A 144,179-nucleotide genomic window follows, 5' to 3' on the forward strand; every position below is an offset into this window, starting at 1 on the left:
TCACATAAGCATCCTTCTCCAGATGTGTAAGGACCATGTGTAAAGCTGTGGCTGTTCAGTCATCTGTCGATCAGCTGTGTTGGTAAGCGAATTGCAGATGGTTCAGTGTGGGTGGTAGCATGCTGCAGATGTAATCCTCGACCAGCCTCTCAAAGCATTTGCTTATTATTGAGGTGAGTGCGACAGGACACCAATCATTCAGACATGTTACCTTTTTAGGTACAGGGACAATGCTGGATATTTTGACATAAAAGGGCACTCTACACTGGGCGAGAGAGAGATTAAAAATGTCTGTAAACACACCTGCCAGGTGAGTCGCGCACATCCAGAGTACCTGCCCTGGGATGCCATCGGTCTTGCAGCCTTGCGACTGTCCACTCGTTGGAAACAGCTGGTCCTTCAGCCTCAGAGTGGACTAAGGAGCAGGTCACTTTGGGGCCTCTCCTCGGGAGCTCAGTGTTGGTGATACCAAACCGAGTGCAGGAGGGAGGCAGCTCTTGAAAAATTACCCAGGTATGCCCCATTCACCACCCTAAGCACTCATTCATTCCATACTGTTCCTGATGTACATTGTCTATAAAATATACTGACATTACTCACCTGGGCTACTCTGCAAGCACTTCCCAAATCTCTACCGCTAAAAATGCCAAAGCCAACTGAGGCTGAAGGACACAGCTGTTTCCAACGAGTGGAAAGGAAATACTACCACTTGCAGGCTTCCCTCAAGTCATGCAGCCCAATTTGGTTCATCACTGTTGAGAAAACCCCACCCCAACAATCTGCATTGCTTCAAGAAGGTTATCAATACAGTACTGTATTTACCTGATAGGAAATAGCAGTAAGGTAATAAGTGCTAACATAGACAGTAACATCCAAACTCAAAAATACAAATCAAAAACTAAATCTCCCTGGAATTAAAAATCACTTACTTCAAATAACTGTTAACATTTTAAACAAAACAATTTGAATTATGCATCAAAAATCACACAAAGTGGCACTTTTCTGTGTGATTTCTGATGAATAATTCAAATGGTTTTGTTAAGGGATTAGTACTCCAGAAATAAAGACTAATAATCTACAGAAGGGAATTCAAATCTCAACATTGTAAATTGTGAGGATGACTTTAGGTACAAAAATCTAATTTAGGGGGCTGGAATCAGAAATCTTGATCATGTTACAAAAAGTCAGAAGTACAATCAAGCCCTTTATAGGTACAAATTTAGACTCCTGACCCAATCTAAACTATGTGCAATTCTAGACCCTCCACAATGGACTCTTAGGATTATCCTGAAGAATAGTCATAGAGTATTAAGTCATAGAACCATGCCTTTCAGCCCATCTTGTCCATGCTGACCATGATACCCACCAAGCTAGTAGCATTTTCCCACATTTGGCCATTATGTCTCCAATTCCTCCCAACTATGTACTTACTCAATTGCCTTTTGATGTTGTTACCACATCTGCCTTAGCTACTTTCCCTGGCAGCTTATTGCACCTACAGTACTATTCAAAAGTCTTGCGCACCCTAGATTTTTTGTATGGTTTCAGATGGTGTGGCCTCTACAGAGCCCTGATCTCAACATCATGGAGCCTGTTTGGGATTACTCAGAGGGACAGAAGCAAGTGAGACAGCCAAAGTCTGCAGAACTGTGGCAAGCTCTGCGAGGTGTTTGGAACAAACTACCAACCGTTTTTCTTCTACAATTGCAAAACAGTGTACTTAAGAGAACTGATGCAGTTTTAAAGGCAAAGGGTGGTTTGATATAGTTTGATTTGATGTTTTTTTTCTGTCTACTGCTCTTTATAGTAATTTTTTTTATGTTTAGAAAATTTTCATTATTTTTGAAAGCATCTTTGCTTTACAGAATATTTTACATTTGCCTAAGACTTTTACAATCCTGTACACATCACCCTCTGCGAGAAGCTCCCCCCAAGTCCCATAGAAATCTTTCACCTCTCATCTTAAACCTATGCCCTCTAATTTTTGTTTTTTTCCCCGTGTTCATCCTACCTGTGCCTCTCATGATTTTATAGAATCTAAAAGATCATTCCTCAATCTCCAGTGCTTCAAGAGTTAAGCTCAGCCTACTCAAGATCTCCTTATGGCAGAGAACCTCGAGTTCTGTAAGTTTCCTCTTAAATCTCTGTACACTTTCCAGCTTAATGATATCTTCCCTACAACAGGGAGACCAACACTGGATACAATACTCCAAGTGTAGTCTCAACTACATCTTGTACAACAACAACATAACGTCCCAACTCCTATACTCAGTATCTTGGCTGATGAAGACCAGCATGCTAGGTGCCTTCTTCACTAGCAGGGTGGTGATGCTGGTTTCAGAGAATTATGTAGTTGTAACTCCCAGGTTTCTCAGTTCCCGGAATGTGACCATTCATTGTGTGATTGCTACCCAGTCTGACTTCCCGAAATGCAACACTTCACACTTACCCACATCCAAAACCTTTTGCTATTCCTTATCCCAGTTCACTCTTACCTAATTGATCAAATCTCCTAGTAATTTTTAATAACCTTTTTCATTATCTACACTACCTATTTTAGTGTCTTCTGCAAACATATTAACCAGGATTTGAACATATACAGCCAACAAAGGTCCAGGGCCTACCCATGACACACTAGACCTTCAGTCTGAGAAACAACCCTTGATTACCACTGTCTGCTTCCTACCATCAAACAAATTCTGCATCTAATTAGCTATTTCTCCCTAGATCCCATACAATCTAATCTTCCAGAATAAACAGCAATGCAGGACTTTGTCAAAGGACTTGATGATGCCTTTATAGACAAAGTCCACTGTCCTACCCTCATCAATGCTCCTCATAACCCCTTTGAAAATCTCTAGATCACATGCACAAAGCTGTATTACAATAGTCTATCCAAATGTTGACAGATCCCTTCCACTTTCCCACCACTGTTCCCTGGCTTGTCTATGCCGCCTTTCTTAAGTAATGGTACAACTTTATCATCCACCAGTCTTATGGAAATTCAGCTGTGGCTAAAGATGAACAAAATATTTCTGAATATAGCATTTAGAATTAGCACTGGACTTCAGGGTGGATGGTCCCGAGTTAGCATCTGGCCAAGTCCCAGCCTGAGTTTGAAACCAGCCGGGAAGAAAGGCCTGGCAATCTCCTTCCATATCTTGCCACGAAAACCCTGTGGACGGTTACACTGTCCATAGGGTCGCAATCGCCATGAGTCGATGACGACTCGACAGCACTCAACACCACCAACAATGCTCTTTCAGGCCACCAATGCCTCCTCACTAGACATCACTCATTTCTTTAGCATCCAAGACATCACTCGTTTCTTCAACATCCATACTCTTCTCCACGATAAAATTGATGAGAAATAGTCATTAAAATAGCCCAGCCACCTTCTCTATTTCATTGAACTATCCTAAATAAAACGAGAATGAAACCATGAGGCATGTGGCACTCAACAAAACTGAATACCAAAGTTGAGAAAGGAAGCTCAGTGTCGCCATCTTCTGGATAATTTAGATTAGGCACCAAGTGTTGGTCTTACCAGTTACAACCACGTCCTGCAAATTAGTATTTCTTTGGTGCCAAAGCAGCAACTTCAACTTTTACCAAATGCTATAAAGGTTTTGGAATTTTAAAAATCTTCAATAACACGATTAAGTGTAAAATAAGGATTTTATTGAAACCTACGTTTTAAAAAGTCTTTGAAATTGAAATTCCCTGAGATATCCTTCATCTTTGTGCTGTGAATTGTGTTTTTGCCTGTTATCATTCCATTATATTAGTTGACAGTTTACTGTTATTTTACTTCTGTGTTTCTGTGAATACATCCTTCCTGCAACAGCAGTTCAGTGTTTCCTAGTGAAGTCAATGTATGTTGGAGCAGAAGGTGTGGGTCCTGGCAGAATGTACTCCAAACAAAAACCATCAGTGAACGCACAGAGGTATGCTCTGATGATAGATTGTTTTAACTGTAAGCCTTTATGATGAAAGACCTGAAATGTTGACCAGTTCTCTGTGCACAGACGCTGTCTGACCCATCAAACATTTCTTCCATTTTCTATTTTATATCACATCACCGACAAATAAAGTGGAATTAAACTAATACATCCACAGGCTGCCAAACTTTATTTCAGACTGGTATTGAACCTTTGCTCTTCTCCAGGAAGCTGTCTCTCCTAGAGTCTGCCAGTTCTCAAGTCTTCTTGGTGAAGCCTTAACCATGATTGGCAAAAATCAGTGATCCAGAGCCAGTCTCTGAAGGATTAGTAATCCACTGCATAGGTCAGAAATTGGATCCCAGACTTTCACTGCTCACTTTGATGCAAAGTCTTGTCCACGAGGTGATGGGGAAAGCTTGAAAACTTCTCAAAGAGCCCTGGTGAATAAATGTAACTGGATTTTTCTTTCTGTGGCAAGAGATTTGACTCTATGGGTTGGGAGGAAGAAGAGACAGATTGTTAATAAAGTGTAACAAAGCATACTTACGCTAGGAAGAAAACATAAAGGAAGAGAAATGCTAGCTAGATGCCAGGTCAAAGAAGCCATATGTAAGCAGAACAAGGCTTCAGTAGGATAAAGTCACAATGCTCCTGCTCCACCTTGGTAGTATCAGCCCAATGGCTTCATTCAGAGGTATGAGGAGGGTGAGAGGTAATTATTCTCTCTCCCACCTCAATCTGCACCCCCACCAAAAAAATAAACAATGGCCAAAGACTTCCTACCCCAGAGCACAACAACAAAACACACTGGAATCAAGTGAACTACTTATCCCATTGCTGGATTACCAGGTCAATGTGAAAAAACCATCTTCTCAAGGGTCCTTGCTGGCATTGCTCACACACATCTGACGGAGACTGATCAGGGAAGAGATTGTGCCCAATAGTCCGACCAGCCACTCTGGGAAGCGTCCTGCCCACAGGAAGCCAGGTGGCATCCAATGCACAGCATTGGCCAGGTCACTCAGGTTGCTGATGAGGTTGAGGGTTTCTGCTCGTTTCCGGACCCGATACTTGTGTAGTGCCCTCAGTTCTCTAGAATGGGGGAAAACATTTACTTTAGGTATTTAAAGAAGCATAATGAATCCTCAGACGCATCAGAGAAGTTCCTCTTTGGATAATACAGGTGTTCCCTGCTTTTACGAATGTTCGCTTTATGCCACTTCACTTCTACAAAAGACCTACATTAGTAACCTGTTTTCGCATTACAAAGAGGATTTTTGCTTTAACAAAAATTTTTCCCATATAAATTAATGGTTCTCCACTTTGCGCCATTTTGGCTTAAGAAAGGTTTCATAGGAACACTCTATGTTAAAGTGGGGGACGGGACGGGACACTTGTAGTGCTAAAGAGTTATGAGGGCATTTCATGCAACATCCACTCTTTTATCTTGTGCTCTCACCATCCAGGGACCCAAACAGTAGTCAGGTGAAGCACCAGTTCACTTGCACATCTTTCAATCTAGCATAGTGCACCCGCTAGTTGGGACGTGGTCTACTGGGTGACTGTTTTGTAAGGCACCCTTGTTCAGTCTGCAGGCATGACACTGAGATTCCAATTGCCCATCCATTTGGTTCACCAGTCCCCTTCCACCTGTATGTGTATGGCACCCCGCTATGTCCTAACAAGCACCTCATCTTCTGTCTGAGCACACTGCAGTCCCAGCACTTAATAATAATTTCCATTAGCTAAAATTTCCGGTTTCTGTCTGAACTAACCAGATCTATTAACTATCTGTTAATATTAAGGTTAATCATCTGTTACATCAATTTAGTTTTTCTCTCCAGACACTGCCTCATCTGCTAGGCACTTCCAAATTTTTATCGGTTTCATTTCCTTTCAAAAGCTCTGATGTTAATCTCAAAGGTTCTGTTTGTTTTCTCTCCTTCCAGCTATTCTCATTAAACAGACACCTTCATTAAGACTGCAGCACTTTGTGCTGACCCCCAGCCCCTCTCTGTAACTTCAAACTAATGTTTTCTTCCATATTTCTATGAAGTGTTTTTGACCCAAGTGTCAGTACTTCATTTTACCAGAGCTGATGAATGTTTCTACCATTTTCACAGTTCTTGGGCTGCTTTTGTGAACTTTACTGCATATTTCTGTTTACTGAAATTGGACTAAAATAATATAAAAAGGGTAATTTCAAATACAACATGTGGACATTTCACTTGTATGCATTTAGGTCTTTCTCACCCACTCAATGTATTGTGCAGAAACAGGAATCCCACCACACAAAAAACAAGACTTTCTTTTCCATTATCTTTTGTGTATTTATTTGGCTCCCCCTTCCCTGCAACTCAATTCAAACATTTCCTTTCCATTTTTTAGTTAAGTACATTTTACTTGAAGTCTTTTAGATCATAAAATCATATAAATCTACAGCACATTACTGGTCCTTCGGCCCACAATGTTGTGCCGACCATGTGTGGAATTACTCTACTGCATAACCCTCTATCTTTCTAAGCTCCATGTACTCTTAAGAGTCTCTTAAAAGACCTTATTGTATCACCTCTACCACTTTCGCTGGCAGTGTATTCCACACACACACCACTCTCTGTGTACCTACTTCAAGCACCTTAAAACTATGCCCCCTCCTGTTAGCCATTTCATCCCTGGGAAAAAAGCCTATGGCTATCCACATGATCAATACCTCTCACCCTCTGTCGCTCCAAGGAGAAAAGGCCAAGTTCACTTAACCTATTCTCATAAGGCGTGCTCCCCAATCCAGTTGATGTATTGGGTGCATTAATTCCCACAATATTTATATCAATTTACTTGAATTCCACCCAATCACAAGGAAAAGAACATCTGCAGATACTGGAAATCCAAGCCAAACACATAAAATGCTGGAGGAACTCAACAGCCCCAGGCAGCATCTAAAGAAAGAGTCAATATTTCAGATCGAGATCTTCCAGCAGAACTGGAGAAAAAAATGAGAAGATTTAAGGTTGGGGGGAGGGGAGGGAGAAACACAAGGTGATAGGAGAAATCAGGAAGGGTAGGGGATGGAGTAGAGCTGGGAAGTTGATTCGTGAAAGAGGTACAGGGCTGGAGAAGGGGGGATCTAATAGGAGAGGATACAAGGCCATGGAAGAAAGGGTTGAGGAGCACCAAAGGGAGGCAGTGGGCAAGCAAGAAGATAAGGTGAGAGAGGGAAAAGGGGATGGGGAATGGTGAAGGTGGGGGAGGAGAGCATTAGTGGAAGTTTGAAAGCCTTCAGCAGGACTGGAGAAAAAAAGATGAGTAGATTTAAAAGGTGCAGGGAGGGGAGGGAGAAACACAAGGTGATAGGTGTTCCACTCTGCTTGGTACCCTTAGTGTGGAGGATTTTGGCCAACTGGGTCGGGTAAGTACCTCTGCAAGAATATAGAATTGCATGTCTGTATTGGATCAGCAGAGAATCCTGGTGCTGCCCTTTAGCCTACTGCTGCAAACACAAGGCTATGTGGTACTGCCCTCTAGCCTACTGCTGAATACCATGAGGCTACATGACTTAATTGTGGAAGAAAATTCTGAATAAAGGGTTAAAATATCTGAGTTGTTAACACCCTGAACCATATGCCTAGTGCTGACAGTGCATAACACACCAGCGAAAAAACAAGAGACAGTGAAGGTCAAAAATTATAGGGAGGACCCTGTGGGCTGTCAAGGTACTGACAATTAAACAGTGTGTATGGTTTTCCATCACCTGTCTGGTACTAACATATAAAACAAATTATATTTTCGTACTTTAATGACTTACTGGATCTAAGGGTTTAATGAACCTTCTTTATACTATAAATAAAGACTTACCATTTGGCCTGGTTTTTCAGCACACTTGCAATTATCCATCTTAGTTTTAAGGATGTTCTGACAACCTCTGCGTGTTGTGGGCAGAAAAGAGACTGCCTCTGGCATTTTCATGGGAATTGATAAGACGTGCAGGACTCATTTTTTAATTTTGACTGATGTAATTGACTTTCTGTGTGCATTTATAAGAAAGGCTGTGACTATTGTGCTTTGGAAGACCTGACAATCGCACTGTTAGAGAGTCATTCTTCCCTTATTCATGAATAAAGGTATTCTCTAGTCACTTCGAAGTCCGTGTCCAATTTATTAGTGACAAACTTTAATTGAAATTCCTAAGCAAATTAATTTTCCTAACACTTAGTCACTAAAGTTCTCAGGATGGACCTGACAATCTCTGAACATCTGGCAGAAAAGCGTGGCTACATGGATGGCTGATACACTAGTTAAAGTATTTACAAATTCTATAAATTTTGCAGTGGTTCTGAAGGCTGGAGGATAGAAATTGTGACAATATTTAAGAGAGAGAGAGAATGAAAACGGGAATTACCAATGTGTCAGTCTGACATCAGTAGAATTTTTGTTAATATTCAATAATAATTAATAAAAGATTTTAAAAATGAAAGTAGTATGAAAAATGCTGAAATTTATAATACAGTATGTAATAAGTAAACGTCTAGAAAAGAACTTATCAAAGGGAATTTTATTAATTTATTAGAAATTTTGAGAATGCAATTATTAAAGTAGATAAGGAACGACCAATGGGTTTGGTGTATTCAGATTTTCATAAGGTCTGATACAGGAGGTTGGTCAACAAGTATATAGGGCATGGAACTGAGGTAATGTGGATTAAGCAAAGCGTGAGTACAAATGGGTCTTTCTCAGGCTGTGACTAGTCAGTACTGCAGAGTTTGATGCTCTGGCTTGACATATTCCATTGATTTCACTGAAAGGAGTAATGCCACATTTCAAGGTTTGCAGATACTAAACTGAGAGGTCGGTATTGAACAAAGGTTACTTGAGTTGTGAGGCAGTGGTTCTACAAGCTGTAACAACATGTTACCCTTCACCACTCTGCCATTGCGGACCTTTCCTATCCATTCTTTGAAAGATACAGCTGTCAGTCCTTCTTCCACCTCAATGCAATGCAGAGTAACGTAACCACATTCAACAATTTTCTTGTTCATCTCTTCTTATCTGTCTCCTGACTTTTACTAAACCAAACCAGGACCTAACCCAACTAAATAAGTTTCTTGAAAAGCAAAATATTCAGATGGACATTCAAAATCTCAAACATGAGTAATAAGTACTGGAAATACTCAGCAGGTCAGACAGCATCTGTGCAGTGGGGAAACAAAGCTGACGTTTCAGGTTCTTGACCTTTCATCAGAAGCTGACCCATTGCTTCCACCTGACTTGCTGAGTATATCCAGCATTCTCTGTTTTTATTTGTGTTAATTTTGCCTTTGGACACTGTTGCAGCATTCAATACAAACAGAAAAGTATTTTCACCGTACTCTGTTCCAAGGTGGCCCTTTTGATCCTTTTTCAATTTTTTCTTCAGCAGCTGCAGAACTCTTAAAGATCTGTTGGGTAAGGAAGAGAAAGGAAAATTAATTCATTCAGCCCAGGTGTTTTTGATTATCTATTATCAAGTTCTAGATAACAGAAGCTCTCTTTTCCTCATCACTAAACACTTAGAATGGTGAGCTAACTTGTTGAGTTAGAGAAGCCTCTTTTAACATCTTTGGACTATTTTTACTGTGCCCATGGTCTGTTTTTTTTTAATCAATTATGCTATTGTTTACACTGTTGTAACTATGTGGTTTTGTGCAGGTCTTGTAGCTTTAGATTTTGGTCTTGTTTTGTCTGGTGGCTTTGGAGCTCCTTTCTGGGGAACGCGCTAAGATGGTAGTGTGATATTAATACGCAGCAGCCTCTCTGGACTCTGGATTGGGGATTGCTAAATGTTATGTGGATTTTCTGGTGTAGTCTGTTTTGTCATGTGCTTTTGTGATATCATTCTGGAGGAACGTTGTCTCATTTTTTAATTGCATTGCATTTGTGGTTTCTAAATGACAATAAACTGAATCTGAATCCGAATCTAAACTGTCACCTCAAGATGCAAAAATTTCCATCAGCATTATTTTTAAAAATGTCCAGAGGAAATGTAACTGTGGTTTGGTCCAGACATGTCATTACTAGCAAGGCTCAATTCTAACTGTCTTTAAACCTACTGCCAGGCTATGTCAGAACTGCTGTGATTTACAGTTTCACCTAGGTTAGTCTGCATGAGGATTGCAGATTCCCTTCCTAAAAGTATCAGTCAATCAGGTGAAAATGTCTACATTTTGATAGCTTCAAGGCCAGTTTACTGGTTCTACCTTTTCACACAAGAATTTTAACTCAATTGCATTTACTTTAGACAGCCTGAATGGCCAATGTGGAAGTTGAACTCATGTTCATCAATAGTCCAAACCTCTAGTCATTGCTCATGTGAAAGCAGACTGCTCCGCTTCAATCCCATTTCAGAATGGAACTGCTTTATGTGACAGAACATGAGAGGACTTTTAATGTGACAGTCACCGTAAAGTTCCCAGCACCAGCGACAGACTCCACATCACATTACTAAGTGTCCACCACTTGCTAGAGTTGACACTGAGGAGTTTGTAATCTGCAGCCCAAGCCAGGTGCTCACAGGGGTAGAAGAGCTGATCTGCCATGTTTGCAACTATGGACAACCAGCGAACAACAGCATCTTCCTCCTACAAAGTGAGTGAAATGGTAAAATTATTCCAGTTGTCACATTTTATTTTTTTTGTTTCCCATGAATCGAATCAAATTAAGGGCTTGGCCTCCGTGGCCGTCCCAAAATGCTAAAGGAAAAAAATCCCAAAATGAACATTGTACAAAATATTCAGACATCCTTTCCAAAATCTGTGAGTAACATCAAGTATGTCTTCACTGTTACTGTACTGCCACTTGAATGTGACATTAAACCCAGTTGATGAATGCCCCCACCACCCAGGACATGCCCTCTTCCATTGTTACCATCAGGAAGGAGGAATAGAAGGCTGCAGGCACCCACTCAGCGATTCAGGAACAGCTTCTTCCCCTCTGCCATCTGATTCCTAAATGGACATTGAACCCTTGGACATTATTTTGTTTTTGTTTGCATGACTTATTTTAACTATTTTATATTACCACACGTTCTCCAAGTCAGTTTTTTTCTGTTTATTTATTATGTAACACATTGTACTGCTGCCGCAAAGTTAACACATTTTACAACATATGCCAGTGATAATAAACCTGATTCTGATTCCAGCTATGTCTTATTAATCCCATGGAATTTGCAAAGGAAGATGATTCCAGAGCTACTACCCAATTTTGCTCAACATTGTTAAGACATACTACCTGTCCTTTGTCACAAAGTAGGAGATTTCTATGTAAAGGCTGCACCATGATAATGGCTGTCCTCTGCTGGACCTGTGGTGCTGCATTTTCATCTGGTAGGTCCATAGACAACAGACAACTCACTGTACTGTATGGCCAGCTCATTTTTGATTTCTGTGCTTGCTTATTAGAACAAGGAGGTTAGGAACCAGTGGAGTTCTGAAGTCAGTGTAACTGAGCTTCTGCTCCATGCCCTGGCATCCAAATACAAATTGCATCCAACCCTCCTGCTTTTTATTACTGATGGCTTGAGAATAAAGACCTTGAATGAAAAGCTAATTGGTTTGCTTCTATTTTACTTAATCTTTAAGCCTTTACATTTTTTTTAGCCCTAAAAGATGTTTTGGAAATACATTTACCTTATTCATTCTAGTTACAAAATTATTTTAAAAATTGGTTAAGTGGAGTCGCAGCAACAACCTTGCACTCAAAGTCAGCAAGCCCAAGGAATTGATTGTGGACTTCAGGAAGGGGAGGTCAGGGGAACACACGCCATTCCTTATCGAGAGATCTGAAGTAGAAAGGGTGAGCAGTTTCAGGTTCCTGGGTGTCAACATCTCAGAGGGTCTATCCTGGGCCCAACATATCGTTAACATATGAGGAGGGAGACAAAGAGCAGGAAACTTAAGACAGTCAGTCTAATGAATGTCAATGAGAAATTGCTGGAACCCATTCTTGCAGAGCTAACACCAGAAGTAATAGACTCAACATGGTATAAACAATCATTTACAAAGCTGGTTGCATCACCATCTAGTAGTGGGGGGAGGGTGCACAGGATCGGAAAAAGCTGCAGGAAGTTGGAAACTCAACCAGCTCCATCATGGGCACTAGACCCCCCCCCCTCCCCCAGCATCCAGGACAGCCTCAAAAGACAGCATCCATCGTTAAGGAACTCCTTCACCCAGGAGATGCCCTCTCCCCACTGCTGCCACCAAGGAGAAGGTACAGGAGCCTAAAGACACACACTTAACATTTCAGGAACAGCTTCCCCATTGCCATCAGATTCCTAAATGAACAATAAATCCATGAATTTTTCCTCTCTTTTTGCACTAGTTAATTTAATTTTTAAAAATATGTACTTCTTATGGTAATTAATAGTTTTGATGATCATGTATTTCACTGTACTGATCCTGCAAAACAACAAATTTCATGACAACTACCAGTGATAGTAAACCTGATTCTGAAAAAACATCATTATATAATACCACAATTCAATAAGGAGTGGGTGTGAGCAGGGAGACAAAGAGCAGGAAACTCAAGACAGTCAGTCTAATAAATGTCAATGAGAAATTGCTGGAACCCATTCTTGCAGAGCTAACACCAGAAGCAATAGACTCAACATGGTATATTGGTAAAGGGACCAGATATACTTCTGTCATTGCTTAAGGTTCAAAGACTAAAGATACAAAGGGAGCTGGATTAGCTAAGTTGTTATGGGGACACAAAGAGCCTATATTGGTAGGTTAGGTAAGTGGAAAGGAATTTGGAATATAATGTGGTTAAATATGTAGCCATCCACTTTGGAAGGAAGAAAAATTATATTGAAACAGAGTGAGATATTTTGCAATTAAAAGGTTTCCTCCTAAATGAGACACAAAAGGTAGCATGCAGGTACAGCCAGTAATTAAGGCTAATTACATTGGCCTTTATTGCCAGGAATAAGGAGTATACAAACTGAGATGCTTTGAGCGAACTTTACAGGATCCTGGTGAGACCACATTTGAAATACTGTATACTGTTTTGGTCCTATTTAAGGATGGTAAATTCAGCCCATAGAGGAAACTGAGGAGATGATAAGATAGGAGCTACAGGGAGGTAGTCACCCCTAGGTTACAGGTTAGGTACCTGGGTAACAGTTAGGAGAGGGAAAGGATATAGGCAACCAGTGCAGAGAACCTCTGTGGCCGGTCCCCTCAATAATAAGTATACTGCTTTGGTTAACCTACCGGGAGGAAGCCATAGCAACTGGGTCTCTGGCACTGAGTCTGGCGCTCAGAAGCGAACGGGAGAGAAGAGGAGTGATAGGGGGATTCCATAATTGAGGAGATTCTGTGAGTGTGAAAGAGACACTTGGATGGCATGTTGCCACCCAAGTGTCAGGGTCAGGGACATCTCGGATGAGGGAGGGGGAGCAGCCAGAAGACTTGGTACATTTTGGCACCAATGACATATGTAGAAAAAGGAAGGAGGCCCTGAAGAGAGAATTCAGAGAGCTATGTAGAAAGCTGAAAAGCAGGCCCACCAGGATAATAATCTCTGCATTGCTGCTGTGCCACACGCCAGTGAGGGTAAGAATAGAATAGGCAGTAGGTGCAGGAGTAGGCCATTCGGCCCTTCTAGCCAGCACCGCCATTCACTGTGATCATGGCTGATCATACACTGCCTTCTGGGGCAGAGCATTCCACGTATCCACCACTCTCTGGGTGAAAAAGTTTTTCTGCATCTCTGTTCTAAATGGCCTACCCCTTATTCTTAAACTGTGGCCTCTAGTTCTGGACTCACCCATCAGCGGGAACATGCTTCCTGCCTCCAGTGTGTCCAATCCCTTAATAACCTTATATGTTTCAATCAAATCCCCTCTCATCCTTCTAAATTCCAGTGTATACAAGCCCAGTCGCTCCAATCTTTTAACATATGACAGTCCCGCCATTCCGGGAATTAACCTTGTGAATGATTTGGCATTGCTGAAGAACTGGTGCAGGGGGCAAGGTTTCAGATTTCTGGATCACTGGAATCTCTGCTGGGGAAGGTATGACCTGTACAAAAGGGACAAGTTACATCTGAACCTAAGGGGACCAATATCCTTTTGAGCAAGTTTGCTGTAACTGTTGGGGAGGGTTTAAACTAATTTGGCAGGGGGATGGGAAACAGAGTGATAGGACTGAGGATGGGGCAGTTAGTATACAAACAGAGGCAGTGTTAGACTGTCAGGAAGGACAGGCAGGTGATTGGGAAAAATCGCAGTCAGTGGGATGAGTTGCTGTGTAATAGGGGTACAAAATTGAAAAGGGTGTCAAATACAGGACTGAAGTTGTTTGCATGCACGCAGTACTGTATACAGAATAAGGGAGATGATCTTGCAGCACAGGTAGAGATTGGCAGGTATGACATTGTGGGCATCAATGTGTCATGGCTGAAAGAAGATTATACTTGGGAGCCTAACATCCAAGAATACACATTGTACCTAAAGGACAGTCTGGTAGGCAGAGGGGTAGGGGTGGTGCTGTTGATAAAAAATCAAATCAAATCCTTCGAGGTGACATAGGATTGGAAGATGTGGAACAGTTGTGGGTAGAGTAAAGGAACAGCCAGGGTAAAAAGACCCTGAAGGGAGTTATATACAGGCTTCTGTACAGTAGCCAGGATGAGGGCTACAAGTTACTACAGGAGATAGAAAATGCATATCAAAAGTACATGGAGGATTGCAATATGCAAGTAGATTGGGAAAATCAGGTTGGTGCTGATTTTAGATCCCAAGAGAGAGAATTGTAGAAAGCCTGCAAGATGGCTTTTCAGAGCAGCTTGTGGTTGGCCCCATGAAGGGATCAGCTATTCTGGATTGGATGCTGTGCAATGAACCAAATTTGATAGGGGAGCTTAAGGTAAAGGAAATCTTGGGAGGTAGTGATCATGAAATGATATAATTCACCCTGCAATTTGAGAGGGAGAAGCTAAAGTCAAATGTATCTGTATTGCAATGGTAAAGGGAATTGTAGAGGCATGAGAGAGGAGCTGGCCAAAGTTGATTGGAAGGAAACATGAGCAAGGATGACGGCAGAGCTTCTGGGAGCAATTCAGAAGGTACAGGATAGATACATCTCAAAGGAATAGTATTTTAAAGGCAGTATGATGCAACTGCAGCTGATAAGGGAAGTCAAAGCTGACATAAAAGCAAAAGAGGGGGCATAGAAAAGAGCAAAAATTAGTGGCAAATTAGAGGATTGAGAAACTGTAAAAACCAACAGAAGGCAACTAATAAAGCCATAAGGAGAGAAAAGATGAAATATAAAGTTAAGATGTGCAATAATGCAAAAGTGGATGCCAGAAGATTTTTTTACAGATGTATATGGAGTAAAATAGACGAGAGTGGACATCAGACCACTTAAAAATGATGTTGGAAAGATAGTAACGGGAGAGGGGTAAAGAAATAGAAGAGGAACTTCAGCATTTTCCACATCTTCACTGTGGAAGAAACTAGCAGAATGTCAGGGGGCAGAAGTGAGTTATCATTGCTATTACTATGAAGAAGGTGCTTAGGAAACTGCAAATTCTTGAGGTAGTTAAGTCACCTGGACCTGATGGACTACACCCCAGGGTTCTGAAAGAGGTAGCTGAAAACATTGTGTTGGAAGTCAGCTGTCGCAATAATAGGATTAGTGATGTAGAGTTTTCTTTGTGTGAATTTAAGAAAGTTATTAATGGTACAGGTCAGATTGCTCCAGAAAAGGATGATATATGTTATATGTTTAAACACAAGGCTGACAACTCTCATAATATTAAAATTTTTGAATCATATTTGGAGTTTAGGCCATCTTTCCTCCTCATGGAAAATGGCAGTAGTTTTGCCTATTCTAAAGCCTGGGAACCCATCGGATCCCTTTAGTTATAAACCAATATCATTAACGTCCATTTGTATAAACTTATGGAATGTATGGTAATAGAGCAGCTGAATTTTATTTCGGATAAATGAGGTGATAGAACATTTCGGAAGGATAGAATGACATTGGGTTCAGTTTTATGTTTGGAAGATGATATTAGGAAACCACAGATAAATAATGAAGTTATAATAGCAGTATTTTTTGATATTGAAACAAAATAATATGTTATGGAGGCAAGATCTTTTGATTATATTATGGAAATTAGGAGTGACAGGAAGGCTATATAATTTTTTTCTGAGTCTTTTAATTGGATGGTCTATGCTGGTAAGGATAAGTAAGGTATATTCAGGCCACTATGAGATAAAGAATGGGACCCCACAAGTATTTGTAGCCTTTTATTGTTTAATTTTATGGTTAATGATATTTTCTCTGAGATGGGTACTGGGGTGAGTAAATCACTTTTTGCAGATGATAGCACTTTATGGATCAGAGGTAGAAATTTCAATTTAACTGTATATAGAATGCAATTAGTGATTAATAAGGTTAAACAGTGGGCAAATGGATGGGGTTTTAAGCTTTCAGTAGTTAAAATATAAGTTATGTGTTTTACAAAGAGGATCAATAGACCTGACCTGGATTTGAAATTATATCGTCAAACTCTTGAAGAAGTGTCAGTGGTAAGGTTTCTGGGCACGTGGCTGGATAATAAGCAGACATGGAAGCACCATATAAGTAAAATAACTCATAAATGTAAAAGGGCATTAAATATACTTAGTTGTCTATGAGGGTATTCTTGGGGTGCTACACAAAAATCTCTGTTGACCATCTATATTTGTTTAATTACATCTGTGCTTGATTATGGTTGTGTGGCTATGGATCAGCTTCATCTTCAAATTTGAAATGTTTGGATGTGATAGAAGCACATGCTTTAAGCCTGTGTTGTGGTGCAGTAAGGTCGTCTCCTGTTTCGGATTTACTGGTTGAAATGGGACATTTACCCTTACAGAGGTGGATGTTAACACACTGGATTAATTTGAGGGGACAAACAAATTATCATCTTGTTAAAAGTGTGTTGGAAGACTATTGGAAACATCACAGGAAGAACGTTATTAGCTTTGGGTGGCTGGGTTCTTATCACGCTAGAAATATGGGTTTGCTGGATAATACAATATGTCCCACTGTAGTTTTCTCAGTAACCCCACCTTTTTCCAATGATTTCAGATAGTGTGATTTAATGAAGCCCAAGGATCCTGATATGCCTGGGAGTCTGTTGGTTCATTTTATGTTAAGGAAAATTATTTTGATATGTTAACCATTTTTACTGATGGATTAGAAGATAATTTAACTGGGAATGTTGGTGTGGCTGTCTTTGTGTCTGAATAACAGGTAACAATAAAGAAATGTCTTACTAACCATTTACCAGTATACACAGCAGAATTGGTTTTGGGCTTACAATTGGTGGAGGAAATTTGTCCTTGCAAAGTTGTAATTTGTCCAGATTTTTTTCAGGTTTTGACTCATCTTAAAACAGGTCATTCCAGCAGGTGGTCAGATTTACTGCTGGATGCTCTTCAAACTTTATTTCATATTCAAAGTATTGATTTCCAAGCCTTTTTTTAATGGGTCCCTGCGCAAAGAGGCATTGAGGAGAATGAGTGGGTTGACTGTTTGGCCAAAAAAAGCTGTTAGAAGTTTAACTGTGGATATAGATCTTACACTTCACAAATCTGAAGTTAAGGGGTTGGTGGGCTAAGAATTAGGGAACTATGGCAGAGTTTGTGGGATAATGTGCATAATGTGCCTTTACAGAATACATAAAATTGTTGGACTGATGGGAGAAGGGTGTATAACAAGAAGGGAAGGAATTATGTTGACCCAACAGAAATGGGCATACAATGCTTAATTATTCCTTGTATCTTGTTGGAAAACATAACTCTAGGGGGTGTAGGCTTTGTCATCAAGTTCACATCTTTACAATGTGAAGCATGTAAGATTGAAAGAAAGCAAATGCAGACTGCACTACCATCTTTGGGGGTTGATAACTTTCATTTAAAAACTACTAAGTTATGGAAGTGACTTTAATTTGCAATATTTTCTTTCATTATTTACAATCTATACAGCTTTCTGGGGTAATTTAGTTTTCATTTGATAAAGGCCTAGTAGAAGATTTATTTCCCAACTCTCTACACCACACTCATGTCCAGTTGATGGTGGTACTGCCCCTTTAAGTTGGACTGCCAACCACCATTAAAAGTCAGCATAAGAGAAGATTGTGAAGGAAATAGTAATGATCTTTCAAGAATCAATAGATTCAGGAATGGTTCCGGAGGACTGGAAAATTGCAAGTGTCACCCTACTCTTTAAGGGGAAGCAGAAGAAAGGAAATACAGGCCAGTTAGCCTTATGTTGTTAATTTGGATTTTCAGAAGACCTTTGACAAAGTGCCGTACATGGGGCTACTTAACTGAAAATAAGAGCCCATGGTATATGGGAAAGGTGCTAGAATAAATAGAAGACTGGCTGACCGGCAGGAAGCGAAGAGTGGAAATAAAGGGAGCCTTTTTTAGTCAGCTGCTGGTGACTAGTAGTATGCCACAGGGATCAATGTTGGGACTGCTTCTTTTCACGTTGTACATCAATGATTTAGATGAAGGAATTCACAGTGGTGTGGCCAAGTTTGCAGATGAAACAAAGATCGATAGAAGGGCAGGTAATATTGAGGAAGCAGAAGGGCTTGGACAGATTGGGGGAATAGGTAAGGAAGTGGTAGTTGGAATAAAACGGTGTGGTCATGCACTTTGGCAGAAGGAGTAAAGGCATAGACTGTTTTATAAATGAGGAGAAAATTCAAAAATTAGAGCTGGGTATGGACTTGGGAGTCCTCCTGCAGGTTTCCCTAAAGGTTAACTTGAAGGTTGAGTCCATTGCAGGGAAGGTGAATGTAACATTAGCATTAATTTTGATAAGACTAGAATACAAAAGCAAGGATGTAATTTCGAGGCTTTATAAGGCACTGGTCAGTCTGCACTTGGGAGTACTGTGAGCTGTATTGGGCCCCTTATCTAAGGCGTGCGCAGGCGTTGTAGAATGTCCAGATGAGGTTCATGAGAATTAGCCCAGGAATGAAAGGGTTAACATGTAAGAAGCGTTTGATGCCAGTCGTATACTCACTGGAGTGTAGAATAATAAGGGGCGATCTCATTGAAACCTATTGAATAGCGAAAGATCTAGTGGATGTGGAGAGGATGTTTCCTAGAGTGGGGGAAGTCTACAGCAGCATCAGAATTGAGGGGCGACCACTTAGAACCGAGATGACAAAAAATTTCTTGTGCTACTGGGTGGTGAACCAATGGAATGCGTTGCCACAGATGACTATGAAGGCCAAATCATTTAAGGAATCAGGGTGTCAAAGGTTATGGGGAGAAAGCAGAAAAAATGGATTCCAAGGGATAATAAAACAGCCATGTTGGAATGACAGAGCAGATTTGATGAGTAAATGGCCTAACTCTGCTCCTAGGTCTTATGGTGTAAATTGTGAAGTCAAAAGTCTATCACATTAGGGACCATTCAATTATGTTAAAACGGCTATAGTTGGATCAGTGATAGTGTCGAGGTTGTTTCCTGAATGAAGGGCACCAAGAAAGACGGAAGGTTAGGGCAATATGCACACTTATAAAACACGTGATGACCTTGTTGAAACATAGAAGATTCTCCGTGGAATTGTAAGGATGCATGCTGGTAGTAGATTAAGAATATTTAGGGCAGTGATAAACTTACTCATCAGAGAGGAAGATGAGGAGTAAATTCTTTGATGGGTGCATGCCTTCAGAATTCTCTGACCCACTGAGAATCACTGAATGCATGCAAGGCGCAGACTGACTGATATATAACCATGGGGAAGTTGGGGGAACGAGGGTACATCCTACATGGTGCAGCAGACTCGAGGACTCTGATTTCTGCAGGTCCCACCCCAGGTCCCGTGCTGCAAGGCCCTTACCGCGGCGCCCAGGCCGTATTCTCGCGAGTACAGGAACATGGACAGGTCGTCAAAGAGCCGCAGCGTTGCTCGGCAATTGCTGAGCTCCTGCGACAGGCGCAGCAGCCGGCGGTCCAGTTCCGGGCGGCCATTCCTCGATGCCAACTGCAGACCGCCCAGCAGCCTGGCGCTGTAGCAGACGGTGCGCACTAATCGGTCCCGACCCCGGTATAACTCTAGCGCGCTGGCCACCGCCTCCATGCTCAGGTGCCCTCTCTCTGCTGGAGTTTGGTCTCAACGTGAGTGACACGTGTACTGACCAATGGCGCGTGTACATTTCTGCAGTCACTCCCTCTTGTTCTTAACCATCCAATGGCACGCCAGGATATCGGAGTCGGTTGTGAGCCTCCGTTGGGTTGGATTTACGCATGCGCCAATCGTCTTGCTGTTACTTAGCAACAGGAGGAAGGTGGGATTTGAAAGGAAAACTAGAGCTGCGAGTCTAGTTTGTTTACCTCTAGCGAGACGTGTACGGATCACGTGGTGGCGTCATGACGTATGCAATCACGTAACCCGTAATCAAACAATAAATAACTGAAGTACTAATGAAATATTAAATATACAACACTATACAATATATACAACGGCTTAGCTATAAATTCCAACACAAATTAGAATGTATCTCAACTATATGCTCAGTATTCTATATGATGCAACTACTATACAGACATCCACAGCATAGTCGATTTTTAAATTTCCCCATTCAGGCCTAAATATCTAATCACCGAGGAGGTTTTCTTATTCTTGTGGGATAACAGGGGAAATCACTCTGCTTGGTAGGTGAGACTTGTGGCTGTGAAGCAACCCCAGGCTCTGGGCCCGCTTCCGTGGTGGTTGTAGGAGTTGCCTCTAGGTCTGCAGGAAGTGGTTCTGACACTTTTGAATAACTTTCTTCTGCTTCCTTTTTCTTGTAGTTAATGCATCTCAATTTAGTTCACTAGAGTATTATTATTCTTGAGGAAACCAGAGGTCCACGATCCATTCCTCATTGGAGGATTAGAGGTGGAGAGGATAAAAAACCTCAAGTTCCTGGGCTTTATTATTTGGAAGCACCTGTCCTGGGCCCAGCAAGTAAGTGCAATTATGAAGAAAACCTCTACATCCTTAGGATTGTGCGAAGGTTTGGCATGACATCTGGAACTGGGGAGTGTATTGACTGACTGCATCACAGACTGGTTTGGAAACTCCAATGCCCTTCAATAGAAAAGTAGTAGATATGGCTTCGTCTGTCATGGGTAAAGCCCTCTCCACTATTGAGCATATCTATACAAAGTGTTACTGGAGGAAGCAAAATCAGAATCATATTAGAATCAGGTTTAATATCACTGGCATATGTCGTGAGATTTTTTAACAATGGCAGCAGTACAATGAAATACATGATAAACAGAAAAAATGAATTACAGTAAATATATGTATATTAAATAGTGAAATTAAAAATATTGCAAAAACAGTAATAATTTTTAAAAAGTGAGATAGTGTTCATAATTTGAATGTCCATTTAGAAATCAGAGGGCAGAGCTGTTCCTTAATCACTGAGTGTGTGCCCTCAGGCTTCTGTACCTCCTTCCTGATGGTAACAATGTGAAGAGGGAATGTCCTGGATGATGGAGGTCCTTAATAACAGTCACTGCCTTTCTGAGGCACCGTTTCTTAAAGATGTCTTGGATAGTACGGAGGCTAGTACGCATGATGGAAGTGATTAACTTTACAACTTTCTGTAGCTTTTTTTGGTCCAGTGCAGTAGCTCTTCCCCCCCCCGTACATCTATGGTACATCTGTGGAAGTTTTCAAGAGTTTTAGTTGACAAACCAAATCTTCTCAAACTCCTAATGAAATATAACTGATATAACCACCATCTTGCCTTCGTAATAGCTGCATCAATATGTTGGGACCATATATCGATGTTAGGTTCTCAGAGATATCGACACCTGATGCACCATCAATAACTCTGAGATGTGGGTTAAGGTAGGCTTTTATTGGCTGGAAGAAAGCACAAGCAGCAAGTGACCATCACACAACATCCTGGAGACTGAGGAAGGGTCTGTGGCTCCAATCGCTTTTATACCGGGGTCTGTGGGAGGAGCCACAGGAGCAGTCAGCGGGGGGGGGGGGGGGGGCGTGTCCAGACAGGTATACGTAGTTCACCACAACACCCAGGAATTTAAAATTGCTCAGTCTGATCCCTCTGAGGACTGGTTTGTGCTCCCTCGTCTTACCCTTTCGGAAGTCCACAAGCAGCTCTTTTTTCTTATTTACAATGAGTGCAAGGCTGTTCCTACCGCACCACTCAACTAGCTGATACATCTCGCTCCTGTAAGCCTTCTCGTCTCCATCTGAAATGTTGCCAACTGTGGTTGTGTGGATGGGACTTGAGCTATGCCCAGCCACACAGTCATGGGTATAGAGTAGAATAGAGCAGTGGGCTTAGCACACACCCCTGAGGTGCACCAGTGTAGATCATCAGCGAGGAGGAGATGTTATTACCAATCCGCACAGATTGTGGTCTTCTGGATGGGAAGTCAAGGATCCAATTGCAGAGAGAGGTTCTGTAGCTTTTCAATCAGGACTGTAGGAATGAGGATGTTAAATGCTGAGCTATACTCAGTGGACAACATCCTGACATAGGTGCTTGTATTGTCCAGAAGATCTAAGGCTGTGTGAAGAGCCATTGAGGTTGTATCCACCATTGACCTATTGTGGCGATAGGCAAATTAAAGTGGGACCAGGCCCTTCCTGAGGCAGAGTTGATTCTAGCCGTGACCAAACTGCAACACAACTTTTTATCTTTATCTTTTCCCTGTGCAGACCTTTTATTTTTGTCTGCCCTACTTGCTCTTTGTATGTGTCCTACTTTGTTTCATTTTCTGCAAATTTTGCCTTTAAACTTGCATTGATTTGGTGTACGTTAGCCTGTGCCACAATGGTAACTCAACTTGTTCAGCCAGGCCGGTTTCTGTTTAGATGTTGCAACTTTATTCATGTTCCCTTTCATTCCTGACTGCAACTCAGTTGTATCTCTATCTGCTGCTTCCTTTGACCCAGTTTTTTCAACTGCTCTTTTAAATGTGCTCTAGGCACCATTTTTTGAATGCTTTCTTGTAAGATTCCACAAACCAAATAATCCCGTGTATTATTAAACCCATCATTGAAACGATAATGGTCAGAAAATCTCTTTAATTCAGTCATGTCCACTGAAATAGACACCCCTTCTTTTGATTCCATTTATGAAAACTAGTGCAATCTGCAATCAACAATGGTTTAGGTCCTAAACGTTCCTGCATTGCTTTTGCAATATCAGCAAAGCTCATTTCAACTGGTTTGATTGGAACAGTCAAGCTCCTAGGCAAACTATGTCTTTAAACACAATGCACTCACCAAAACTCGTGCTTGTTTCTTATTAGCTATTCCATTTGCTTTAAAATGCTGCTCAGTCTATTCAGTATTCAGTATTCTTTCTGATGTAGCCAACCATTTCCCTTTTTTTCACAATTATGATGATCATCACCCGGTAATCACTGTTTATGAACCCATGAATTTGTCCAGTTTCTGCCTTTTTTTTTACAAACTTGACAGTCTCTGCCATTCTTGAAGAAGCACAGTTTTATATTTTCCTTTCCCCCAATTCAACTGCTTCTCGCTGTGCCTTTTAAAAAAAAACTCAAACACCTCGTGACTATGAAAAAATATAGTTTATTAAAACTAATTAATGGTCATTATTCGAAAGGAACAAAAACACACATGCAAAATGGTGGAGGAAATCTGCAAGTCAGGCAGTATCTATGGAGGTAAATAAATAGTTGACATTTCAGACCAAGATCCTTCATCAACACTGTAATCTAACTATAATCACAAATTCTGTTGAAAGGTAATGGACCTGAAGTACTTTGCTGATTTTCACTTCCCAGTGGTACCGCCCAATTCACTGAATATTTCCAGCATTCTTTGATTTTGTTGCCCCTAATGTAAATAACTCTTTTGACAATATGTGGACTGCCTGCATATTTTCAGCATTTTTTTGCCTTGACACATTGGGTCGGTACACACCCACCTTGGCTCATAGATGTGAGAAACTCAAAGCTCCACACCAGAAAATGAAGAACAAAGACTAGACTTTGTATAACACTGAGGAACACAATTACACAGGAAATCGCTGGATTAGATCATTCACCTTCATTCATATCTGCTCTGGTATTCAATGAGATCATAAATGGCCTCTAACCAGTTTGCTCATCATCTGCAAATCCATTGCTTCCTCCATCACCCATAAATCTATCAGTGTCTGTAATCAGTGTACTTAATTATCAAACTGCCATAGCTCTCTTGTATAGAGTTTCATCACCCTACAAATCAGGAAATTTCTTATTTTATTTGTACTGTAAAAGTCCTATCCAGTATTTTGGGACTGTAGCCCATAACTGTAGTCTCCATAGCAAGTGTAAACATTCACCTTGTCACTGCATGTCTTGTGCATCTCAATGAGTTCATCTCTCGTTCTTCCAACCTCCTGAAAATGGAAGTTGAGCCTACTCAATCTCTTCTCAAATGGCTGGCCTGCCTTCCCTGAAACTAGTTGAGCACATCTTTGCTGCTCTCTTTTGATGAGAATTGGGGGGTTATGAGACCAATGTTGTGCACAGTATTTCATGTGTAGACTCACAATACCTTTTCGTCTTGTACTTTCATGTTTCATGAGCCCGTTTCTAATTATTGATTGTGCGTAAACTGGCTCAATCCCTTCGCAATATAGGGCAACATATCATTTGGCTTCATAATGCTTGTTGAGCCTAAATTGCAGTTACTATTCAAAAATAATAAGCATTTTGATTTCTTACTGAAGTTGATAACTCTATATTTTTCCTCAAAATATATTTTGCCATGAAGCTGTCTATTTAGTTGGCCTGTCTCCTTAGTTCCTTAAGGTTGTTATAGCTGAGGGTGGTAATGGGGACAAGCTCTCATTACCATGGCATGCACCTCAAATAGCCTCTGTCGACCAAGTCCAGCTCCTGGAATTCACGCATGGCTTCGATACTAAGCCTGGCGAAACAGTTTCTACTGACAGGAGAAGAGGCAAAGGTGGGTTACTGGCTCCTTAAAACTACTCGCTTCGGGCAATGAGGCTCATCAGCCGTGGTTGGCAGCTCATTTAGGAGAATGAAATCTCTGATCTCAAATCTCTGCTGCCTGGCAGCTACACACACTCATGGGGAAGGTTTTAGGAGTCAACCCAGAGGGAAAATCTGGAGCTGGAGTCCCTAAGGCAGTTCTATGGCAACTCCTGTGATGCTGCTGGTGCCGAACAGTATCAGTCTCTGTTCCTTTGGGTTCATCAAATGAGTAGAGAGCAGGAGCTTGCTGCACGGGCAACAGCTTTCTCTCCCTACCGTACTGCCCAGGCTTGTGTATCCAGACAGCTAGAGCACAATATCCATGGTTGATACTACCTGACGGAGGACTCAATTCTCCTTAAAGCTTCTTTGTCAGATTACTCTTTTGTCATAATCAAATGCAAAAAGTCACATTTGATTTCCTCATTAAAACTGGCATCATAGATGAAAGATCATAGATGGTCTTGCCGAAGGGTTTCGGCCTGAAACATCGACTGTACACTTTTCCATAGATGCTGCCTGGCCTGCTGAAGTTCCTCCAGCATTTTGTGTGTGTGCTAGGATTTCCAGCGTCTGCAGATTTTTTCTTGTTTGGCTCGAAGAAGCACAGTTTGTTGTGTTTCTTCCCCCAATTCAACTGCTTCTCACTGTGCCTGTTTTAAAAACCCAAACACCTCGTGACTATGAAAAAAAATAAAATGGCTTATTAAAACTAATTAATAGTCATTACTCAAAAGGACCAAAAACACACGTGCAAAATGCTGGAGGAAATCTCCAAGTCAGGCAGCATCTATGGAGGAAAATAAATAGTTGACATTTCAGACTGTTACGAACCCCGTAACTGGTTATCTTACCAGCAAAGATAGAGGCGTCCGTTGAAGTCTGATGATACTATTTTTAACAGTATTTATTAGTAAAAATACACAAAAATAATAGCAATGCAACTATATAGATAATATACATCGTCAATACTAAACGTAAAAGTGCAGGTATAATAATAATCAATAAGAAATAAGCTCTATCGTTGTCTAGGGGATCGTTGTCCGATGGAAATCTAAAGTTCATTTCAGTTCATACAGGCTGCAGCCGTTGTTTGTTTGTCGCTGTGTTGCAATTGTTGGAGAAAGAGAGAGAAATAGAAGAATAACTTGCCGACTTCCCTTGGTACGGTCTTGATCCGTATCCGTCCTTTAGCTAGACCATTCCATGGAGGACTCACCACCCAGGCAAGGACGGAAACACACACAAGCCCCCCACTGGTCTCGTACGTTTTTCCTGGTGTGTCTGAGGGGTGTTTCCCCAGACCCGTCTTTTATCCTCACTCACGGGGTCTCAGGTGTCAATCAGGTTGGGATGATGCAATCCCTCAACCAGACCACTCTGGTTGTCCCCTGAGGAGTTTCAATTAATAGTACAGTACTCAATACACAATTCCTTCTCCAAGAGACAATGGCAGTAATCAGTGGTGCCGTTCCGCTTATGTCAGGAGACATTCCAAACCTTGTGTATTCTGTGTGTCTATAACAACTGTCTTTGCTGTTCCTGTCTCTCTCTCATTACTGACATGCTGTGTATCTCTCTCATTTCCTGGGTCTCAGACCCGAAATAATAGAGATCTTGCGATTCTCAAAAAGGAGGGGGCGACTTTGCACCCTTCAGCCCCTCAGAGTTGCTCCACATTCGTAACAAGACCAAGATCCTTCATCAACACTGTAAATATAATCCCAAATTCTGTTGAAAGGTCACTGACCTGAAGTATTTTGCTGATTTTCAATTCCCAGAGGTACAGCCCAATTTGCTGAGTATTTCCAGCATTCTTTGATTTTATTGCCCCTAAAATAAATAACACTTTTGATAAAATGTCGACTGCCTGCATATTTTCAGCTTGGCACATTGGGTCGGTACACAGCCAGCTTGGGCTCATAGATTGAGAAACTCAAAGCTCCACACCAGAAAATGAAGAACAAAGACTAGACTTTGTATAACACTGAGGAACACAATTACACAGGAAATCGCTGGATTAGATCATTCACCTTCATTCATATCTGCTCTGGTATTCAATGAGATCATAAATGGCCTCTAACCAGTTTGCTCATCATCTGCAAATCCATTGCTTCCTCCATCACCCATAAATCTATCAGTGTCTGTAATCAGTGTATTTAATTATCAAACTGCCATAGCTCTCTTGTATAAAGTTTCATCACCCTACAAATCAGGAAATTTCTTATTTTATTTGTACTGTAAAAGTCCTATCCAGTATTTTGGGACTGTAGCCCATAACTGTAGTCTCCATAGCAAGTGTAAACATTCACCTTGTCACTGCATGACTTGTGCATCTCAATGAGTTCATCTCTCGTTCTTCCAACCTCCTGAAAATGGAAGTTGAGCCTACTCAATCTCTTCTCAAATAGCTGGCCTGCCTTCCCTGAAACTAATTGAGCACATCTTTGCTGCTCTCTTTTGATGAGAATTGGGGGGTTATGAGACCAATGTTGTACACAGTATTTCATGTGTAGCCTCACAATACCTTTTCGTCTTGTACTTTCATGTTTCATGAGCCAGTTTCTAATTAGTGACTGTGTGTAAACTGGCTCAATCCCTTCGCAATATAGGGCAACATATCATTTGGCTTCATAATGCTTGTTGAGCCTAAATTGCAGTTACTATTCAAAAATAATAAGCATTTTGATTTCTTACTGAAGTTGATAACTCTATATTTTTCCTCAAAATATATTTTGCCATGAAACTGTCTATTTAGTTGGCCTGTCTCCTTAGTTCCTTAAGGTTGTTATAGCTGAGGGTGGTAATGGGGACAAGCTCTCATTACCATGGCATGCACCTCAAATAGCCTGTGTCGACCAAGTCCAGCTCCTGGAATTCACGCATGGCTTCGATACTAAGCCTGGCGAAACAGTTTCTACTGACAGGAGAAGAGGCAAAGGTGGGTTACGGGCTCCTTAAAACTACTCGCTTCGGGCATTGAGGCTCATCAGCCGTGGTTGGCAGCTCATTTAGGAGAATGAAATCTCTGATCTCAAATCTCTGCTGCCTGGCAGCTACACACACTCATGGGGAAGGTTTTAGGAGTCAACCCAGAGGGAAAATCTGGAGCTGGAGTCCCTAAGGCAGTTCTATGGCAACTCCTGTGATGCTGCTGGTGCCGAACAGTATCAGTCTCTGTTCCTTTGGGTTCATCAAATGAGTAGAGAGCAGGAGCTTGCTGCACGGGCAACAGCTTTCTCTCCCTACTGTACTGCCCAGGCTTGTGTTTCCAGACAGCTAGAGCACAATATCCATGGTTGATACTGACCAACGGAGGACTCAATTCTCCTTAAAGCTTCCTTGTCGTATTGGACTGTTATCATAATCAAATGTAAAATGTCATATTTGATTTCCTCATTAAAATTGGCATCATAGATGCTCCTGCCGAAGGGTTTCGGCCCAAAACGTCGACTGTACTCTTTTCCAAAGATGCTGCTTGGCCTGCTGAGTTCCTCCAGCATCTTGTGTGTGTTGCTCGGATTTCCAGCACCTGCAGATTTTCTCTTGTTCAATCATAGATTATGGTTAGTTGCAAACTGGGTTCTGATTTCCAGTCAAAGGCTGGATCGTTTTCCTTGGAGCAATCAAGACTGAGGAGTGACCTCATAGATTTATATGACAACATGTGAGTATTGACTTTCCCCCAAGGTTGGAAAGTCGAAGATTAGATTAGAAGGGGAAGGCTTAATAAGAACCAGAGGAGCAACTTCTTTATTTTCTTATATAAACAAAGCAGCTGATATATGTATGGAACCGGCTGCCAGAGGAAAAAAGTAATTGAACAGGTATGTTAGATACATTTTAATATGCACCGGGGTATATTTCAGTGCACGTAGTATATGAAATAAGGAAGATGATCTTGTAGTGCAGGTAGAGATCAGCAGGTATGACGTTGAGGGCATCACTGTGTCATGTTGGAGCTTAGCTTCCAAGGATATGTATTGTCTAAAGGACAGGCAGGTAGGCAGAGGGAGTGGCTTGGCTCCATTGGTTAAAAAAAATAAATCAGATCCTTAGAGGTGACATAGGATTGGAAGATGTAGAATCGTTGTGGGCAGAGTTAAGAAACTGCAAGTGCAAAAAGACCCTAATGGGAGTTATATACAGGCCTCTGAACAGTAGCCAGAATGTGGGCTACAAATTACAATGGGAGACAGAAAATGCATGTCAAAAGTTGAATGTAACGATAGTCATGGGAGACTTCAGTATGCAGTTAGATTGAGAATATCAGGATGCGCTAATTTTGGATTGCAAGAGAGGGAATTTGTAGAATGCCTACAAGCTGGCTTTTTAGAGCAGTTTGTGGTAGCTCAGGGATCAGTTATTCTGGATTGGGTGTTGTGATTACTTGACTAAGGAGCCTGAGGCAAAGGAACCCTAGGGAGACAGTGATCATATGATAGAATTCACCCTGCAGTTTGAGAGGGAGAAGGATAACAATTTTAGCCAGAAAAAAAAAGAACATTCCCTGGCTCACCCCACAACTACTCCACTAGGTAGAAACATAGAAAACCTACAGCACAATACAGGCCCTTCACCCCACAATACTATGCTGAACATGTATTTACTTTAGAAATTACCCAGGGTTACCCTTAGCCCTCTAGTTTTCTAAGCTACATGTACCTATCCAGGAGTCACTTAAAAGACCCCATCGTATCCACCTCCATCACTGTCGCCAGCAGCCCATTCCACACACTCACCACTCTCTGCGTAAAAAAACTTACTTACCCCTGACATCTCCTCTGCAACTACTTCCAAGCACCTTAAAACTGTGTCCTCTTGTGATAGCCATTTCAGCCCTGGGAAAAAGCCTCTGACTATCCACACAATCAAAGCCTCTCATCACCTCCCATAGTAGTCTGGGGTACATCTCGCCCAGTCCCAGTGACTTATCCAACTTGATGCTTTCCAAAAGCTCCAGCACTTCCTCTTTCTTAATGTTGATATGCCCAAGCTTTTTAACCACTGTAAGTCATCCCTACAATTGCCAAGATCCTTTTCCATAGTGAATACTGAAGCAAAGTATTCATTAAGTACCTCCCCTACCTCCTCCAGTTCCATACACACTTTTCCACTGTCACACTTAATTGATCCTATCCTATTATCCTCTTGCTCTTCACATACTTGTAGAATGGGTTGGGGTTTTCCTTAATCTTGCTTGCCAAGGCCTTCTCATGGCCCCTTCTGGCTCTCCTGATTTCATTCTTAAGCTCCTTCCTGCTAGCCTTATTATTTTCTAGATCTCTATCATTACCTAGTTTTTTGAACCTTTTGTAAGGTTTTCTTTTTTCCTTGACTAGATTTTCAACAGCCTTTGAACACCATGGTTCCTGGACCCAACCATCTCTTCCATCTCATTGGAACGTACCTATGCAGAACGCCATGCTAATATCCCCTGATCACTTGCCACATTTCTACTGTAAATTTCCCTGAGAACATCTATTCCCAATTTATGCTTCCAAGTTCCTGCCTGATAGCTTCGTATTTCCCCTTACTCCAATTAAATGCCTTCCTAACTTGTCTGTTCCTATCCCTCTCCAATGCTATGGTAAAGGAGATAGAATTGTGATCACTATCTCCAAAATGCTCTCCCACTGAGAGATCTGACACCTGACCAGGTTCATTTCCCAAAACCAGATCAAGTACAGCCTCTCCTCTTGTAGGCTTATCTACATATTGTGTCAGGAAACCTTTCTGAACACACCTAGCAAACTCCACCCTATCTAAACCCCTCACTCTAGTGAGATTGCAATCAATATTGGGGAAACTAAAATCCCCCATCACGACAACCCTGTTATTACTGCACCATTCCAGAATAGATGCTTCCTCAAATGACTTAAGTATATTAGTTAAAGGCTTTCCCCTTCTTAAACCCACGTTGACTATTTGATCATTTTCTAAATGCCATAAAATCACATCCTTTCTAGTGAATTCCACCATTTCCTAACTACTAACGTCAAACTAACAGATTTAGTTTCTTTTTTCTCCTCTCCTGTTTACAGTTATTTCTAAATGGGGGGGGGGGGTGGATTTGTCACCCTTAATCTGTAGTGAATTATTGTCGGATCTATATCATTTCAGAAGCTCCAACATCCAGTGCCACAGATTGCTTTGGAGGCCAAGTCATTGAGTATATTTATAGTGGAGGTTGATAGGTTCTTGATTAGTCTGGGTGTCACAGGGTATGGGGAGACGGCAGAAAGATGGGTTGAGAAGGATAAGAAATCAGCCTTGATGGAATGGCACAGACTCAATGGGCTGAATGGCCTAATTCTGCTTCTATGTCTTATGGTCTTATTCATTTCAAAGTCCTATGGGTTAGTAGGTTAACTGGTGACTTGGGTATAGTTGTACAGCATGGGCTGAATGGGCTGTATATCTAAATAAAACAATAACCATTGCATTCACTATCTCCATAGGCACAAAGCCCTTGGAATGAGATCATGAGGTAGAGTCATAGATTCCACAGATCAGAAACAGGTCCTTTGGCCCATCTAGTCCATGCCGAACTCTTAATTTGCCCAGACGATAGACCTCCATTCCCCTCCCATCTATATACCTATGCAAACTTTTAAAGTTTTGAAATCGAACCTGTATCCATCACTTCCACAGATAGCCCATTCCACTCTCTCACCACTCTGAGTGAACAAGTTCCCCCTCATGGTGCCCTTAAACATTTCACCTTTAACCCATGACCTCTAGTTCTAGTCTCACTCAAACTCAGTGGAAAAAAACCTGCTTACGTTTACCCCATCTCTACCCCCCATAATTTTGTATAACTCCATCAAAACTCCCCTCATTCTTCAACATTCCAGGGAATAAAATACTAAGCTAATCAACCTTTCCCTGTAACTCAGGTCCTCAAGTCCTGGTAACATCCTTGTAAATTTTTCTGCACTCTTTCAGTCTTACTGACATTGGTATTAATAGTTTTGAGACAGACAGACATACTCTATTGATCCAGAGGGAAATTGAGTTTCATTACTGTTGCACCAACTAAGAATAGTGTAGAAATATAGCAATATAAAACCATAAATAATTAAATAATAGTAAGTAAATTATGTCAAGTGGAAATAAGTCCAGGACCAGCCTATTGGCTCAGGGTGTCTGACACTCCGAGGGAGGGGTTGTAAAGTTTGATGGCCACAGGCAGGAATGACTTCCTATGACGCTCAGCGTTGCATGCCAGTGGAATGAGAATATCATACCACATATGAAAATTTTGTAAATGCGACACTTTACCACATATTCCTACTGGAGGATACTGAACCTCCTGAAAGCTATTTGAAGAATTCTTCTGCCTTGATCAACATTCCTCCAACAAGCAAGAAGTATTTTGCCATCTTGCTGTGGTGGTTGGCTGAAAAATGGACTCCCTAACAACAGGAACTACTCTTTCAAAAAATGTGGCTTTAAAACCATATTCTAAATATGGAGAGGCCATCTAAATTTAGCTTAGCCATTTGTTCATTGCAGAACCAGAATCAGCCTAGACTTACACAACTCAGATACAGCCAACTTGAGTTCATCCGTACATTTTCTAATCTTGAGCATTTTCTCATATGGAGTGGGTTAACCGCATAAACAGGCATATATTTCTAGAACATTTTTGCCAATGTGGGCTGTGGTTTCTAAATACAAGTAGTTTTGGCCTCGTGAGGAAATTACTTTAGCATGCATTGGGTTGGGATCAGTTGCAAGCATCAACTAGCCCCCACAAATGCCCTTTCCCACGTTGTGCACTATGTTCTGTAAACTCATTAAAATCTTTCCACTTAAAGTGTTCCTGACCTGTTTAGTTGCAAGTTTAATGCAGAAATTCCATAGCTCATCAAATTTAAATTAAACTCTCTTTGAAAATGTTTCCTCTGTAAAGGGCAACTTTTCTTTCATCAGTCAGAATAAAAGAATATTTTCACTATTCATAAAAATGCATGATTCATATCCATTACAGTGCAAACTCTTGCAAAGATTAATATGTGGGACTTGCATACTCAGGTCCTCTACTGGTGGACAGTTAACTCAGAAATCCCAAAACAAATGTGATACCAAACATAACTTGTGTTCTGTGCAGACATTACTCAGTTAAACACTTGCTAAATGTTTCCAGCACTTTGTTTTTTTTATTGCACATTTCAAGTTTAATTCCAAAAAGGGTGCAGATTGATTTGAAGAACAACATGCTATATGGAAAACTTTGACCGTAGCAAACCCCAAACATTGCAGCTCTTGTTTAATTCCAAAGAGTGTAGTAGTATTCATTTTAACAACACCCTACATGGAAAACTTTGACCATTTAGCAAATCCCAAACATTGCGGCTCTTTTATGCAAAAACGAGTAAGGTACACCACCTGCTCTTTTACTTCATTCCTGTCACCCAGAGGCCCAAACACTGCTTTCAGCCAAGTTACTTTTCAGACAACTTCCCGTTTAGTATACTGAATTAAATTATTGGTGCATGATCTTCTTTTGTGCCGATTACAGATCTTTCTGACTGCAAGATTTATCTTGAACTTGCACTTTCTTCTCATTTTAATTCTCTGATCTACCTTTGACCTCTAACACTTTTCAAATGAAGCTCAACATTAGGTCAAGTAAAGCACCTCATCTTCCAGCTTAGCACATTACAACTTTCAGGACTCGATTCTGAATTCAACAGTTTCTGATAATCATCAATTCCAGTTTTCATGTTTTCCATTCCGTTTTTTCCCCACTCTTATGGCATTTCAAATTCCATTCATCTTAAGCCTCCCACATTAATAATTAGTTTTCACTCCACTTTTTCAGAAAGCCAACACTACCTGTACCAACTACTTGTGCTCCCACTCCATCGCTGACTTTCCCCATGCATGATTACACATCTTCCCCTGCAATTCCAGCCAACGCCAGTTCTCATTTTTCCCAATTCTAAAGGAAGATCATTGAACTGAAACTCTGGTTTTCTCTCCACAGATGATGCCTGGCCTTCTGGAGTATTTCCAATATTTTCTGATTTTATTCCTCTATTTTGTAAGGATCCCTCAAATTTAATTATAGTTTTGAAACCATATTTTTCCATAATCCTAGGTAGAATTGCTTAAAATGCATCAATTTACTTTGTAAGTATCCAAAGATGAAAGCAGATAGAATAATGTATCATATGCAGAACTGCTGAGGGGTCTTGGCTGATGTGTCAACTGTTTATTCCCTTCCATAGATGCTACCTGACTTTGAGTTCCTCCAGCATTTTGTGTGTGTTGCTCAAGATTTCCAGAAATTTCTTAAATTGGACAGAATTGGTAAACTGCAGGATTTTGACGGCAGTGCAGACCAAACAAATAGAAATCTACAGAATATTCAGAGTCCCTCTTGTTAAATTTGTTTGGACATTCTCAGGCCAATACAAAAGCACCCCCAATTTCGTATTATATTCTCACTCACTCACTTGAAGCCAAAAGATGGAAAGACAGAAAGGGCAGCCATGATTAGGAAATTAGACTGGAGCAAACTAATGGAAAATTTACCTCACATTTAACAGCTCCGCCGGATCTTGTAATTGGGGGATTGAAAGTGTTTCACTCTCCTACAACAGCATTGTTCCTCATCACAAACAAATCAGAGCAAAGCACACACAAGATGCTGGAGGAACTCGGCAGGCCTTGCAGCAGGTAGGAAAAGAGTACAGTTGATGTTTCAGGTTGAAACCCTTTGGCAGCATTGTTCCTGTTGAATGCCGTTGGCTCATGCTGACCCTATGGATAGTATAGTTTTCGTGGCAAGATTCAGAAGTAGATTGGCAGTCCTTTCTTCTGCACAGATACTGCTGCTGCCCAGGTTGTGACCCGACTGGATTTGAACTCAGGCCTGAAAGTCTAGTGCTGATCCCACTACACCACCAACCAGCCTGTTTCTGGGAACAAACACTGGCTGAAATGTTCTCCTAGATGAGTCTTATTCAGGGCTCTTTGGAGAAGCTAGAAAGGGGCCCTCAGGATCAGAGATGTACAAAATTAAAGGCTATTATTCTCCAGAGGAAATTATGTCAGTGACTGCATGGGTGACAATGGTCTGATGTTCAGTGTATGATCATTTTTAAGAGGGTGTGGCCGTCGGAGGCCTCTGCACTCGAGCAATCGCGCTGTCTATGGTGAGAGAGTTTGCGTCTGATTCTCGAGTTGGGGCAAACTCAAAATAAATGTGGCGCTGCAGACTGTAACATCGAAACAGCGAGCTGTTGGCTTCCCCTCTTGAGGTGGCAGGAATGATAACTCTCTCTCTCTCTCTCTCTCTCCCCGCCCCTCACCAATAGTGAGAGAGGGAGCCTGTGGGATGTTAAGCTGTTAAGACAAACAGTGGTTTTTGAGGACCAGATCACGAACTCTTTGGGGGCTTTGCTGTCGTTTGCATGGTGGGGGGGGGGTACTGATGCTTTCTGATGCCTGTTGTGCATGGTGGGGGGAGGTCTTTGGGCTTCTACTTTTTTCTGTCACTCTTCAGGGTTTTTCTTCTGTTTTGTGGATTCTAAGAAGAGTAAGAATTTCAGGTTGTATACATTCTTTGATATTAAATAGAACTATTGAACATCAATATCAAAATAATAGTTAGCAATGAATAGATAAGGCTGTAAAATATAGCAGAATTAAGCCATTTGGCACCTTGAGTCTGCTCCACCATTTCATCATGGCTGATCCATTTTCCCTCTCAGCCTCAATCTCCCACCACCTCCCTTCATGCCCCGATCAATCAAGAATCTATCAGCCTCTGCCTTAAATATATATCAAGTCTTGGCCTCTACAGGTCCCTGTGGCAATGAATTCCACAGATTCACCACTCTCTGGCTAAAGGAATTCCTCCTCATCTGTGTTCTAAAAGGACGCCCCTCTACTCTGAGGCAGTGTCCTTTGGTGTTAGACTCTCCCACCATAGGAAACATCCTCTCCACATCCACTCCATCAAGGGCTTTCACCACTGAAGGGAAAGGTAAATCCACATTACTAGAATTGTTTAAAGGAATGAAAAAATGTCCTTGCCTGAATTATCAAATGTGCCAATGGATGTAGTAGTCTAGGGACCTGCTTGAAATACAGTCAGTGAAAGAGTAAGAGGAGATTGAGAACAATGATTCAAGAACGTTGAACACCATGAACATACCTCTAAATCTTGGTGCACCTGAAACATGGAAGTTGGAATTTCAATTGGAAGCCAGATGGTTTTGAAGACATTTGCGAGGTAAAGATGTGGTGAAGAAAACAAGATTTAGTAACACTTTAACAAAAATTCTAATGGAAGCAGAAAACTTTGGAGTTTTCAGAAGAACAACATTTCTTCCCCTACAGCTGAGGGCATCTGCAGTGTCCCTTGTACTCCTGTTTCAGCATGCACTGGGAACTGGAGGTTGACCTTTCCTAATCTAGGTGGCCCAGCTACTTGCTGGATTAAACAACCGAGGCCACAGGGCGAGTGGAATTTGAGAAATGAGAATCAGAGGATGCCGCATATGTGGATGAATATTATTCCAGTCAGGGCAAAAGCAGAGTATATATTTTCTCCGAATTTGGAACCAATAAAACTACAAAGAAATAAAATAATCAACAGTCCATTAAAAATATATTTCACACATCATTATCATTCATAATACAATTGCCATAAAACCTGCAGAGTTTCAGCTTCCTCACTCTGCTGTATATTTAAATAAATATCATTCCATTTTACAAATAGGTTTAATTTATACATTTTTGCAGAGTTATCTTTGGTTCATTTACAACTGTTGCTTTTTTTTTTAAAAAAAGTTATGAACAGTCCAGCAACTCAAAAGCAAGAGACCTTGCACGATGGTCAGAATGCTTTCAATGAGTTTTTCATCACTGCCATTGGCTGGAAGTAAAGTGAACAATGATGCTCCAGGAACGTGGGTGGTGGACACTCTATTTGGAGGATTAAAAAGATTTCAGTCACCTCTCCCTATCCCAGTTAAATAGCGTAGTTGCAAATATTTCAAACATAAATTGGAGGATGTTAAAGAGGATGCAAAGCAAAAATTGAGTTGGTCAACTTCCATGATTATGAAATTTACAGAATGCCTTGTAAACATGGAATATAAAGTTGGAGAACACATTATATAAAAATAGTGTTCATTTCAAGGTGCTCATCTGGTAACAACTCTGCTCAGTGGAAGACTGAGTCCGAAAGTTACACAAGATCACAGATTCAATGCATGCTCAGTACAGAGATGGTTAAGGTTGATTGTGTATCTGAGTAACCTTGTCTCTACAACAAAAGAAATTCCAGCCAGGTCTCCCCGCCTCAATTCCGATCGGAAAGCTCGCATCTCAACTTTTGAGTTAAGACTTGAATCTACTATTACTGGATTACACTCATCTTGGATATCACATGCTACAAACGGGCACTTTTGTGAAGAGCAAAAAGATAAATTGTGCCAAAGGAATATTACTCGACATTGATCAGCACCTTTCCAGAGACGGGGCCTCTGCAAATTAACAGAGAGCTGAGTGCCAGCATGATGGATGCAACAGTCAAGGTCACTTTGGACACGGGTGATGTGATGTGTGGCTGTGGTGTTAGTGGTGGTGGGGGGGGGGGTGTACGAGAGTGAGGAAGTGGGTGGCGACAACCTATACAAACTGCGATAGACTTCTGCTCTCCATCATCAGCAGAACCATCCCACACGCCAACAATGAACCTAATGTCATCCAGGAAAAATAAAACTAACCAATTAGCAAAACAAAACACGAGTCATTCCCAAGAGTTGACAGAGTCCAAGAGGGACCAAAGAATTCCCATCCCTCCTCCTTAGACTTGGTTACTAGCCAGATAAAGGTGGAGGAGAAGCTGCAAATGAGAGAGTGCTTCCTGCAAGTCATCATCCTCGAATCCTACAATCAAACAGATCCCACCCCTTTATGTCCAAACAAAAAGTGAAAAATACTTGAAAAATGAATGACAGAATTAATGCAAGATATCACTGAGTCAAGAGCAAGAGCTCATTCACAATCTCTTGCTATTTTCATTATGAGCAGCATTAGGAGCCCTCTCTCTCCCCAAGAAAAGGTTGTGGCAGACATACTTTAATAGCCTCTTCCCCCATATCCACGGAAGCAAGAGACGATGGATCATCTCCTTTAAAGTGAAGAGACTTGAGTCATTTTGCATGTGTATTAGTGTGTTTAAGTGTCTGAACAGTGGTCCGAGGCAGCACACACACACACACACACACTCTTCTTTGGTTAATTCCACTCGTAATGGTGGTGGTAAAGGCACTCTTCCAGTTCTCTACGATGGAGGTTTTCCAATATCGACTGTAATCTTCGTGAAAAGTTGTGTTCTTTCTATTTTGATGACTGAGTATTTAAGGGATTTGTAGCCATCATGGTGCCTTGTAAATTTCATCCTGTTATAAACAACATAACTGGAAATACAGAAAAAGTTAGTTAAGACACTGATATTAAATCTCATATTAAGTTATTAACAATGCGCGGAGCAGCCTAAATAATCTGGTTCAAATAGTGCCCTCAATTGAAAAATCCTGCAACATTACTTTTTCCCCCAGTCTCTTTCACATCCACCCTATTATTCCTCAAACCTACAGCTCATTTCCCAATCCTGTATTTAGTCTCATTGTACTTTTGTTCAGTAATTTTTCTTAACCCAACTCATTGCTTCATAATATAAAGAGTAGTAGGTAGCATTCAGCAAGATCATTACAGGAATGATTTATTTTTAATTTTTAAAAAAAATTGAGATACAGTGTGGAATTGGCCCTTCCAGCCCCTTGAGCCCCACTGCACAACAACCCCTGATTTTACCTTAGCCAATTAACCTACCAACCGGTACATCTTTGGACTGTGGGAGGAAACTGGAGCACCTGGAGGAAACCCACAAGGTCACGGGAGAACGTACAAACGACTTACAGGCAGCAGTGGGAATTGAACCTGTATCGCTGGTACCGTGAAACATTGTGCTAACCACTACACTATCCTGCTGCCCTATCATGGCAAATCCTCTATTCAGTTTTCTGATCCATTCCCCAGATTGTTTGCTTCCCTTAATGTCTTTAAACTTATTGATTCGAGTTTTGAAAAAGCACAACATTTGAGCACTCGCATCTCTCTCAAGGTGGGGGGTGGGGAGGTGTTGTAGAGAGTCATTCTCAACATTCAGGAAGATTTTTTTTAAACCTCCATTCTAAATGGATGACCCCTCATCTCCTTGTTCTGGACTACAATAAAAAGGGAAAATAGCCTGCCAGCATCTGCCCCATTAATTCACCACTATCAATGGTTCAGGGGTGGGGGGTGGGTGGGTATGCCATCTTCGTCTCCTTCCCCCACTACATAAGGGGACTTTGTATCCCCAACACCAGCTCAATCAATGTGTTCCTTTCTGCCAAGTAGCAGCTTGAGGTATTAAGATACAACTATGTTAATCCATTTAGCCAAAAGATTATTGCAACCGAGCTAGTGAGTGCTTAATTTCCTAGTGGATCAGCAGGGATCAGAGGGCAGAACCCAGCAAGTCACTTTTGTTTAAGAGAGTAGCAAACAGAATATGCCAAAGTTCCCATCCTGCAGTACTTTATGAATTCCCCTCAACATGGTGTGCAGATAACAGAAAAGAACATAAATTCCCTCGACTACAATAACCTCTTTCTCCATATTAGATTGGCTTGAGAACTTTAGGATGAGGAATATTTATAAGAGTATTAGAAAAGAATTTCAGCTACTGGGGTGGTCTGGAGAAGCTGGGATTGCTGCTCTTGTGGCAAAGGAAGTTGAGAGGAAACTTAACAGAAATGCACCACGTCATGGCTGACCCAGCTAGAAGGAATAAATAGTTCTCTCTGCTCATGAATCAAAGACTAGGTATCCAATTAAAAATGCTGGACAAAATTCAAAGGGGATGCAAGGAAAAGCTTTTTTTTTTAAAAAAAAAGCAAAACAGTTATGATCTGGAATTCACTGCCTGCAAAGATGATGAAAACATAATTAATTTTCTTCGATTTCCCCCAACAAAAGAGCATAAGAAATGGGAGGAAGACCTGTGGCCTCTTTATCCCTTTTGTTGTGTTCAGTTAGAACATGGAAAATGTGATCCAATCTCAGCTCCATTGTTTTAGCTGTTTCTCTTAACCCTCCATCTCCCAATAAAGAAATTACAAGCTCATTTCCGCCTTGTGCACTCAATAACCACCTCCACAGCTCTCCGTGGCAGAGAAATTTAATGATTCAGTAACCCTCTGGGAGGAGAATTAACTCACTAACCTGTTTACTTCCAAGTCACAAGTCCTAATAACCACACAATTTGAATGATCCCTTTATAAGCAATATTTGATTTTTGATATAACTTTATTTTAATACTGCCATTCGAAAATGACTCACTTTTTCTCATTGACCTCGTTTCCTTTGTCTCTTTCATGTCGTATCATTTTGGTTCTTGCAATGTTGCTATCAGGCCGGTCAACAGTCATGCCATTCAATTTCACTCTATGATTTAGAACAAAGTCATTTCCTTAATGCAATGTTTGATAAACACAACTTATAATAATCTTGTTTTACTAAGAATATTAACTGCTCCTGGAATGTTCTATAATTATCAAACAAAATCTCTCAACAAACCACACATGGAAAATGAGAGGCAACCTTTAAAAGGAGTGTCTTAAAGAGTGAAGAGAGGTTGAAAGGAACAGGGAAGGAACGCTTAAACTTTGAACCTGGGCAGATGAAGGCACATTCACCATAGGACACAGGACAGTAAAGCACAGGAACAGGTCCTTCAGCCCACCATGTTGTGCCAAACAAGCTAAACCACTGGAGGGGTTAAAAGTTATGGACACCAAACAATCTGAATCAAAAGAACAGAGAATTGTTGGGCTGGAGGTGACAACAAAATTCCTGCCCTTCTTGAAAAGAAGATCGCGCACCAAAATGTTGGCAGTTCAAAGAACCAGCTGTCTTGTTATTTATTGACAAGATGGAGTTTTAGCACCTTCAGTACAAAAAAAGAGTGAACAGCAATGTATTCAAACATAAGTAGGAACTAACAAAGGATATAATAAAAAGTGACTAAAAAAGTTCCCAAATAGTTTTGACTTTTCACTGCAAGTCCTAAAAATAGAGGAACATGAGGAGACTAGGAGACAGTGGGAGAGAAATGGAAAACATGGGTAACCAAAGAGCTGAATAGTGGTACAAATGCCACTATTAGGTAAAGGAAGATTACAGTTGTTCAAAATGTACCTAATGAAGTGGCCACTGAGTATATGTTCAAGGTCTTCTGCTGCTGTTGTAGCCCTTCTACTTCAAGGTTTGACAAAGTGGGCCACTACACACCACTGTTGTAAGATTTGGCTATTTAAGTTATTGTGACTTTCCTGTCAGCTTGAACCAGTCTGGCCATTCTTCTTTGACCTTTCTCACTAACAAGGCATTTTTGCACACAGAACTGCCGCTCACTAGATATTTTTTGTTTTATGCACCATTTTCTGTAAACTCTCGAGATTGTTGTGCATGAAGAATCACAGGAGATCAGCCGTTTCTGAGTTACTCAAGCCACCCTGCCCAGCACCAACAAACATACCACAGTCAAAGTCACTTAGACCACATTTCTTGCATGTTTGGTTTGAACACCAAATGAACCTCTTGACCATGTCTGCACGCTTTTATGCACTGAGTTCCTGGCACATGATTGGCTGATTAGATATTTGCATTAATGAGGTGCATTTAATAAAATGGCCTCTGTGGGTAGAGCTTGAAGTGGAGATAGCCGTGAGGATTGAAGGGTGGAGCAAGGCTTTTGGGAAGAAAGACCGAGAGAATGGAGGTTGAGAAGGATGATACTGATATGAGATGGGGCATGAGATATCAGAGCTGGGGTTGAGTGAGTCAGAACAGCATTGGGTGTCAGAGAGGGTCAGGAGTGAGATGGTTAGAGGGGCTGGGTTTGGATGAAATGGACAGCAAGGGAGTGACAGATACAAGGTGACTGGGAATGGGCAAAAAAACAAGGCTGTGATGGAGGAAGTGAGAAACAATAGTGGGGGAATTGTACAAGGCAGGGGTTCAGAACAGGCAATAGAGAGGTGGGTGTGGGGGGGGGGGACATGGAGAAGAATGAGAAAGCAGCTAGAGTTGTGAGCTGGAGGTGGAGTGGGGATACAGAAGCACCGATGCATTGGGAAACAAAGCAAGATGAAAAGTGAAAAAAAAAGAGCAGATTCCTCGGTGAACTTTTCTGAGGAAAATGGGGGCAGGAGACATAGAATGATTCTGCCATAAGCCTCAACATTGCCTATAACAAATAGAGTAAATTCTCACTGTTTCTGCATTTGGTCACTGCTGCATCCATTTCCAGCTTTGACATGAAACAGAGGTTTTGAAGGTGATGTTCCCAGCAAGGGACAGGTGGGACCTACCAGCCACAGGGTGCAGCCCGAGGGGTGCTTTTGGCTCACCCAGTAGGGACCAGCTCAGCACCTCGCAGGGTTTCTGTGCCCACACCCACCTTATCATCGTTCAACGCCTCACACGAATTCCTTCAAACACCCTACCATTTGTTCTAAGCCCAGAAACTGTTTTCCCTCTCAGCTGACAGCTATTTAATTCTAGCACTCATCAGTTAATTAATATTCTGATTCTCAATGTTGCCCTCTCCAATCCCCAGCCCAACAGATGTCTTTGCTTTCCCAGAAATCACAGGCTTTCAAAACTAAAACTTCTACTGGACTGCCCTCATCCTTTTTTTGTAGACCCTCCAAAACTAACATCCAATCGTCCAACCTCCCAAATTGTGAATTCAATGTTTCAGGTGTTACGTACCCCGTAACTGGGTCACTTACCAGCAAAGATAGAGAGTTCCATTGAAGTCAGATGGTACTATTTTCAACAGTATTTATTGATAAAGATACACAAAAATAATATCAATGCAAACATACAGATAATATACGTCATCAATACTAAATCTAAAAGCACGGGTATAATAATAATCAATAAGAAATAGCTCTATCGTTGTCTAGGGGATAAGGTATTGTCCAATGGAAATATAAAAGTCACTGTTAGTTTGTTCAAGCTGCAGCGTTTTGGTTTGAGAGAAAGACGGGTTAAAACTTGCCCAGTCCTTTTATGATGTCAATCCTTCGAGAGTCGTTGGGAGTTGGTTTCTCCGTTGTTAGCTAAAAGCCAGTTTCCCGTGGTAAAAGCCACCAGTTCCGGGGCAAATGGAACCGAACGCACGTGGCCTCCTCCCACCAGCTTCTGCTATTACGGGGTCGCTAGCATTTCTTCTGGTGCGTCTGAGGGGCTGTTCCCATAGACCCTCTTTTATCCTGACTCACAGGGTCTCAGATGTCAATCAGGTTGGGGTGATGCAATCCCTCCCTCAACCAGCCCACTTGGCCTGAGGGCTTCCACGCAGCACAGTATTGCAATACACAAGTCCGTCTCCAAGAGACAATGGCTGTTTCCCGTAGCTTTATATCGCCGGGGGGGGGGGGGGGGGAATCAAGACATTCCGCACGTCTCTCTCTCATTTCCTGGGTCTCCTGATCCAAATCAATAGCGATCCTGCGATTCTCAAAAAGGAGGGGGCTGCAGGCGTAACACAGGCCAAGACCCTTTAGCATGATGAGACCACACTCAGGTTAGAGGAGCAACCTCCTGGGTAGCCTCCAACCTGATGGCATGAACATCGATTTTTGTATCCTCTGGTAATTTCATCCCCCCTTTCTCTCTTTTTCCATTCCCCATTCAGGTTCCTCTCTCACCCCTTTACTTCTCTTCACTTGCCTATCATCACCCTCTGGTGCCAGCTCTCCCTCCCTTTCTTCCATGTGCATTGTCCTCCTCCGGTCAGAATTCTTCCTGTTCAGCCCTTCGCCTCCCATCTTCTGAGGCTTCGTCTACACTAGACTGGATAAATCTGAAACTGAAGCTTTTTCTCTTCGTTTTGATCCTCCGTCCACACTGAAATGGCGTTTTTCTCCCCCAAAAACGCAGCTTATCTAAAACGCTCTCCAGAGTGTGTAAATCTGAAAACGCTGGCTAGGTGGTGTAGTGTGTACGGGGTAACCGGAGCTTTTTTAAAAACGCTGTCACGACGTGCCGGAACAGATGGTGGCGGCAGTGCGGCTTTTCATTGTTTTCTTGAACCAAGAGGAGGAAACGGAAATAACATACCATTTCTTCTTCACTTGTTTTCTGCAGCTGTGTCCTGCGTGCGTGCCCAGTAGGAGGAGTTTCGCCAAATACCCGTTTTAATGTGGACAGAGGTATTTTCAGAAACACCTATCACTTTTTTTGCAACACCGGTGTTTTCAAAATTCACCGGCTCAGTGTGGATGTAGCCTTAGTTTATTTCTCCCTTTCCTCACCTCACCCACCCTCCCCCTCAACCGGTTTCACATCACTTGTCGTACTGTACTCCTTCCCCTCACCCTACCTCCTTACTCTGGCCTCTGTTCCCTTCCTTTCCAGGCCCGATGAAGGGTCTCAAGTCCAAAATCTGTACTGTTCATTCCCCTCTATAGATGCTGTCTGACATGCTTTCCTCTCGCACTCTGTGTGTGTCATTCAATGTATCTTGCAATTTTAAAATATCTGGTTTAATACATTCTTAACAGTTCTTAAATGTGAATAAAAATTCTTTGTTCTACTGTGCAATAAATTCCTCTTTTTCTCACCACTAAGGAAGGACGATCTCACTGAAGTAAATTTGGAATAATTCCGAGATTCCATTGATACTCCGAAAGCACACAAAGTCTAAGAATGGATAATTCTGCATTCATGGATTTTTCAGTTGAGATGACAGCCAAACTGTCTGGCCCCTCAGCAGGATGGAAATGATCTAATGACACTAATTTGGAAAGCAGCAACAGACTTCACCCTCCAGCTGATATTCAATCATCATTTAATACTGCTAAAGATTACCATCTGTTCCACATGACATTGCGGGAGCTTGTTTTGGATAAGTTGACTAGCATGTTTCCCAAAACACAGGCAACCACAAGTCAGGAGAACATCACAGGATGTAAGACAAGTCAAGGCAAAAAGGTTGTGAAAAGCATGACAAGTACACATTTTCTTTTCAACTTCTTTAAAGCTTCATGGTATACAATCTGTTTTAAATGTGTTTTCATAAGTTTATCCTAAAGCAATGTTGCAACCTGCTCACGCAAATATGCTGCGTAAACAATCTCGTGATAATGAGGAGCTAATCAGTACTAATAAACACCATTTGAAGAATAAATATTAGCTGGACAAGGGAATATGGCTTTGCATTTCTTCTGGTAGTCTCACTGGCCTTCTATGCCCTTCTGGAAGAATTAAGATTTGCACTTCACGCAAAAGGCAGAAACTCAATTTGTGCTTCATGCATACCCCCAGGCGTCTGTGAATTTACTAACCACACGCTCATCTGATCTAACGATGAAAGTGCAGCCCACTGAGAGGATGGAGCAATACCCTGGAGCGCCGCACCATACGAAATGAGGATAGGACCCGATCATTAAGGCTTTGCTGCAATGGACTTACCAAGAGCTGATGCAGTACACCCACTCTCCAGCCACTGCAGTGGTGCGGCACCCCTAGCACTACTGCTGCAGTGTTGCTAAGAGTGCTGCAGCACTGCAGTGACTGGAGCATGGGAGTACTACATCTTAGCTTTATCAGCTCTCAGGGAGTGCCACACAATGGCCATTACAGCAAGGCCCAACCTACACTAAACGTCATCCGAATTTACATAACACACACACGTTACACAAAATATGTTATCTGGAGCCTCACTTAGCAGCCTCTGTGATGGTCCTGGTGGCTCTTTTCTTTGCGGTCCCCCCCACCCCATAACGCCAAGGAGAAAGTCAGTCCTCCACAACCAGCAGCCAGCAAATCCTCTGCACCCCACCCGTTGGCTCAAAACACATCAAGAGAAGCTTCCCGATCTTTAAAGTCAATGTTCAAGTTCAAGGTTTATGATTGCTGCAAAAGTTTTTGACAAAACGTAAATCTCATCAGTGTAAACTTTAACACATGGCAAAAATGATTAGAGGATATTGCCCAAGAGAGTACAGGGAAGTCCACTGAACAGACAGTGTCCTGTTCCTATATTTAACTATGGACACCTGCTTCATTCTTACCTCATGTATGTGTCGTCATCTTCAGTTCCCCAGCCCCAATAATTATTGGAGAAACCATTTATCTTCAAATACTGCTCCTTGGTAAAAGCCACAATCCCTCCGAAATAGCCAGTATATGGTAACCTGCATTGAGGAGGAGGGAGAGGAGAAAATAAATGTTGGATGGCAAATGGTGTAAAACTGCCGGTGAAACGGGAACGAATCAAGTCTAAGCACACCCAAGTCCAACTGGATATTGAACTATCTTCCATAAATGAGTAGACTGAGCAGTGAAAGATTAAACAGGATGTACCATTGACTGACAGTCCTTGGCTCTTCCATTCTCTGTCCTACTCCAACAAGATTCAGCAATAATTTTCAATGTCACTGGCTTTACATCTCCAATGATGGCCATGCCATTAGTGGTCTGTTCTGGACTTTGACCGCAAACCCCTTCACCCATTCCGAGATGCTCCAAAATGACACAGGTCTTTGTCCAGCTTTTAGTAGCCTGACTTTATCCTTACATACTCCCAGGGATCACTTTATTAGCTAGACCTGTACACCCACTTGTTAATGCAAATATCTAAGTGGCCAATCATGTGGCAGCTACTCAACGCATAAAGGCTTGCAGCCATGACCAAGAAGTTCATTGTTGTTCAAACCGAGTATTAGAACAGGGAAGAAATGTGATGCAAGTGACTTTGCTGTGGAATGATTGTTGGTGCCAGACAGGGTGGTGTGAGCATCTCGGAAACTGCTGACCTCCTGGGATTTTCACACATGGGAGGCTCTCAACTTTACAGAGAATGGCGTGAAAAACAAACAAAAAAAAATCCAGTGAGCGGCAGTTCTGTTGGCGGAAATGCTTCGTTAATGAGAGAAGTCAAAGGAGAGTGGCCAGACTGGTTGAAGTTGACAGGAACGAGGCAGCAACCCGTATAACCACGTGTTACAACAGCGGTGAGCAGAAGAACATCTTTCAACACATATCACATTGAACCTTGAAGTGGATGGGCTACAACAGCAGTGGATAATGGACGCCAGTGGCCACTTTATTAGTTACAGGAGGTAACCAATAAAGTGGCCATTGAGTGTTGGTTGGTGTCACTGAATTGACTTTATTACTTACATCCTTCATATACACAAGGAGTAAAAATCTTTACGTTATGTCTCCATCTAAATGTGCAATTTATAGTCATTTATAATAAATAGTATGTACAACAATATAACATAGAAATACAGTTGTGAGTTAATCAGTCTGATACCTGGTGGAAGAAGCTGTCTCAGAGCCTGTTGGTCCTGGCTTTTATGCTGCGGTACCGTTTCCCAGATGGTAGCAGCTGGAACAGTTTGTGGTTGGGGTGACTCAGGCACCCAATGATCCTTCGGGCCCTTTTTACACACCTGTCTTTATAAATGTCCTGAATACTGGGAAGTTCACATCTACAGATGCGCTGGGAAGTTCACATCTACAGATGCGCTGGGCAGTCCGCACCACTCTCTGCAGGGTCCTGCAATTTAGGGAAGTACAGTTCCCATTCCAGGCAGTGATGCAGCCAGTCAGGATGCTCTCAATTGTGCCCTTGTAGAAAGTTCTAAGGATTTGAGGGCCCATACCAAACTTCTTCAGCTGTCTGATTTGAAAGAGGCACTGTTGTGCCTTTTTCACCACACAGCCGGAATGTACAGACCATGTGAGATCCTTGGTGATGTTTAGGCTGAGGAACTCAAAGCTGTTAACCCTCACAACCCCAGATCCATTGATGTCTATAGGGGTTAGCCTGTCTCCATTCCTCCTGTAGTCCATAACCAGCTCTTTTAAGTTGCTATAATTATTATTGGGAATTTGAGGAGATCTGGCGTATCAACAAATACACTCAAAAACTTCTATGGTTGTAACGTGGAGAGCATTCTGACAGGCTGCATCACTGTCTGGTATGGACGGGCTACTGCACAGGACCAAAAGTAGCTGTAGAAGGTTGTAAATCTAGTCGGCTCCATCTTGGGTACTAGCCTGTAGAATGCCTGGGACGTCTTTGGGGAACAGTGTCTCAGAAAGGCAGCATCCATTATTATGGACCTTCAGCACCCAGGGCATGTCCTTTTCTCACTGTTATTATCAGGCAGGAGGTACAGAAGCTTGGAAGCACACATTCAGTAATTCAGGAACAGTTTCTTCCCCTCTGCCATCCGATTCCTAAATGGACATTGAAGCTTTGGACACAACCTCATTTTTTTAAATATACAGTATTTTGCTTTTTCACATTTTTAAAAAATCTACTCAATATACATAAATGATTTACTTGTTTATTATGTTTTATTTTATTCATTATTTTTTTCTCCCTGCTAGTTGATGTATTGCATGTTGAACTGCTGCTGTTGAGGTAACAAATTTCACGTCACATGCCAATGATAATAAATCTGTTTCTGATTCTATGTAAACAGAAATGGCATAAAGAGGAATGGCCAAGGAAACCAACCTTTAAAGTAGTTTATTGCCAAGACTGTTTGGAATAGACTGATAATATTTGGAAGGGGAAAAATACCATGAAAAAAGCTGCTTTAACTGAATACACAAATCTGTACAGAAGCATACAGCAAAATCATGATGATTATACAACAGAATGAAAGGTTATTGATAAAAACACACGTATTAATTGAGCTCCACTTCAGTGTAAATGTCAGAAATTCTGAAAAGGTTCTTCAGGGCTGTTTGTCAATACCTCACCATTCCGTGTCTGTACAGCAGCTTGGTGGCTGTGCCTTGCTATAGTAGACACATTGCTTGTTTTAATGAACGTCAATTCTGCACTGGTGTGAGCTTTTGCTCCTAGCAGATTCAACAAAGCTGATTAATTGAAGACATGAATGAAAATGCAGGTGCAAACACGAGGAAATCTGCAGATGCTGGAAATTCAAACAACACACACAAAATGCTGGTGGAACGCAGCAGGCCAGGCAGCATCTATAGGGAGAAGCGCTGTCGACGTTTCTGGCTGAGACCCTTCATCAGGACTAAATGAAAGGAAAGATAAGAGATCTGAAAGTAGTGGGGGGAGGGGGAAATGCGAAATGATAGGAGAAGACCGGAGGGGGTGGGATGAAGCTAAGAGCTGGAAAGGTGATTGGCGAAAGTGATACAGAGCTGGCGAAGGGAAAGGATCATGGGACGGGAGGCCTCAGGAGAAAGAAAGGGGGTGGGCACCAGAGGGAGATGGAGAACAGGCAAACAACTAAATATGTCAGGGATGGGGTAAGAAGGGGAGGAGGGGCATTAACGGAAGTTAGAGAAGTCAATGTTCATGCCATCAGGTTGGAGGCTACCCAGCAGGTATATAAGGTGTTGTTCCTCCAACCTGAGTTTGGATTCATTTCGACAATAGAGGAGGTCATGGATAGACATATCAGAATGGGAATGGGACGTGGAATTAAAATGTGTGGCCACTGGGAGATCCTGCTTTTTCTGGCGGACCGAGCGTAGGTGTTCAGCGAAACGGTCTCCCAGTCTACGTCAGGTCTCACCAATATATAAAAGGCCACACTGGGAGCACCGGACGCAGTATACCACACCAGTCGACTCACAGGTGAAGTGTCACCTCACCTGGAAGGACTGTCTGGGGCCCTGAATGGTGGTGAGGGAGGAAGTGTAAGGGCAGGTGTAGCACTTGTTGGGTTAGTAGGTTTTGCAGCTGATACCAAGATTGGTGCAGTTGTGGATGGGGTAGAAGACTGGCAAGGAATACAATCCGATACAGGTAATGGGCAGAGAAATGGCAGATGGAGTTTAACCCAGACAAATGTGAGGTGTTGCACCATGAAGGGCAAATGCAAGGAGACAGCACACTGTTAAGAGCAAGATCCTTATTAGTGGCTAAACACGCCGATAGGGTGGTTAAGAAGGCTGATGTAATACTTGCTTTTATTAGTTGAGGCACTGAGTTCAAAAGTCAAGAGGTTATGTTGCAACTTTATGGAACTCTGGTTAGGCCACTTCTGGAGCATTGCATACATTTCACCCCCAGCACTGGAAGGACATTCAGACTTTGGGAAGGGTGCAGAAGAGGTTTACCAGGATCTTCCTGGTTTAGGGGGCATGTGCTACCACAAGAGGCTGGACAGACTTGGGCTGCTTTCTCCGGAGTGATGGAGGCCAAGGGGAGATCTGATAGAGGTTTATAAGATTAGGAGAGGCATAGATAGACAAGGGGAAATGTCTAACATCAGAGGGCATGCGGGGGTAGGTTCAAAGACGATCTGAGGGGCAAGCTCTTTTACTCAGAGTGGTAAATACTGGGAATCCGCTGCCTGGTACGGTGGTAGAGGCAAATACATTAGAGGCATTTAAGAGGTGTTTAGATAGGCACATGAATACAAGGAAGATGGAGGAATATGGGCATGGTAGGAGGGATTAGTTTTTGGGGGGTGGTTTTGATTCACTTTTAGCTGGATAGGCACAACATTGTGCCTGTGAATTGATTTGAGATGTTTAATTTGATTCGACTCTTTATTGCTGGGGTGTTTGGAGCAGTAACAAAGCTCTTATACCTGTCTGTCAGAATGGTGAGGTATTGACAAACAACGAGGGGCCTGTTCCGGAGCTGTACTGGTCTAGATCTGTATCTGACTAGGCTGGGGAGGTAGAAAATGGTTAAAACTGCCAGGTGGGGGAATTAAGGATAACAACCTATCCCCAGACAAAACGCGTTATAGAAACAGCAGCAGAAATATCAATTGCTGCCACGGTAACATGGTGATTAGCACAACACTATCACAATACCAGCAACCTGGGTTCAGTTCTGCCGCTGTCAGTAAGGAGTTTGCACGTTCTCCCTGTGACTGTGGGGGTGTCCTCCCACATTCCAAAGGCATACGGGTTAGCAGTTTAGTTACAGTGGTGTAATTGGGCGTGGGCTCATGAGGGGCGGGGGCAGGGGTGCTGGAAGAATCTGTTACTGTGCTGTATCTCTAAACTAAAAATACTGTGCAACGGCTGTCAGCAGTTGTTTTGCAGGACCGCCAGTTTAGCAAACACTGAAAGGAAACTTCTAGCAGGAAAACTGAAGACTCTCAACATCAAGTTGGTTTTCGAAGTGCAAGGATAATGAACCAGGAGAGCTAGTTCAGATCACAGCAGATTATTGAGATACAACTTCAAAAATGAGATGGCTGAACATAACACGGGCTGTGGCAGCCAAGTTCAGCGATCTAGTATGTGACTGTGAGGAAACAAGGAAAATTACATGATTCTGGTAAGAACTTACTGTATATAACAGGGTTAGTAATCTTTATCCTCTGATATGATGTTAATTATGACATTCTCATCTACTTGATCTATTGAAAGATTTGCTGGAAACTGAGACAGGTAGAGAAGCTTTGTTACTGCTCCAAACACCACAGCCATAAAGAGTCAAATCAAATTAAACATCTTAAATCAATTCACAGAATCACTCAAAAATTTTCCTTGGATAACAAATGTTAAATCCGAATAAGTGATTTAACAACCTGTAAGTATTCAAAGGCACTGAGTCAAGGATTAGGAGTACCGAGTCTGTTGTAGCAGTTACAACGGTCCTCACACTGACTACGGAGCAGAATTACAGCATTCAGCCCATTGAATCTGCTCTTCCGTTCAATTATAGCTGATTTATTTTACCTCCCAATCCCATTCTCCTGTATTCTTCCTGTAACCTTTGACACTTACTAATCACGGACCTATCAACCTCCACTTTAAATAGACTCCGCTCTGGCAAACTTGTAAATTCCACAGCTTCCCCACAATAGGTTTTAGAAATCAACCTTCATTACTCCAATTACTCACCCTTTGGATCATTTGATGAGTCCAATATCTGCTAAAGCAACCAATCAAACCAGATCTCACATTAGTTTCGCTTTATTTAACTTGAGTGGAGTGCGTGGAAGAGACAGAAGCTCAACAAATTAGAATAATTGAAGAAAATAAATAGTAAGGTAGTTACTAAAACTGCTTTTTTTGTGTTGTGAGTGGCAGCATCTGCATCTTCAAACCAATTTCATGGGTACAAGTCCTATTCAAAATACAAATAAACTGATTTACCAATTCAGCGACTCGGAATGTTGGCTGTTTTGGAATGATACTATCTTCTCCCTCAGGTAGCTGTAAAACCGTCCACAGCATTATTTCAAGTGAGTTTTATCCCTACGGCTCCTGATCACGGTTTCACTCAGTTTCAGAGAAGCGGAGAGGGATCATGTGAATGGACTTTTACAATGTTGTGTGACAGACGCTCACCAGCTACCCCACAGTTTGACATAGCAAGGTCTCAAAGGAGTTCTAAGATGGTGGGAGACTAGGCTCTGTTGTACTGACTTTGAAGATGCGCAGGCAAGCACACACACTCTTGACATGGCCTATTCCTGACACTACCTCCCTGTTAACATGCATCACACTGACCCTTTTCCTCCTTCAGTTGCTCCCTCTCTCAGCCTTTCTACCAGGTTTCTTTCTCCTAGTCCCTCCCTCAGGCTGCCACCTGCCTCCACAGCACCTCCATTCTTTCTTCATTTCCCCCCCATCCTCCAGACTTCCCTCCACCTCTCCCCATTCCCTACCAGCGCAACCATCCAGATCGTCCCATTGACTTCACGGCCCAAAGCTTACAAGTACAATTATTAATGGCTGATTATAAAATGGCTATGGGAAGAATTTGCCAGATTTGTTGTCAGCTCCCAAACCGGTGACACACACTACGTATTGTTACTTTTCACGCCTTGTGGCACATCAGGTGGCATTTTTGCAGTATTTTTTTAAAATGGAAGCCAAGTTGCTAGCTTGACACTCAACCCAGTGTGTAAGGGTCCGGCCGGAATCAAACTCAGGACCATTAGCTTCAGCTACCTTGACTAAAACTGTCACCCATCCTGGACTAGGGTTCCATTTCCCCCTTTTATTTCAGCTGCACTTCATCAGTTCTAATTCAATACATTTCACACCAGTGCTTAAGATCTTTTCCCAGTGTCCTCACCTCTGGAGTTGACCTAGGACTTAGAGTCTGAGTTTTACAGAATAGAAACAGATCCTTTGGCCCAACTCATTCATGCTAACCCAGCTGCCAACCTGATCAAGTCCCATCTTTCTGCGGTCGGCCCGTACCCCTCTAATTTCCTATCTGTCTGACTTACATCTCCCTTATGTCGGCCTTTCTATTCACAACCCCTCTCTTGCTATCCCAAGCAAGGTTTGAGTTCCCTACAGCCATTATATTCAATGGGTCATCCTTCATAATTTCCTCCATCTTCTACAAGATACCAGAACATCTTCCCTTTCCTTTCCATTTTAGCATTCCAGAGGGACCATTTCTTCCTTGCCTCAGTCTTCCACCTCCACTAACTCCCATTTATCTTTTCACGGCATTCCCTCATACAACAGCAGGAGATGTAACAATCTTCCTTTTACCTACTCCCTTCCCACCATTGGAGGAGTAAAAAATTATTTAAAAAAAGGCTTTGGAAACAAAAGTAGAAAATTCTGGAAACTCTCAGCAAACCGGGTAGTATCCACAGAAAGAGAAATAGCTAGTGCTCTAGATGGAGAATATACGATTCAGAGACAAAGTAAATTTAGAGCTTAGTTGCATACCGATAATTGAACTTGTCCATTGCGCAGGCCAGATGACGCGGATTTGCGCTACAGCGGTAAAGATTCTTGTCGTTCTCCGGTATAATATCAACATCGCTGAATATAAAGCAGTCATATTCGTTCTCTTTCAAAGCTTCCGCAAATCCCACATTGAGCAACTTGGCTCGGTTGAACGTTCCATCACCAGCCTGGAGTAAGAGTACAAACAGGTTAGCTACAGCAACCGCAAGATCCCCGAGGTTTTGCCTAGCCCACACCACCCTTTGCTAGTTTATAACTAGCAACAGTCACACACATAAACAAGGTATCATTACAAACAATTAAACAATGCAGTGCTCTCCCAGCCAGAAGTGATCTCGTGATATTAAACTAATAATCTGGTTATCAACAAACTTCATTTTTGTGAGAGCTTGCTATGTGCAAATTGGGTACCGTGTTTCCTCAGGTACGAGGTACACAATTTTGCGTAAAGGCTGCGGAAAGTAGCTGACTGGACCACAGGATTTCATGAGTGCGAGTTCAAGGGAAAGTAGTGAAGTTTGGGCTTTTGGGAGTATGGCATTAGTTTTCGTTCTACAAGTAGCACTCCCATTCCCATGTTTCCTCATCCCACCTGAGACCCAAGTTCACACCATATTCCGGCCCAGAAGTATATTCCAATTCCCTCATCATATCTGGGTCAAAAATCCTAGCAAATCCAACAGGATTATCAGATAGACACAAGAGATTCTGCAGATGCTGGAAATCCAGAGTAACATGCACAAAATGCTGGAGGAAAGCATCTGCAGAAAGGACTAGACAGTCAACGTTTCAAGCCAAGACCCTTCGTCAGGATTGTCCGAGTGCCTTCACCAGAAGAATGCAGCAGGCCAAGACGGAGACTCACTGCAATCTTCCTCACAGGAATTTGCAATAAATGCTGGAAAGAACAAAATAAATCCATGCTAACAACCAGGGAGTGTTACATCCTCTTAATTCAGCAGCTAAACTATCTTCCCTCTGAGGCAAAGGTAAAGGATCCTCGGTCAACATATTCCTTTCAGTTAGTCCTGATGAAGGGTCTCGGCCCGAAACGTTGACAGTCCTCCTTACAGAGGCTGCTTGGCCTGCTGCGTTCCAGCAGCATTTTGTGTGTATCGCTTGAATTTCCAGCATCTGCAGATTTCCTTGTGTTTGCCTCTGTCAACATAGTGTTTGCTTTCTTTCTAACCAATAAACATCCAGCGGTATCTTCATCAAAAATAAAACCCAATATGCACTTGCACAATGTGTTGTGGAATGAGTGAAGAATGCCACTGAAAAACAGCACAAGGGCAATGTCCAAGGGAAGTCCCTCTAAACTGAAATAATCCTAAATGCAAAATCATCCACACCAATTAAATAACAGTTCCTTCCTAAGGTGGCTGAGCAGTATTTTTCATCAATCGGGAAGAAATCAGTTTTCTTACCCCATTACGTTGCAAAATATTTTTTCCCCTCAACACACATCTTTTCAGTAAGACAAAAAAAAAACATCAGCAATAAATAAATGAAGGGGCAATGAATGTAGATGGAGAACATTCATGTGGACATCTGTCAGAATTATCGATTAATTCCCTACAATTTTCCCCTGCTGGATCTAATGGAAATTTGAAATGTTTATTTGCCTGAATTATTAAACAAAATGTTATTTGGAATTTAGCAATATTTGGCCATCTGAAATACAGTACACCATCTGGGGACTGAATCCATTTCACTCACTTTACAGCCCAGCTAAATTTGTTTAAGGCATGCTCCTCCATTAGTTACACTAGTACCCAGCACAGAATCAAAGCATATGGGATCCAGGTTGCAGAAGCATGTTGAACCTGTAAAGCTGGCTACACCAGAATTGAATCTCCCCTTAATTTTTGCCATCCTACCTTAACAGCAATGCAAAGATCTTAGAGGTGGGGCAGGAAAGATTTTCTAGAATATTTGAGGAAGTAAGAACTTCAGTTATCTGACTGTGATCTATTTGATCTGATCTGCGTGTTCAAAGATACTTTCAATCTCTCATTGCTACAGTTCCCACCTGCTTCAAAAGGGCAACGGCTATACCAGTGTCCAAGAAGAGCAGAAGACCACAATCTGGGCAGATCAGAAACAACATCTCCACCTCATTGACAAAAAACACGGGCACACTTTACACACATGTACTTAGCCCACTGCTCTACTCTCTCTACACCCATGGCTAGACGCTGCTCAAATGGCATCTATATACTGTTTACGAAACTATCGTTGGCAGAATTCCAGATGGTGACGAGAAGGCGTACAGGAGCGAGATATATTAACTAGTTGAGTGGTATTGCAGCAACAACCTTGTACTCAAAGCAAGTCCAAAGAACTGATTCTGGACTTCAGAAAAAGTAAGACAAGGCAACACACAAAAGTCTTTACTGTAATCCAATCAGAAACAAGAAAAAAAATCTACAGATGCTGGAAATCTAAGCAACACACACAAAATGCTGGAGGAACTCAGCAGGCCAGGCAGCATCTATGGAAAAGAGTATAGTTGATGATTTTGGCTGAGACCCTTCAGCAGGACTGAACTGTAATCTTTTTTTCTCTATTATTATATTGCATTGTATTGTTGCAATGATAATAAATTTCACGACATATGCCAGTAATATTAAACCTGATTCTGATGTTACAGAACAGGAGTTGTTCTCCTGGGAGCAAAGAAAGGTTGACAGGAGATCTGCCGGAGATGTGCATAACAGTGACTGGTTTAGACAAACTTAATTGTTCCATTTATCAAATGGTTCAAGAAGCAGATGTATAGTGACATGCAAAAGATATGAAAAAAACTGCTTTTTCTTAGTTTTATAAGTTTAAGTGTGCTTGTGATCCAGAACTCATAGTGAGTGCTGTCTAAGCCTTCATAAAGGAACCAAGTAGACACTTGAAAAATAATCAATTATAGGGTTTTGGAGGGGATCGAGAATAGAATTGATGGAATTGCAGTCTCAATGGACAGAATTGCTTCTGTCTGCAGCGTAACAATTCAGCAATAACTTGAATCAAGTTATTTGCCTGGTTGGTCCTTGCTGGCTTCTGGGTGATACAAGAGCTTCCTCCCACCTTACTCCCTGTAATCTGTCAACATTACCATCTATTCCTTTTTTAGTTGGTTGTACATCTTTTTTCTTCTCAAAATGAGAGAAATAAATTATTGGAACAGGATTTAAATCCCTTCTCCTGTAGCTCAGCATCTTTCTAAAGCCGATTACTATCACTTGAAGGCATAAAGGTCTTGTGTTCACGTGAACTTATATCAAGCAGTGCTGGAGATGAGAGTGGGACAGGATGATATAACAAAGGATCACATTATAGTACATATTTCTCAACATAATTGCTGGTTAGTCCGTTGTAAGCCTTCGTGTCCAAAATCTAACATCTCTCTGGTTCCCAGTCTGTCAAAAGTTTCAAAGTTACATTTAATGTCAGAGAAATGTATACAATACACATCCTGAAATTCTCTTTCTTCACAACCATCCACGAAAACAGAGGAGTGCCCCAAGGAATGAATGACAGTTAAATGTTAGAACCCCAAAGCCCCCTCTACTCCAGCTACCCCCTCCCATGCATAAGCAGCAGCAAAGAAACGACCCCCCCCTCCCCGCCAGCAAAAATGTATCGGCACCCCCCACCGAGCACTCAAGCGTATAGCAAAGCATCAATTAAGACACAGATTTGCAGTACCCCGAAGACTACTCGTTCACTCGGTAATTCCACATACCACAGGCTCTCTCTCTCCCTAACAAGGGAAAAAGAGGTGTCCCTATTTCACAGACAGAGAGGAGACATAACAAACAACTATCATAAACAAAATTTAGGATTTTTCTATGACCTGGAAATGCAATGACTTTGGTCATGATGATATGTCTCAATACCAGATTTAAATATGCCTTTGGAATTAGTTGGCCCTACATCTTGCTTTCAAGTCAAATATTTCGATTCCCATTTTCATAACACTCATTTTTAAAATTGCCCCTCTTTCTCCGTGGGTTCCTCCGTTTGCTTTCTCCACCATGTGCCTTCCTTCTGTGTCCCAAAGACCCGCTTCCAAGGTGTGGTTTAGAGATTTACAGTTTTGACATTGTTCTGACCCTCCCTCTTGTTGTTCAATTATTCCAAAACATCTCACAGCACAGTGAAATTTCTAACTGAGGAACCTCTGCCAATTTGCTGAAACCATCCTTTTAAAATCCTAAGCCTCATGAATCCCCCCCACCCCCAATTAATTGCCCACAATAAAGCACATGAGAAATTGTCTTCTGAATTCCTTTTGAAATTGCTCTAACTTCCCCTTCGAACATCACTGAATTGCTTCCCTCACCTTTTCGGGCAGTAGGTTCCAGATAACATCATCTTCCTGAAGTATGAGGGACAATGTTAAAGTGGCTTAGTGAGTAAGCTACTGGACTAGGAGCCAAAGTTATTGGATGTTGACAATGAGACGTGTTAGAATCTGACGAGTTTAAATTCAAATAACTGAATAACATCCAGATATTTAAAAAAGAACCCTGGTTGCGTGACCATGAGAAAACCACTGTCTGCAAAAGACAGCATGGTTCACTAATATTGTTCTGAGCAGAATCTGCCTTGGCCTATATGTGACTTAACTTGTACCGATATGACTGACTCTTCAGTTTGGGGTCAGATTTGCCAGCAACATCCAAAACCAGTGAACAAATAAATTTAAAAGTGTTTTTAGCATCTCTCCTATCACTTACTGGTGCCCTCTTGTTCCATAGACCAAAAAAAAAGCTACAGATGCTAGAATTTGCAGAAATTATAAAAAGCTGCAGGAACTCAACAGGACAGGCAGCTTCTATGGAGGGAGTTGGATAGATGATGTTTCAGTCTGAGACCCTTAATCTCGACTCTGGTTGCCAGCTTCTCCCTCACTAGGATCATTTCTTCATTTACACCTTAAAAACCCTTCAACAGTTTTGAATACTTAAAATATATCCCCTCCTTCTCTTGTCCACACTGAGGGGAATAAGCCAAGATTTTCTCGTCTTTCCAAGTAAATAAAATTTATCATCCTTTGCACACACACAAGATGCTGGAGGAATTCAGCAGGTCAGGCAGCATCTAGGAAAAGAGTAAACAGTCGACGTTTTGAGCCAAGACCCTTCGGCAGGACACACCCTTTGTGTGTGTTGCTCGGATTTCCAGCATCTGCAGATGCTCTCTTGGACATCCGTTGGTTGTCCCCAGTCTCTCCTACCTGCTCAATAATATAAATGCCAAAATCTCCCTGCTGCCGGCGTAGGATCGGGAGAAGATAGTAGAGCCAGTGTCTCAGGTGGTGATCACGATTGCGGAATGGAATGATGATAGCAATGCGTTGCAGAGGGGTGCAGTTAGTTGGCTTGTACCGTCCTCCAAATGCCACGTATGTATTTAATTTAGCTATCTCTTCCAATGTCTGCTCCTCATCAAACACGATCCTCAGGGGGCCAACTGTTAACCAGAAAAGGGCTTGATTAATATAATTCACCTCAATCACAGATAAAAGAATAACATTTGCTCAGGGACGCCTCTCAGAAACATTGCAAACTCATTTTGTGAAGAGTATATTACATGTTTCTCTCAGGGCCAAGCCAGTTAACCAGATTAGTGAGCTGTTAATGTACAGTCAAACAGTAATAAAACGCTTGAGTTTACAAACTTCATGACATATGCTGGTGATATTAGATCTGATTCTGAGTTTATCAAGCATACTTGTTTATTTAGCGATACAGTGCAGACCAGGCCGTTCCAGCCCAACGAGCTGTGCCACCCAGCAATTTAACACTAGCCTGAGCACAGACTGATTTACAAAGACCAATTGACCTACTAAATAGCAGGCCTCTGGGCTGTGGGAGCAAGCCGGAGGAAACACACATGGTCAGAGCGGATGTACAAACTCTTAACAAGCTTCTTTACAAGTGTTTACAATATCTTCCGGTGATTTACATTCTGTTGGAACATCGCAGACAGCAGACACATAGGAAATCTGGCTCTGCACTTCTGCAAACAGCAATGAACTAGCAACTTACCTGCATTGTTCAACCAGCCTTGTTAAATGGAGCAACTTCTTGTTTTGTGTTTTGAAGGTATTTCTTCCAGGAAACCGTAAAAGCATTAACATGACGAGCTCTCCAACCTCAGGCTATTCCAAGTATTTTATATTTCACAAGCACACCCACCGTCTGGTGTGGTAATTTCCGTATTCTATAAAACATGCTAGCTGTCAGGACACTCAGGTAGCGAGGAATGAGCAGGTAATTTGTTTCATTGTTAGCCAGAACATCAACATTGGCCCAGGACACCAAAGACAATTGTCATGATTAGCTACCAGGGTACTTGAGACTTCAGTTTGACTCCAATAGGAGCCACTAGCCTACAAAGTACCCAGGACATCTATGGGAGTGGTGTCTCAGAAAGGCAGCGTCCATTATTGAGGACGTCCAGCACCCAGGACATGCCCTTTTCTCACTGTTACCATCAGGTAGCAGGTACAGAAGCCTGAAGGCACACACTCAGTGATTCAGGAAAACAGCTTCTTCCCCTCTGCCATTCCTCAATGTATATTGAATCTTTGGACACTATCTCACTTAAAAAAAATACAGTATTTCTTTTTTTTCCTCCCTCACTGCCATTCAGGGCCCCAGACAGTCCTTCCAGGTGAGGTGACACTTCACCTGTGAGTCAGCTGGTGTGGTATGCTGCGTCCGGTGCTCCTGGTGTGGCCTTTTATATTTTGGTGAGACCCGATGCAGACTGGGAGACCGTTTTGCTGAACACCTACGCACGGTCCGCCAGAGAAAGCAGGATCTCCCAGTGGCCACACATTTTAATTCCACGTCCCATTCCCATTCTGATATGTCTATCCATGGCCTCCTCTACTGTCAAGATGAAGCCACACTCAGGTTGGAGGAACAACACCTTATATACCAGCTGGGTAGCCTCCAACCTGATGGCATGAATATTGACTTCTCTAACTTCCATTAATGCCCCTCCTCCCCTTCTTACCCCATCCCTGATGTATTTAGCTTTTCTCCCCTCCACTTTTTTTTTTCTTTCTCTCTCTGCCCATCACTCTGCCTGTTCTCCATCTCCCTCTGGTGCTCCCCTCCCCCTTTCTTTCTCTCTAGGCCTCCCGTCCCATGATCCTTTCCCTTCTCCAGCTCTGTATCCCTTTCGCCAATCACCTTTCCAGCTCTCAGCTTCACCCCACCCCCTCCGGTCTTATCCTATCATTTCACATTTCCCCCTCCCCCTCCTACTTTTAAATCTCTTACTATCTTTCTTTTCAGTTAGTCCTGACGAAGGGTCTCGGCCCAAAACGTCAACAGTGCTTCTCCCTATAGATGCTGCCTGGTCTGCTGCATTCCACCAGCATTTTGAGTGTGTTGCTGGAATTTCCAGCATCTGCAGATTTCCTTGTGTTTGTATTTCTGTTTTTGCATGTTTTTTAAAATCTATTCAATATATGTAATTGAATTACTTGTTTATTTATTATTGTTTTATTTTATTTGTTTTTTTCTCTCTCTGCTAGATTATGTATTGCATTGAACTGCTGTGGCTAAGTTAACAAATTTCACATCACATGCCAGTGATAATAAACCTGATTCTTTCTCACAGTATTGAGTTTTTTTTAAAACTTTTATCTGTGAAGTGAACTTTGAACTCAGTTTTCTGACCAATGCCTTCACAAACATGGTGGAGACTCTGAGTACAGTCAGTAGGCTATTTGATAGTGAGAGACATGGAATTTGTGTGGAACAGCGCTTCTGGAAAGATCAGCCATAATCTTATTGAAGAGCAGAGGAGATGAGAAAGACTGAATGGCCTCTCCCAGTTCTATTTTTAAATCACAGGTACAGAAGGCGTGGGCATGCTTTGATGACACAGGAAGCATGGTGACACTTTCAGACTGTCCCCAGCGCACCCTCAGACTCATTGGCAGTTCCCACAAATGGCACATTACACTGAATGTCTTGATGTGACAAATAAGGTTAATCTTTATCTTTTCTACCTTTCTGACTATCATAAGCTTTTAAATCTTTCAAAAACAATGTGGATTTATAGGGCACTTTCAATGCTGTAGAACAATGACCATTTCTTTGCAGTACCAGTTTTCAAACAGAATTCGAAATATTAGGTCTAGTGGCTAAGAGCTTAATCAAAAAGGAAGATTATGAACACTCTTAAAAGAGGAACGACAGATTGAAGCAGTGAGATGCTTCAAGTACTTAGCAACTGAAAGAATTACTAATAATGAAATAATTAAATTCAGGGAGAATAGAAATAGGGAAGTGCAAAAAAAAATTAGTGGTTACAGGAGTTTACAGATACAGAGATGCAAGGCCTGGACAGATTTGAAAACAGGATGAGACTCATTTAATTGGGAGTCAAATGTAAGACAGGATTTGCTAAGGCAATGGGTAAATGGGACTTGGTGTGCACGAGGACACAGGGCTCCGAAGTTTCGAATGGAAAGGGGAAAATAGGTAGCTAAGAGTAGATGGGAATTATCTGGTCTGTGGAAAATGAATGAATGGGATGAACTTTCTGGAGGATTGGCTGAGAAGGGACGGAGCTGGGGGATGTCATGGGGATGTCTTGACAGCGTACTTGGTCAAAAGGTCAAATCTAACTCCAAGACAGATGCAAGGGAGAGAGATGCAGCTTGCAGCTATGAATGTAAAACAATATTCATACCATCAGGTTGGAGGCTACCCGGAACGAATATCATACACAAAATGCTGGTGGAACACAGCAGGCCAGGCAGCATCTATAGGAGAAGCACTGTCGACATTTTGGGTGGAATTTCCCCCCCCCCCCCACTACTTTCAAATCTCTTAGTATCTTTCCTTTCAGTTAGACCTGATGAAGGGTCTTGGCCCAAAATGTCGACAGCGCTTCTCTTATAGATGCTGCCTGGCCTGCTGTGTTCCACCAGCAATTTGTGTGTGTTGTTTGAATTTCCAGCATCTGCAGATTTCCTCGTGTTTGCCCAAGGACAAATATAAAGTGTTGCTTCTCCACTCTGAGGGTGGCCTCATAGTGTTGGAATGGGAATGGGAAGCAGAATTAAAACATTTGGCCACCGGGCAGTTCCACTTTTGGTGGATGGAGCAGGGTGCTCGATGAAGTGGTCCCCCAATTTATGGCGGATCTCACCAATGTAGAATGTCTGAATATTCTGTGTTTATTAGATTAGATTAAACTTTATTGTCATTGTGTCGAGTACAGATACAAAGCCAATGAAACGCAGTTAGTATCTAACCAGAAATGCTAAGAATAGTGTTATTTACAAAATAACTGTGAATAAAAAGTAAGTGCTACAGCACACAAATATAAAAGTACTGAGACAGTACAATATGGGTGCAATACTGCTTATCGCTGTGATGTGAGGTTCAGCAGGGTCACAGCCTCAGGGAAGCTCTTCCTGTGCCTGCTGATGCGGGAGCGGAGGCTCCTGTAGCGCCTACCGGATGGGAGGAGAGTAAAAAGTCCATGGTTAGGGTGAGATACATTCTTGATAATGCTTTTCGCCCTGCCCAGGCAGCATTTATGGTAGATGTTCTCAATGGTGGGCAACTGGGTGCCGATAATCGGCTGGGCAGTTTTCACCACACGCTGGAGTGCTTTGCGGTCTGGTACAGGACAATTGCCGTACCACACTGAGATGCAGTTGGTGAATATGCTCTCAATGGTACAGCGGTAAAAGTCCGTCAGTATCCTGGGACAGAGGTGAGCTTTCTTGATGCTCCGCAGGAAATAAAGGTGCTGTTACAACTTTTTGATCAGGATGGAGGAGTTCAGGGGCCAGGTGAGATCCTCGGAAATGTGGACACCAAGGAATTTGACGCTTGATACACGCTCCAGTACAGCTCCGTTGATGTAGATGGGGACATGAGTGTGGCTCCTAGCATGCCTTTCTACTATCATTTGGCACAATGCTTACCAAGTTCCGGTGGATCATTTGGACACTTTTCCAACTGGCCAGCTTTGGAAGGTTTGGGGACCACTGTCACATTGTCTGGAGTTGAAACGTCTGTTTAGAGAGGAAAAAGAAAGTGAATTGTACGTTAAACCACTCAAGGAGAGGAAACTTCAATGACTAGAGTTGTAGAAGCTCATGATTTGATTGACACCCACATCATCTTAGTCACAGGGACGTTACAATAAAAGGTTAGGGCAACTTCCTGCCTTGACTGCAGTTGAAGAGGTTCTTCAATACATTGTATGGTACAAAGAACAAGAGTCTGAGATCTACATCCAGTGATGGATAAAGGCTAGTCTGAATATTAAATATTTCTGAGTGTTAAGCCGTGTCTTTAAGCTTGAATCAGACAATCACAAAGAGCTCTCCCCTAAAACCAGCAGCAAGCTCATGAACTTGTGGGAACCCTTGCTCGGAGTGGAACAGCAGCGTTTAGGTTGGTATTGTGGCACAGAAGGTAGGGAGGACGTTTTGAGCACAGCTTTAGTTCTGAACCCTGTCCATGCATGGAGTTTGCACATTCTGCATAGTTACATGTGTTTTCCCTCAGGTGCTCCTGTTTTCTGCTGGCCATCCAGTTAACTGGCAATGTTAACACTCATTCTAAGAGGACTAGAATAGGAGACGAGGGAACATACACACCAGTCCTCATAGAGGGGTCAGAAGTGGAGAGAGTGAGCAAGTTAAAGTTCCTGGGTCCTAACCTGGTCCCAACATATTGATGCAGCTATGACGAAAGCATGTCAGCAGCTATGTTTCATTAGAAGTTTGAGGAGGTTTCATATGTCACCTAAAATCTTGGAAATTTCTATAGATGTACCGTGGAGAGTATTCTGACTGGCTGCATCACCGTCTGGCATGGCGGAGGCCACTGCACAGGATCGAAGTAAGCTGCAGAGAGTTGTAAAATTGGTCAGCTCCATCATGGGTGCTAGCCTCAGTCATGTCCAAGGCACCTTCAGGGAGCGGTGCCTCAGAAAAGCAGCATCCATCATTAAGGATCCCCACCAGTCAGGACATGCTCTCATCTCATTGTTACCACCAGGAAAGAGGTACAAGATCCTGAAAACACACACTCAGTAATTCAGGAACAGCTTCTTCACTCTGCCATCTAATTCCTAAATGGACATTGAACCCATGAACACTATCTCACTACTTTTTATTTCTGTTTTTGCACTGCTTATTTAACAACGTATATACTCACTGTAACTTAGTTTTTTTAAAATATATTAACACACATCATACTACTGGCACAAAGTTGACAAATTTCACAACATATGCCAGTGATATTAAACCTGATTCTGAAAAGCAAGGATACAATACTGAGACTTTAAAGCATTGGTCAGATCATGCTTGGCGTATTGAGGGCAGTTTCGGGCCCCTTATCTTATTGCTCCTCAGCAACACACACACACACACAGTGCTGGAAGAACTCTGCAGTCAGGCAGCATCTAGAGGGGAATAAACAGTTAATGTTCCAGGCTGAAACCCTTCATCGGGATGGGAAAGGAAGGGGGAACAAGACAGAAAAGGGTGTGATGGGGGGGGGGGGAAGACACAAATTCAAGCTGGCAGGTGATAGGCGTAAAAAAGTGAGGGGGAAATGGGGATGAAGTAAGAAGCTGGGAGGTGATAGGTGGAAGAGGTATAGGGCTGAAGAAGCAGCATTCTGATAGGAGAGGGCAGAGGACCATGGAAAAAAGGGAAGGAGGGGTGGCATCAGAGGTAGGTGATGGGCAAGTGCAGAGAAGGGGTGAGAGGGGAACCAGAATGGGGGATGGAAAACGAGAGAAGGGGGGAGGGGAGAGAAATTACTGGATTTACTTAATTACTTCATCCCTCACTCCCACTCCCCACCCCTGGTTTCACCTATTACCCCCCAAGTTTGTACTCCTTCCCCTCCCCCCACCTACTTATACTGGCTTCCAGTCCTGACGAAAGGTCTCAGCCCAAAATATCCACCATTTATTCCCCTCCATAGATGCTGCCTGACCTGCTGAGTTCCTCCAGCACTTTGTGTGTGTGTTGCCTCAGAGTTGCAGAATCTCTTGCAGTTATAAATAAGAGGTTATGTATAGCCTTCTGAACTACCCACCCAATCTGTCTGTCAGGTCAGTCACCACAAAAACCAGTCTTCTCAATCTCACAGGTCTATTCAAGGATACCCTTGGGTTGTTAATGGCAGGGAAAGTGCTAATGGTAATGCCACTGAATATCAAGGTTGGTGGATTGACTCTCCATTCTTGGAAATGACCATTGCCAAATATTTCTTGTCACACCAGCCCACGCCTGAAAGCTGTGCAGGTCAAACTACACATGGGTGTGGGCTACTTCATTCACTGAGGCAGAAGAGATTTGCAGATACTGTAAATCTTGAGCAACACACACACACAAAGTGCTGGAGGAACTCAGCAGGTGAGGCAGCGTGTATAGAGGGAAAAAAACAGCTAACATTTTGGGCTGAGGCCCTTCATTGAGTGTCAACTGTTTATTTCCCTCTATAGATACTGTCTGACCTGTTAACTCCTCCAGTATTTTATGTTCATTTGTTGAGAATTGGGCAAACAGCTGCACACACAAAATGCTAGAGGAACTCAGCAGGCCAGGCAGCGTCTACGGAAAAAAGTGAACCGTCAGCGTTTCTGGTCAAGACACTTCAGCAAGTCAAGTCAAGTCACTTTAACACAACACAACCTTCTGCAGCACCAGCGACGTAGGTTCAATTCCCGTCGCTGTCTGTAAGGAGTTTGCATGGGTTTCAAGTCAAGTCAAGTCACTTTTTATTGTCATTTCGACCATAACTGCTGGTACAGTACACAGTAAAAATGGGACAATGTTTTTCAGGACCATGGTGTTACATGACACAGTACAAAAACTAGACTGAACTATGTAAAAAACAACACAGAAAAAAAAACTACACTAGACTACAGACCTACACAGGACTGCATAAAGTGCACAAAACAGTGCAGGCATTACAATAAATAATAAACAGGACAGTAGGGCAAGGTGTCAGTCCAGGCTCTGGGTATTGAGGAGTCTGATGGCTTGGGGGAAGAAACTGTTACATAGTCTGATTGTGAGAACCCGAATGCTTTGGTGCCTTTTCCCAGACGGCAGGAGGGAGAAGAGTTTGTATGAGGGGTGCGTGGGGTCCTTCACAATGGTGTTTGCTTTGCGGATGCAGCGTGTAGTGTAAATGTCCGTAATGGCGGAAAGAGAGACCCTGATGACCTTCTCACGATGAAGGGCTTCAGCCCGAAATGTCGAGTGTACTCTTTTCCACAGAGGCTGCCTGGCCTGCTGAGTTCCTCCAGCATTTCGTGTGCGCGGCCTGGATTTCCAGATGTCTCAGGAAGGCCAACATACATACATTTACAAGGAGTGTATCCACGAGAAAGCAGCAGCCAAGCCGTGCCTTTTACTCATTCCCACCATCGGGCAGGAGGCACAGGAGCCTTTGGTCCCACTCCGCAAGGTTATTACCCTACATCCGTCAGGCCCCTGCACTGGCGTGAATAACCTGGTTCACCACCTCTCTGACCTTCAGACTCACTTTCAAGGACTCTACACAACTTGTGTTCTCAGTATTCTTATCAGCTCAGTTGTCTTTTCCACATTGATTGTTTGTTAAAGTATAGTTTCTTTTTGTAAATTCTATTATATTATTTTGTTATCCTGTAAGAACCTGCAAGAAAATGAATTTGAAGGCAGTACATTGAAACATACCTGTATACACATACTTTGATATTAGATATACTTTGAACTTCTTAGGTGCCAGTCTTGTTAGCCTCACTCGTTTCCAAGACTGTATTCACATATCAAACACTAATCTACTGCATTTCACCAGTCGTCCTCCCTTACCAAACATACTGGCAGCCTCATTCTAAACAGTGCTCTGTTCTTTGACCCTGCCCTGCTCCACTTACATTAGCGGAGCTGGCTCAAGCAGAGTCCAAATACAGAGGCTTCCAGCTGACAGCACGTTCTGTTTGAAGGACAGTCTGCTTGGAGCAGCTGCACTAAGCAAGTATTAACTCAAAGGATTACAGTGGCACTTTCTTATTGGCAGAAAGGAAAGTGACCTCAAAAGCTTCGGGCGAGCAAACTATCAAAGGTTTTCTTGCCGATTTAAGCACGGAGTCTCTCCATCTGACTTTGGTACTGCCAAAAGGCTTGGGGGCAACTTTATCATAAGATATGTGTCCCAAAGGTTTTGCTGAGGTTGTTTGCGTCTTTCAATTGCCTAGTCATTCATGATCCTCAAGGCATGTCACATGCTGCCTTCTCATGGGAGATATCAACTTGGCTCATATGGCTGAGTCTGTAGGGGTGGATAATGATTTAGTTACTGAATCTACCATCCAGGAACACTGAGTAAAGAGACTGAATCCTACCAAGGGAGTTGGGGAATTATAGTTATTGAATTATACAACAAAAGAAAACAGGAGTTTTAACCCATCAAGTAGCCATTAGGTCCTATTTAACAGTAGAAAAAGATGAAGATTAGCTTTATTTGTCATGTGTACATTGAAACACACAGGGAAGTGCGCCGTTTTGCATCAAAGCAGATCAGTCAGGATTGTGCATGCGATACCACGCTTGCAGCCCCAACACAGCTTGCCCACGGCTCATTAACTCTAACCGTTCCCTGAACTCCCTGAGCAGCAACAGTCAAATTTCCAGGCTGCAGTTCACTTGAGGACTGCTGAATGGCTCAAGACTTAATGTCCTTCATGAACAAATACGGTCTCTGGGAGCCTTCTCATTCATAAAGTTAAAACCCAGCTAAGGCCAAGCCCAATCTAATCCAGTCCGAAGTGAGTTGGAGAACTGCAAATGAGTCATCCTGCCATGCTATTGAACAGTGACAATGACTCCATGACCAAGAAAGTTCACTAGTGCCGGCATTTCCCCAGGAGGCTAAAGAAACTCAGCATTTCCCCGGTGGCCAACAGCTTCTCGGATGCACAACGGCTTGGTATTACAATTGCTGCTGGCAGTGCTCACTGCTAAGTAGATGTTCTCAACCCTCTTGACCTCAGCACTGTTAATGTAAACTTGGGATCATGTGCACCCCCCCACCGCCCTTCCTGAAGTCAATGTTCTTTTACTGATAGTGTCGTCATGACACAATGCAGGAAGCCACAGAGCTGCGGACTCAGCTCAGAACACCAGCCATCCTCCTCTCCATGGACTCGGCCTATACCTTTTGCTGCCGCAGTAAAGCAGCTAACATAACCCGCCCCGAACATTCTCTTCTCTCCTCCCTCCCAAAGAGTAGGGGGCACAAAAGCTTGAAAGCATCTACCACCAGACTTAAAACAGCTTGTATCATTCTGTTATTGAACAGATGCAATAAAATGGATTCTTGGTTTTACAGTCTACCTCATCGTAATCTTGGACTTTATCATTTATCTGCACTTTATTCTGCAGTATCTTATTGTTTTTCCCTTGTACGACTTTAGTGTACTGAGAACAGCAGGGACTGATCTAAATGGGGGGGGACAGCAATGTTCCCTTTACATTGGATTGAACTGACTTTATTTCTTACATCCTGCACGTACATGAGGAGTAAAAATCTTTACGATATGTCTCCATCTAAATGTGCAATCATAGTAATTTATAATAAATAGAACAGTCAATGTAACATAGAAATACACTCAAATCAGCACGTTTATCAGTCTGATGGCCTGGTCGAAGAAGCTGTCCTGGAGCCTGTTGGTCCTGGCCTTGATGCTGCAGTACCGCTTCCTGGATGGTAGTAACTGTAATAGATTGTGGTTGGGGTGACTCAGGTCCCCATTGATCCTTCGGGCCCTTTTTACACCTATATTTGTAGGCAAGGGCCACTTGGTTTGCTCACATTTCTACATTCCAAAGAACAGCGTTTTGGATCACACCGTCATGTAGGACAATGCTTAAGATAGGACTTAAATCAATGGATTGAAGTTCAACATTGTTATGAGCTGAGTACATCGGCTGAACTTACTGCATCAGCTATTCACAGGTCTGTTTTAATTATGCATCGAGTGGGAAAGACTATTCTCTGCAACGCAACAGCATCACAATGTCTGCCATGACTGGACTTGCAAGGCAGAACAAGTTCAACATGCATTCATGACAGCAAGCCAAAAGCACATTAATCGAGTTGATAAGCACAGGAGATTCTGCAGATGCTGGAAATCCCGAGTAACACATATAAAATGCCAGAGAAACTCAGATCAGGCAGCATCTTGTGGAAAGAAATAAACAGTCAATGCTTCAGGCTGAGACCTGCCACCAGGATTGAAAAGGAAGGAGAAGCCAGGAAAAGGAAGGTGGGTTGGGGGGGGGGGGGTAGGTGCACAAGCTAGAAGGTGGGGTGGGAGCAGAGGGATGAAATGAGAAGCTGTGATGTGATAGGTGGAAGAGGGAAAGAGCTGAAGAGGAAGGAATCTGATAGGAGAGAGAGCGGTTCATGGAAGGAGGAAGGGCATCAGGGAGAGGTGATAGGCGGGTAAGGAAAAGAGAAGTAGTAAGAGTGGAGCCAGATTGAAGAATGGAAGGGGGAGGGGGCTTGGTAGAAAGTACTATCAAATGCTTATTTAACCAATGATTAAATATCCAATTGGCTTACTTTCTGTTGAATAGTATTCATGAATTGAAGTCAAGAGTTTTGGAAACAAGCAGAGAGAAACTAGTTCTAATATGGACCTTCATTTTGAGGTTTTATATAATCAGATTTGAAACTTTTTGTATGCCCTTTAAGTGCCAGTTTCACAAAACAAAACACGGGACGCTAGGCAGAGTTTTGTTGTTACATGGGCACCAGTGAGAAGACTGGCATTTATTGCCTATTTCTGAGCTGCCACCATGCACAGCTATGGCCTGCATGGTTAAGGCTCACACACAGGAGGCCCAGGGTTTCAATTTGGCCAGTATGAAGGATCAGTATGTTTTCACGTTAAGGCACTGCTGCAGGTCTGCCCTGGTCTATCTATGCTAATCAGACTAAAGCCACAGAAGTGTCATAGACCCAGATAAGTCCACAACAACTCTAACAGTGGTTTCACGTTTACTGAGCACTGAGGGCATAATATTACATTGAAAACTCGAACCATTAGATGTAGACATAAATAATATTGAATTGGAGAATCCCACACATTTCCTGTTTCCAAGAAAATAATTTTAAATGGACCAGGGAAAAAGTTTCCAAAGTCAGATTCTTTTCCTACCTCCCTCCCAAACCAAACATTATAAAATGCAGCACTTTGATAGGAACTAGAATTCTCTGCCCAGGGAAGCAGTTGAGGCTTCTTCACTAAATCTAATTAAGAAACAGTTAGATAGGTTTTTACATAGTAAGGGAATTAAGGGTTATGGAGAAAAGGCAGGTAGATGGAGCTGAGTCCATGGTCAGATCAGCCATGATCTTAATGAATGGTGGGGCAGGCTCGATGGGCTGGATGGCCTACTCCTGCTCCTGTTTCTTTTGGATCTGCTCAAGATACCCTACAAATATGCTACATTGTATACGCTCAATGGCCACTTTATTGGATGCAGCAGAGGAACCCAGTGTGCTCATCTGCTGCTGTAACCTAACCACTTCAAGGTCCAACAATTCAGAGATGTTCTTCTGCACACCACTGTTGTAATGTGTGGTTATTTGAGTTACTGTCAGCCATTCTCCTCTGACCCATCACTAACAAGGGATTTTCGCCCACAGAACCACCGCTCACTGCATGTTTTTTTGTTGGTTGTTTCTCACACCATCCTCTGTAAACTCCAGAGATTGTTGTGCGTGAAAATCCCAGGAGATCAGCAGCTTCTGAGGTGCTCAAACCACCCCTCTGGCATCGACAATCATTCCACAAAGACACTTACATCACAGTTCTTCCCCACTCTGATGTTTGGTCTAAACAACAACTGAACTTCTTGACCATGTTCACATGCTTTTGTCCACTGAGTAGCTGCCACATGATTGGCCGATTAGATACTTGCATTAACGAGCAGCAGTGCAGGTGTACCTAACAAAATGGCCACTGAGTGCAATTTTATGACACATCACCAAGGTATGAATAATGTTAATCTTTAAAAAGGTGTGACAGTAAATAAGAAATGACTAACATTATGTTAACTAGAACAGAAACTACAACAGTTATAGATATTAAAAAAAATACAGAAGAAAATGTGACCCGGCCATGATCAACAAAGATTAGGGATAGCATTAGATCTAAAAAGCAGAACAGTGGGAACAAGATGACCAGAGAAAATAGCAAACTTCATAACAAAGGATTAATAACAATAGCAGAGTGTGAAAGTTAAACTTGTGTAAACCTTAAGTGGATTTTGCAAGCTTCTATAAACAATATAAAGAGGGAAAAAAACTCCCCAGCCAGAAATAGGACAATGCATAATGGAAAGAAAATGGCCAATCAATTAAGCAATAATTTCCATCTCAGAGTACGACAAGATACTGGTTTGCATTGTTACCATTCTTATATTTCTACAGATTATGGAAAAATCAAGAGATGAGAAATGAAGCTGCATTATTTCACAACAAACTACAGACTGATTAGCCTAACATCAGTCATGAGGCAAATTCCAAAGACTAATGATAAAGGATAAGGTTACCAGGGAGTTGGGGGAAAAAACATCAACAGAATTAGGCAAAAGCTGGCTGATTTCTAGAAGGGAAAACATATTTGACAATTAACCAAATCTGAGTTTTGTTTTGAGAGATGTAACTGGTAGAATAGTTGAGGGAGAATTAGTGGATGTGGTGACTTTGGAATTTCAGAGGATTTTTGAAGAAAAGGAGAGTAAAATGAAAGCACATAGGGTACCGGGGATAATGTCACTGCCTCGATTGAAATCTGGTTGACATAAGAGTAGGAATAAGGTGTTTTTTTTTGTGTGGGGTGGCTCCTGGGATACCACAGGGAAGAAGTGGGCCTCTGCTACCCTTTATCAATGAGAATAATTTGAAAGAGGGAATAAAAACATAGACATTTTCCTATGCTACTAAACTGGGTGGGATTGTAAATACGCTCCAAAGAAGCTTAATGGCAATTTAACAGATGCAGTATAATATAAAATGTGAAGTTATACACCTTGGTAGGAAAACAAAGTGACAAATGATATAAATGGTGCTACATCAGGAACTGCTGATGTACAAAGAGAGCTGGGAGTTCTTTGTACACCAGACATTAAAAGTAAATAAGCAGTGAAGAAAATTATCTTGGCCTTCATAATTTCTTCTTAAATAGAAATGCACTCAGTCCCATTTCCACAATTCTGTAACTTATTTCATACTCCCAAGTGTACTTCCCCCTCTTCACTGCTGTCTGGTCCTTCTGCCCTGCTTTACACTAGGGATAGTTTTAGGGCAGCCAAGTAGCCTACCCATGTGACTTCAGGATGAGGAAGGAAACCACAGAGACGTGGGGAAAAACACAAATCCACAGACAGAACCTAGACCAGGGCGGAACACAGAAATCGGGAGCTCTGTGGCCCCAGCACTGATTACAAAAGTAAAGATTTCCTGGTGCTGTACAACTACACAGGATCTTGGTGAGACCACACTCACAATACTCCAAATGTAGTCTCACCAATTCCCTAGACTTTCTTTTAAACAAGCAGCATGGTGCCTTTGTATTTTCACCCTTCAGCCTGTCTACGTTATACCACATGTGCAGTTCTGGCCTGCGTTTACATACTGTGAAGGGAGAGAAACAAAGGCAAATTCACGATTTGTATAACATGAGAGATTAGAACGATAAATTTGTAATCTCTCAAATTTTAAAGAGTAAGAGCGGATCTAGTTGAAACCTATAAAGTTACGACACTACAAGATAGACTGGATATAGGGAGGATGCTTCCCGGGCTGAAGTGTGAAAATTCAAAGGCACCATGAAAGTACTATGTTGTTTAAAAAAAAGCCTAGGGGATTGGTCAGACTACGTTTGGAGTATTGTGAGCAGCTTTGGGCCTCTTATTTAAGAAAGGATGTGTTTTGTCATTGAAGAGGGTCCAGAGGTGGTTTATGAAAATAACCCTTTCACTTCGAGGATCAAAGTATGAGGTACATGTGATGGTTTTGGGGCCTGTACTCACAGGAGCGTAGAAGGATGAGGGGGAAAATCTCATTGAAATCTACCGAATATGGAAATGGAGAAGATGTTTCCAATAATGGGTGGGTCTAGGACCAGAGGGCACAGCCTCAGATGCCCCTTTAGAAACAAATGGAATTTCTTTAGCCAGAGAGTACTGAATATTCAGAATTCATTACCACAGACATCTGTGGAGGCCAAGTCATTGGGTGTATTTAAAACAGAGGTGGATAGGTTCTTCAGGAGTCAGGGCATCAAAGGTTATGGGAAGAAGGCGGGAGAATGAGGCTGAGAAGGAGAATAAATCAGCCATGATCAAATGGTGGAGCAGACTGGTTAGGCTAAATGGCCAATGTCTTACGGAACAAGATCCTCCACTCTTCCTCAGACTTGTCTCTACACAATTCCATACCCACAACAACGGACTTGACTCAGCTTAAAAAGCAAAGGATGTTTTAAATGCATTACTGTATATAGACCAGAATAAAGAGCAACAGTTTACAAGACAAGAGAGTTAGGATTGAAGTATATTACATTCAATGGGCAGTGAGTCTGTGAAATTCACTATTAGAATCCCAACAAGACCAAGTTCCTCCAAGAGGACCATTACCTTGTCATGGTTTGGAGGTTTGTGTGCCTCAATGACTCGGAGAGCTATGTTAGCTGGAATCAGGGCTTTATGCTTTGGCTTTGGGTAGGGTCACCCATGCCACACAGGTCAAAGAGTAGAGGGCAGATGAAGGGTTGTCCACCATTCCTCCAGGTTCAAGGTACAGCTCAGGGCCAAGAACCCTGACTGGTAAAATAGCAATGAAGAATCCTTCTACTTCTGAGTGCGGCAGTGTTCCCCAGTCCCCACCCAGGACTTGCATGACTGACAGTAGTGAAAACCAAGAGGAAGCTATTGAACACCACCAGATCTGGAAGACATTCATTGCTGCCCTAAACGCCAGGCAAACTGACCGACTGACGGACGAGGCAAGTTGTTGACTATACTGAATGAGATAGGCAAGCATCAGTCGGTGCAGGGAGAGGGTGAGAACAATGGTATCGAGACTGATGGCCAACCAGATCACACAGTGTAGGCTCAGGAGGATGCACTGTTCCCACTCCTCTGTCACACACCGAGATTCCACAAAAAGCAATGAGGTAATGCAGATGCATTATTTTAGCTGTAGACCATAATTAACCACGTGAAGTTATATTAGGTAACCACTAGACCATACTCAAAGGCATATCACATTGACGTTATTCAATTATCTTTGTTCTACAGCAGTATCTTGCTACGCTCAGGAACAGACAATTAAATGAGCAATTAGGACAGAAGACTCTGGAATAATTTGAAGTCAATATTTGCAAAGCATGCTTGGATTTTAAGTATCAAGCACAATCATATGGTCTTCCAAGCGAAAAATTGAGTCATTCAGACCGTCACTGAGTAGTTCTATGAAGGACTTCACGAAGCAATTAGTCCCAACCTATTTGTTCTTTCCCTACACACAGTGGCCACTTCCTTAAGTACCTCCTGTGCCTAATAAAGTGGCCACTGAGTTTAAGCCCATGGTCTTCTGCTGCTGTAGCCCATCCACTTCAAGGTCTGACGTGTTGTGTATTTATAGATGCTCTTCTGCACGCCACTGTTACAACTTGTGCTTATTTGAGTCACTGTCACCTTCCAGCCAGCTTGAACCAGTCTGGCCATTCTCCTCTGACCTCTCTCATTAACAAGTCAATTTTGCCCACAGAACTGCACCTCACTGGATTAATTAAAAAAAAAATTTCTGCACCATTCTCTAAACTCTAGAGCATGGACACCTCAGTTAATGGTAGGGGTCCAGGACATAGAAAAGGTTGGGAACCCCTGCTCTGGAGGCTATTGTGAGTGAAAAACCCAGGAGAGTCAGAATATGGTTTAATATCCCCAGTATATGTCTTGAAATAACTTAGCGGCAGTGGTACATTGTAATAGATCATAATACATGTATAGAAAAAAAGTGAATAAATCAATTACAGTAAGTATACATATGTATATTAAATAGTTAAATTGAAGATAGTGCAAAAAGCAGAAATAATAAAAAAGTAGTGAGGTGGTGCTCATGGTCTCAATGTCCATTTATGAACTGGATGGCAGAGGGGGAAGAAGCTGTTCCTGAGTCGCTGAGTGTGTGCTTCTGTACCTCCTTTTAGAGGGAGTGAGCCTTGAAGATATCTGCAGTTTCTGATACCATCCCATCTGGCACCAGCAATCACTCTACAGTAAAAAAAAATCGCTTTCCCATTCTGATGTTTGGTCTGAACCTCGACGATATCTGCATGCTTTAATGCATTGGGTTGCTGTCACATGACTGGCTAATTAGATATATGTATTAATGAACAGGTGCACCTAATAATGTACCCACTGAGTGAATAACCCTGTGTTTATTTACCTTTTGAAATTCCATATGCAATTCCCCTTTGAAAGCTGAGATCAAATTGGTCTCCACTACACTCTCAACCAACTGATTCTAATTCACATTTAGTGGTTATGTAAATAAACAGTCTATACAACTTTGTTTCTTTTAATTCTTTTAACATCAAATAAGGTTCCCACCAAACTACCTGTAAACAGAAGCTACTTTCTGTCGACTGTGGAGGAGGCGTGGAGTTTCAGGTGGGAGATTGAGGGGCAGTTGACTGCTTCACATTTCTATCCTGTTCTGGAGTACAGGGCTGTGCTAGTTGAATGCATGTTTGTATTTACTGCACATTCTAACTGGTCAGCACGTCACCCCAGCAATCCCTGATAAACCTGATTAACCCTGTCCTAGTTACGGAACAACATACAATGACCAACTGACCTACCCGGTAGGTCGCTGGACTGTGGGAGGAAACTGGAGGACCGGTACAAAACACACAGGGAGGACGTACAGAGGACCCTCAGAGAACAGCGGCAGGTTTGAGCTCCGAACTCCAAGCTGTAATAGGGTCCCCCTAACCACTACGCTATTCAGTGATGGTCTGAATGACCCCATTCTCCACTCAGAAGACCCTATACGATTGTACTTGATACTTCTTTAATCAAAGCATACTTTGCAAGTAATTCATCATTCTGAATCACTGAATTAATCTCTGCCAAAGTGAACTTTGGATACCAACAAGCAATTCACTCGAGCATGTTAGGGATAATTCTATTGAAGGTACTTCCCACCTTTTGAGCATGGGAAAAACCTCACAAACGAACATGCTTGTGATGTTGCTTTACCAGAGTGTTTTTTTTTGTACTTTAGCTGGGTCCCTACTATTAAGTTCGAAGTCCTGATACATGGATCCATGATCCAGAGGAGCTGAAAGCCTGGTATGGCAGCTGGAGAATTTAAATTCAGATAAATAATTAAAATGGAATAAAAAGCTAGTGACACTGATGGGCCCATGGAACTACAAGCAGTTAATAAAAAACTATGTCGCTAATTTAAACCAGAGAACAAATTCAAACACTCTTTCTCAAACTGGTCTCTAGTTGACTCTAGACACACAATAATGTGGTTGACTCTTTAAAAAAGCTTGCCAGCCAAGCCACTACTGTATATCATATGGGAACAACTCAACAGACAGCGCACACTAATTAGATGTGCTGGTTTACAAATTTTTTTTTTATTAAAAAAGGGAGAATTTGCAAGAACAATGAATACTGTCACAGGCAGAAAACCCCACAATCATTTACATCTATGGAAATCCCAAAATGAAACTCAAGTCATTACATAAGGATAGCATAGAATCTTCCAATACTCACAGCTGTCTGCCTAACAAGTTTAGACACGTCCCTATCCAAATCCATCAAGGGCGTTGAAACGCATACAATTCTAGTGTTAAAAACACAGATCTTACATAGAACATTACACTCTGTCTCAGAAAGTGAAGCAGAGAACCAGTTTATAATGTGGAGTGTAAATAGATAATCTGTTATGTTCTACTGTTTAAAACTTGGAACTAAAAACATCTCACATTGAGGTAAATACACCTTGTGTGTGCAGCTGTTTCTCGACTCCACGGAGCTTGAATGAAGGTATTAGTAGACAAATTCAGTCTTTTAATTCTTACTTTATGCTTGCTTGGAGTCTCTCCAAGTTAAGATACATACAAGGGAAGAATTTGAACTCGCAGAGCATCTTTCTCAGCGATGGCAAACATTTCACAGCTGAGCGTGGCCAACGACAACATGAGTCCAGCAACATACGACTTTGGTGGCCACAGTTAAAAAATAGTCTTCCCATACAAGGTGTGTGGGACAATATTGCCAAGTTTAACTGCAAACTACTAAGTAGGCTGTTTCTTCCATATAAAGACAGGAATACCAAAGTTACTCTCTTTAGTTGTCAGAACTCTTGGCCTCTGGTTAATAAAGCCTCACTCCTCCCTGCTGCAGGTATTTTTTAATTTACTGAAGAAAATCATTCCTGGAAAATGTTAAGCACTATTTCGTCATGTGAAACGCCCAGCCGAAAATGGATAGTTAGAAATACACTGTACCTATGTGTGGGGAATGGAGTCTTACTTGTTAAAATGGAAATAGTTCAAAGTAAATTTCATTATCAGAGTACATATATGTCACCATATACAACCCTGAGAATCATTTCCCTGTGGGCATACTCAGCAAGTCTATAGAATAGAAACTGTAACAGGATCAATGAAAGAGCAAGCACAGCACAGAAGACAACAAACTGTTGAAACGCAAATATAAATAAATAGCAATAAGCATTGAGAGCATGAAATAACAAGACAAAGAATAAAGTTAGAATTTTATTTTACATCCATCTCTCAACATGAGGGAGTAAAAATCTTTATGTTGCGTCTCCGCTGCTATGCACAAGGAAAATGTGGAAAGGTGTTGCCTAAACACTAGGATTGTATACATAATTCTTTTATATACATCAGGTACAAAGTACAGTCAGATATGCAATCAGATCAATGTGTATTGATAAATCTGTTGGCCTGGTGAAAGAAGCACCAGGCCAACAGATCCTGGCCTTAATGTTGCAGTGACATTTGCCAGATGGAAGCAACTGAAACAGTTCGTGGTTGGGGTGGCTGGAGTTCCCAACAATCCTTCGGACCCTTTTTACACACCTGCTGTTGTAAATGTCCTGAATAGAGGAAAGTTCACATCTACAGATGCGCTGGGCTGCCTGCACCACTCTCTGCTGTGCCCTGCGATTGAGGGTAGTATAGCTCCCATACCAGGCAGTGACACAGCCAGTCAGGATGCTCTCGATGGTGCCCCTGTAGAAAGTCCTGAGGATTTGGGGACTCACCTGAACTTCCTCAGCCTTGAGGTGAAAGAGGCGCTGTTGTGCTTTTTTCACCAACTAGCCAGTATGTACAGTCCAGGTGAGATTCTCGGTGATGTGTATACCGAGGAACTTGAAACTACTCACTCTCTCAACTACAGTCCCATTGATGTCAATAGAGGCTAGCCTGTCTCCATTCCTCCTGTAATCCACAAACAACTCCTTCGTTTTCTCGCCATTGAGAAAGAGGTTGCTTTCTTGGCACCACTGTGTTAGGGTGTTGATTTCTCTTCTATAGGCTGTCTCATCATTGTTGGAAATCAGGTCTATCAATGTTGTGTCATCTGCAGACTGGAGGTGCATGTGGCAACACAGTTGTGGCTGTATAGGGAATAGAGGGGGCCCAGGACACAGTCCTGGGGGGCTTCTGAGTTGAGGGTCAAACGGGCAGAGGTGAAGGTGTTCATCCTTAACACCCGCCGGATCCAGGTGCACAAGGCAGGATGCAGGCCGAGATATCTGAGCTTCTCATCGAGCTGGGGGTGGGGGGAGGAGACTGTGGTGTTAAATGCTGAACTGTAGTCCAAGAACAGCTTTCTAAGCATGCCTCTTCTCCAGGTGATCGTGCCTTCATTTGTCTTGCTTCCTGACCTGTTATTTAACTTACCAAAATACATCACTTCACACTCATCCAAGTTAGAAGTCATCTATTGTTCAAGACCCTCTTTCCAAGTCAGTCTAGATATCTTGTACCGTTAGGCAAGCTTCTACATTGTCCACAAACTTACTAATCATGCCATCAATACTTTTATCTAAATCATTAATAAATAAATAACAAGGACCCCAGCATAATCACTGAGGCACAGCATTGGTCATAGGCTTTCAATCTAAAAAGCTACCCTCCCATTACCACCTCCCAGCCCCTCCTGTCAGGCTAATTTTGGTCTCCATTGGCTACCTTACACTGGATCTCATCTAACTTCACTCTCCAGACTGGCCTGCCATATGGAACCTTGTCAAGAACCATGTAAAGAGCATCTAGTGTTCTGCCCTGTTGCAGAGCTAATGGGACACGCAGAGTACAAGTATCTGGAAAAACTAGCTGGGGAAGTATTAAGTATTTACCAGAACTTACTCCACAAGACACAAGAGCAGAATCAGACCGTTCAGCCCATCAAGTCTGCTCCACCATTCCAATGTGGCTGATTTAGTATCCCATTCTCCTGCCTTCTCCCTGTAACCTTTGACACTCTTGGCAATCATAAACTTCTGCTTTAAATATACACACAATGACTTGAGCGCCACAGCTGTCTGCAGCAATGAGTTCCACGGATTCACCACCTGATAGCTAAAGTAGTTCCACTTCATCCCCATGTTCTAAAAGGATATCCTTCTACTCTGAGGCTATGCCCTCCAGTCCTAGACTCCCCAGTATAGGAAACATCCTCTCCACATCCACTCTATCCAGGCCTTTCAATATATGATGGATTTCAATCAGATTTCTTCTGAACCCCAGCAACTACAGACCCAGACCCTTCAAACTCCAATCAGCACAAAGACAAGATTCCTAAGAGGGAAAACTGATTTAGATATCTCATTCAGAATGCAGTTACCCCTCAAGCGTGCAGCACACTCTCTGCAACACATTGGGATCTATGACCAAGACTCTGGTCGAGGACTGTATCACCTTCGAAACCAGAAGGTAGGTGTCAGTGCAAACTGAAAAAAAGCCTGTTATCTTGCTCATGTACAGGGTCAGAATACAGGGAATAAATGTGTCATTTTAAACACATACTTTCCAGCTCTTGCTTTTAGAATTCCTTTGAAAAGTCAATGTCAGAATTGACATTCCCCCAGTCTGAGCTCCACTGTCCATTAACTGGAAGAGGTGGGGAACAAAATGCAATTACAAGGTTTGCATAGGCACTGTCCACAGGGACGACTGCAATCTATAAATAGTAAAGGCAGCTTCATACAAATGCAAGGTTTTTAAATAAAGGAGCTGGATAATGATGTAAAAAGGTTCAAATTCACCAAAAAAGAAAACAAAAACAGAGAAATGCTGAAACAGTCAGCAGCCCAGGCAGGCAGCCTACCCAGAAAGGGAAAAGGACTTCACATTTCTCTTTCCCAAAGTTGACGAAGGGTCTCAGACCTCAAAGTTCAACTTGTTCTCCTTCCACAGATGTTGCCTGACCAACTGAGTGTTTCCAGCACCCTGATTGTTTCAGATTTCCAGCATTCACAGTTCTTTTTTTTATTCCCACCAACAGCATGTACAAAAATAGAAATAGTTACAGGGGTAGACCACTTCAGCCATTAACACTGAAGCCACGGCAATGGCAATTATGCATGTGATTGCAATCTCCAAGTTCCTGCCAACCCCTCTGTAACCTTCCCTACTATCCCTGCTTCTATGACACAAGATAGCCAATAAAGGACACCATTCCGACACAGTCTCTATATTAACTCCTCGTGCAAATATTTATTCAGTCCCACTCCCTGATGTCACTCCGTAAATTCTGACAAGTATTTACCCACTTCCCATCTGAAGGGCCTTACTAATGGTGTTTTACCAGCCCAGTTCTACATCAGGAGTGAATAAGTTTTAAAAAAAAGTCACACATGCATTGTCATTCAATTTCTGATTGCTTAGAAAGAGCCATTAAGACCTTCATACAAGATTCCTAGGAATACAGCTTTGCCAAATAGTAGACCCAGCCTGCATTCCATCTCCCAATCCTCTTCCAAACTTGCACCCTTCCATTTTGATCTGCAATCATTAATTATTTATGTTCTTTTCTTCTCAAGGCGCCTCACACCTTGAGTTAACAGTTCTATGGTGGTCCTTCTAGACCCCATTCCGACTCCAGATGGAAGCCGCAGAGACCCAGTCCAACAGGCAAAGACAAACAAGCACGTGGAAAGACCGACATTATACTAACGAGCGGGGTGAAGAATGTCTCGCTACAGAAAGAATGTTTTCCATATTCACTCCCAGTCTTGAGAGTACAAATAGTGCCACTTTTAATCCACAAAGCATTAAAGTTTAGAATTACATTTAAGACTTGACCCGTGCACCTGCCAGCAATCTGATTCGGGAGGTCAAGATGAAAGGTGAAGATGCAATGATTAAACTACGCAAATTATTTACCAGTTTGCTTTTCAAAAAAGATGAAACATGTATATTAAAACGACTCTTAGTTTCTGCGGCCATGCCGCTCCTTCAACCAAATCTATTCGCGAAAGAATCCGAATCCTGCCGTTTTCTTTGGGGAAGAAAACAGCAGAGGGGTCATCGGGGTAAGTGATCCAACACTGTCCCATCCTGACTCTACTTCCTCATCCCTCTTGTGCCCTCTCTCGCTTACTGCGCTCTTATTTTATTCCCCTTTTTGACTCCAGACAGTCGCCCCCCATTTCTTTCTCTCTTACTCTGATTTTCTTGTTCTTGCTCCTCGGCCCTTTCCTGTCTGTCCACTTCTCTCCTCCGCACTTTTGTCCAACCTTTCCCCGTTCTTCTGCTCCCCAGCCCCAGCCCCAGCCCCAGCCCCAGCCTCTCCCCTCAGACCCCGCTCCGGCCCTCCTTTCTTCCCTCTCCCTCCGTCCCTCCTGCCGGCAACAGGGTCGCTCCCCGCTCTCACTGACCCACCTTTGACCCGCTCCGTGGTCGCCGCCTGCTTCCACTGGCCCAGGCCGCCGCCAGCGCGGTTGTAGAGCAGCAGCCCGCTGAGGACGCAGGAGAAGCTGAGCGCCACGAACAGCTTGCCCTTCATCCCCGCCGCGTTACCCCGGGAGCCCGACGGCCGCCGAGCCTTCCAGACGCCCCCGGCTCCGCTTCACGCTCTGCCGCTCAGGCGGGGCGGAGTTTCCGATCAGTCCGCCTCTCCTCTCGCTGCTCGCCGGCTGGTCTCCGACAGCCCAGTCTCCCGGCGACGGGTCGGGGCCCGCAACGGTGATCCTCTACTCTTCTCCACAGATGAGTTCCACCAGCATTTTGTATGTATTTCCTGAAGACTCCACTCGCTCCTCCCCTTGCCCCTCCCTCCCACCCTCTGCCCGCCTTCCCTCCCTCTGTTCCTCTGCCCTCCTTCCTCACTGCCCTCCCTCCCTCCTTCCCCCACCTCCCCCTCCTCCTGCCCCACACCTCCCCCCCACCCCCAACCCCCTCCTCCTTCCCCTCACCCCCAACCCCCTCCTCCTTCCCCGTCCTCCTCCTCCTCTTCTTTCCCCCCACCCCTCCTCCTTCCCCGTCCTTCTCCTCCTCTTCCCCCCACCCCTCCTCCTTCCCCCCACCCCAACCCCCTCCTCCTTCCCCGTCCTCCTCCTCCTCTTCCCCCCACCTCCTTCCCCCCACCCCCAACCCCCTCCTCCTTCCCCGTCCTCCTCCTCACCATCCTCCATACCTCCACCTCTCTTTCCTCTCCCCCTTCCCACCACTCCTTACCCCTGTGTCCTCCTCCCCCCTCGAAGTTAACACAAAAGATAGCTGGAGTGGGCTATCTGAACCTTTCAAGTCTTCTCCACTTTTATTTAAGATTAAGTTCTCTGATCTCAGCACCATCTTCATAAGTCACAATTCCCATAATGCTTAGAAATATACTTTCTAACCTTCCTTCATCACTGCTCAGGTTTATTCTTTGGAATTACTGTGTGGTCCCATTTGGTTGCCCGGGTGTGGGATTGTGCAAACTTCCAGCCTGATCCCTGAGGGGGAACCAAATTTGTAAAATTTGTCCTCAATCAACACTCACAAAAAGGGGGCATCAGTCATTAAGGACCCTCATCCTCATTCCTGGTACTCACTGCTACTCCCAGGAAGGAGGTACAGAAACCTGAAGGCACACACTCAACGATTTAGAAACAGCCTCTTCCCTTTCCTCCTGAACACCTGAATGCTACCTCACTAGCTCTTTACTTGCACTAATTCAATTTAATTCTCAGTTTTAAAAAAATCTCGTATTATTGTGTATTGCGTTGCATTGCTGCAACTGAGCCATCAAATTTCACAGCATATGCCGGTGAAATTAAACCTGATTCTGATTCTCGTTCTGACTTTTAGTCTGTTTGTTCCAACTAGCAACAACCTGTCCTGTGGTTGGTGTTCTGTGTGTGTACTTGTGGGTGATGGGTGGGAGGAAGGAACAAGGCTTGTTTAGCTGTTGCTGTTTTGTCATTTGTGTTCTGTGTGATTTTGCTGAGCGCTGTTTTCAGTCGTACACGTTCTCAGTATTTTTAATTTGCACAGTTTGTCGTCTTTTGCATATTGGCTGTTTGTCAGACTTTGTAGTTTATCATTGATTCTATTGTATTTCTTTGTTTTACTGTGAACGCCTGCAGGAAAATGTATCTCCAGACGTATGGTGACATATACACTGAGCGTATGCATGTAGTTTGCTGCTGCTGTAGCCCATCCATTTAAAGGGTCGACATGTTGTGTGCTCGGAGATTTTTTTTTTCTGCACACCACTGTTATGCAGACAGACAGACTTTACTGATCCCGAGGGAAATTGGGTTTCATTACAGCCACACCAACCAAGAAAAGTGTAGAAATATAGCAATATAAAAAACCATAAATAATTAAATAATACTAAGTTAATCATGACAAGTGGAAATAAGTCCAGGACCAGCCTATTGGCTCAGGGTGTCTGACACTCCGAGGGAGGAGTTGTAAAATTTGATGGCCACTGGGCAGAAATGACTTCCTATGTCGCTCAGTGTTACATCTCGGTGGAATGAGTCTCTGGCTGAATGTACTCCTGTGCCTAACCAGTACATTATGGAGTGGATGGGAGTCATTGTCCAAGATGGCATGCAACTTGGACAGCATTTTCTTTTCAGACGCTACTGTCAGTCCAGTTCCACCCCCGCAGCATCACTGGCCTTACGAATGAGTTGGTTGATTCTGTTGGTGTCTGCTACCCTCGGCCTGCTGCCCCAGCACACAACAGCAATCATAATAGCACTGACCACCACAGCCTCGTAGAACATCCTCAGCATCGTCCGGCAGATGTTAAAGGACCTCAGTCTCCTCAGGAAATAGAGACGGCCCTGACCCTTCTTGTAGACAGCCTCAGTGTTCTTTGACCAGTCCAGTTTATTGTCAATTCGTATCCCCAGGTATTTGTAATCCTCCACCATGTCCACACTGACCCCTTGGATGGAAACAGGGGTCACTGGTGCCTTAGCCCTCCTCAGGTCCACCGCCAGCTCCTAACGCGTGGTTATTTGAATTTCTGTCACCCTTCTGCCAGCTTGAACCAGTCTGGTTACTCTCCTCTGACCGCTTTCATTACCAAGTCATTTTGCCTGCTCATTGTTTTTTTTTCCACACCATTCTCTGTAAACTCTAGAGACTGTTGTGGGTGAAAACCCCAGGAGATCAGCAGTTTCTGAGACACTCCTTTCCAGTCCTGACAAAGGGTCTAGTCTGAAAAACATGGAATGTTTCATTCCTTCCTATGGATGCTGAGTCCTTCCAGCATTTTGTATTTGTTACTCAGCATTCTGTTACATTTCAGAGTCTAGGAGAGCTGAGTTCCACTCTCTCCTTGTAAGTGGAAGGCCTGGGTTAGCTTAGCACAGGTTCCCAAAGTGGGGTCCATGCACCCCTTGGGTAATGGTAGGGATTCCCTGACTTAGAGAAAGGAAAGCATTCCAATACATCTGTAATTTCCGAAGTTCTACCAAAACAATGTAAATTGTAGATTTGTGACACAGACTATACTTAGCAGGTTCACTTTGTTCGACCACTATTTCTTATGTCATTCTGAAATGTTTGCTGATCTGTGCAGAAAAGGGAATCTAAAACAATCTTCTGTTTGGGTTGCAATGTCAGAAAATAAACAATTCCTTATTGTGAAAGGTTTGATTCACCACAGGACATAAACAGAAAGAGATGTGTCATTAGGTGTGGAGAACAGGATGGAGGCAGATTGCAATTGCAGAAGGCAGAACCTGTGAGGAGGAATTAACTTTTCATGTAAATACATAGTTTGGAACCTGCCTCCACATGTACACCTCCTGCAGAGTGGAAAATAGTTGGAGCAATCACCTGTAATGCTGCCACTATTGTCAATGACACAATCTAAGCCATTGCCGTAGCTTGTGACTTTCACATTATCTCAAGGGTTTCCTTGTATCAACAATTTCGTAACTTTAGAAAGCATCACTTCCTATATAAGATGATGTTTTTTGACACTACTGTTTCAAGCCTCTGCTAAATGCGGAATGCTTCATGCTCTTTCTAGGCTGATGGAAGTGAGGTTAATGAAAACCAGGTATAATGACTTAGTGTAATAGTGCGTGCAGGTAATGCAAACATCTTCGTACTCTCTTACTCACACATACCATAGTCTACAGGAACTTGTGTCAGCCTGTGTTTGCCTGTTGGATGAGACAGGATGTTTCTCCACAGGCTACTTCCTGTATCTCAGTAACTACCTCCAATTGAAGACATGTGGTACCACACGGTAGGCTTATTCAGAAAGTCAGAAGGCATGGGATCCAGGGAAGTTTGGCCAGGTGGTTTCAGAATTGGCTTGCCTGCAGAAGGCAGAGGGTCCTGGGTGGAGGGAGTACATTCGGATTGGAGGGTTATGACTAGTGGTGTCCCACAAGGATCAGCTCTGGGACCTCTACTTTTTGTGATTTTTATCAATGACCCAGATGTGGGGGTAGAAGGGTGGTTTGGCAAGTTTGCAGACGACACAAAGGTTGGTGGTGGTGTGGATAGTGTTGAGGATTGTCGAAGATTGCAGGGAGACATTGATAGGATGCAGAAGTGGGCTGAGAAGTGGCAGATGGAGTTCGACCCAGAGAAGTGTGAGGTGGTACACTTTGGAAGACAAACTCCAAGGCAGAGTACAAAGTAAATGGCAGGATACTTGGGAGTATGGAGGAGCTGCGGGATCTGGGGGTACATGTCCACAGATCCCTGAAAGTTGTCTCACAGGTAGATAGGGTAGTTAAGAAAGCTAATGGGGTGTTAGCTTTCATAAGTCGAGGGATAGAGTTTAAGAGTCGCGGGGTAATGATACAGCTCCATAAAATTCTGGTTAGGCCACATTTGGAGTACTGTGTCCATTTCTGGTCGCCTCACTATAGGAAGGATGTGGAAGCATTGGAAAGGGTACAGAGGAGATTTACCAGGATGCTGCCTGGTTTAGAGAGTATGCATTATGATCAGAGATTAAGGGAGCTAGGGCTTTACTCTCTGGAGAAGAGGATGAGAGGAGACATGATAGAGGTATACAAGATATTAAGAGGAATAGAGTGGAAAGCCAGCACCTCTTCCCCAGGGCACCAGTGCTCAGTACAAGAGGACATGGCTTTAAGGTAAGGGGAGGAAAGTTCAAGGGGGATATTAGAGGAAGGTTTTTTACTCAGTGAGTGGTTGGTGTGTGGAATGCACTGCCTGAGTCAGTGGAGGAGGCAGATACACTAGTGAAATTTAAGAGACTACTAGACAGGTATATGGAGGAATTTAAGGTGGGGGGTTATATGGGAGGCAGGGTTTAAGGGTCAGCACAACATTGTGGCAGAATGGCCTGTACTGTGCTGTATTGTTCTATGTTCTAAGTATAGTCAGCAAACCCCTGACAGTGTGAGGAAAAAAGCGTTTGAAAATCAAGCCCTCAAGCCCTGGCCAGAAAAATTCTCATGGCTTACTAGACAGCAGTGATCCCTCCCTTCCTCTGAGTCAGGGGTTCCCAATCTTAATTATGCCATGGAACCCTACCATTAACCGATGGGTACGTGGACCCCAGTTTGGGAAGCTCTGCTAAGTTAACTCAAGCCTTCCACTCATATGGAGAGAGTGGATAGGTTGAGTTTGCTTTTTCCCAGAGCAGAGGAGGCTGAGGGTAACCTGAATGAGGTATACACAGTATAGGGGAGATAGAGAGTAAGAATATATTTTACCCATGACGAAGGCAAGAGGATTTAGATTTAAGAGGAGAGAACTCATTCCACAAAATGTGGTTGGAATCTGGAATGCGCTGGTGGCAGTAGGCGCCTTTGCAACATTTGAGAAGCATCCAGACAAGAGCTTTGCCAAGGCATTGAAGGCAATGGACTTCACATGGGTAAATGGGATGAGTATAGATGGTTGCAACAGTTGGCATAGAAGGGCCTGTTTCTGCATTGTACTACCCGATGACCTGTATATACAGCAGAAATCACAATGCCCCCAGAGAGGTACCACTCAATGATGCCTCTGAAAAATACTCCAAAGAAACGAATGGGCAGGGATGAGATGCTTTACAGGTTATTCCTATAACTGCGATTCCATTGAAGCTCTGCAGAGAGGGAAATTAACATCACTTGTACTTGTTACTTTGGCTAAAATAAAGCAACTGGTGGGAAGATTGTCAGTGCTCTGTCCTGGCTGAGTTTACACGTTCTCGCGTGGGGTTGGAGAACTGGCTGCATCATGGCCTGGTATGGGAACTCCAGTGCCTTTGAATGGAAAGTCCTACAAAAGGTAGTGGATTTGGCCCAGTGCATCATGGGTAAAGCCCTCCCAACCACAGAGCCCACCTACATGAAACGCTGTCATAGGAAAGCAGCATGCATCATCAAAGACCCTCACCACCCAGGTCCATGCTCTTTACTCACTGCTGCCTTCAGGTTCAAGAACAGTTACTACCCCTCAACCATCAGGCTCTTGAATGAAAGGATAACTACACTCATCTACTGCGATCTCACAACCAATGATCTCACTTTAAGGACTCTTTATCTTGTTATTCCATGCTCTTGTTATTTATTGCTATTTATTTGTATTTGCACAGTTTGTTGTCTCATGTGTTCTGCTTGCCCTTTTATTAATCCAGTTACCATTCGAAAGGTTTGCTGGCTAAGCCCGCAGCAAGAAGAATTGCAGGATTGTTTGCGGTGGTGACGTGTATCTATGATAATAAATTTTACTTTGAGTTTTGAAGAGTTTAGGCTTGTTCGTAGGCATTTTGGCAGATGGTGTTTGGTGGGATGGCCAGAGGATGTCGCAATCTGGCAGGAAATTTCGGGGTAAAATTGGTTCCAGGTGGTGGTGCTGCCAGCCAGCTGCCCAACTTCCATTACATCAGTGGTAACGGGGAATTGGGCAGAGTGGTTCACAGTAGCCAACTGGACAATGTCCAGGTCTAGGTCTGTTCCTTTACAATTCTTCATCTCCCTCTCAGTGCTTAAGGGATAATGGCTGAAGAACTGGGAAAGATCAATCAAGTCTCCGCTGTCATGAATTCCAACCTCAGAAATGTTTTTATTCTTTATCCCTCATCTGCAAAAAAAAAACTGACTACAGGAAAACACTTGTAAAATCCTATTTAATTTGGTTACAGAATAAAGAAGATATTAGAGAAAAACAAAAATTTGACAATCTAAATCATAAAGATTTTCTGATTTAATAGTTTTCATTTTCAAAATCGGATATACAGAACATAGTATAACATCTGAAAAGAGTTATAAAATGGTGGAAGGTAGAGTGAAGTTTATTAATTAAAGCTTCCCATTTGGCAGAACAGTTATGTTTTGAGCTTTGAGTGTTAGGTGCTGACACTTTGATCACAAATCTTCGGTGGGGGAGCCTGTTGAATGCAACGTGAGAGCAAAGCAATTAACAGAACTCACCAAAGCACACTTTAGAAGTCTGTGTGCTGTCTTACACAGCATTATTCCAATATATCATGGTTCCTGGTCAAAGGAACTCCCAGTGCATTCAGAGGAGGCTTCGGAGATCATTCCTCACCCTGAATAGGCAATTTAGGGCACTGGAAAATATTATTTCAAAGAAAGTTTAAGTATAAAATCTCAACCAAAATCTTGATGTTTTCACTGACCTTTTGATGTTTTGGGCCCCATATCTCAGAAAGGATGTGTTGTCATTGGCAAGAGTCCAGAGGAGGTTCACGAGGATGATTCCAGGAATGAAGGGGTTAAGATATGAGGAGTGTTTGGCAGCTTTGGGCCTGTACTCACTGGAATGTAGAAGGATGCAGGGGGATTTAATTGAAACCTACCAAGTGTTGAAAGGACGAGAAAGGGTGGATGTGGAAAGGATATTTCTAATGGTGGGGGCTATCCACTCTCAAAATTCCTCCTTAGAACAGAGGTAAGGATTCGTTTAGTAGTGAATCTGTGGAATGCTCTGCCACAGACTGCGGTGGAAGGAAGTCCGTGGGTAAATTTAAGGTTGATCAGTTTCCTGATCAAAGGATATGGAAAGAAAGCAGGTTTATGAGGTTGAAAGGGATCCAGGATCAAACAATGGAGTGGCAGAGAAGACTTGATGGGCTGAAAGGCCTGATTCTGCACCGATGTCTTACGGACCTATCTTTATTACTGTAAAGAAAATTCAACAGTCATAGCAAAACAAAAGATAAGACACTTGTAGCTAGTTAGAGCTTTGGTTCCTTGGGAGAGACAGTAACATTGCTTTTGGGCAGTCACATACAACAGAAAATCTGCAGATGCTGAAAACCCAAGCAACGCACAAAATGCTGGAGGAACTCAGCAGGCCAGGCAGCATCTATGGAAAAGAGTACAGTCAATCGACCAGGACTGGGGAAAAAAGATGAGGAGTCAGAGCAAGAAATTTGGGGGAGGAGAGGAAGAACCAAAGGTAAAAGGAAAAATGGGTGGGGGGGGGTGGGAAGTAAAGAGCTGGGAAGCTGAGAGCTGACAGAAATACAGGACAGGAGAAGGGGGAATCTGATAGGAGAGATCAGAAAGTCACGGAAGAAAGAAAAGGGTGAGGAGCACCAGAGGAAAGGAAGTGATGGGCTGGAAAGGAGATAAGGTGAGAGGGGAATGGGAATGGTGAAGGAGAGGGGGCAGGGGCATTACCGGAAATTTCAGTAGTTAATGTTCATGCCATCAGGTTGGACGTTACCCAGACGGAGTATAAGGTGTGGCTCCTTAAACCTGAGTGTGGCAGTAGAGGAGGTCGCAGACTGACATGTCGGAATGGATTGGGAAGAGGAATTAAGATGGGTGGCCACTGGGAGATTCTGCTTTTTCTGGCAGATGGAGCATAGGTGCTCAACGAGGTGGTCTCCCAATCTGTCGGGTCTCACCGATATACAGGAAGTCATACTGGGAGCGCCAGATACAGCAGGTGATCCCAAATGACTCATAGGTGAAGTGGTATCTTACCTGGAATGACTGTTTGGGGCCCTGAATGGTAGTGAAAGAGGAGGTGTAGTAATTGTTCCGCTTGCAAGGATGAGTGCCAGGAGGGAGAATGGACAAGAGAATCGCAGGGGGAGTGATCCCTGTGGAAAGTAGAAAGTGGGGGGGAGGGCCCTTTCTTTGGGTATTTGATCCTCCACAATATTCTGCTTGGGAATTTAAACTGGAGGTGGCAGTGCTATTTTTTACGAGGTCGAATTACGAGCTCGACATCAACCCAGCACGGTTGGAGAGCGCGCTCAGGAGCGGTCTGTCACTGGATCGAGCTCAGGAACCTCTGTTTTCGAGCCCGGTGCTGATCTCACTGCACCACCAGCCGACTGAAATGAAGGACATCTCTTTAGTTCTGGAATGAAAAGCCTATCCTGAGAACAGATGTGATGGAGACGGAGGAATTGAGAGAAGGGGGTTGGCGTTTTTACATGTAACAGGATGGGAAGTGGTTTAGTTCAGGTAGCTGTGAAAATCAGTGAGTTTCTAATAGACATCAGCAGATGAGCTGTCTCCAGAGACATTGAGATCAAGAAAGGGGAGAGAGGTGTAAATTTGAAGGCAGGGTGGAAGATGGAGGCAAAGTGGATGAAGTCGACAAGCTCTGCATGGGTGCAGGAAGCAGCACCAATGCAGTCGTCAATGCAGCGTAGGAGAGTGGGGATTGATACCAGTGTAGGCTTGGAACATAGACTGTTCCACATAGCCAACAAACAGGCAGGCAAAACTGGAACCTATGTGAGTGCCCCTGGCTACACCTTTTGTTTGAAGGAAGTGGTAAGAGTCAAAGGAGAAATGATTAAGGGGGAGGACAAGTTCCGCCAGACAGAGAAGTGTGGCGGTGGTGGTGGAGGGGAACTGGTTGGGTCTGATGTCCAGAAAGAAACTGAGAGCTCCGAGGCCTTCCTGGTGGGGGATGTATAGGGACTGGATATCCATTGTAAAAATAAAATGATTGGGGGCCAGGGAACTTGAAATCTTTGAAAAGATCAAGAGTTTGTGAAGTGTCCCAGATGTAGGTAGGGAGGGACTGAACCAGGGGGGATAAAATTGCGTCGGGGTATGCAGATATAAGTTCAGTGGGGCAGGAACAAGCAGAAACAACGGGTCTACCGAGACAAGCAGGTTTGTGGTTCTTTTGGGCATCAGGTCATGATGAAAAAGTTGTTGAGTCCATTGCAGAGAAGGAAATCTCATTCCCGAGGAACTTCTCCCCGTGAAGTAGATCACGTCCAGTTATAGTTTTATTCCCAAGTTTTAAACCATCTGAGTATTTAAGGTAATTGTAATTTTGTTCTTGGTTCTACCTATCAATGTGTTTTATATGAAATGTAATCCACTTTATGTATAGCTGGAGAATAGCAATTTTAGTCCCTAATTGTCGACATTTGAGCCAGGGGAATACCATGTATAATTTAAAAAGCTATAAATAATGAAAAATTGAAGTACAAAATAAAGGAGTGGTTTAAAAGATCATTAATCTGTTTTGAAAGGCATCAGATGTTTTCTTCCTCTACAGATCTAATGTCTGATTTGCCAGGCAATTCCATAAGATAAAACAGCTGAAGTAGGCCATTTGTCCCATCACATTTTCTCCATCATTCAATCATAGCTGAAAGTCATTCTCTCATTTTCTCCTCATTTCCCCAAACTGCCTTACCAATCAAAAACCTATCAATCTCTGCCTTAGATGCACCCAATGACTTGGTCTCCACAGCCCTCTTTGGCAACAAATTCCATGGATTCACTACCCTCTGGCTAAAGAGATTCCTTCTTTTCTTGGTTTAAAAGGACATCCTTTAATCCTTCAGATCCTTGCCTCTCCTACTACAGGAACATCTTGTCTGTGTACAATCTACCCAGGCCTTTCAGAATCTAGTAGGTTTCAATGAGATCGCCCCTCATCCGCAGGTGATGGGCAGGGAGACATCAAGTACATCTCATACATTGCCTTTCATTCCTGGGATCATTCTTGCGAACCACCTCTGGATCCTCTCCAGGACCAGCACATCTTTCCTTAGACATGGGGCCCAAACTTAGCTGAACCTAACTGTTAGAAAACCACACCCACGATGTTTGTGGGATTTTCTCTGCAGATGTGCACTGGATTGTGTGCTTATAGATTGGTTCATGACTAATAATTATTTAACTGTTTTATTCAGTCCTAAATTCCGGATGAAATTTGACTTTTACTTACTGTGTAGGTCCTACAGACTAGGTCCAAGAGGTCAGTCTCTGCATGATGCTGCGTATCCTCAAAGTGCTCCTGAGTAAAGAGACTTCAGTCACCCAAATTGCACAACAAGCTACTTTACTCAGATGGTTTTAAAAAAGGACAGAAAATACCAAATGAATGCTTGAGGGAAATTCCTCTTTGACAAGATTGGGCAGTAGTTCTACCCCTTAAGGGAGTTTTCTGTCAGCTTTAAAGGTTATCAGATCTCCACCAAATGAGATGTTCCTCAATGTGTGGGATGACTGTGGTAGGAGTCTAGAAAACTAATTGCAATTGAGAATCCAGAGGGCCAGAGCAAATACTTCGTAATTCCTTAAAGATTTCACTGTGAAAACTGTTGGTGTGCTTGGTACCTTCCTGGCAAAGGACACCGCCAAGAAAGTCAATAGGCTGGATGGGAGTTAAGGGCAACTTTGAGTTGTTCAGCCACCATACCAGGCCCCTCACCCTTCCACTAGCAAGAGCTGGCCCTCAACATAGAGCAGGCCTCCTGTTGGCTCTACCAACGGCTGAAAATCTACCCTGCAACTGGCACAGCAGGCCTGGAACATAACAGCTTGTTCCATCTTCAGATAGGGCGTCAGTGAATTCTGTCACAACACTAATCCCAGCTGAGAGGCGATTGTCATAACAACTTGCATTTACTTATTTAGCACATTTAACACAGCAAAAGATGTTTTTTTGTGATTGTCAAACTGAAATGAATGTAAGCCACACTTGGAGATATTGGGACAGATGTACAATGGAGGTTGAAGGAGAGGGTTTTAAGGAGAAAGGTTTAAAGAGGTAACTGCAGAGTTTAGGGGTTGGGTAATTGAAGATTGCCGACAGCAGAATGACTGCATCCAGGGAACAAGAGAGAAGTAGGGAGCATAGATCTCTCTAGGGCAGGGATTCAGGGACCTCTTGGTTAATGGCATAAAAAAGGTTGGGAACCCTACTGTAGGGGTTGTCAGGCTGAAGTAGACTACAAAGATGGGCATTGGAGGGATTGGAAAATTTAGATGTCTTCTATGAATTAAACCCACCAGGAACATTGGCACTGTAAATTCATTTCACAGGAAACTAAGTGGAGTGGGAGAGGGGGGATTAGGCTGACAGGATTTAGCCCAGCACAGCTTGATGGGCTGAATGGCCAGGGGAAAATATGAAAGTAAGTTATTTTTGAAACCAGGCTTCACATGAAGATGTGCAAATTCTGCTGGTTAAAATAAAGGCAGAAATCCATAATGTAATGTACTTGCGGCTGGTCAGAAAATGAGCCAGGACCTGGTTACAACAGCATCTGGAAGAAAGCAGGGGCTTCAGGACAAGGATGTTCAACTTTTTACAGATCAGCAGCACCAGAGAATTTGCTTATTTTGTAATCCCTTGCTTTTCATGGTCACGTAATCATTAATGAACCCCACATAACTGTCAGGAAAACCTGGGGCTTTCAAATCCTTCATCTGGCCCGCTGCAGTTCGCTAAAGAGGTTAGGAGAGTGAGTGTTTCTTTAAAAGGTTGAAAGCGCCTCTTGTTGGATTCAAAATGCTGGATTGTGGAAACTGGCCGAAACAAGCCTTCTTGCATAAGTATCAGCAGTGGAAATGTGGCGCCTCAAATTACTTTGTAATCAGGGGAGGGGAAAAATTTAGATCTTTTCCAAATATTGAGAATTGTTACTTGTTCTACCTAAATAATAAAGTATGAAATGTTTCTACTGGCCTTACACTGAGGGATTTATTACCAGCATTTCAGAACTCCTCACCCCATTGATCAAGATCCAAGGGACGTAGTGGTGCGGTGGTTCCAGTTCATTGGTCCTCTGAGCATTCTGATACATCAGCTGAGAGCCCAGGTCTTCATTGACACAGTCACTGATGATCTCCCAGCTCACGGACGGCGCGTGCTCTTGTAGGCACTGGAAGAAAAATGATTCCTCAGAAGTAGGTGCACATGGCTCACTGGGGCATACAATAGTCTGCTGCGGTGGCAGCCTCTCGTTTAATTAGCTCACTCCTTCTGGCAAACACTTGGCCCATTCCATAAATGATAAGAGTGGGATCAGCAGCTAGAGAGTCTCCAGGGCCTCAGACATTGTCTCTGTGCTACCTGATGCTTTGGCCAGTTTTGGACCACCCATGGCTACCTTAAAGCAACAAATGTCTGCACCTTGTCCATCTGCATAAGACATAGCAGGAGAATTAGGCTGTTTGGCCCATTGAGTCTGTTCCACCAATCTATCATGGCTGCTTTATTATCCCTGTCAACCCCATTCTCCTGCCTTCAGCCCATTATCTTTGACGTCTTTACTGATCAAGAATCTTCAGCTTGTTCATCTTGTGCTGTGTCGAATGATGTGGGCAATCACAGTCTTTCCATGATTCTTCTGGGCAGTGTCTTTACAAAACGAGTGACCACTGCCATTACCAATACTCTTCAGAGATCGTCTGCCTGGCATCAGTGGTCACATAACCAGGACTTGTGATATGCACCGGCTGTTCATTCAATCACCCACTACCTGCTCCCATGGCTTCACGTGATCCTTGCAGCATCACCAATAACTTATATAACTGCAATATACGGAGCCTACTCCTAAATTTGATGACCTGGCTGATGTAGGCCAGCATTCTAAACACCTTCTTCCTTACCCTGCCGATCTTCATGGCTGCTTTCAGTGAATTGTGCACTTGTTCTCACTAGTCCCTCTGATCCACGACACTCAACAGTGTCCAGCCATTCACTGTAAAAGTCCTACCCTAGTTGGAATGTCCAAAATGCATCTCCTCACACACTTCCTAAATTGAAATCCATTTTCTGTTCCTCAGCCCATCTCCCCAACAGATCAAGATCTCTTTGCAATCCATTGCAACCCACTACACTATCAACAAGAGCCCTTGATTTTGCATCATCACCCAACTTGACAATACAGAATGCCATGTACATTTGTATCGAAATCATTTACATAAATAAAGATAACAGACATCCAAATACTGACCCCAATAGTCACAGACCTCCAACTGGAGAATTGACGTTCCACAATCACCCTCTGCTTCATATCGTTACGTCAATTCTGAATCCATCTTGCTAGCTCCCCCTGAATCCCAAGTGGCCTAACCTTCCAGATCAGTTTGCCATGCAGAACCTTGTCAAAGGCCATTCTAAAGTCCATTTAGACAAAATCCACTGCCCTACCTTCACATATCCCTTAGTTGCCTCTTCAAAAAGCTCCAAAAGATTTATCAGACATGATCTCTCACACACAAAACCATACTGACCATTCCCGAGCAGGTCTTGACTACCCAAGTGATGGTAGATTGTCCCTCTGAGTTCCCTCCAGTAACCTCCTAACAACTGAACTTTACTCCAAGAGCGGACTGATCTTTGGCTAGATCTTAACTTACCTGCTGTGCTGCAATGAGCACCGTATGGGCAGACTCCATGCAGCAGATCACTGGCAGGTAAGACGACGTGTTCTTCAGGTGATAAATCATACAGCTCTGCCCAAGGAAAAAGACTTGGTGTGAAGGTTACAGGAAATAAGCACTGTGGAACCTCCCTTTAATTAAAATGAAATCAAAATATCTGAGAAACACCCAGTAGATCAGGCAGCACCTGTGGAGAAAGAAACTTTTCAGGCTGATGACCTCTCATCAGAATCTTGAGCCACTGAACAGTCCTTACTTATTTTCAAAAAATATTAATCACTTCCATTGATGAGAAAATCATCCAGTGCAAAATCTGACACTCAGACAATCCCTGAGGGAGTTTCACATCAATTATATCTTTTTCCTGAAATGATGCAAAGTACAAACCCTCCCAAACATTTATATTACTGATGAAAGTACTAATTAGTGTAGAGTTAGTACTTCTACCTATGTCCTTACAAATAGCCATCTTGAGCAGATTCAGGGTAACTCTCCCAGCAAGCTAAAAATTAATGATTTGTGCTGTCTTTTTCCTTTAGTCTTGTATAATCTATGTATAATTGATGCTCTGAGTATTGTTTTCTGAATCTCTGTGATGCTGCTCCAAGTAAGTTTTTCCTCGTTCCTGTAACTCCCCGTACTTGTGCAATCATAAAAAAGTTAACTTGATTTGGAAACATTGGTCCCAAAAGTCTCTTACATGGAATCTATAAAATAACAACTGAAAAACCTTCTCCAATCAAAACCAAAGATGTTATTGACTTACCGAAGATTTTGTTCCAACACTTACTAAAGGCACGAAATGGACATTGAGTAAAAGATGGACAATATCGAGACTGAGGATTGGGGTGATTCTGGCCTCCGCAGCAAGGGGTTAGGATTTAAGATAGCCCTGGAGTGAATTTGGGAAGGGATGACATGGGCTGAGATAATGGAGATGACATATTCACATCTGACTCCCACTGAAACCACTTATTCTTAGTGATCGGAACCCATCTATAGAAATGATACCACTAGCCACATCCTATGGTCCTTGCAGTTTCTGATGCAGCTTGTACACTTACATTGATGAGAAAATCATCCAGTGTCACATTCAATTTTTATTTTTTTACTAAGGCGATGAAAAGTATAACCCCCCCCCTCCAAACATGTATATTACTAATAAAGTAGTAATTAGTGTTCAGAGTTAGTGCCTCTACCTGTGTCCTCACAAATTACCATCTTGAGAGGGTTCAGGGTAACTCACCCAGCAAACTAAAAGGCCCAATCGGCTCTGCAAACCACAGCTGTAAAGTAATGAGTGACATTCACGGTTTTTGGGATTGGCAACTGTTTCCGTGAATGTATCCCCCTGTGGAAGCTGTAGGTTTGCTGAATTGAAAGCTTCCATTCCAGAACTAGCTGGCTGCTAGCCAAGCCGTTACACTGTCACAGCACTTGCATCTAACAACTAGCCTGAGTATGTCTGCATCAGGGCGCTGTTGATCAGATTATTTGAATGATAAAGATTGACTACTAGTCTCTCAATCTACCCTATCTGGATTTTCATGGCTCTGAAGGCGGGTGGATTCGAGGCTGGTGCCGCTGCTGATGACTGATGTGTCGCAGGAGAACGAGGAAGATCGGAAGCGGCTGGCTTGTGTTGGCTGTGTGCCCAGAAAAAGCGACGCAACAGACTTTTAACACCATAAATTAGCACGTTGTTTTGTTGTCACCCCTCTCACTGTGAAATAGGAAAACCTCTTTTTCCCTTATTAGAGAGAGAGCCTGTGGTATGTTGAATTACCGGGTGAACGAGCAGTCTTTGGGGTACTGCAAATCTGTGCCTTTATTGATGTTTTGCTGCACACTTTAGTGCTTGGTGGCGGAGTGGGGGGGGGGGGTCATTGCCTTTTGCTGCTTGTGCGTGGCAGGGGGTGTTGCTAGGGGGGCTTTGGGGTTCTAACGTTTAACTGTCAGTCATTCTTTGGATGTTTTCATGGATGTTTGGGAAGAAAAAGAATTTCAGGATGTATATTGTATACATTTCTCTGACATTAAATGTACCTATTGAAACTTATTGGTACATGTGATAACAATAACCCAATTAGCAAACTCTGAAGGCAAACCAACTGCTGTCCCATCAGTCCACCCTCAATGATCAGCAGTGATGGAAGGCACCACTGGCAGCGACATCCAAAACTGCACATCGATGCTCAACGTTACCTCCAGTGGACGAATGTCTCCCTTCTTGCGTTACAGCTCGAGGGCTGCTGACGCTGCGTAACAGGCTCAGAGAGCTGTGAATGGCGGCGCAGAAGTGCAGCAGTTCATGGAACGCTGTGACAGTGCTGTTAGGAGTTTGTACATTGTCCCCATAATCATGTGGGTGTCCTCCGGGTGCTCCAGTTTCCACCCTCATTCCAAAGCATACGGGTTAGGGTTAGTGAGTTTCGAGGGTGCCACGTTGGTGTCAGAGACCTAGTGAGCAGCCCAGCACAGTCTTTGCTGATTTAACTTGATGAAAAAGACACATTTCGCTATAAATTAGTACTCACATGTGACAAATAAAGCTGATCTTCTCCCTCAATCTCTTTTGCTACCCTAAGAACATGAGAGGTAGGAGGAAGAGCAGATTTTCAAGTTGGCTCGAGTTTGTGATTGATCCTGGCTTAATTTTTCTGCACACTCTCTCTGTCGCTTAATTTCCTTAATATCCAGAAATCAATCTTTAAATGAATTCAGTGGCTGATCACCCAGAGTAGACCGATTCAGCAATTTCTGTCTAAAGAAGTATCATTTCGTTTCTAAATCAGCTACCTCTTTTACTGAGACTGAGTATTAGTTCCAGATTCGCCAACCAAAGAAACATCAGCCCCTGTATCGAGCCTGTCGAGCTGTATTTCCTGAGGTTGCTTTCCTTTCTTTTAACCTGAAGAGAACATAGGCCTAATGTAGTCAATGTTTTTAATGGAGTAAGGCTGCCATCTCTGAATCCAGTCTGTTTAATCTTTAAGTTATTGAAACACATATGAAGCACATATATTCATCCACTGCTTATGTAGTTACAGCCCAGCACAAAATAATATTAGCACAAGTCTCTGAGGGGCACAGCTTGAGGATCGACACATTGGCATAAAGTGTGAGGTATGTGTATGTAAGATAGTTCAATGCTACTGGCACTATTATAGTAAAGCAAACAGTGGTGTAAATATGTGAAAGAGCAGCAATAAAAGATGAAAGGTGCCCAGTGCAGGATGGCGTTTTCAGCAGTCCTCACTATGCATTGCAGGGTCTTGCGATCTGATGCATTGGAATTCCCTTTCCAGATGGTGATGGTGATACCAGGGCATTCTCAGTGCCGTGGTAGAACATAGTGAGAATGGGGTGGGGGGACCTCACTTGCCTCACTCTCCTCAGGAAGTGGGGGTGCGACTGGGCTCTCTTGACTAAAGCAGTGGTGTTGAGGGACCAGGAGAGATCGTCAGTGATGTTGCACTCACCCATGACAAGTGTACCCTGTATTCAATAAACAGACCAAAACTATATACACCATTACAGGTGTGGTCTCCCCGTGGCCCCGTATAATTAAACAAGACATTCTTACTCCTGTATTCTAACCCTCTCTTCTTGTGTAGAACGTTATTGTGAGCCTTCTGAAAATCTGAAAACACCACCTTCAGCAAGTCCTGATGAAGGGTCTTGGCCCAAAAACACCAGCTGTTCACTTCTTTCTCTAGGTGCTGCCTGATCTGCTGAGTTCCTCCAGTAGCATTTGTTGCTCCACAACTATTGACTCCCTTGTAACTATTCTTCCAATCACGCCCTTAACAACCACTGTAGATTAGTCAAACATGATATCCCAGTTCATATATCCAAAATGGTGCTGCTTATTTCTGTTATTTCTAAATATTTTGTTAGTATATCCTTCATTGCAGCTGTCAGGTTCTGATGTAACAGACTTGAGGGGCAGAATGGCCTCTCCTATTCCTGAAAGGTGGGAAGGTTGAGTCACAAGGGAGATGGAGGTGAAGTAATGAAAGGAATTGCAGATATGGAGGGAACATGTTGTATATTGTATAGATCAGCAGGTTGTCCACGTCCAGTCCTGCAGAATGGCTCTGAAACAAATGCCGTGGAGGTATGATAGCTCTCAAACAAGCACTGAGGAGATACAATGGTAGTCAACCAGACACTGAGAAGGTTCAATGGATATCAAACAGGCACTGAGGAAATGCAATGGCTCTCAAAAAGATACTGAGGAGTATCTTTAGCTTCGTTCTTGTGCCCAGTAGCTCAGTAGGCTGGTTGGTGCTTGGGACACAAGGATTGCACGGCTAATCTAAATGACAACGATTCTCGTGGCTATATCATTTACTGCAGCACGTGACTTGTATGTACCTGGATCATGTTTCCTAAACATTCTTTCCTCCCGCATTGACACTGGAACTGCTGGCTCTGGGTGCTCTGGATCACCTGTGGAGTGAAACAAAAGGTGTCTGAGATTCAGAAGCAAGAAGGCATAAGCTTAGTGTAACATCAAATATTCTAAGACAAGATATCATCACAATAAATAAATGCAGTGGCTGGAGATGCCAAGGCACCAATAACTGGTCTGTGCCAATCCTACCTGGTTCGAGTTTTGGGATTGCTTGTAGTCACAGTCAGCCCTGCACTGGGACCGACACTTGGTTTGAAACTGGACACTGAATGGTTTGGGTGGGATTTGGCAAAAGACATGAGCAGGGGAGGGCTCTGTAGTGATGCTTATGAGGATTGGGGATGGGCATTTGGAGGGGGAGGTGATTTAAAAAGGGTCTCTTTGGGATCAGGGATTGATTGGGGAGTATTGGTGTGGACTAGGTGGGATTAGGATTAGGGTTCAGTCGCATTCATCTGTTAGTGACTCGTTCAACTTCCAGCACTGCACTGAGGAGACCAGGATGTCCCAGGAATGCTGAAATCTATTGCTCTGTGAGTACAGCAAGTTCCTCTGCAACACTGCAAACAGTACCTTGGATGGGGGTTGATGTCAACGCATGCACCCTTGCCGCAGAACATGTACCTGGGTGCTTATAGCAGGAAGTGCACTGTTATACTTACAAACTGAAGCAGAATTGGCGCACCATTGTGTTCCACTGAGGTAAAATGTCTGTTTTCAATCAGACAATGCTAAAAAAGATAATGCAGAGCTGGGCTGAGAAGTGGCAGATGGGGTTCAGCCCCGAAAAGTGTGAAGCGATTCACCTGGAAAGTTGAACTCGAAGGCAGAATACAAGTTTAATGGCAGCATGAGGAATGGAGGGGTCTTGGGGTCCACATTCATGGATCTCTCAAAGTCGCCACGCATGTTGACAAAGTTGATAACAGAAGTATGTGTTGGCCTTCACTGAGTTCAAGAGCCACGAGGTAATACTGCAGCTCTACAAAACTGCACTTGGAACATTGTATTCAGTTCTGGTTGCCTCATTATAGGGAGGATATGGAAGCTTTAGAGAGGGTGCTGAGATTTACCAGAATGCTGCACAAATTGGAGAGCTTATAAGGATAGGTTGAGTGAGCTACGGCCTTTCTCTTTGGAGTGAAAGAGGTTAAGAGGTGACATGATAGAGCCGTTAGATGATAAGAGGCATAGGTCGAGTGGCCAGCCAGAGACTCTTTCCCAGGGCACAAAACCAAGGGGCCATAATTTTGACTGGAGAAGGTATAGGGGGAATGTGAGAGCTAATTTGTTTACACAGAGAGTGAGGGTGTGTGGAACATGAAGGTGGTGATAGAGGCAGATACATTAGGGACATTTAAGAGACTCTTAGGCACATGGATGATAGAAAAATGGAAGCCAATGTAGGAGGAAAGGGTTATGTCGTCAAGTCACTTTTTATTGTCATTCCGATCATAACTACTGGTACAGTACATAGTAAAAATGAGACATTTTTTCAGGACCACGGTGTTACATGACATAGTACAAAAACTAGACTGAACTACGTAAAAAACAACACAGAAAAAAAACTACACTAGACTACAGACCTACACAGGACTGCATAAAGTGCACAAAACCGTTCAGGCATTACAATAAATAATAAACAGGACAATAGGGCAGTAAGGTGTCAGTCCAGGCTCTGGGTATTGAGGAGTCTGATAGCTTGGGGGAAGAAACTGTTACATAGTCTGGTCGTGAGAGCCCGAATGCTTCAGAGCCTTTTCCCAGATGGCAGGAGGGAGAAGAGTTTGTATGAGGGGTGCGTGGGGTCCTTCATAATGCTGTTTGCTTTGCGGATGCAGCGTGTAGTGTAAATGTCCGTAATGGTGAGAAGAGAGACCCCGATGATCTTCTCAGCCGACCTCACTATCCACTGCAGGGTTTTGCGATCCGAGATGGTACAATTTCCGAACCAGGCAGTGATGCAGCTGCTCAGGATGCTCTCAATACAACCCCTGCAGAATGTGATGAGGATGGGGTGTGGGAGATGGACTGAAATCGATCTTAGGGTAGGTTAAAAGACTGACAACATTGTGGGCTGAAGAATCTGCATGGTGCTGGAATGTTCTATGTTCTGCATCAAAGAACATAGATTGGGAAATCAGTTAAGTTGTGTGCTGCCTTTAAAAAAATTTTCAGTGACTAAAGGGACTTGGATTGAATTAGTGAGGAAGAGGAGGTCTCGGACAGGATCAAGTAATCGTTATAGGGAGTCAATAACTTGGTAATGAACCAAATGTTTTATTTTTATTCCAAGGCAATTTATAAAATTACAATATTTAAAAGATGCTTTGATAATATTTAAAAGGTATTTGGATAGAAAAGAAGTAGAGGGATATGGGCATAAAAGAGAAAATTGGTAAGTTGGAATGTTGGTAACTTTCTTGGCCAGCTAGGATGAGTCAGGCCTTTCTGTTCTATCACTCTATAACATTTAAAAATATTATTAGACAAGTCTGTTGTGGGAATGAGGTTTCTGATGTATGGAGACATGAGTTTCAAGGAAGAAGGAACAGGTTGATTAGACAGCAAAGGCCCTATTTAGCTAGGAGCAGGCTTCCGACAGGAAGGACTGCTGGCTGGGAAGGGGCAGGTGAAAACATGCAACCATGAAATTGGAAGAAAATGGAAAGTGAAAGTCAGAGAGTAGCAAGGACTGGGTAACAAACAGCCAAGGAGCACAAATGTAAAATAACCCTTTACAATAAAGTGAATAGAAAAATGAGTAATAGCAAATTAAGCAGCTTGAGGAGCAATAAGCTTGTAAATCAAAACAATTTTTTGGAACAAGGTAATTAATTTCTGGACTGTGTTTAGGATAAGAGGGAGTACCAACAGGAATTTGCAAAATTGATCAAGTCTGATGAACCTGATAGAGCCTTTTGATGGGGTAACTACCTTAGTGAGTTTTAGGAGCAGTTGGTGGGTATTCCATCTGGGATTTCAATTTGACTTCCCATTCCGACATATCGGTTTATGGCCTGCTCAGCTGCCGCGATGAAGCCACACTCAGGTTGGAGGAGCAACACCTTATATTCTATCTGGGTAGCCTCCAACCTGATGGATGAACATCAATTTCTCTAACTTACAGTAATTATGCTCCCCTACACTCACAGGAGACCTTACCCACGCCCAAGATTACGGCTGCACAGGTGAAAGGTCAACTGAGGAAGATCTGTACCAGCAAGGCGGCTGGACCGGATGGACTATCCCCACGATTACTGAGGGTCTGTGCGTCTGAGCTGGGAGAACCCCTACAGCACATCTTCAACATGAGCCTGGAGCAGAGAAGGGTACCCAGACAGTGGAAAACATCCTGTATTGTCCCGGTACCGAAGAAACCACAACCAAGGGAGATGAATGACTTCAGACCTGTTGCTTTGACGTCGCACGTGATGAAGACCATGGAGCGGCTGATAATACAGAATCTGAGGCCACAAACCAGGCACACCCGGGATCCTCTTCAGTTAGCGTATCAGGAGAAGGTGGGAGTGGAGGATGCTATCACGTACTTGCTGCACAAATCCCTCTCTCACCTGGACAGGGTCAGTGGTGCTGTGAGGATTACATTCCTGGACTTCTCTAGTGCCTTTAACACCATCCAGCCCAGGATCTTAAGGCACAAACTAATGGAGATGGGAGTAGACTCACACATGGTGGCTTGGATAATGGACTACTTGACAGACAGACCTCAGTTTGTGCGGTTGGGAGACTGTAGGTCTGACATGGTGGTCAGCAGCACAGGAGCGCCGCAGGGGACCGTGCTCTCTCCGGTCCTGTTCACCCTGTACACATCAGACTTCCAATATAACTTGGAGTCCTGCCATGTGCAGAAGTTCGCTAATGACACGGCCATAGTGGGGTGTGTCAGGAATGGTCAGGAGGAAGAGTATAGGAAACTGATACAGGACTTTGTGATATGGTGCAACTCAAACTACCTGCGTCTCAATATCACCAAGACCAAGGAGATGGTTTTGGACTTTAGGAGATCTAGGCCTCATATGGAGCCAGTGATCATTAATGGAGAATGTGTGGAGCAGGTTAAGACCTACAAGTATCTGGGAGTGCAGTTGGACGAGAAGCTAGACTGGACTGCCAACACAGATGCCCTGTGCAGGAAAGCACAGAGTCGACTGTACTTCCTCAGAAGGCTGGGGTCATTCAATGTTTGTAGTGAAATGCTGAAGATGTTCTATCGGTCAGTTGTGGAGAGCGCCCTCTTCTTTGTGGTGGCGTGCTGGGGAGGCAGCATTAAGAAGAGGGATGCCTCACGTCTTAATAAGCTGGTAAGGAAGGCGGGCTCTGTCGTGGGCACAGAACTGGAGAGTATGACATCGGTGGCAGAGCGGAGGGCGCTGAGTAGGCTACGGTCAATCATGGAAAACCCTGAACATCCTCTGCACAGCACCATCCAGAGACAGAGAAGCAGCTTCAGCGGCAGGTTGCTGTCAATGCAATGCTCCTCAGACAGGATGAAGAGATCATTACTCCCCAACGCCATTCGGCTCTACAATTCAACCACCAGGGGCAAGACATGTTAAAGTGCCGGGGTTAGGACTGAGCTTAAGTTACCACTCAATGCACTTCAGTAAACTATTTAAGAACTTTTTAAAAGCTATTTATTAATGCTTTTTGGGTGGGTGATTTTAGATGCATATCATATTTATACTGAGTTAAATACTGTATGTAATTAGTTTTGCTATAATAAGTGTATGGGACACTGGAAAAATGCTGAATTTCCCCTTGGGGATGAATAAAGTATCTATCTATCTATCTATCTATCTATCTCTATCTATCTATGTCTGTTTCCCTCTCTCACCTTATCTCCTAGTGCCCATCACCTCCCTCTGGTGCTCCACCTCCTTCATTTTCTTCCATGGTCTTCTACCTTCTCCTGTCAGATACCCCCCTTCTCCAGCCCTGTATCCCTTTCACCAATCAACTTCCCAGCTCTTTACTCCAGCCCTCCCCCTCTCATGGTATCACCTATCACCTCCCACCTTGTACTTTTTCCTCCTTTACCCTCAACTGACTTCTCTTTCTTTCTAGTCTTGAAGAAGGGTCTTGGCCTGAAACGTCAACAGTCTACTCGTGTCCATAGATGCTGCCGGGCCTGCTGAGTTTCTCCGTTATCGTGTGTGTGTGTGTTGCTTTGAATTTCCAGCAGATTTTCTCATGTTTGTGTTTCTCATGTTTATATATGGATATTGTTCATGTGAATTTTTGTAAGCATATAATACTGTCCTGTGGAAGAGACTTATTATAGAGAAGGAAAATTATCTGTTAGTTTCGGAACTTGGCTGAGGAGGACGAGACGGAATGGATGGGAATGCTCACGAGCAGGATGAGGCTAATGGTGTTCCATAAGCGAACTCAAACATTAACTTACTGATAAATAAAGTAAAATGTTGAATAGAAAGCCATAAAGCCAAGCCCAAACTGGGTACAAGCAAGTAACCGTGGTGCGACTGTGCAATATAGCATTAAAACTTAGGGTGATGTCAAACAATTAAGCCAATGGGTTTCACTATTGACAGATCTAAGGCCACTTACTTTGGATCTAAGAGGGACAGGGCATGGTCCTTTATAAATGGCAAAAATATTGGAGCAATGAAGGTTTGAGATTTACCCTGGGTGCTGGAACAAGCAACTACGGTAGGTCATGGATTTTGGCCTTCCTGCAGTGAATGGACTGAGGCTTTGTTCCAGCTACAAAGAGATCCGATTAGACCATATCCAAGCACTGTGAGTTGATAATGGTTACTACATCTTTGCTTGTGGGTAAAGGAGAGGAGGAAGGGGTAGGGTTGGAGAGCTGAGGACAGGAGGGAGAAGGGAGTCAAAGCTGATACTGATCAATGCAAGAGAGTTGATTAGAATAAATTTGAAAGTTTGGTGATGAATTATCAGGCAGGTCTTGCTTCTTCCAAGACCTGTAAGTAACGAGATGTCTTGTGCATCCCTACTCCCTCCCTGTCCCCCTCATTTCCCAGTTCCAACTCCCCTCATTCCCTAGAACTGCAGAGTGTCCAGATTGGTTGGATTCAGTTAGAGCTTTAGAGATCCCCAGAACTTAAACTTGTAGCTCGTGGCTTGTGGGAGCTCAGCAAATGTTGATTGCAGGGTCAGCCTGACCCAAAGAGCACTTTTTTAAAACTGTTATTTGTTTCAGATTTGAGCACGTTCCAATAAAAGACCAGGAGTTTGTGTCAACCAGCTTATCTCAGCATAACCAATGTGCAATAAAAACTGGACAAAGTGGCATTAGGACAGAAATAATATTTAAAATGTTATTCCACATATAAGTCCCCCAAACACTTTAATTAGATTTTCACCTTTAACATTCCTTCTTTCTCTATGCCAGCCCAGGTGCCTTGGTTAGATTGCAGCTTGTACCTTGCTCCCAAGTATCTGTTATTCCAGCTGGCATCCCACTCAATGATCTAATTAGTTTTGATGTTCCAATAATGTCTGCTCTCACCAGAAAATTAGATCTAGTGCAATTTTCTTCGTCTGCAGCTTATCGTGATATAAACATCCTTTTATCCCAGCGGCAGGAAACCTGGCTGTTATTGTGAATGTCTGACTGCAGCTGTCGGTTGAGCTGACAGCCTGCAGCAACTGAAGTGCAAGGCGTTACCTCAGCATTGCCAAATGGAATGAGGGTGACGTTCAGAAACTCCTTCATCCTTGCCCAGGTCGGGCAGAGTTCATTTTCCATAAACGCACGGCAGTCGGGACACAGGGTCTCGTAGAATAATCTGATGTGCACAGGCGGCCATCTTCCAGTTTCTGCAGGCGTACACCTGCTCTCACCCTAGAGGGGCAGAAGAAAGAGAATGAGTGATGCCCATATTGAGGCTTCCCTGGCGCGCGAGATGGTCCAAATCCTGGCTCCCAGGCCACTGGTACAATTTCTGCTCCGGACAGGAGAGCCACAGGTGGCCAAACCAGGGCCTGAGTTACAAAGCAGTAAAACATTAAATGTACTCACTGCCCAGAGAGACAGAATCAGCAACCCCACCAGAGAGTTCATCCTGCCAGCAACATCTCTCAGTTGTCTGATGCCCAGCCTGTGACCTGCACGTAATCAAATGTAAATACCGATCACTGATAGAAACCACATTGACCTTGAAATCGTTTTGTCCAGATTGCATTGGTATCAGGATGATTAACTTACAAAAGGGATTCCATGTACATGCCTGTGAATTATTCACCAAAAATCGATTCTCTTACACAGTGTGGGGCTGTGGGTTAAGTATGGTCTTTCGTGACCAGGCAAGCTCCAGTGCAGGATCACACCCAGTCTTCCCCTTGTATCCGTCCATTTGAGAAAGGTCAGGCAATTTCAGGGACTCCACAATGTCTCTCAGCTCAACAGTTTCAACCACCTCAACCTCGTTATCTCTGACAGTTTCTCCAGGTCACCATTGCCCACTCTGTCCAACTGTTCATTGCTCAGATCCTATAACTCCAGACCTTGTCTCTCCCCAATACTTCATTTTGAAATGCATGTTCATGGTCTCTTCACTCCCAGATCTCATTCCACACCGGGCAATCTAGTTCCATTTCAATGGTTCAATGGTTCAATTTAATGTCAGAACAGGTACACAATATAGAACCTGAAATTCTTCCTCTTTGCAGACATCCTTGAAACAGAAAATGTTAGAAACCCAAATCCCCCTCTGCCTCCCGTGCAGAGGCAGCAACAAAAGCACCAACTTTCCCCTTCCCCCCCTCCAATTGCTCCAGCAAAAGCATCTGCCTCCCCCCCATGCCAGCAATAGCAAAGCCCCGGAGACCATGGTCTAGGGTTCATCAGAAACTACTGTCCATCTCCACACTTCGACATCTCAGACAGGCCTTCTCTCTCACTAACGAGGGACAGAGACATATTGCTCCTGCAACAGCGAGAGGGGAGACAAATAGCTCGCTGTTACAATCTGCCGCGTTGCTTGTCTGAGTTCCCTGGCCTGAGTACTAACACACTCACTCACCATCGAGAGAGAGGGAGAGAGATCACTGGAGTGCAGGGGACCTCTTCCGACAGCAGCGTACACCACCTGCTGCCTCAGTCTCCCCCAATGGTTCAGCGAGGAATCAAGTCGTCCACAGTGCTGCACTCCGAAGGCGCTCGTCTTCCAGCCGCGCCTGGAGATATCAAAACGCCTGGCTGCTTGGCGGGTCTGAGAGCGAGAACCCACCGCTCGTGAAGAACTGTGGTCTGAGCTGCAGCTGTGGATCGTGGACCCCGGCCGTGAGTTTTTGATTCATTTTGTAGCTGCCCATGGAAGGCTTCGGGGACAGGAGGAAGAGTCAAGCATTCAGTTCTTTAGAGCAACAATGGTTCTTGCTCCAGTAGAATATTTGTGTTTCTTGAGCAAGGGACACACTGCCAAAGGAAATCAATGGGTCAGCCAGCATCTGTGAGGGGAAAGGAATTGTCTGCATTGCAGGTCAAGAACATGCTTTAGGAATAATGATGAGTCTGCACTGCTCCATTTTACTATTGATGGTGAGGATCCACAAGTACCTGGGGATGCACCTGGAAGACAGACTTGAGTAGGGCACCAACACAGAGGCTGTGTACAAGAAGGGCCAGAGTCGCCTCTACTTCCTGAGGAGACTGAGGTCCCTTGGAGTATGCAGGCCTCTCCTTCGCATGTCCTACCATAGTCTGTTGTCGACAGTACAATCATCTGTGCGGTGGTGTGCTGGGCAATGGCATTAACATGGGTGATGCCAACAGGCTCAATAAACTGATTAGAAAGGCTGGCCCTGTTATAGGAGTCAAACTGGACACACTGGAGGCTGTGGTAGAACAAAGGACCCTATGGAAAATCCTGACAATTCTGGACAATGTTTCTCACCCTCTGCATGCCACCTTGGCTGAACAGAGGAGCACTTTTAGCAGTAAATTAAGACAATTGCACTGCTCCAAAGAGTGGTAAATGAGGTCATTCTTACCCTTAGCCATTAGGCTTTATAACGAGTCAACCCATAGCCGGGGAAGTGATGAGTCCCTCCTGCTAGACTGTTTGAGGTAACTTATTTTTTATTCTTTCTACTGTGACACTACAATTTCCTTTGGGATCAATAATGTATCTACCTATACAATGTGCATGAACTAATCTCTAAGTTATTGATTTGTTTCCCAATAAATATATCAATCCTCACAAAGTTTTATTGCAATGTGGACGTAAAATATATTTCAGTTCCCCTTTTGAAGTTTGCTTTCTTCTGGTGGACCCATGGATATCTTTGATTCTCAACAGTTCCCTCCTAAAATCTAAGTTTTTTTCTCTCTTAAATGTGTATTATCTTAATTGTTGGACCTGATGATGTTTTGATCCAGAGATTCTTCAGAAGCCATGAATGAGGCATAAAATGTGATGGTTATGGCTGTTTTTAGTAGCGGTTCATAACAAAGAAAATAACAGAAACCAACTCATACTACTGTATGGGAGGGAGAGAACAAATAACAAAAAGAAAGAAAAAATGGGAACAAGCAAACAAAGAAGTAGTGGTTGTCTTACAAAAGCTAGACAGATGACATGATGTTCCATTATAAGAAATAATATTAAATAGTCAGGTTATGTGGTGTGACACCAGCTACTGAGAAACTTCTACAAGAGTACAGAATTAGTAATGCTACAATTACTGAAAATTCACTGAACAATTCAAATGTTTAGGTGATTATATTAAATTATAAGCAACCATAAGAGAAGTTAAAATACAAAAAAATAACAATTTTACCCTCTAATCCAGTGGTTCCCAACGTGGGGCGTATGCCCCACAGGGGGGTAATTTGATTTTTAAGGGGGGCAATTCGAGAATGAGTTATTAACAGTGAATTTTTTCTAGTAAGTCTGTGTGAGTATGAGTGTGTGTGCGCGAGTTAATACATATGTGTATATACAGTATGCATACATAAAAATACTTGTGTGTCTGTACATGTGTAATTGCGTATGTACTGTATATATAGTGTATCACCATCATTACAACCATCAAATGGCTTTCATAATTAAATTAATGAATTGACTGATGTAGGAAGGAAAGAATGAACAAGTCCAAACGCATAAGAAACTCGTACAAGGTCGCGCCAATGCTGCTTTTTGCAGTAGCTTTCGGTTCTTGGTGGTGTGAAGGTGTGTACATTGCGTCATCTCTTTTAAACGGTGTATCTGTCTTTGTATGCTGTAGAAACGAATCGGCATTGTTTTATTTATTTATTATTATTATTATTATTATTATTTTAATATCTCTTAATGTTCTTTTTTTTACAATTTCTTAGAAATTTCTTCCTCAGAACGTTAACAGTCCTTTGGTTCTTTTATTTTTCTCTTTCATGAATGCCATGTTCTTTGGAAGCTTGTTTAAACCAGGTTAATGGTCTTTTAGGCTTCCTCCAGGTGAATAGGAGTTCACTTTTTGAATAATAAGAATTATATATCACCACAAGGGGCATCAGGATTTTAGAGGTGATTAGGCGGGGCATAGCCAAAAAAAGGTTGGGAACCACTGCTCTAATTCAACATGTTATCATGACACTATTTCTTGAGTTTAATTTGAATGTTGTGAGCATTATAGTCAGCCGCCATCTGGTGGCACTCTCAGCTTCTCTTCTGACTTCCTTCTGACTTCATTTCCATTGGAATTGCACAACTTCCATCAATCACTACTTTCATCAGTCATGGTTTTCATCAATCATGGTTTCCATCAGTTATAATTTCCATCAATCACAGTAATTTATAAGCAATGAAGGACACTTTTTGCCTATTGAAATTACAAAATATTAACTAAATGATTCAATTTTATCCAAGTTATTATTGTGCAATGTGACAGAATAAATTAAAGCATAGTTTATTGTCCTAAAATGATTCCAGTTTCAACCTATTCTTGCATATACAATTTTGGTTAATTTGTTGTTTATTTTATTTACTTGCGTTGTCCTTTGATATGCAGCAAACCCTAGTGACATGCTTTTCCTCATTTCCTTTTCGATAGGAACCATCTTTTCCTTAGATTTAAGGTAAGTTTCTCCATGTGGTATTTCTGTTCTAGAAACTTTCAAAATACTATGATACCTAAACAAAGATCCAAGTCCAATTTGTCACAATAATGCAACAAGTTCTTAAACTCTTAAACTGAGGGCCAAAAGCTTATAGGACGGAGATTGCAAATCTGGCTGAGTGGTGCCACAGCAACAATCTCTCACTTAATGTCAGCAAAACCAAAGAGCCAATTATTGATGAATGTAGGAAGAAACCAAAGGTCCACGAGACAGTCCTCATCAGGAGATCAGAGATGGAGAGGGTCAGTAACTTGAAATCCTTTGTCATTTCCGAGGATCTGTGGTGGGTTCAGCACATTAAGTGCCATTACAAAAAAGGCACTGCAGCATCTATATTTTCGTAAAAGATTGTGAAGATTTGGCATGTCATCTAAAACTTTGACAAGCCTTTATATTCTCTCTCTCCCTCTGTGTATATATATTTATATATATATATAGAATTGAATTGACTTTATTTCTTACATCTCTCACATACGTGAGCAATAAAGATCTTTACATTACGTCTCGTCTAACTGTGCAATTTATTGTAATTTGTAATAAATAGTATGTACAACAGAACCGTCAATATAGCTTAGAAAGGCAATTGTATCAGCATGAATTAATCAGTCTGATGCCCTGGTGGAAGAACCTGCCCTGGAACCTATTGGTCCTGGTTGTAGTGTTGCAGTACCATTTCCAGGATGGTATATATATTTATTATTTTGTTTTTTTTTTCTTTTTTTTATTGTACAATTTGTTGTGTTTTTCACTTTGCTTGTTTGCCCGTCTTTGTTTTGTGCAGTTTTTCATTAATTCTATTGTAGTTCTTTCTGGGAATTACTGGGAATGCCAGCAAGAATATGAGTCCCAGGGTGATGTATGTGCACTTTGATAATAAGTTGACTTTGAACTTTTGTTACGAAGGATGAACAACTCTGATGGGCAGAAGGGTGCAGAGATGCCCATGCCCCCCTTTTGGAGAATCGCAAACCGTTACTATTTCGATGCTGCTAACAAGGAAGTAAGAGAGACAAAAGAAAACATGCCAGGACAGCTGTTACTGATAACAGCTCATGAAAGAGAATGAGAGAGACACAGATAAGTGGTAAACAAGTTGGAACATCTGCTACTGATAAGAGAGGAGAGGAGCCATTGATTTACTGTTATTGTCTTTTGGAGAAGGATTGTTTACTTGGTACTGTTCTATTCATTGAAATTCCTTGGTGGACAGCTGGAGTGGGCTGGTTTGATGAGCTAAGCCATTCAAAACCGATTGACACTTGAGACCCCGTGAGTGGGGATAAAAGTGAGGTCTGGGGTGACACCCCTCAGACTGTTATGAATGAGGAGCAACTCTGATGGGCAGAAGGGTGCAAAGTCGCCCCCCCCTTTTTGAGAATCACAAAATCGCTATTATTTCGGGTCTGATACCAAGGAAATGAGAGAGATAAACAGCTGATGTCAGTTAATGAGAGAGAGACAACACAGGGATACACAAAAGTGGAATGTCTCCTCCTAACAAAAGCGGAATGGAACCACTGGTTACTGCTATTGTTTCTTGGAGAAGGAATTGTGTATTGAGTACTGTTATATTCACTGAAACCCCTCAGGGGGCAACCAGAGTGGTCTGGTTGATGGGTTGCATCATCCCAACCTGATTGACGCCTGAGACCCCGTGAGTGGGGATAAAAGTAAGGTCTGGGGAACACCCCTCAGACACACCAGGAGAGATGCTACGAGACCGGTGGGGGCTTGTGTGTGTGTCCACCCTTGCCTGGGTGACAAGTCCACCACAGAAGAACGGTCTAGCTAAAGGACGGAGGGGTCATACTTGAATGGCCACAGCAACAACACATCGACGGATCAAGTTCGTAAAGGAAGGTTGGCAAGACAATAACTGTTACTGTTTGCGCGCTCTCTTTCTCTCTCTCTCCAACAATTACAACACATCGACCAACAACTACCTCAGCCTGCATGAACTGAACTGAATTTTATATTTCCATGTGACAATTCATTATCCCCTAGACAACGATAGAGCTTGTTTATTATTGATTATTATTATACCCACACTTCTAGGTTTAGTATTGCTAACGTGTATTATCTGTATATTTGCATTAATATTGTTTTGTAAATTTTCACTAATAAACACTGTTGAAAATAGTACCACCAATGGACACTTCTATCTTTGCTGGTAAGACACCCAGTTATGGGGTACATAACAAATTGGGGCCTCGTCTCGAGATTTGATACCAAATTGGGGGGGGGGGGCAGTGAATCGGGCTATACGTCCAGACTTTGATCTGGTTGCGTGGTTAACCAGACTGGAAACCAGCAAAGATGGATATAGACAGATTTTTAGCAAATCCAACTTTGAAGGCGCTAGAGGATGCCACAAAGACGGACTTGGTGAATATTGTGAAAGGTTTAAATATCACAGAGGTGAAGTCATCAATGAAAAAGTGGGAGATATAGAGGGCCAAAGTCCAGTATTACATATCCAAGGCTGTGTTCACACCTGAAGCATTGGATCTGTTCCCAGAAAAGAAACCAGTTGTTGGGGTGGTTCAGTTAGAGTTGGAAAAATTAAGGTTGGACGCGGAACAGAAGAAAAGGAAGTATGAGCTCCAGCTAAGGGAGTTAGAGGCGAAAAGGGAGAAGGAAAGAGCTGCATGGGAGAAGGAAAAAGCCAAAAGGGAGATGGAGGAAAGGGAAGAGGAGAAACAGAGGCACCATGAGCTGGACATGGAGAAGTTAAAGCAAGAGGGAAGAGTCCCTGGGGCAGACCGAGAGGAGAAGTTTAATGTTAGTAGGGAGTTTAGGTTAGTACCTCCGTTCGAGGAGACAGATGTTGACAGTTACTTCTTGCATTTTTAACAGGTGGCAGTGAATCAGAAGAGGCCCAGAGATCTGTGGGTGGCATTGTTACAAAGTGTATTAAAAGGGAAGGCTCAACGGGCATATGCTGCGTTGTCTGAGGAGGACTCTGAGAATTATGAGGAAGTAAAACAGGCCATCCTTCGGGCCTACGAGTTGGTACCTAAGGCATATAGACAAAAGTTCAGAGATTTAAAGAAAGTGTGGAGTCAGATGTATGCAGAGTTTACCTATGAGAAGGTTGTGCTCTTGGATCGTTGGTGTGCGGCAGAAAGGGTGGAGGAGGATTTCCATTGTTTCAGAGAGTTAATTCCGATTGAGGAATTTAAAGGTTGTGTTTCGGATGATATCCGGATGTATCTGAACGAGAAGCCGAATAAGTCTATATCGGAATTTGCCAGGTTTGCAGATGAATATGCCCTAATCCACAAGACAAGGTTTTCCTCAAATAAAAGTTATCAGAAAGGCAGTAGGGGTGGTAGAGAAGGCCCGCCGGCTAAGGTAGAGAATAAGCTGGGAGCTAGTAGAAAAGGTGAGGAGGAGGACAAGCAGGCTGGCAGGAAAGTTCCTGGCTTGACCTGTTTTAATTGTGGAAAGGTTGGTCATATTGCATCTAAGTGCTTTGCTCCGAAGAAGGAGACAGGAAAAGGGAAAACAGCAGTCCCTACAGGGTGTATTGAGTCGATCAGCAAATCGACGAGAAAGGCCAAGGTAGATAAAATACGAGAGGGGCGTGAGAAATTTATTTCAGAAGGGACAGTGTCCGTGAAAGAGGGAGAAACCCCAGTTCCAGTGCGGATCTGGAGAGATACTGGGGCTGATCAGTCATTAATCCTAAGTAAGGTACTAGATTTTGGTCCTGAGACTGGGGAGGTAGTTTTGAGAGGCATAGGAAAAGGGACAGAAGCTGTACCTTGCATGGGATCATTATAAATTGTGACCTGGTATCTGGACCAGTCGAAGTAGGGGTGCGGTCAGAATTACCGAGAGACGGCGTGGACGTCCTTCTTGGTAATGATTTAGCAGGTGGTGAGGTGGGGTCAGCAGTGAAGCTGACAAGCAAGCCTGTGAGTGCTGAGGACCTGCCCCTGGATTCTAAGATCTATCCCGCATGCGCGATCACTCGCAGCATGTCGAGAGAGGCGGCTGAGAAAGAGGACAATTTAAATGAGTCCAGTGTTGATTTGGCTGAGACGTTTTTACCGACCCTGTACCAAGAGGGGTTAGAGGATGGTGCAACGGAGAATAGGGAGGTGGAAAAGAGTAAAAGAGAAGAGGTAGACCTACCCTTAGCAAGAAGAGAATTTATAAAAGAGCAGGGACGTGACGAGGAACTGGTGGCATTGAGAGAGTCAGTTCTTTCTGAGACAGAGATGGAGAAAGAGCCAGAGGGTTACGACCTGAAGCAGGGTGTGTTGATGAGGAAGTGGAGGCCGACCACGGTGCCAGTCGATGAGGATTAGGCGGTGGTACATCAGGTGGTAGTTCCGAAGGTGTATCGGGATGAAATTTGGAACTTAGCTCATAAGGGACCTTTAGGTGGACATTTGGGAGTAAGGAAGACAGTGGATAGGGTTATGAAGGATTTCTATTGGCCAAACATGAGAAAAGATATTGCTGATTATTGTAAAAGGTGCCATACATGTCAGGTGGTAGGAAAGCCAAACCAGGTTATCCCTACGGCACCTCTCAGACCAATACCCGCTTTTGAGGAGCCTTTCTCCCGAGTCATTGTGGATTTTGTGGGTCCTTTACCTAAAACTGTGAGTGGATGACAGTACGTCATGACCATGATGTGTGCCGCTACACGATTTCCAGAGACTGTGCCTCTGGGGAATATTAGGACCCCTGCGGTGGTGAAGGCACTTATTACATTCTATACCACAGTGGGGCTACCTAAGGAAATACAGTCGGATCAGGGGAGTACATTTACATCCAAAGCATTTCAGCAAATGATGACCCAGATGGGTGTCAAACAAATTTTAGCTTCGGCATACCATCGGGAATCCCAAGGATCTTTGGAAAGAAACAGTAGTGTGGATATTGGGTACAAGTTGATTAGGGAGTTAACATTGGCATGTGCTAAAGGTAATGCAGTCGTTATGGGAGATTTCAACATGCAGGTGAACTGGGAGAATCAGGTAGATGCTGGACCCCAGGATAGGGAGTTTGTGGAGTGTCTAAGGGATGTATTTTTGGAACAGCTTGTGCTTGAGCCAACCAGGAACGAGGCTATTTTGGACTTGGTGATGTGTAATGAACAGGAATTGATAAGTGATCTTGAAGTAAAGGAGCCATTAGGAAGTAGTGATCATAACATGATAAGTTTTTATCTACAATTTGAGAGGGATAGGGGCAGATCAGAGGTGTCAGTGTTGCAATTAAATAAAGGAGACTACGGAGCCATGAGGGAAGAGCTGGCCAAAGTTAAATGGGCGGATGCCCTGGCAGGAAAGACAGTGGATCAGCAGTGGCAGATATTCTTGGGGATAATACAAAAGATGCAAAAGCAGTTCATTCCAATGAGAAGGAAGGATTCAAAGAGGGGGAAGGGGCCACAGTGGTTGACAAAGGAAGTCAGAGATTGTATAGCATTGAAGAAAAAGAAGTATGACAGGGCTAAGATGAGTGGGAATACAGATGATTAGGAAAGTTTTAAGGAACAGCAGATCTTAACTAAAAAAGCAATACGGAGAGAAAAAATCAGGTATGAGCTCAGACTAGCCAGGAATATAAAAGGGGATAGCAAAAGCTTTTTTAGCTATGTGAAGAGAAAGAAGATAGTTAAGAACAATGTTGGCCCCTTGAAGAATGAATTGGGAGAAATTGTTATGGGAAACAGGGAAATGGCAACAGAATTTAATGTGTATTTTAGATCTGTCTTCACCAGGGAGGACACAAGCAATCTCCCAGATGTATGGATGGGCCAGGGTCATAAGATATCAGAGGAATTGAGACAGATTGACATTAGTGTGGTGAACTATGTGCCTGTCGGGACACGCCCCTGCTGACTGCTCCTGTGGCTCCTCCCACAGGCCCCTGTATAAAGGAGACCTGCGGCCTGAAGATCGGCCTCAGTCTCCAGGACCTTGTATGATAGACACTCACTCCTGGTTCCTTCTTCCAGTCAATAAAAGCCGATATCTCGCCTACGTCTCAGTGTGAGTTATTGATGGTGCATCAATTTTATTGACTGGAAGTTTTAAAACATGGAACCCGTTTTGCGTCTGGACCGGTTGGATTTGGACCCTCAAGACCCTGACGCAGCTCTCGCTTTTGAACACTGGCTTGCATGCTTCCAATCGTACTTGGCGGAGCTTCGTGCGACTGAACCCGCCGTTATGCACAGAATCCTACTCTCGAGGGTCACCCCCAAAGTTTACTCCTTTATCCGGGACCTGCCGACCTACGAAGGGGCACTGGACGCCCTCAAACGACAGTACCTGCGGCCGGTGAACACCGTCTACGCAAGACATCGCTTAGCTACCCGGCAACAGCGGCCTGGCGAATCGTGCGCTGAGTTTCTCCGAGCACTACAGACACTCGTCCGAGCTTGTGACTGCAAGACGCTCACGGCAGAACAACATGCGGAGCTGCTGGTGCGAGACGCCTTTGTGACGGGACTGAGGTCAGTGTACATGCGCCAGCGGCTGCTGGAGAACTCGGATCTTACCTTAAGCTCGGCGATAGAGAAGGCCAACGCTCTAGAAGCTGCGCGGCATAACGCCGACGCTGTCCAGTCGCGCGATTCCCCGCTGGTTTCGTGGACGCCTCAGACCCCGCCACCGCCGGCTCCCGGGAGCGAATTCGCCAACGCCGCCGCCAGTCGCCATTCCACGAGCTCCCCGACCCAGACCACGGCTGTGGCCCGTAAGCAACTCGTGCTTTGTTATTTCTGTGGCCAAAAGAAACATCCTCGACAACGCTGTCCAGCGCGAGAAGCGACCTGCTCCAGCTGCGGAAAGCGGGGCCACTTCGCCAAGGTCTGTAAGTCTCAACCTCGAGCGGAGTGCAGCGCTGCGGGTGAAACGTGGGGGCCGCCATCTTGCATGCCGGGATGTGGGCGGCCATCTTTGTCGACGTCAGCACGCCCCGCCCCCGATCCTCGGATGCTGACCGGGTACCCCGGATGTGAGCGGCCATCTTTGTCGGCGTCAGCACGCCCCGCCCCCGACCCTCCGATGCTGACCGGGTACCCCGACGATCCAACTCTGGCCACTGTGACTCTCGACCAAAGCGCCCCACACCAGCTTGCAAGATCCATGATGGACATCCAGGTGGAGGGGCATTGGACTGGCTGCCTGTTTGACACGGGCAGCACTGGGAGTTTTATTCACCCGGACACAGTGCAACGCTGCGGACTTGCAACGCGGCCGGTCGGTCGGAGGTTCCATTTGGCCTCTGGGTCGCATTCCGCAGACATCCGGGCGGGTTGTGTAGCGACTTTGGTGGTGCAAGGCACAGTATATCGGGACTTTGAACTGCTGGTCATGCCTAATCTGTGTGCACCTGTGCTATTGGGGCTGGACTTCCAGAGCCATCTCGAAAGTGTGACTATGGTATACGACGGGCCCCTCCCACCACTCACTGTCAAGAATCCTCAGTTTTGTGGGACTTCTTCACATACCCCGCTACTGACCACACACACACACGGACACACACATCCCATCCAGAACCAGGCCAACAGCTGCGCTACCGACACTTGCAGCCTCTCCACTCTCAAGATCCCTCCCCCACCGCTGTTCGCCAATCTGACCCCCGACTGTAAACCTGTGGCAACCAAAAGCAGGAGGTACAGCGCGGGGGACCGGGCCTTCATTCGGTCGGAGGTGCAGCGGCTGCTCAGGGAGGGGATCATTGAGCCGAGCACAAGCCCTTGGAGGGCCCAGGTGGTTGTTGTTCGGACTGGGCAGAAAAATAGGATGGTGGTGGACTATAGTCAAACCATCAATAGGTTTACGCAGCTTGATGCATACCCCCTACCCCGCATCGCGGATATGGTCAACCAGATTGCTCAGTATAAGGTGTACTCGACAATAGATCTGAAATCCGCTTATCACCAGCTCCCCATCTGCCCAGAGGACCGCCCCTACACCGCCTTCGAGGCGGGCGGCCGGCTCTATCACTTCCTGCGCGTCCCTTTCGGTGTCACGAATGGTGTCTCTGTCTTCCAGAGGGAAATGGACCGGATGGTGGACCAGTACCAACTGCAGGCCACATTTCCCTATCTGGATAACATCACCATCTGTGGTCATGACAGGCCAGATCACGACGCCAACCTCCAACGGTTTCTCCAAGTGGCCGCAGCTCTGAACCTTACTTATAACAGGGACAAGTGTGTTTTTGGTACCACCCGCCTTGCTATACTTGGGTATGTCGTGGAAAACGGGGTTATTGGGCCTGATCCCGAACGTATGCGCCCCCTGTTAGAGCTCCCTCTTCCCACCACTCTCAAGGCCCTCAGACGGTGCCTGGGGTTTTTTTCCTATTACGCCCAATGGGTCCCCCATTACGCAGACAAGGCTCGCCCCCTGGTCAAGTCTACCTCGTTTCCCCTCTCTGCTGAGGCCTGCGCGGCCTTCAACTGCATTAAAGCGGACATTGCCAAAGCTACGATGCATGCAGTGGACGAGACCGCTCCCTTCCAAGTGGAGTGTGATGCCTCCGATTTCGCTCTGGCTGCTACCCTTAATCAGGAAGGCAGACCAGTAGCATTCTTTTCTCGCACCCTCCAAGGCTCTGAAATTCAGCACTCCGCGGTGGAGAAAGAAGCCCAGGCCATAGTGGAGGCTGTTAGGCACTGGAGGCACTATCTTGCTGGCAAAAGATTCACTGTGCTGACCGACCAGCGCTCGGTTGCGTTCCTGTTCAGCAACCAACAGCGGGGCAAGATCAAAAATGATAAGATTTTGCGGTGGAGGATAGAACTCTCCACCTACACCTATGATATCCTGTACCGGCCTGGCAGACTCAATGAGCCCCCTGATGCCCTATCCCGGGGAACATGTGCTAGCACACAGCTCGACCAGCTGTACGCCCTTCATGCACAACTTTGCCATCCGGGGGTCACCCGATTTTACCATTTTGTGAAAGCTCGGAACCTGCCGTACTCCCTGGAGGACATCAGGACGATGACCAGGGACTGCCAAATTTGTGCCGAGTGCAAACCGCACTTCTACTGTCCTGACACGGCACAACTTGTCAAGGCCACCCGCCCTTTTGAACGCCTGAGTGTTGACTTTAAGGGCCCCCTTCCCTCCACTGACCGCAATGTCTATTTTCTCAGTGTTATTGACGAGTTCTCACGGTTCCCCTTTGCCATCCCCTGCCCCGACACCACTGCCACGTCCGTCATAAAAGCCCTGCGCCAGCTCTTCACTCTGTTCGGGTATCCCTGCTATATCCACAGTGATAGAGGGTCCTCCTTTATGAGTGAGGAGCTGCGCCAGTACTTGCTAGCTAGGGGCATTGCTACCAGTCGGACCACGAGTTATAATCCCCGGGGTAATGGCCAGGTAGAGCGGGAGAATGCCACAGTGTGGAAGGCCACACTTTTAGCCCTTAAGTCCAAAGGGTTGCCGGTCTCTCGATGACAGGAGGTCCTCCCTGAGGCACTGCACTCTATCCGCTCTCTGTTATGTACGTCCACCAATGCCACCCCTCACGAACGCCTATTCTCTTTTCCCAGGAAGTCTGTCACTGGGACCACCCTACCAGTTTGGCTGACGTCCCCGGGGCCAGTGCTGCTCCGGAAACATGTGAGGAGCAATAAATACTCCCCGCTGGTGGAGAGGGTTCACCTTCTCCATGCGAACCCCCAGTATGCTTACGTGGTCTTGCCTGATGGGCGGGAGGACACGGTCTCCATCCGCGACCTGGCACCCGCAGGTGCAGCAGACCACTACCCTGAAGGCTCTCCGGTAACTGTGAACCCTGCACCAGAGGTGACACCGTACTCACCAGGCCCTACACAGACTCCTCACGACACTTGTATGCCGGGCGTTTCGTACGCATTTATACCAGGCGCCTCGCACATGCATGAGGGATCACCGGCGCCTAGTGGGCAAGAACACGCGCAACCCCCGTCCCCTGTGCAATCGCCAATGTTGCCGGCACCTATGCGGTCACAGCCAGTGCTACGTAGATCGCAGCGACAGATTCGACCGCCTGATCGGCTTGACTTGTAAGAACCTTCGCTACATGAGGACTTTTTCAAACGAAGGGGGGGTGAATGTGGTGAACTATGTGCCTGTCGGGACACGCCCCTGCTGACTGCTCCTGTGGCTCCTCCCACAGGCCCCTGTATAAAGGAGACCTGCGGCCTGAAGATCGGCCTCAGTCTCCAGGACCTTGTATGATAGACACTCACTCCTGGTTCCTTCTTCCAGTCAATAAAAGCCGATATCTCGCCTACGTCTCAGTGTGAGTTATTGATGGTGCATCAATTAGGAAAGAAACTGTGATGAGTAGACTGGTAGGACTGAAGGCTAATAAATCCCCGGGTCCAGATGGTCTGCATCCGAGGGTTCTAAAAGAGGTGGCTCAGGAAATTGCGGATGCATTGGTAATCATTTTCCAATGTTCCTTAGATTCAGGATCAGTTCCTGAAGATTGGAGAGTGGCTAATGTTATCCCACTTTTCAAGAAGGGAGGGAAGGAGAAAACGGAGAACTATCGCCCTGTTAGCCTAACGTCAGTCGTGGAGAAGATGCTTGAGTCCATTATCAAGGACGAAATAGTGGCACATCTTGATGGCAGAAATAGGATTAGGCCGAGCCAGCATGGCTTTACCAAGGGCAAATCATGCTTGACTAATCTGTTGGAGTTTTTTGAGGGTGTAACAAGGATGTTAGATGAGGGTAAGCCAGTGGATGTTGTGTACCTAGATTTTCAGAAGGCATTCGATAAGGTGCCACATAGGAGATTGGTGAGTAAAATCAGAGCTCATGGCATTGGGGGCAGGGTTTCAACATGGATAGAAAACTGGTTGGGAGATAGAAAGCAAAGGGTAGCAGTGAATGGGTGTTTCTCGGACTGGCTGGAGGTGACTAGTGGGGTACCACAGGGCTCTGTATTGGGACCACAGCTCTTTACGATTTATGTCAACGATTTAGATGAGGGCATTGAAAACTATATTATCAAGTTTGCTGACGATACTAAACTGGGTGGCAGTGTGACATGCGAAGAGGACGTTAGGAGAATACAGGGAGACTTGGATAGGCTGGGTGAGTGGGCAGATACTTGGCAGATGTCATTCAATGTGAATAAATGTGGTTATCCACTTTGGAAGCAGGAACAAGAGGGCAGAGTATTGTCTGAACGGTGTAGAGTTAGGTAAGGGAGAAATGCAAAGAGACCTAGGAGTCCTAGTTCACCAGTCAATGAAGGTGAATGAGCAAGTGCAACAGGCAGTGAAGAGGGCAAATGGAATGTTGGCCTTTGTTACAAGGGGAATTGAGTACAAGAGCAAGGATGTCCTTTTGCATTTGTACAGGGCCCTGGTGAGACCACACCTGGAATATTGTGTACAGTTTTGGTCTCCAGGTTTAAGGAAGGACATTCTGGCAATTGAGGAAGTGCAGCGTAGATTCACTAGGTTGATTCCTAGGATGGCAGGGCTGTCTTACGCAGAGAGATTGGAGAGATTGGGCTTGTACACGCTGGAATTGAGGAGATTGAGAGGGGATCTGATTGAAACGTTTAAGATAATTAAAGGATTTGATAGGATTGAGGCAGGAAATATGTTCCAGATGTTGGGAGAGTCCAGTACCAGAGGGCATGGATTGAGAATAAGAGGTCAGTTATTTAAAACAGAGTTGAGGAAGAGCTTCTTCTCCCAGAGAGTTGTGGAGGTGTGGAATGCACTGCCTCGGAAGACGGTGGAGGCCAATTCTCTGGATGCTTTCAAGAAGGAGCTAGATAGATATCTGATGGATAGGGGAATCAAGGGATATGGGGACAAGGCAGGGACTGGGTATTGATAGTGAATGATCAGCCATGATCTCAGAATGGCGGTGCAGACTCGAGGGGCCGAATGGTCTACTTCTGCACCTATTGTCTATTGACTGTGATAGGTGGTATTGGGGGACAGACAGGACTGTGTTAGGTGGTATTGGGGGACAGAAAGGACTGTGATAGGTGGTATTGGGGGACAGACAGGACTGTGATAGGTGGTGTTGGGAAACAGGATGGAGGGACACCCTTTCAAAACAGAGATGCGGAGAAATTTCTTTAGCCAAAGGGTGGTGAATTTGTGGAATTTGTTGCCACAAGCTGCTGTGGAGGCCGGGTCATTGGGGGTATTTAAGGTAGAGATTGATATGTCCTTGATTGGACACAGCATCAAAGGTTACGGGGAGAAGGTCAGGAACTGGAGTTGAGGAGCCATGATTGAATGGTGGAGCAGACTCGATGGGCCAAATGGCCTAATTCTGCTCCTTTGTCTTATGGAAAGATTCCACGCTACACTAAAGACCATGATTAAAATTTATTGTCAGGAAAACGTTCGAGACTGGGATGATGCTTTACCCCTTCTGTTATTTGCAGTAAGGGATACAGTTCAGGGATCTCTGGGGTTCAGTACGTTTGAGCTCGTTTTTGGTCACAGGCCCAGAGGACCTTTATCCCTACTTAAAGAGAAGTGGTCTTGTCCGAACGTTCAAGTCAGTGTGATTGACTATGTTTTAAAATTCCGGGAAAGTCTTTATAAGGTATGCGCCTTGGCAAAAAAAAATCTTAAAGACTCCCAGACCAGAATGAAACAATGGTATGACAAACGAACGAGAGAGCAAGAGTTTCACATGGCGATAAGGTTTTGGTCCTATTTCCTGTAGTTACAGGCAAGGTTTCAAGGATCGTATAAAGTGATTAAGAAAATAGACTCACTGAATTATGTGATTGGAACACCTGATAGACGAAAGCCGAACCAGTTGGTTCACGTGAACATGATGAAAGGTTATCATGAAACGACCCCCGCGGTGGTCGGTGCACTTACGAAAACTGATGAGGCAGAAAGGAGTGTTGAGGAGGAACCAGAGCGGTTTGAAAAGATAGGTATAGTACCCACCAGATTAGAGAACTCTTGTTATTTTAGCAAACCTTGCTGATAAAGTCAATCACTTAGAGCCTGAACAGAGGGAGCAGTTTACACAGCTCATTAACCGGCATACAGATTTATGTCCAGATGTTCCAAGGAGGTGTAGAGGAACAGAGCATGATGTGATTGTTACCTCGACCCAGCCTGTTAAACAATCCCCTTATCGGATGAATTAGGAAAAGAGCCAGCTAGTAGGAAAAGAGATTGAGCATATGCTAGCTGCTGGTATAATCCGCGAATCCTCTTCTGTGTGGGCCTCTCCCTGCGTGGTCGTACCAAAACCGGACGGTACCATAAGGTTCTGTACCGATTACAGAAAGGTGAATGCTGTCACGCAGACAGATGCTTACCCTATCCCTAGGGTGGACGATTGCATTGATAAAATGGGGAAGGCGAGGCACATCACTTAGATTGACTTGTTAAAGGGGTACTGGTGCGTTCCTTTAACGGACAGGGCTCGAGAAATTTCAGCCTTTGTCATCCCATCCGGGTTTTACGAGTACAATGTTTTGCTGTTCGGAATGAAAAATGCACCAGGGACATTTCAGAGGATGATTGACACAGTGATAAAAGGGTTAACCAACCCCAAGGCTTATCTTGACGATGTGGTAGTTTGGAGTGACACCTGGGAGGAGCACATTGAGGCTGTAGAAAACCTGTTTGAAAGAATGTCTGCAGCCCAACTTACTGTGAACCTTGCAAAGAGTGAATCTGGTCATGCCACAATCATGTACTTGGGGTATGTGGTAGGACAGGGGCAGTTGTCTCCTGTGCAAGCAAAAGTACAGGCTATTTCCGAGGTTCCTGTACCCACCAATAAAAGGGCACTGAGAAGATTTTTGGGCATGGTGGGATACTATCGAAAATTCTGTAAAAATTTTGAGGATATTGCTCTGCTACTTACAAAACTACGGAAGGAAGAAAAATTTGAATGGAGCAATTCTTGTCTGAATGCTTTTGAAAAGTTAAAAACCATATTGTGTCATCACCCTGTGTTAAAGGCACCTGACTTGTTAGAACCCTTCTCCCTGGCGACTGACGCAAGTGATGAGGTTGCAGGGGCAGTCCTATTGCAGAAAACAGGGGATGGGGTGGAACACCCGGTAGCATATTTCTCTCGGAAGTTCAATGTGCACCAGAGGAATTACTCTACCGTGGAAAAGGAATTGTTGGCACTTGTTTTGGCAATACAACATTTTGAAGTGTACATTTGTTCAGCGCAAAGACCCTTAATTGTTTATACAGATCACAACCCGTTGGTATTCCTGGCTAACATGAAAAATAAAAATAGGAGGTTATTAAGTTGGAGTCTGATGCTGCAAGAATTTGATATTAAGGTACAGCATATTAAAGGAAGTGATAATGTAATCACTGACTGCTTATCTAGATGCTAAGTTGAGTGTATATCTGTATTGCTCTATAGTTAAAAAAAACCTTCTGTATTTTGTTAGATTCTGTAATTCTGTAAGACTCTGTATTAGTTAATTTTCCCCTTTGGTGAAAATTCTTATAAGGATGGGGGTGTTACGAAGGATGAACAACTCTGATGGGCAGAAGGGTGCAGAGTCACCCATGCCCCCCTTTTGGAGAATCGCAAACCGTTACTATTTCGATGCTGCTAACAAGGAAGTAAGAAAGACAAAAGAAAACATGCCAGGACAGCTGTTACTGATAACAGCACATGAAAGAGAATGAGAGAGACACAGATAAGTGGTAAACAAGTTGGAACATCTGCTACTGATAAGAGAGGAGAGGAGCCATTGATTTACTGTTATTGTCTTTTGGAGAAGGATTGTTTACTTGGTACTGTTCTATTCATTGAAATTCCTTGGTGGACAGCTGGAGTGGGCTGGTTTGATGAGCTAAGCCATTCAAAACCGATTGACACTTGAGACCCCGTGAGTGGGGATAAAAGTGAGGTCTGGGGTGACACCCCTCAGACTGTTACGAATGAGGAGCAACTCTGATGGGCAGAAGGGTGCAAAGTTGCCCCCCCCTTTTGAGAATCACAAAATCGCTATTATTTCGGGTCTGATACCAAGGAGATGAGAGAGATAAACAGCTGATGTCAGTTAATGAGAGAGAGACAATACAGGGATACACAAAAGTGGAATGTCTCCTCCTAACAAAAGCGGAACGGAACCACTGATTACTGCTATTGTTTCTTGGAGAAGGAATTGTGTATTGAGTACTGTTATATTCACTGAAACCCCTCAGGGGGCAGCCAGAGTGGTCTGGTTGATGGGTTGCATCATCCCAACCTGATTGACGCCTGAGACCCCGTGAGTGGGGATAAAAGTAAGGTCTGGGGAACACCCCTCAGACACACCAGGAGAGATGCTACGAGACCGGTGGGGGCTTGTGTGTGTGTCCACCCTTGCCTGGGTGACGAGTCCACCACAGAAGAACGGTCTAGCTAAAGGACGGAGGGGTCATACTTGAATGGCCACAGCAACAACACATCGACGGATCAAGTTCGTAAAGGAAGGTTGGCAAGACAATAACTGTTACTGTTTGCGCGCTCTCTTTCTCTCTCTCTCCAACAATTACAACACATCGACCAACAACTACCTCAGCCTGCATGAACTGAACTGAACTTTATATTTCCATGTGACAATTCATTATCCCCTAGACAACGATAGAGCTTGTTTATTATTGATTATTATTATACCCACACTTTTAGGTTTAGTATTGCTAATGTATATTATCTGTATATTTGCATTAATATTGTTTTGTATATTTTTACTAATAAACACTGTTGAAAATAGTACCACCAGACTCCAACGGACACTTCTATCTTTGCTGGTAAGACACCCAGTTACGGGGTACGTAACACTTTGAAATGTCAATGACATGTTTTAAAAAGTACAGGACCCATTGCAGCTCTCTGCAATGAGCTGAAATGATGAATGAATAGGGAAAATATCTGGATGTAAACAATTAATAAGAAAGCACCTTCAATGGTAGCAGCATGTGTGCCATCACAAAGACGGCATGGCATCACGACTACGTCCTTAGAAGTTTGCGTACATTGGCACGTCATCGAAAACTCTGACCAACTTTTATTGATACACGTGGAAAGTATCCTGACTGTTTGCATCACAGCCTGGTCCAGAAGCACCAGTGCCATGGAATGGAAGGTGGTGGACACAGCCCAGTCCATCACAGGCAAAACCCTCCCCACCTTTGAGCATACTTACAAGGAGCACTGCCACAAGAAAGTAACGTCCATCATCAAGGACCCCCCCCCCCCATCCAAGCCATCCTGCTACTGTCATTGCTTATAAGACACAGGAGCCTTGGGTCCCATACCACCGGGTTCAGGAACAGTTACTACCCCTCAACAATCAGACTCCCGAACCAGCATGGACAATTCACTCAGCCCAATGCTGAACTGTTTGCATGATCTATAAACTCACTTTTAAGGACTTCACAACTCAGTCTCAGTATTATTTACTTGTAATTATTTTGTTATTTGCACTATTTCCCATCTTTTGCACATTGGTTGGTTGTTAGTTTATGTATAGTTTTTCATAGATTCTTTATTTTCCAGTAAATGCCTGGAGAAAAATGAATGCCAAGGAGAATCTGCTGGTGTGTATGTACTTCGATAGTACATTGACTTTGATGCAGGTTAACTTTGCAGGATTATTGACACTGGCAACATTTCAATGTATTGAATGTGTGCGATATTCTAATTCTTTTACCTTGCTTTTTTGCTCAAATTTTACACCTGCACAAAAGCCTAGCATAAGGATCGAAAATGGACTAGAGTGTCAGAAATCATATCTGATACTATAATTAGCACTCATTATGGAAGGTAATATATCAAATGGCAGGCCCTGGAGAACCGAGATCTAAAAGTATAAGTGCCCAGTTCCTGGTAAGTGGCAACGCAGGTGGACAGGGGGGTGAAGCAGGTGTTTGGCGTGCTTGCTTTCATTGGTCAGGATGCTGAACACAGGAGTTGGTCTGTTTTACAACTGTACAGGACGTCAGTGTGACCACAACTGGACTTTTGCATACCGTTCCAGTTGGCAAGATAAAGAAGGGGGGGTCATAATCTGGAAAGGGTGCCAAACGATTCTTACTTACTGTGCATTACACCACTGGCGTTGAGGGCAGCAATGAAGGAACTTCCATCTCCGGTGGTGTTCTGGGCTTCCCTCATCGTGTCAGTAGCTCAGTTTTCACTACCGTCAGACATGGAAGTCCTGGGTGGAGACTCAGGAATACCGTCACACTCAGGTGAAGAAGGATTCTGCATTGCTGTTTCCATTGTTTTACCAGTCAGGGTTGTTAGCCCCGAGCTGAACCCCCGAACCTGGAGGACTGGCCTCTACATTTTGACCTGTGTGGCATGGGTGACCCGACCGAGAGCCAAAGCACAAAGCCCTGACTCAAGCCAACATCACTCTCCGGGTCATTGAGGCATGCAAGCCTCCGAACCCTACAAGGTTGTGGTCCTCCTGGAGGGCCAAAAGACTCACAAAGGTAGTAACGGACATGGAAGGCTGGTGTTATAAGGAGAAACTGGAAAGGCTAAGCATTTCCCTTGACTGTAGGGGGCAGAATGGTGACATTTTAGAGGTATATGAGGACATTGGTAGAGTAAAGGATCACAATCTCTTTCCCAGTGTAGGGTAGTCTAAAGCTAGACTTTTGCCTGTACTGCTTGCATCTCTGGAACTTGAATTGTCATGGACATAGCAGATCGTAGAGTTCCAGTGACCCAGGTTTAATCCTGAGCTCTAGTGCTGTCTGTGCCAAGTTTACACATTCCCTGTGACCCAGGCATGCCGGTTAGTAGATAATTGGCCGCTGTAGATTGCCCCTGGTGTCCAGGTGAGTGAAGGAACTTGAGAGTTATTAGCAATGTGGGAGACTGAAATGGGAAGTGTAAATGGTCTCATGATCTTTGGTAAAGACTCAATTAATATTGCTTCCTTGTCACCTGACTCTGTAATTCTATCTGGTGCTGTGAATGCTGAGCTATTTGTCTGTGCTCTCCCATACACTGTTCCTTCAATAATTAATCAATTACTGCATCCACTTCCGTGAAAGCCTTTTGAATTAAACTCCTAATCTTGTACTCTGACCCTACCCCTCCACCCCCACCACCTTCTTATTCTGGCTGTTTCCCTCTTCCTTTCCAGTCCTGGTGAAGGGTCTCGGCCCAAAACACTGACTGCTTAATCCCATCCATAGCTGCTGCCTGACCTGCTGATTTCACCCTGCATTTTGCATGTGTTGCTCAATCCTACAAATATTCTTAATCCCCTTGTTCTTTTACCTGTAACCTCGTACATTCTGTTGGTGGACATGCCTCTCAATCTGCCTTTTTAACCCTATACTTGTCGTTTTTGGTTCTGTAGAACCCTTGGCATTATCCCTTTCTTCCTATGCACTTGCTACGGGAGCCTATCCAGTTCCCTTTTGTTTTAAGTGAAGGGAGAAATTGCTGTACATCTTGCTCAAGTGAGGCCAGGAAAGCTTTACATGTGAAGTTCAAGAGGATGTTGAATCCAATCAAGGAGTTGATATGACCTCTGGAAAAACTGTGACCCTCCCTGCAGCATTTCATTCCAGCACCAAATAAGGGCCCTGCTTTGAAATTGACTGACAGAGAAATACTGGAGCAGCTGAATGGGCTGAGGTTGGACTTTAGAATGACACTTCATGAAGTGGATACCTCAGGCAGCTCCTGTGTGTGAATTGTCTCTACCAGACACCGGAACATCTGATTAAAAGCTGCGGTCTTTACAACAGTCCAGACAGTGTAGTTCACAGAATGAGGAACGATACCACGAGGAATTGTAGTTCCCAGCTCTGCTGTGGGAGGAGATTGTGGGACAGGGAACAAGATTTGACGATGTGACAATAGACAGTAGGTGCAGGAGTAGGCCATTCAGCCCTTCTAGCCAGCGCCGCCATTCACTGTGATCATGGCTGATCATACACAATCAGTACCCTGTTCCTGCCCTCTCCCCATATCCCTTGACCCCATTATCTATCAGAGCTCTATCTAACTCTCTCTTGAATGCTTCCAGAGACTTGGCCTCCACTGCCTTCTGGGTTAGAGCATTCCACATATCCACCACTCTCTGTGTGAAAAAGTTTTTCCGCATCTCTGTTCTAAATGGCCTATCCCTTATTCTTAAACTGTGGCCTCTAGTTCTGGACTCACCCATCAGCGGGAACATACTTCCTGCCTCCAGTGTGTTCAATCCCTTAATAATCTTACTTGTGTTTACAACTTGCTTGAAGCTGTGCAACTTTCCCACTGACTCCTAGAAAACTTCTGACCCACGAGTGCTCAAAGAGGAGGAGAGGAACTCTAGGTGATATTGACCACCTCCAGATCATGCACTGGGAAGAGACAAGGGCATGTGCAAGCAGCAGAAGGAGCACATTGCCTCACCCACTCCGTTAACCACCTCCTGCCCCATCTGTAGGGCAGTCTGTGGTTCCCACATTGATCAGCTCAGAACCCAGGAAACTGGGAAGCGATCCTCAATTCTAAGGCACTACCTGGGAAGAAGTGGGGATGTTCATTGATAACTAGCGTTCAGCTCCATTTGGTTTAATCAATGAAGTAATATATTCCTGCAGGGAAGCTAACATTCACATCACAGACAATGGCCCTCTCCAACAACTCCCTTGGCATTCAGCAGGTTATCAGTACCAAGTCTGTTGGAACAGCCTTTGTCTCTTCCCAGTGCATGATCTGGAGGTGGTCAATATCACCTAGAGTTCCTCTCCTCCGCTTTGAGCACTTGTGGGTCAGAAGTTTTCTAGCAGTCAGTGGGAAAGTTGCACAGTTTCAAGCAAGTGGAAAGCGGCCAGTGAGTGAGTGGGCCATTGAAGGAGTGGAGCTTTGAGGCTTTGACTCGAGAGATTCTGGCAGTTTTGACATTTGAACTGTGCAATTAAGTCAATCAAGATTTGAATAGCTCAGACTCAGCAGAAAGCAGCTGATTGGACAATCGAGGTCAGGTGACCAAGCAGTTTGAAAAGCTCAAACAAATAAATAGAGGGGTAGCTCAAGCGGAGCAGCCAGTGAGTGAGTGGGCCAGTGAAGGAGCTGAGATTTGAGGCTTTGACTCGAGAGGCTTTGACAAGAAGAGGTGGAGGATGAGCTCATTCCCAGTTAGGCTTTCAAATGCCTCCTGAGACGGTGATGTGCCTCTCCTTTGAGACGTGGCAGTCTTGGCAGAACTTCCCTCTCCCGCAGAGTCACATCTGCCAGAAGCGCTTGCGGCTGGGCGATCTGGAAGACCGTGTGAGGAATCTGGAGCAGCAGCTGGATGACCTTCGACTCATAAGGGAGAATGAGGAGTCATAGATGAGAGCTACTGGGAGGTAGTTACACCTAGCCTGCTGGAAGCAGGTCGTTGGGTGACAGTCAGAGGGGGGAAAGTGAAGGAGAGTAGACAGGTAGTGCAGAGCACCTCTGTAGCCATTCCCCTGAATAATAAGTTTACCATCCTGGATACTGTTGGCGGGGATGACCAACCAGGGTTGAGCCACGGTGGCAGGACCTCCAGCACTGAGTCTGACCCTGTGATGCAGAAGGGTGGAATGGAGAAGAGGAGAGCTGTTGTCATTGGGGACTAAATAGGAGAGCAGACAGGAGATTTTGTGGACGTGAGAAGGACACCTGCGTGGTGTGTTGCCTCCAGGGTGCCAGGGTCTGGGATATCTCTGACTGGGTGCATGACATCCTGGTACAAGAGGGAAAGCAACCAGAAGTCGTGATACATGTTGGCACCAACAACATAGGTAGGAAGAGGGATGAGGTCCTGAAGTGTGAGTTTTGGGAACTAGGCAGAAGGCTGAAGAACAGGACCTCAAGGGTAGCGTTCTCAGGATTGTTGCCAGTGCTATGTGATAGTGATGGTAAGAATTGGAGGAGATGGCAGTTGAATGTGTGGCTGAGGAGTTGGTGCAGGGGGCAGGGTTTTAGATTTTTGGATTATTGGGATCTCTTCTGGGGAAGGTGGGACCTGTACAGATTGGATGGGTTGCACCTGAACTCAAGTGGGAGCAATATCCTTGCAGGTAGGTTTGCTAGCATGGTTCGGGAGGGTTTAAACCAATTTGCAAAGGGGATGAGACCCAGACTGATAGAGCAGTGGAAGAAGTGCATGGAGTAAAGCCAGATCTAACATATAGAGAGGCTTTGAGGAAAGAGAAGCAGAATAAAGGGTGTAAAGGTAGTAAGGTAGAAGGGCTAAAGTGTGTGTACTTCAATGCAAGAAGCATCAGGAACAAAGGTGATGAACTGAGAGCTTGGATACATACATGAAATTATGATGTAGTGGCCATTACGGAGACTTGGCTGGCACCAGGGCAGGAATGGATTCTCAATATTCCTGGATTTCAGTGCTTTAAAAGGGATAGAGTGGGGGGAAAAGGGGAGGAAGGGTGGCATTACTGGTCAGGGATACTATTATAGCTACAGAAAGGGTGGGTAATGTAGCAGGATCCTCTTTTGAGTCATTAAGTGTGGAAGTCAGGAACAGGAAGGGAGCAGTTACTCTATTGGGAGTATTCTATAGGCCCCCTGGTAGCAGCAGAGATACTGAGGAGCAGATTGGGAGGCAGATTTTGGAAAGATGCAAAAATAACAGGGTTGTTATCAAGGGTGACTTTAACTTCCCTAATATTGACTGGCACCTGATTAGTTCCAATGATTTAGATGGGGCAGAGTTTGTTAAGTGTGTCCCAGACAGATTACTGTCACGGTATGTTGACAGGCTGACTAGGGGGAATGCCATACCAGATCTAGTATTAGGCAACAAACCAGGTCAGGTCACAGATCTCTCAGTGGGTGAGCATCTGGGGGACAGTGATCACCGCTCCCTGACCTTTAGCATTATCATGGAAAAGGATAGAATCAGAGAGGACAGGAAAATTTTTAATTGGGGAAGGGCAAATTATGAGGCTCTAAGGCTAGAACTTGCGGGTGTGAATTGGGATGATGTTTTTGCAGGGAAATGTGCTATGGACATGTGGTCGATGTTTAGGGATCTCTTGCAGGATGTTAGGGATAAATTTGTCCCGGTGAGGAAGATAAAGAATGGTAGGGTGAAGGAACCATGGGTGACAAGAGAGGTGGAGAATCTAGTCAGATGGAAGAAGGCAGCATACGTGAGGTTTAGGAAGCAAGGATCAGATGGGTCTATTGAGGAATATTGGGTAGCAAGAAAGGAGCTTAAGAAGGGGCTGAGGAGAGCAAGAAGGGGGCATGAGAAGGCCTTGGCCATTAGGGTAAAGGAAAACCCCAAGGCTTTCTTCAATTATGTGAACAACAAAAGGATGACAGGAGTGAAGATGGGACCGATTAGAGATAAAGATGGGAAGATGTGCCTGGAGGCTGTGGAAGTGAGCGAGATCCTCAATGAATACTTCTCTTCGGTGTTCACCAATGTGAGGGAACTTGATGACAGTAAGGACAATATGAGTGAGGTTGATGTTCTGGAGCATGTTGATATTAAGGAGAGGAGGTGTTGGAGTTGTTAAAATACATTAGGATGGGTAAGTCCCCGGGGCCTGAGCCTCTGGCTAGGATCTTTATGTCCTTGTTGTCCACAGGAATGGTATTAGAGGGAGGCGAATGTTGACCCCTTGTTCAAAAAAGGTAGTAGGGATAGTCCAGGTAATTATAGATCAGTGAGCCTTACGTCTGTGGTGGAAAAGCTGTTGGAAAAGATTCTTAGAGGTAGGATCTATGGGCATTTAGAGAATCATGGTCTGATCAGGGACAGTCAGCATGGCTTTGTGAAGGGCAGATCGTGTCTAACAAGCCTGATGGAGTTCTTTGAGGAGGTGACCAGGCATATAGATGAGGGTAGTGCAGTGGATGTGATCTACATGGATTTTAGTAAGGCATTTGACAGGGTTCCACATGGTAGGCTTATTCAGAAAGTCGGAAGGCATGGGATCCAGGGAAGTTTGGCCTGATGGATTCAGAATTGGCTTGCCTGCAGAAAGCAGGGGGTCATAGTGGAGGGAGTACATTCGGATTGGAGGGTTATGACTAGTGGTGTCCCACAAGGATCAGCTCTGGGACCTCTACTTTTTGTGATTTTTATCAATGACCCAGATGTGGGGGTAGAAGGGTGGTTTGGCAAGTTTGCAGACAACACAAAGGTTGGTGGTGTTGTGGATAGTGTAGAGGATTGTCGAAGATTGCAGAGAGACATTGATAGGATGCAGAAGTGGGCTGAGAAGTGGCAGATGGAGTTCAACCCAGAGAAGTGTGAGGTGGTACACTTTGGAAGGACAAACTCCAAGGCAGAGTACAAAGTAAATGGCAGGATACTTGGTAGCGTGGAGGAGCAGAGGGATCTGGGGGTACATGTCCACAGATCACTGAAAGTTGCCTCACAGGTAGATAGGGTAGTTAAGAAAACTTATGAGGTGTCAGCTTTCATAAGTCGAGGGATAGAGTTTTAAGGTCGCGAGGTAATGATGCAGCTCCATAATACTCTGGTTAGGCCACGCTTGGAGTACTGTGTCCAGTTCTGGTCACCTCACTATAGGAAGGATGTGGAAGCATTGGAAAGGGTACAGAGGAGATTTACCAGGATGCTGCCTGGTTTAGAGAGTATGCATTATTATCAGAGATTAAGGGAGCTAGGGCTTTACTCTTTGGAGAGAAGGCAGTTGAGAGGAGACATGATAGAGGTGTACAAGATATTGAGAGAAATAGATAGAGTGGACAGCCAGTGCCTCTTCCCCAGGGCACCACTGCTCAGTACAAGAGGACATGGCTTTAAGGTAAGGGGTGGAAAGTTCAAGGGGGATATTACAGGAAGGTTTTTTTACTCAGAGAGTTGTTGGTGCATGGAGTGGAATGCACTGCCTGAGTCGGTGGTGGCGGCAGATACACTAGGGAAATTTAAGAGACTACTAGATAGGAATATGGAGGAATTTAAGGTGGGGTTTTATATGGGAGGCAGGGTTTAAGGGTTGGCACAACATTGTGGGCCAAAGGGCCTGTACTGTGATGTACCTTTCTATGTTAAGTCCCCAACATCAAGGTCAACTTTGGAGTATTGTGCATAATTCCAGTCACCCTACCTACAGGAAAGACATCAATAAATTTGGAAGAGTGTAGGGAAAATTTACAAGGGTGTTGCTGGGTTACAGGGACGGGTTGGAACATTTTTCCCTGCACGTAGGCGAATGACAGAGGTATCCAAAATTACAGGGGCATCGATAGAGTAAATGCAAGCAGGCTTTTACTGCTGAGATTGGGTGAGTCTAGAAGTGGAGATCATAGGTTCAGAGTGATAGGTCATAGGGTGAAAGGGTGAAATATTTAAGGGGCACCTGAATGGAAACATCTTCAGTCAGAGTGCAGTGCGGGTGTGGAATGAGCTGCCTGCAGATGCAGTTTCTGCTGCAAAATTAGAGAGAAGTTTGGATGGGTGCATGGATGGGAGGGCAGTAGAGGGCTATGGTCTAGGTGTGGGTTGATGGAACTAGTCATTATAACAGATTGGCATGGATTAGATGGGCTAAAGGGCCTGCTTCTGTGCCGCGGTGCTCTGCGACTCAACATCATTGGGATTGCTCTCGTCTGTAAACTTAGTTGGGCTAGCCACATACTGTAGATCAGAAAGCAGGTCAGTGTTTGGGCTTTCTCCAGTGACAATACATCACGAGTGCAATGGAATAAGCTCCACTTCCTTTCCCATTCGTCACAAAGGTCAGCATCATCTTGGAAAAAGCGGCTTACCCAATTGGCATGTTGTCCAATACCTAGAACATATAGTCCTTTCACCATGGTCAAAGCGTGCACCACCTCCAGAGGTCCTGGGATTACCGCAGGGCCACTCTGACAGCTACTCCCATAGCCACAGACTCCATCACCAACAAGGACAAGGTGAGCACACACAGTACAACTTGGGAATAAATTCCTCTTTTATCACAGTTGTAGCCAAGAAGTGGAACTCCTTACCTGGGCCAGCTCCTTCATCAGAGGGCCTGCAGTGGTTCAAAGTCATTTAACATAAGAAACATAGAAAATCTACAGCACCATACAGGCCCTTCGGCCCACAAAGCTGTACTGAACATGTCCTTACCTTAGAAACTACCTAGGGGTTACCCTTACCCTCTATTTTTCTAAGCTTCATTTACCAATCCAAAAGTCTCTCAAAAGATCATATTGCATCCACCTCCACGCACTCACTACTCTCTGCGTAAAAAAAACTTACCATGACATCTCCTCTGTACCTACTTCCAAGCACCTTAAAACTGCCCTCTCATGCTAGCTATTTCAGCCCTGGGAAAAAGCCTCTGACTATCCACATGATCAATGCCTCTCATCATCTTATACACCTCTATCAGGTCACCTCTCATCCTCTGTCGCTCCAAGAAGAAAAGGATGAGGTCTCTCAACTTATTCTCATAAGGCATGCTCCCCAATTCGGGCAACATCCTTGTAAATCTCCTCTGCACTCTTTCTATGGTTTCCACATCCTTCCTGTAGTGAGGCAACCAGAATTGAGCACAGTCCTCCTAGTGGGGTCTGACCAGGGTCCGATATAGCTACAACATCACCTCTCGGCTCCTAAACTTAATCCCACGATTGATGAGGACCAATGCACCATATGACTTCTTAACCACAGAGTCAACCTACACAGTTTAGTTATGTCTTGTCACAAGTAATACTGGCCTGTTTTTCTGCTGAGTCCCACCTGGACCATGTCATCCCATACCCCCCTCATTCATGTACTTATCCAAACTTCTCTTTATTGAACCTGCATCCACCACTTCCACTGGCAGTTCAGAACACACTCACACCACCATCTGAGTGAAGAAGATTGTCCTAAGATTCCTTTTAAATATTTCACCTTTCACCCAGCCTGAAGGGGAAACGTCGTGGATGAACAGTGCTGTCCTTACCAATAATCTCCAAATCTCAAAAAAAAAATTCACGATTCTTTATAAAAATGATAAAAGCAGGCAAGTCCTGCACAGAAATGTGGCCTCATATATTCTGACATAGCTGGAGCGAGTTAAGTAGCTTTGGAGTAAGTGTGGTTCACCAACATCTTCTGAAGGGCAAATGCTGAAGAGGATTGACTGATACCATGGACAGGCTCAGGAATAAATACATTTAAAAAAGTATTTGTTAAAATAATTCCATTTATTTTCATTTCAATAGTGTGATGAATTCCACTGAACACTTTTCCTGTTTAATAAAAGAGATATTGCATTAAAGCCTTAAAAATCTTTCCTTAAACAACACACACAAAATGCTGGTGGAACTCAGCAGGCCAGGCAGCATCTATAGGGAGAAGCAATGTCGAAGTTTCGGGCCGAGACGAAAATCTTTCTTTATACGAATTTGTATTTTGACTTTCAAAGAAATGATAGCAGTTTTTCTCTCCTTTTATTCTGGAATGATTACCAAAAACTTTATCCGCTGATTCGGTTCGGGGGATTAAAAAAATGCAAAGATTAGTAGAAATCAGTTTCAGGTCTCCGCTGGCCCGCGGCTCAGCGGACTCAGATAGCAGCTGCAGCTTTGCTGGTTAGTAGTAGTAGTCTCAGATGAACACGAAGCTTTCAATCACCCCTGCACAAAATGCACCTCCTTTCTACGCACACATTAAACTAACGCGGGGCGGCGCCGTTCACTTTAGTGGAGCCATGCACTGTGGGAATGAACCCCTTCCTTCGGCTAATTCGCAAGCCACTGGTTTCTTCCCCTGCGGGGCAAAAAAGGTTTGTCAGTAAGCTAGAACATCACTGCAGTACTGAGGTCATTAGCAGAGCATAACCAACTCCTTGGAAACTTGTTAAGTCATAACCTGCTTTAGGCTCACCAACAAAAGCTGGGGCATTGGCTCGCCCACAGCTAAACCACTTCTTAAATGGGAATTTATTCAAGGTCAGTGATACCCAAGTCAGTACTGCCTCAACCTCACTGTTTTTGCATTTGTATTACTTATTTAATTCTTATATCTACACACATTCCTTATTGCAATTTACAGCACATTATTTTTTACACTGTACTGTTGCCAGAAAACAACAAATATTGCAACATATGTCTGTGGAAATAACAAAGTACCCCGGCCAAGACAATCCTATCTTCTTGAATACCTAAGCATTTGTAGGGAAACTGGAAGATTAGTTATGAAATCCAAGTTACCAATAACCCTATTTGCCCCACTATCACCCTTATCCGGGCCCTATCCGGCAGATAGAGACGTTTCGGAAATATGTAGCCTTGTGGTTACGTCAGACAAGTGTGGATGATGCAAGTTTGAGTCTCAGTACAGCAAACAAGAATTTAAATTCAAGAGATGAAAATCAATCAATCAATCTGGAACAATGACCATGAGACCACAGGGTTATTTAAAGGAAGTTATATGACTTTTATATGATGATGCAACAGAGTACAGAGAGGAAGTGGAGAGGTGGGCGGATTGGTGTGAGAAGAACAGCTAAGTCTGTACCCGGGGAAGACCAAGGATATCATTGTGGACTTCAGGAAGGTGCAGATGAACCCTCTCTTCTGTGAATACATAGCTCCTCCATAGAGAGAGTTAAGTTCATATCACAGAGGACCTCACCTCGTCCCTTAATACCACCTCCCTGAACAAGGAGGCACAGCAGCGCCTCCTCTTCCTCAGGAGATTGAGGCAAGCGAGGCTCCCCCCATCCCCATCTTAGGTGAGTTTTATAGGAGCATCATCCTGACAAGTTACAACTCCATCTGGTATGGGAGCAGCCGAGCATCGGACTGGAAGGTCCCATGAAGGACTGCAGGAACAACCTAGAGGATCATAGGGATCTCTCTACCATGCATTGGGGACTCCAGGTGTGCTGCACATGCAGGGCTGTTAGTACAGGTGTCCCCCGCTTTACGAATGTTCACTTTACACCACTTCGCTTTTACAAAAGACCTACATTAGTAACCCGTTTTTGCATTACAAAGAGGATTTTCACTTTTCAAAAAAAATTTCCCATATAAATTAATGGTTCTTCGCTTTACGCCATTTTGGCTTGAGAATGGATTCGTAGGAATGCTCTACCTTTGTAAAGGTGGGGGACACCTGTATTATTAAGGATCCCACCCATCCATCCAGCACCCTCTTTGACTTTCTACCATCAGGCAAGAGACTCCGATGCATAAAAACAAGAATGGTCAGGGTGAGAAACATCCTTTCCCCAGGCCGTCAGGTTTCTGAATGCCCTGCCGCATTGCTTCCGAAGTGTCACCAGTCAATCCTTTCTGAGCCTTTACTTTGTTTATTTATATCTAATTCATCTGTAGATTTTACCATACTTTCATGAGTTATTGTGCGTTATATGTGTACTACTGTGCTTTATACCCCGGTTTGAAGAAACTTTGTCTCGTCTGATGGTATACATGCATACTTTAAATGACAATAAACTTGACTTAAGGATGGTCACCTACCATCTTTACCCAGTTTGGCCCACATGTGACCAGAGAAACCAACAAGGTTTGTCTCCTGACTATTTTCTTCATCTGGGGGGCACATGGTCGCATGGACAACAAATGCTGGTATTGCCAGGAATGTGCACGTCCTGAAGCCACATACACACATGGGCAGAAGAGATTGGTCACAGGGGGCCTCAGCATTCATTCCAGACCCCAGCAAGTCAAATAGCATCAGGTCACACCAGGTGGCCACCTACAGCCTTCTCTCAGGTTTCCTCCATGTTGAATACCACTAGGAAAAACAATTAGAGTGCCAACGGTATAAAATGGAGTCACGGCAAAAGGGCTCAGCAGTTTTATTGGAGGAAGTGGGTAACTACAGTGAAGAAGCAGATTTCTAACTGCATGTGCTGTGTCATGCTGTGCGTGACTATATGTATTGTATTTTGTACCTTGGCCCCGGAATAACAATGTTTCGTTTAGTTGTATACATGTGTATACTGAATGACAATAAACTTGAACTTTGCACAGTGATTGAGATATAACAACAATAGTTCAGCCACTCACCTTGTAAGTGTTACACACCAGGTTAAACAGAGAATTTACAGCCTGGACCTCCAACTCATTGGTGTGTTTCTGTGAAAGGAATCGAGATTTACCCCAGTCAGATCAAGCTTCTGACAGGAAATTACCTTCCTAATCTACTGGACCTCAACAAAAAGAATTAAGGGCAAAATCTGAAATTTACACTTTATATAATCTCAGCGACTAATCCGGTTCTGAAAAGTCCGTGACAATAATGTACCTGGAGACTGCACAAGCAAGATCACGCCCAGTATGTGCCCAGACACTGAGCCAGTGCCTGGTGTGAGACAATTCTATCTTTATCATCATTACATGCCCTGTTGTATGGTGTAGGTGATCATGGTCTTTCCACGACCATGATGTTCTCGGCAAATTTTTCTAGAGAAGTGGTTTGCCATTGCCTTCTCCTGGGCAGTGGCTTTACAAGATGGGTGACCCCAGCCATTACCAATACTCTTCAGAGATTGTTTGACAACAGTGGTTGCATAACCAGGACTCGTGAGATACACTTGCTGGTCATACAACCATCCACCACCTACTCCCTTGGCTTCACATGACCCTAATCAGGGAGGGGTGGGGGGGGGCTACACCTTGCCCGAGGGTGACCTACAGACTAGCAGAGGGATGGAGAACCTACACCTCCTTTGGTAGAGACGTATCTCCACTCCGACACCCATACATAAAAGTACTAACGCAACAAGTTTTCATTACGTGGGTAAGTCTTGCTGTGCAACTTAACCTGAAGCAATCCCGCAAGTAATTTGATTGACAACACCTTGACAATTCACCACCTCTCCACCGCGCCCCCCCCCCCCCCCCACCCACCGGACACATGCAATGTTCTGAAATTTCAATTCCACCTTTTTGTAATTCCCAATCAAACAGCGGGGGGAGAGCCAATGGCCAAATGTGCACCAATATAAATGGGCATATTCACAGACATGGCCCTACACTTCCCAAGCTTCATCCAATGCTCTTCTATTAGAGAATGGGTAAATAATAATAGTGATTGCTATTTTGTTAACTAATGAACTACAAACAGCAAAGTAATAAAACTACTGTATATTGATTGCTGGCAACCACGTTGAGTATTACATTTAAACACCACCCATTCAACAACTGACTTGACCACTAATCGAAGCTGAAAGCAAGCAAAATAATCAAGGTAATGGACTTTGTTTCTTGGAGGACAAAGAGCTAGATGGAAGTTGATCATGAATAATGCCAAGCACTGTACAGGAGACAGTTTAGGACTATATTTTTAAATATCTGCATTATGCAATTTAGCAAAATTGAATATTTTAAGGTTCCAGTAGAGTATGTTAGATCTGGTGAAACTGCCAAAGTGTGTTGAGCTGTGTGAGACTGGAACCATTTCCCTCAGTTGCCGGGCTTAGTCTAGGGAAAATGTGCTTCAGTGCGGAGCTGATAGAGGCCTTTAATACAAAAAGAAACTTTGACAAAGTGGATGTGAGAGAACGTCTACATTTGACAGGAAGGGGTGTTAGTACAAGATGGGCACTAAAAAATCCAGTAGGAAATTCAGATGAAACTTTTTTACCAGAATGTGGAACTTGCCACAACAGAGAATGGTTGAAGTTAATATTCAGATGTTTTTAAGGGATTGGACAAGAATGGGTGAGAGAAGGGAATAGAGGCTTAGACAAAGAAAAGTAAGAGGGTCTTTCGCTCGATGCTGTTCGAGGATGTTACCGAAGCTCTGCAATTTATGGATTAGACTGTGGACTGTCACTCAATCTAACTCTCTTTCAGTTCTATGTTTTTTTTGGCATTCTGGCTTTTGTCCTTCCTTTCTTGTTGCTGTCTGGTGCGATTTGTAAGTTTTTTTGAGTGAGGGAAGGATTTGGGGCTTGATGTTCTTGTTGCTATTGGGCACAATCTATTGGCTTTTTGTGTGAGGAAGGGGGTTGGTGTTCTTGCTGTTGTTTGCTGCGATCTGTTAGTTTTTTTGTGCGAGGGAGGGGGTTTGGAGTTTGACGCCCTTGTTGCATTGGGTGCGATATGTTGTTTTTTTGTGTGAGGGAGGGGTTTGGTGGTGTGGAGTTTGATACCCTTGGCGTTTGGCACAATCTGTTAGTTTTTTAATGTGAGGGAGGGGGTTTGGAGGTTTGGGGATTGATGTTCCTATTGCCATTTGATACAATTTGTTTTTTTACGTGGAGTGGGTAGTTGATAATCGTGTTGCCGTTTGTGAGAATTGAATGTTTTGTGCAGGGTTGGGAGTGGACGTCTGTCTTTGGCTGAATTCCATGGTTTTCTTTGTCTCATGGCTATCTGGGGAAGACAAATCTCAGAGTTGTATACTGCATACATACTTTGATAATAAATGAACCTGTGAATGGAGCAGGAACACATGCACAAACTACTTCTGTGCTGTATATCCCATGTGATCCCTAGTAAGATCTCCAGTTGCTGTTTTTACCTAAGTATGCTTCTTTAAAGAAGAAAAAATATTGGTTATGTTCAACAGTTTAAAGAACAGTGGAGAACAAAAACCTCAAAACATTCTGATGTAAGGTAATCAATCTTAAAATTCAACTCTGTTACTCTCTCTACAATTCTGCCCGACCCGAGGAGCATCTTCACCATTCTCAGTTCGGGTTCGTCTGCTCTCGCTGGGATACGATGGTAACAGCAATGGAAGCTTGGCAGCTTACCCCATTGACCAGGATCCAGGGAACATAGTTGTGAGGTGGTCTCAGCGCAGAAG

The 144,179-nt window shown here is 43.7% G+C and overlaps 5 protein-coding genes across 5 annotated transcripts in view; 1 reads left to right on the forward strand and 4 right to left on the reverse strand.

The window, feature by feature from the left end:
• Positions 1-4,094: 4,094 nt before the first annotated feature.
• pex11g (peroxisomal biogenesis factor 11 gamma) lies at positions 4,095-20,115 on the reverse strand. Its single transcript, XM_059991296.1, has 5 exons — positions 19,839-20,115; positions 10,377-10,555; positions 9,308-9,376; positions 4,791-5,036; positions 4,095-4,432 (listed from the first exon to the last, which is right to left on the reverse strand). Exons 1-4 carry the CDS (start codon positions 20,076-20,078, stop codon positions 4,817-4,819), a joined length of 708 nt encoding a protein of 235 aa, XP_059847279.1. The 5' UTR covers positions 20,079-20,115; the 3' UTR covers positions 4,095-4,432; positions 4,791-4,816.
• A 16,482-nt stretch (positions 20,116-36,597) lies between these two features.
• LOC132406087 (beta-1,4-galactosyltransferase 2-like) lies at positions 36,598-83,163 on the reverse strand. The gene is made up of 7 exons (XM_059991297.1): positions 82,781-83,163; positions 63,735-63,824; positions 59,004-59,239; positions 53,747-53,934; positions 46,150-46,272; positions 40,403-40,507; positions 36,598-38,433 (listed from the first exon to the last, which is right to left on the reverse strand). The coding sequence occupies exons 1-7, from the start codon at positions 82,902-82,904 to the stop codon at positions 38,298-38,300; spliced, it is 1,002 nt and encodes a 333-aa protein (XP_059847280.1). The 5' UTR covers positions 82,905-83,163; the 3' UTR covers positions 36,598-38,297.
• Positions 83,164-89,567: 6,404 nt separating this feature from the next.
• On the reverse strand, positions 89,568-112,427 carry LOC132406581 (gamma-interferon-inducible lysosomal thiol reductase-like). The gene is made up of 8 exons (XM_059992400.1): positions 112,356-112,427; positions 109,411-109,599; positions 108,054-108,230; positions 101,335-101,409; positions 96,931-97,026; positions 95,295-95,447; positions 93,506-93,574; positions 89,568-89,714 (listed from the first exon to the last, which is right to left on the reverse strand). The coding sequence occupies exons 1-8, from the start codon at positions 112,425-112,427 to the stop codon at positions 89,673-89,675; spliced, it is 873 nt and encodes a 290-aa protein (XP_059848383.1). The 3' UTR covers positions 89,568-89,672.
• A 5,918-nt stretch (positions 112,428-118,345) lies between these two features.
• On the forward strand, positions 118,346-119,488 carry LOC132405799 (uncharacterized; the record flags this gene model as incomplete). The annotated part of the gene is made up of 1 exon (XM_059990798.1): positions 118,346-119,488. A coding segment is annotated over exon 1 (939 nt), but the record flags the coding sequence as incomplete, so codon positions are not given.
• Positions 119,489-138,880: 19,392 nt separating this feature from the next.
• LOC132406088 (gamma-interferon-inducible lysosomal thiol reductase-like) overlaps positions 138,881-144,179 on the reverse strand; it is a 17,817-nt gene continuing 12,518 nt past the window's right edge. Inside the window, exons 5-7 of the mRNA XM_059991298.1 lie at positions 144,127-144,179; positions 141,431-141,499; positions 138,881-139,163 (exon numbers count right to left, since the gene is read on the reverse strand). The exon at positions 144,127-144,179 is cut by the window's right edge and continues 100 nt beyond it. Coding sequence (XP_059847281.1) covers positions 139,089-139,163; positions 141,431-141,499; positions 144,127-144,179 — 197 coding nt within the window. The 3' untranslated portion in view covers positions 138,881-139,088. The remainder of the gene's footprint in view (positions 139,164-141,430; positions 141,500-144,126) is intronic.

The sequence above is a fragment of the Hypanus sabinus genome, chromosome 16 (genome assembly GCF_030144855.1).
Source record: "Hypanus sabinus isolate sHypSab1 chromosome 16, sHypSab1.hap1, whole genome shotgun sequence".
Classification (NCBI taxonomy): Eukaryota; Metazoa; Chordata; class Chondrichthyes; order Myliobatiformes; family Dasyatidae; genus Hypanus; species Hypanus sabinus.

Excerpts from the sequence above, each read along its gene's own strand:
- pex11g (XM_059991296.1), bottom strand. The coding sequence starts at position 20,078 with ATGGAGGCGGTGGCCAGCGCGCTAGAGTTATACCGGGGTCGGGACCGA. Across the intron at positions 10,556-19,838 it reads AATACGGCCTGGGCGCCGCG|GAGGAAGATGCTGTTGTTCG; the intron begins GTAAGGGCCTTG and ends CTCACTTTGTAG. Across the intron at positions 9,377-10,376 it reads CTGGTGCTGGGAACTTTACG|ATCTTTAAGAGTTCTGCAGC; the intron begins GTGACTGTCACA and ends CTTACCCAACAG.
- LOC132406087 (XM_059991297.1), bottom strand. The coding sequence starts at position 82,904 with ATGAAGGGCAAGCTGTTCGTGGCGCTCAGCTTCTCCTGCGTCCTCAGC. Across the intron at positions 53,935-59,003 it reads GCATTTATATTATTGAGCAG|GCTGGTGATGGAACGTTCAA; the intron begins GTAGGAGAGACT and ends CTCTTACTCCAG. Across the intron at positions 46,273-53,746 it reads ATGGACAAGTTCAATTATCG|GTTACCATATACTGGCTATT; the intron begins GTATGCAACTAA and ends TCCTCAATGCAG.
- LOC132406581 (XM_059992400.1), bottom strand. The coding sequence starts at position 112,427 with ATGGTTCCTATCGAAAAGGAAATGAGGAAAAGCATGTCACTAGGGTTT. Across the intron at positions 97,027-101,334 it reads GTTTAGGAAACATGATCCAG|AGCTGTATGATTTATCACCT; the intron begins GTACATACAAGT and ends TTCCTTGGGCAG. Across the intron at positions 89,715-93,505 it reads TAGTCTGTAGGACCTACACA|GCTCCCCCACCGAAGATTTG; the intron begins GTAAGTAAAAGT and ends TGCATTCAACAG.